General features: G+C 46.7%; 7 protein-coding genes and 1 long non-coding RNA gene across 12 annotated transcripts; 7 read left to right on the top strand and 1 right to left on the bottom strand.

Moving 5' to 3' along the window:
* The first annotated feature begins 3,454 nt into the window (after positions 1–3,454).
* On the top strand, positions 3,455–6,325 carry HOXD10 (homeobox D10). Its single transcript, XM_052793420.1, has 2 exons — positions 3,455–4,234; positions 5,651–6,325. Exons 1-2 carry the CDS (start codon positions 3,493–3,495, stop codon positions 5,926–5,928), a joined length of 1,020 nt encoding a protein of 339 aa, XP_052649380.1. The 5' UTR covers positions 3,455–3,492; the 3' UTR covers positions 5,929–6,325.
* Positions 6,326–8,370: 2,045 nt separating this feature from the next.
* Positions 8,371–12,091, top strand: HOXD9 (homeobox D9). Of its 3 annotated transcripts, none has more exons than XM_052793423.1 (3): positions 8,371–8,499; positions 9,982–10,611; positions 11,033–12,091. In XM_052793423.1, exons 1-3 carry the CDS (start codon positions 8,496–8,498, stop codon positions 11,272–11,274), a joined length of 876 nt encoding a protein of 291 aa, XP_052649383.1. In that variant the 5' UTR covers positions 8,371–8,495; the 3' UTR covers positions 11,275–12,091. The 3 variants fall into 3 exon arrangements, with proteins under 3 accessions (XP_052649383.1, XP_052649382.1, XP_052649381.1); XM_052793422.1 differs by lacking the exon at positions 8,371–8,499 and having other exon boundaries at positions 9,804–10,611; positions 11,033–11,281; positions 11,849–12,091; XM_052793421.1 differs by lacking the exon at positions 8,371–8,499 and having other exon boundaries at positions 9,804–10,611.
* Positions 12,092–15,939: 3,848 nt separating this feature from the next.
* Positions 15,940–18,121, top strand: HOXD8 (homeobox D8). The gene is made up of 2 exons (XM_052792444.1): positions 15,940–16,729; positions 17,321–18,121. Exons 1-2 carry the CDS (start codon positions 16,186–16,188, stop codon positions 17,614–17,616), a joined length of 840 nt encoding a protein of 279 aa, XP_052648404.1. The 5' UTR covers positions 15,940–16,185; the 3' UTR covers positions 17,617–18,121.
* Positions 18,122–21,377: 3,256 nt separating this feature from the next.
* On the top strand, positions 21,378–53,664 carry HOXD3 (homeobox D3). Of its 3 annotated transcripts, none has more exons than XM_052793298.1 (4): positions 21,378–21,825; positions 45,477–45,560; positions 49,151–49,696; positions 50,151–53,664. In XM_052793298.1, the coding sequence occupies exons 3-4, from the start codon at positions 49,201–49,203 to the stop codon at positions 50,903–50,905; spliced, it is 1,251 nt and encodes a 416-aa protein (XP_052649258.1). In that variant the 5' UTR covers positions 21,378–21,825; positions 45,477–45,560; positions 49,151–49,200; the 3' UTR covers positions 50,906–53,664. The 3 variants fall into 3 exon arrangements, with proteins under 3 accessions (XP_052649258.1, XP_052649257.1, XP_052649256.1); XM_052793297.1 differs by lacking the exon at positions 21,378–21,825 and adding an exon at positions 39,464–39,602; XM_052793296.1 differs by lacking the exon at positions 21,378–21,825 and adding an exon at positions 44,542–44,747.
* Positions 32,684–35,832, top strand: HOXD4 (homeobox D4). The gene is made up of 2 exons (XM_052793299.1): positions 32,684–34,278; positions 34,685–35,832. The coding sequence occupies exons 1-2, from the start codon at positions 33,870–33,872 to the stop codon at positions 34,987–34,989; spliced, it is 714 nt and encodes a 237-aa protein (XP_052649259.1). The 5' UTR covers positions 32,684–33,869; the 3' UTR covers positions 34,990–35,832.
* Positions 53,665–59,606: 5,942 nt separating the features above from the next.
* On the top strand, positions 59,607–60,706 carry HOXD1 (homeobox D1). The gene is made up of 3 exons (XM_052792368.1): positions 59,607–60,118; positions 60,167–60,237; positions 60,388–60,706. The coding sequence occupies exons 1-3, from the start codon at positions 59,799–59,801 to the stop codon at positions 60,657–60,659; spliced, it is 663 nt and encodes a 220-aa protein (XP_052648328.1). The 5' UTR covers positions 59,607–59,798; the 3' UTR covers positions 60,660–60,706.
* Positions 60,707–61,863: 1,157 nt separating this feature from the next.
* LOC128144517 (uncharacterized) lies at positions 61,864–75,277 on the bottom strand. Its single transcript, XR_008236107.1, has 3 exons — positions 74,993–75,277; positions 63,487–63,623; positions 61,864–62,482 (listed from the first exon to the last, which is right to left on the bottom strand). It is a non-coding gene; the product is annotated as an uncharacterized LOC128144517 (long non-coding RNA).
* Positions 75,278–75,354: 77 nt separating this feature from the next.
* On the top strand, positions 75,355–110,374 carry MTX2 (metaxin 2). Its single transcript, XM_052792019.1, is given in 11 exon segments — positions 75,355–75,414; positions 75,416–75,479; positions 89,397–89,444; positions 90,420–90,466; positions 101,765–101,837; positions 104,895–104,971; positions 105,748–105,840; positions 106,570–106,608; positions 107,019–107,144; positions 107,792–107,868; positions 109,874–110,374. Coding segments are annotated over 11 exon segments (915 nt in total). The 3' UTR covers positions 110,085–110,374.
* Positions 110,375–140,679: the final 30,305 nt, after the last annotated feature.

Below are 140,679 nucleotides of genomic sequence, written 5' to 3'. Positions count from 1 at the left end.
GCCAAAAAAAAGACAGGGAATCTGAGCCCTCAGCCCAGACGCCGACTCTTTCTATGAAAATATGGCACATAGAAATCTGGGCAACGTGACAGTTGCATTATTAAAAGAAGAAAGGACACAATATCGTAGCCAATTTTTTTTTCCTTAAATAAAAACTATTCTTTAATCTCCCTGCAATATAACAGCGTGGCATAAAATATACAATCCGCGTGTTTAAAGACACCCTAAATAAAACTCTGAAATCGAGTAAATGAAAGGAATTTTACTAAAAGCTTCCTGGGTCCCAGCCTGTTTTTAAAACAAGATATTTCTCGCAATACCTTTGTTACTGAAGGCATCTGCAAAATATCTAGCCTTTTTCGTACCTCTCTCCCATCCCCCTCCCATAATGAGACACAAACACAGCAAATTGCAACTATGAGAATCCTCAGTACAGCCGAGACAAAAAATAATCATATCACCAGTAATAAGGTTTAGGAAGATAAGGCAGTGAAAATTAAGCCCTGCTGCCACGTCTGGTAACCTCAAGTTTTTAGCCCTGACATTTGCTAGAGGAGAAAACTGTAATGTCCACCTATGCTTTATTACAAACAGTAATTTACATCTGCATGGACCCATTGGTTAGGTTTTTTTTTTTTTCCTCCCTCGTTCGGAAAAATATGGGGCTCTGAGAGCAAAACCTTTATATTAATGTAGCTTGTATATCTCATTTATTGCACAATATTGATTTATTTATTAATGTTAATTACTTGATTCCATTTTAATATGATTTAAAACAAGAGTGACATTAAATGCCCAGAGCCTAAGTCCCCAGTTCCCCAGTGGCTCTCGCATGTTTATTCAACTTCTATTTACATCAAACTTAAACTTTCCTACTGTTCATTTTCAATAAAAAATTGCTGCCCGTTTTTAAACACCCCCCCCCCCCCCCGTGATTTATCGTGAGCGAAGGGTCTTACGGAGCCGTTTGCCAGTCCTGAATACGATATTTAAGTCATTATCACCACAACCATCATCTGAGTTTCCGTGCAGGGACATGCAAGAAATTCGTCTTTTCAATTAAAAAAAATCAAAGAGCCCTCCTGGCTAACCGGGAGGCAGCTCCTCCAGCACCAGTGAGGCTGGCGTGGAAAGCAGCTCCGCATTTGCTTATTGTTTTAACTTTGCTGTTGGGCGCAACCCGCTGCAAACCTCCGGGCTGACTCTTCAGCGGGGATATTTCTGGGACCCCCTTTTTCCGTAAAGTGTAAATAAAGGTTATGAAAGAGCCATTTGATGGGCATAAAATTCCTGATTAGATTTAACAGTCGAGTCTCAAACCGCGTCAAGGAAAATAGTATTTTGTTCCTTTAAACTCCGTGGGTCGCCCGGGCCGTTGTCGAAGAAGAGGAAATTGCTAGAAAGCCGGGGGGGGAACGGCCGCGCTCGGAGGGAGCGTCGTGGGCTCCGGCCGCCGCTTCTCTGCCGGCGCGGGCGAATGTTAGCCATGGCTCTGATCATGATCTTAAGTAGCCATCTCGCCGGAGCGCCCGTCTCTCCGCTCCAGCCCCGGTGGCGGCGAAGCGTGCCCGGAGAGGGCAGGGGGCTGCGCCAGGCGCAGGGGCTGCGGCTGCGGCGGCTGCGGCTGCTGCTGCGGCGGCTGCTGCTGCGGCTGCTGCTGCGAAAAGGGCTCGAAAGCAGCGAATATGACGAAGGTAATATTTAAACTCGCCGGCAAGCCGGGAGCCGGAGAGTGCAGCTATAAAGGACACTGGCTCTTAACCTGACAATGATGTTGTATTTGAACAGCTGCGATAAGGTTTTAAAAGGTCTGTCTCATTGCCACAGCGAAATTTTAAATAGGGTTATTGTTTCCAGCAGTGCAAAGCGTACGGCGCAAAAGTGCAAAACGCCCAAATGCCAGGAAACGAGGGAAAATTCAACTCCACGCTGGTGGAAAACGCGTGGTTTCAGCTGCGCAAAAGACGCGCTTAAATTTCTTAAAATCCTTTCACGCGCTGCCTGCTCTTGGGGATCTGAAAGGGTGATTTGACGGTAGAAAGGCCCAAAATAAACAGGCGGACGAGCCCGAAACAAAAATTATCAACAAGTTCACTTTGTCTGGATGGGAGCCCTTGACAACACTGGTCCCAGATAAGAAATACTCCAGTTTGAGAACAGTATAAAAAAAAAAAAAAAAGAAAAGAAAGAAAAAAAGAAAGAAAGGAGAGGAAAAAGAGTAAGAAAGAGTTTGTACCATCACTATTTAAAATGTAATAGCTGCGGGTGGAAATATGGGCACGAAGTGGGGGGAAAAACAGTAAAACACGTTTAAAATGTTGAGACGGAAAAGACCTGATTTGCCATGTAGACAGTTACTGTCGCCTTCGGTCTTTTTTTTTTTTTTTGTAATATATATATATAAAATACAGATGCATTTATCATTCTTCTTCTTCTTCCAAAAAAAAAAAAAAAGAAAGGGAAGGAAAAAGTTGCTCGAAGAGTTGCAGTGAGGGTATGAGTTTCTGCATGTTTTTTAATGAGCAACACTACAGAAGGAGAAATTGTCTTTATGATGCTTTCAGTTTCCAGGGCAAGTGAAAAAACCCACTTTTTTTTTTCCCAGGCGGTCGGGAGAGAGCATTGTAAAATAATTTTAGGAATGTAGCCTCCCTATAAAACTCGAGTTATGACAAAAGTCTGGCTTTTAATATTTGACGATTTGTGTTAAAACAAAAATTGACCTTCTCGGTTAGCAGCGAGGAAAAAAATCAATAGTATAATTTTCAATAATTCATAACGCGAACGCCATTATGCTAAATCTTAACTATTAATCTTATCCTTTACAAAGTCTCGATTGATTTGTTAATAAAATATCTTCCCGTGCGCGGCAACAGAGGGTATAACTCTTGAAAAAGCTTCAGAAGCAAGAAAATTACCAAGTAGCCCAAGAATGTAGATGAGGCTTTTATTGATCGCCCCTGATTCTCCTTAATACGCATTAATAAATCCCGCAACCTTTTGTCCCCGCACTTGTCAGGAGCGGGGCTTTTACAGCAGCCATCACGGGGAGGCACGTTTTTCCGCCCGCCGTGCCACCCGGGGGGGGGGGGGGGGGGCGTGGGGTGGGGGGGGTGTTCCGCGCCCGCGGAGGCTCCGCGGCGCGGGGGCGGGGGGCAGGAGGAGGGGTGGGGGGCCGGCGCGCGGGGCGGCGGGGCCCGGGCCGGCTGCCGCAGCGCGGGCGGCGGGCGCGGCGCGGCGCGGCGCGGCGCGGCGGGGCGGTGCGGTGCCGGCGCGGCGGCCTAGGGGTCGCTGTTGACCGCGGCGGGGCGCGGCGGGGCGGCGCGGCGGGGCGCGTCAGCGGCGGGGCGGCGGGGCGCGGGGCGGCGGGCGCTGCCATTGGCCCGGCTGTCATGTGGTCGCGCGGAGGCATCCGCAATTACACGGGAATGTTTTCCTAGAGATGTCAGCCTACAAAGGACACAATCTCTCTTCCTCAAATTCCGCCCCAAAATGTCCTTTCCCAACAGCTCTCCTGCCGCTAATACTTTTTTAGTAGATTCTCTCATCAGTGCGTGCAGGAGTGACAGTTTCTACTCCAACAGCGCCAGCATGTATATGCCACCTAGCACAGACATTGGGACGTATGGGATGCAAACCTGTGGACTCCTTCCGTCTCTGGCTAAAAGAGAAGTTAATCACCAAAATATGGGTATGAATGTACATCCTTATATACCTCAAGTAGACACTTGGACAGACCCGAACAGATCTTGTCGAATAGAGCAACCTGTTACACAGCAGGTCCCCACTTGTTCCTTCACTACAAATATTAAGGAAGAAAGCAATTGCTGCATGTATTCCGATAAGAGATCCAAACTAATTTCTGCAGACGTCCCTTCCTACCAGAGGCTGGTGTCTGAATCATGCCCCATTGAGAACCCCGAGGTTCCCGTCCCAGGATATTTTAGACTGAGCCAGACCTACGCCACTGGGAAAACCCAAGAGTACAATAATAGCCCTGAAACGAGTTCAACTGTAATGTTACAGTTAAACCCTCGCGGCAGCTCCAAACCGCAGATATCTGCTCAACTTCAGCTGGAAAAGAAAATGAATGAAAACCCGACCAACCAAGACAGCACCGCTAAAGTCTCTCAAGTGGAAAGTCCCGAGCCCAAGTCCACGTTGCAAGACGAGCGGAGCTGCCTGCCCGAAGGCTCCGTGTCCAGCCCAGAAGTCCAGGAGAAGGAGAGTAAAGGTCTGTATTACCGAGTTTAAGCCGTGCCGTGGTGTAACTCCAACACGCCAGCACCATAAAGCACGCTCGCATATACTAACGAGCATCACAGCCATCACATTTAATGCTAAGGAGTATCGGGCTGCAGGTGCTGTGTCTCTGAAGATTTTGGCAGGCAAAAATGCCACGCAAAAGGGTCCAAAGATTTTCTGTAGAGATCTGCCTCTCTCGTGCATGCAGACCGCCTCTGTGGTGCGGGGGAATATAGCCGTGTGCTCCTTAATGCGCTGCAGCAGCCAAAAGCAGCCCCATACCTCTAAAAAAGCAGGTCTGGAGGTTGTAAAATACGACCAGCTCAACTTTTCTCTCGTAATATTTCGCTGATTTTTTTTTCTAGTTTTTTTTTTTTTTCCACTGAGCCTTACTGCGGTTTGATTGCATTTAAAGTTAATTACGATCCTATTAAAATAGGTGAGGAGTAGGTGCTACCAGGCTGGGTAAAGTTGGAAACAAATGCACAATGAAAGCAGCAGCCCGCTATCTGCCTGGTCCAAAGGTGGAATATTTCAATGTGGTGCTTTAGATAACCTTGGATTGGTCTCCAAAAGTGCAACAGTATTTTGAAATGCGTTTGAAAGCTAAAGGTGGTCGCAATCTGATTTTATTTTCCCTTTAAAAGTGCCCTAAAGCCTTCCTTTCGAACGGCGTGTGTCGAAGAATCCCAAAACGGGAAATTTTCTCCTATCAAAATGTACTTTGCAACCTCTAGGTCGATTTTTACCCTACGTGTGCATGGAGATTCTCTTTATCTGAATTATACTTAACAGCCCAGGTCTAGGTTGATGTGGGGCAGATTTCTTTCTGGTGGGGGAAAAAAAATCTAAAAGGAAAATGAAAAAAAAAAAAAAAAAGAAAATCCGAGGCAGAGTATGTTAATTTCTTGTATATCTTTGTGGCTGGGAAAACGTCTATGTCTGCTCCTAGGTGTGCTCGTGTAATTCAGCTGATGGCTGGGGGGATGCTGCTTCAAAATACAGCGCGAGGGTATTTTGCAATTGGGGTATTTTCGTAGCAAGTGTCGTGGGAGCCCGAGGCGGCCATGGCGAGGCTAGACCCGTTAAAATGCGGCCATGGGGCTGATGGCAGGTTAAATATTGTCGAAATGCTAAGCGCCAGCTGAAAACTTGAGACCCCGTTTGTGGAAGGGGCAGGAGTGCGGGGCGGCCGCAAGGCAGGGTGCCGTGTGGTGGGGACGGGCGAGCCCAGCCTGGCAGCAGGTCCCCTCTCGGTGCCCACACCTCACCCGAGCCGTGTTTAATGCCCACATCCACCATATCTGCCAGACGCTGCAGAGGAGGGGTCATGGCCAAGGGTACACTCTAACAGCCTGAGGTATTTTTGATTTTTTTTTTTCTTCTTCTTCTTTGATTTTGATAGAGGAAATCAAGTCTGATACTCCAACAAGCAATTGGCTAACTGCAAAGAGTGGCAGAAAGAAGAGGTGTCCTTATACTAAACACCAAACACTGGAATTAGAGAAAGAGTTCTTATTCAATATGTATCTCACTCGAGAGCGCCGTCTAGAGATCAGTAAGAGCGTAAACCTCACTGACAGGCAGGTCAAGATTTGGTTTCAAAACCGCAGAATGAAGCTCAAGAAGATGAGCAGGGAGAACCGAATCCGGGAACTGACCGCTAATCTGACCTTCTCTTAAACCCTAACCCCGGGGGGGGCACCAGTGAGGAATGGGCACAGCACCGCCACTTGCTAAAGGCAGGAGAGACTCTGGCAAAACCCGGCATTTTCCAGTTTTGTTTTGGTTTTTTTTTCTGATAGAATGTGACTTTTCGTCCTTCTTTTAGCGCTGCAAGTGAATATGTATTACTATGATGAGTATATATAAAACCTAGCACGTGTAATTTATTTTTGTTCTCATCGTAATGCAGGGTAACTATTATTGAATATTATCATTTGGTCTTAACTTATTGGAACTGTCGAACATCCAAGCAATGTGACTTTTTCATGTTTTTACTAACAAAATGGTATTTATGTGGGGCTGTTACACGGGCCATAACGTTTTGAGTACATTCAATACTTTAAGAAAAAGAAGGGGGGGGGAACTTTGGGGGCGGGGGGAAAGAGAAGCACATTATAATGTAACTATCCTCGCAAATGAACTTAGAGATTGTCCTTCGTAAAATGGAATATTTCCTTCTTCTCCATTGTAGACATTTCCTTGTGGTGCATATGTGGAATAGTAGTCGTTCAGCAGCAATATGTCCTTCTTGTGCATGTTCTGTTCGCATGTATAATGCAATAAACTCTGTAAACTACTGCGGTTCCTTTGGTTTTCTACAAATGTTTAAAGTACGGATGCAGGTTGGTCTCCTGACCTTTCTCTACCAGCAGCTCTTTGGACTGATGTACCTTCTTTGCCATTTTCTGGTCTTTGTGTGTGTCTGCCTGGTTTCCTTTCTTTCTTCCCCCCCCCTTTTCTTTCTTTCCCCCCCCCCTTCCTTTTTTTAGGGGTGGGGTGGAGACTGGGGCGGGAAATGATGTAAACCTAATTCATTTATAATTGTGACTGTAAACAAATGATTAATTGATAAAATGTTGTGTGATGTTCGCAGTCTGACAAACTGAATGCAAAAAAAAAAAAAAAAAGAGAGAGAGAAAGGAAAAAAAAAAGAAAAACGTAGTAAAATATTATGACCTAAACTGGACATCCTCATCCAATCAACTCATAAATGGTAAGTGATAAAAAAATCTTTCTACTACAAGCTGTCAGCAATATGTGTGTCATTTTATTTGACGTTCGTATGTTGATTTAAAAAATATCAGTCACTGCGTGCTTACACTCTGTAGACTTTGATTTCGTGTCTTTACTCGCTAAAAAAAACCCCCATCATACCAAATGCAAAGCTGGGTATAACTAAATGAGTTCTGTTCTTGGTCAGCTCAAGAGCTTTCAGAAGATGGTGGATGGGAAAATACTCCCTCAAACATCTGGCAAGGTTGGCTTTTTTGAGCAGAAACGCTCCCAAGCGTGCTTACAAAAGTACACTAGCCTCTTCAGACCTACTTTTGTCACCCTGCACCGTTTCTGTTTGCTCAGAGATCGTTTTATTTCGCGCAATTCCATTTTAGTAGCACACATCCAGATAATGAAGTTCACGACTCTTAACCCTTTCTGTACATAGCTGAAAAATGTTATTAGCAGGGCTCTGCGCTGGAAGCTGAGGAAGGGCGTGTGTATGTGAGAGCGGGTGGGTGCCTGTGTGAGCAGAAATACTAAGCAGAACTGCAAATGGCTTGCAAATGAACATGACTCCAAACTGAAGTGCAAATACTTGGGCATACTTTCACCTTCAAACAGTGCTGGAAAAATAGCGTGGCTACTGTTTGTGATGGGAAACCAGCTCGCTCACAATTAACGCCCATTCCTCCCCTAAGCAGTTTCTAAATCAAGAAACGAAACGCAAGATAGTGCCAATGTTGTCTGACTTGGTGACACTGATGCTGCTCATATTGCAGCTGCTGGCGTTGTATTTTGCTCTCTTGTCGCTGATATTTAATTGAAGCCAAGACTTTCTCATGCGCACGTTTACTCGTAGGGCAGAGATGTATTTTCTTCAAACCAAAGCATCATCATTTTGAAGCTGCGGGAGCCGCAAGCACGTAGGTATTTTGTGCCTGCTTTCGTTTCGAAAACAAACAACAAAGCGGTGCTCAAAAAAGCCCCCTCTTTAAATATTGCATACATTTGAACCGTCTTTTCTTTTCCTTTAAAGATACTCGCTACATCGCCAAAGAAGTTCCAGCAGTGGGAAGTAATTAGCTGGCTCCATACCAAGTGTTTAACGTTTATAAAAAAGGAGGCTCACTCTAATCTGCCTGCTTTATCAATTTATATCTGTGTGAAGCGAGAGGCAATTCTTCGCCATACCACAAACCCTGCTTCTCGAGAAAAATATGAGAAGTATGAAAACGCAAAGGAAAATGCTAAAGCGAGATGACTAAAAAAAAAAAAGTTAAAAAAAAGAAAAAACAGAAAGAGAAGGAAAAAAGGAAGAAAACCTACGAGAGTAATAAATCATTAAATAAACAGGAATTTCAGTCCCTTCCTCATAACGGCCCGCGAGTAGGAAGTGTTTTCTCAGTGCTGCTGTTCGTGCCCTCGGCGGGCTGTGCTGTGGGCTCTCCACTAACTCTGTGCGTTTCCTCCAGATCCCGACACAGCCACCGTCCCTCGCTCGGGAGAGCAGGCGTGGGCAGAAGACCATGGGTAATCTAGTTTTTCCGTACTAGCCGGGCACCCCTTCGCTCGGGGAAGGATAACCGGGCCGGGCGGCAGCGGAGGGGAAGGGAATGGAAGGGAGGGGAAGGGGGGGAGGAAAAGCAAGCAAAGAGGGCAAAAATCTCACGTAGACATTGAACGTGGCCAGCGCGGCCCGGCCCGGCTCCCCCCGGACTAGGGGCGGCGGGGGGCAGCTCCGCCGGCGAGCGGGGGGGCAGCGGCAGCCCCGCGCCCCTCCGCGGGCCGCAGCCTGCCTGCCTGCCTGCCTGCCTGCCTGCCTGCACGGCCCCCGCCCCCGGCCGCGGCGCTGCCCGCTGCGGGACCAGGCGGCCCTCCTCTGGGCAGCCTTTGCCCGCGTCCCCTCCCGGGCCGCGCTGGGCAGCGTGAGGGGGGCTGCGTGGGAGCTGTGTAGCCCCAGAGTTTCGCAGATACGGGGAGCATGTGTTCAGCCACACGTCAGTTGTGCTCGGAGACACAGGCTTTGCTGTTTCCATCCGTCCATTTTATTAGGGACACATTAATCTATAATCAAATACACCTCATAAAATTTTTATTGAAAGGCATAAAATCATTACAGAGGTCTTCCACCTGTTTTAAAACAACACAATGGGCATCTCTCTTAAAAAGTGTGTCTTTCCATGGAAACTTTCTGTCCGGGGGTGGGGGGGGAGCGGATAATAATGCCCGCACATGCTCTGAAATATGGAAGTACCGCAATGTGCTTTTACTGTAACATTTTCCTGTTTTATGAGAAGTCGTTACAGTCCCCAGCTTGCGATGGTTTGTTTTTACAGGCAAGAATCCCCCTTTCCCAGCGGGTTTCCTCAGCAGCTTGGAGTGTGATTAGCAAGCCAAGGCTGTTGGATTTATTTAAACACCCTGCCTCTCATTGATTAAGAAATGAATGGCAGAAATCACTCAAAGGAGGTGAAGAAATAGTCCGCGCCCGCCGCGGCCGTGGGCTGCCAGGGCGGCCACGCCCGCCGCGCCCGGGGCAGGCAGGGCAGGCAGGCAGGCAGGCAGGCGGGCAGGCAGGCAGGCAGGCGGGCGGGCGGGCGGGCAGGGCGGGCGGGGCAAGCAGGGCAGGCAGGCGGGCAGGGCAGGGCAGGGCAGGGCAGGCAGGGCAGGCGGGCAAGCGGGCAGGCAGGGCGGGCAGGGCAGGCGGCCCCGGCGCGGTCCGGGCAGGCAGCCGGCGCGGCGCGCTGGTGCGGGGCCGTTGTTGATGATGATTTTTTTTTTTAATCACAGCAGCCCCAGTTTAGCGGATTGATTTACTCGCAGTATTGGTAAATATGATCACGTGGGCTCCGCAACCAATGGTTTGAGGGTTGCAGTCTGCAAAATACTACGATTGTTCTCCGGGAGGGTATCATATACAGTTAACAGTGTAACCTTTTATATGACTAAGAGGGGAGCCTAAAATGTCGTCTAGTGGCACCATAAGTAACTATTATGTCGATTCTCTCATAGGCCATGAAAGCGAAGAAGTTTACGGGAGTAGATTCGTCCAGGGAGGTCACAGTGCGACCTCCAGGCCATCAGGTGTTGCAGAGAGTTCAGATTTTTCCTCCTGTAGCTTTGCACCAAAATCCACCGTGTTCTCCACCTCCTGGTCCACGGTTCACCCTCAGCCGTCTGCGGCAATGACCGGGATCTACCACCCCTACATGCACCAGCCCCACTTAGGGGCAGCCGACGCCAGCCGCTACGTGCGCTCCTGGATTGAGCCCTTCCCGGGCTTCCCGGGCGGCGGCGGCAGCGGCGGCGGCGGCGGCGGCGGCAGCGGCGGCGGCGGCGGCGGCGGCTCCGCGTCCAGCTCCGGCTCCTCCAACGGGCGCCACTACGGGATAAAGCCGGAGACGGGAGCAGCCGCCTCCTCGTCTTCCTCCTCCTCCTCCTCCTCCTCCTCCAAAAGGACTGAGTGCTCCTCGTCCCGGGAGTCCCAGGGGATCGGTGTGCCCGAGTACACGTGCAGCTCCTTCCTCCAGGAGCCCCGGGAGAAGGCGGCTGCCGGCAGCTCCAAGGACCCCGCCGCCTGCAGCCACAACCCCAGCCCGAGCAGCGATCTGAAGGAGGAGAAACAGCAGCAACTTGACCCAAGTAAGTAAAAAAAAAAAAAAAAAAAAAAAAAAAGGGGGGGGGGGGAGAGAGGCAGAGAGAGGGGCAGAGAGGGAGAGAAAGAAAGAAAGAAGGAGAGAAAGAAAGAAAGAAAGAAATTGCCCCTTTGATTTATTGCCGAAACCTGTAAGGCTCGAATGTGCAAAACTGATAGTTTTACTAACCTATAAAAACGTCTAGACGCCTACCCCAGCGCAAGCAGCAACAAGCACCCATAAAAGACTCCACATAACCACCTACCATCAAGACATCATTTGTACAGTAAACAGACTGGGGCATTAAGGCTTTTATGATAATTCCTCCAAAGTTGTGAAAACAGTCCATCCTTCGTTAAATTAATTTAACGACCTTTCTCTCCCCCCCCCCCCCCGCCCCCGTTCCCTATATACCTCCCTTCTTCCAGATAACCCTGCGGCAAACTGGATCCACGCTCGTTCAACGAGGAAAAAGCGTTGTCCATACACAAAGTATCAAACTCTGGAACTGGAAAAGGAATTTCTCTTTAACATGTACCTCACCCGAGACCGCCGTTACGAAGTAGCTAGGATTTTAAATCTCACAGAAAGACAGGTCAAAATCTGGTTTCAGAACAGAAGAATGAAAATGAAAAAGATGAACAAGGAGAAAGGCAATAAAGGAGACTAACGCTGGGGTAGAAACGCAGTTGGGGAATATTGCTTTAGTTTTGAGTTTGGGGCTTGGGGTTTTGCTTTGGGGTTTTGTTGTGGGGGGTTGGGTTTTTTTTTTTTTTTGGTTGGTTGGTTTGGTTTTACTCTTCCTCTGCCCTCTCAGCCCCCCATACGTTTCTCCTCCTCCTCCCGCGCCCCCCACCCCAGGAACTTTAAATCAATCTGGTCTTTTTTTTTTTTAGATAGAAGTGAAACGTGGTCTATGTCAGGTATTTTGGGAAATTTTGTCTTGCTCACCAACGTGTTTTGCAGAGTCGCTTCATTCCCCCCTCCTCCTTCCCAGACCGTTTGGTTGGTGATATTGTGAGTGCACGTTAGCTTTGGGAGCTCTATCTGATGTTAAATGTTTGACATGTTTCTTAAAAGTGAGGTAGTCTAGATAGTTATTTTGCCAAAATAAAGGTAAGGAAATTAATTATAATTACGATAATAAAATATATATTAAATTACAGTCGCTTAAATCAATGGGGGTGCTGTGTTGTCCACGATTTACTTAAGAGGAAACCTTACCCAAACCCTCTGCTTTCTAGGTCTGAATTTCGCTCCTTCGCAATAGATGCCACAGCGAGGCCATGAGCTTTCCCCCCCCCCCTTTAGTGCACTGTTAGGAGGTTGTCTCATCCTTGAAGCCGTTCGCAATAGGCCTAACGTCTCCCGGTCCCCCGGCTAGCTGGCGTCCCTGCCCCCGGTGACTGTTGTATTAATTAACCACCCCGTGTCTCGAACTACGGACCTGTTGTAATTGTTGTCAGTTATTACACAATAAAGTCTGCCGTGACCGAACGACAGCGCTGCGGTGAAAAGAGAAATCTGTGCGCCCCTCGCGATGCCCTCCGTGCCGCCGACCCCACCGCGCAGTCCCCGCGGAGCCTCCGCGGAGCCCCCGCAGAGCCCGCCGCGGGCCGAGCGCTGCCGGGCCGGGCCCGCGAGAAAGCCCGGCCGCGCCGCCGGGACAGCAGCACCTCCGGCAGCCACAAAGGCCGGAGGAAAATCACTTGCCCCCCACCTCCCAGCGCCTAATAGACATTTGCTCTTGGAGGTCAGTGGCGGAGAGGTGCGCCTGCTGCCCTACCCCTCCCGAACGCCTCCCGGGCGAGCGGTCTTTGAAACATCAGCGATCTCTTGGGATAACGTAGGAAATATTTCCGTACCGCTCCTCCAGAGCCAACGAAGCAAAATGATGCCTCTTCGCTTAAACTTTTTTTTTTTTTGGGGGGGGGGGGCACTTTCTAACCTCTGCACCCTTTAATCTGAAGGTTGGGAAGCTCGAGGGGGGGACACATGGCTGCTTCCAAACGTTCAGCTTTGTTGGCGGGAGCTCATTTAGCAAAGCGTCTCATGCCTTCTGCATTTATAAACACACATGACTTTATCAAGATAATTGAGATGAAGTTCATTGTAAAAAATGCTTTGTTTAAAGAGCAACCATTAAAATGAAGGACCCGTAAATATTTACGAGCAGTTCGGTTAATTCAAGATTAAGGGGAGAGCCGAGAGACCTGGTGCTTAATGTTTTCTTACCTCTGGAAAAAAAAAAAAAAAAAAGGGCAAAAGCATGCAGTGCCAGGAAAAGGTGTTGCATTGCTTCCCATCCATTGTCGAGAAGATACCTATAATTCTTTTAAAACAGGAAGAACCGTGGTATAATAAAACCATTGAGATGGCTAGACGTCTGGACCTAATGAGTTTACGATATGCTATGGCGCTTTTCTTTGAAACCACCTTATTTTGATGTTTGTGTTTGTTAGAGGGGGAAAAAAAAGCCAAAAAATGCAGACAAACTAGGTCTTAAAATCTTGGACTATAAATTTCAATATGTCAGAGTTGGGCCAAGGCAACAGACTCAAAAAAGACCCGAAGGTCACGAAACTGAGAGGTTTTACAAAGTCCACTGATTTGTTGAAATCTATTTTATTGGATATTCTACTGCGATGAATCCTACGATGTTAGCCTCCATATTTTCGAAAATAACCATGGAGGGGGGTGATCTATAACTAACAACACGTAAACAATATTCTTGCCACACACTCGATTATGTTGATTCCAGCAGAGCCTCTGGTAAGGAATTGTCACCAAGCTCACACCAGCGCTTTTTAATATTTTACCTTCAGCAGATTGACAGATTTTACCTTGCATATTTTCTTTTTTTTTTCCTTTGTTTACCTATTTCTAATATTGCGTGCGTTTATTTCAAAACGGCAGAAAGAAAACCAAACCTCTCGAACGACGAAACGCAGTTCTTCCATGGAAATTACTTTTAGTGTCAAACTGAACAATAATTTAATTCCTACCCGTTGGTTGTGTTAATATATGTTTGTACACATGCATATTCGCGTGCACACGCATTATACCGAATAATTCACAGGCATGTGTGATGAAGGGGGGGAGGTGAACAAAGATTCATCTTTACTTTCGTTTACATAAATCAATCCATAAATACATAGATGCACGGGCAAACAAAATAACATGTTCGAGACAAAAACGTATAACTCTGAAACTACCACACATGGAGAATTCGTGGTGTAATATGTGGGGAAACATGATCGAAAACGCGATAGCAGCGGTCTTCAAAGCTCAGGCGTCTTTCCTGGCTGCCATGTGTAAACGAGGCGCATTCTTTGTATGCAGTTAATTATAGCACTGGCAAAAAAATAAAAGAAGGTCACCGAAATGTGCTAGGAAAATGGCACTGTAAACTCCGAGAGACAAAAAAAAAAAAAGGAAAAAAAAAAAAAAGAAGAAAACCCAACCCCAAACCAGAAAGCAAAGGAAGAGCCGCTCGTCACCGAGCGCCCCACGGCAGGAGTGCAGAGCCGCCCCGGGGTCCCGCAGGGCCCGTTTTGGGTTTCTGGCGGAACCACCGGCCGGCGACGGGGCCGGGAGAGCGGCGGGCAGCGCGGGGCGGGAGGGCGCTGCCTGCTGCCTGCCGCCGCCGCCGCGCGCCGCCAGAGGGCGCCCGCGCTCCACTCTAGCGCCGCCGCCGCGCCCCGCTCTCCGCGCAGCGCTCCGCGCCCCCGGCCCGGCGGCAACCGCGGTTCCGCTGCTGCCACCGCGGCCCCACGCGGGTGGCGGTGCTGGCCCGTGGGACGGGACGCCCGGCAGGATGAGCATGAGGAGGGGCGGGGGGGGGGGCTCTGGCGCCGATGCGGGAAGCAGCCGCGGCGCCTCCGCGGGGTAAGGCGGTGTTTCTCTGCCACCGGCCCCCCCCGCCCCCGTCTGGCCTGGCCGCCTCCATTCCCGCTGCTCTCTTGCGGTGGGCTTTTGCTGCTGTCTGTCCTCGTAGCACCAAAAATCCGTGTGCCCCCCCCCGGGCCTCTCCTGCCCCCCCCCGCCTGTCCCCTGGCTGCACGGGGGTCCCTGAGTCTCCACCGCCTTCCCAAAGGCGTGTGCCCCGGGCCCGGGGGGGCCCTGCCCGGGCGGAGGTGTCGTTGCGGGCCCAGGGGCCGTCCGGGAGCTCATATGTGGGGCAGCCGGCCTCGTCACCTAGACAAAGCGAGTTAATTGGCATGGGGGGGTCGGGGGGGGTGGGAGCGGGGTGTGATGGGGAAGGAGCCTGCGATGCCTTTTATGTAACCACAAGTATTTTTTGTCAATTCACACCAGACGGTCACACGTGGCTCTGGCGGGGCCCATATTATATTTCACCTACAGTTTTCGTCTCTCTTCAAAATAGGGCGGACTCGAGCTCCTGGGGGTGTCTGTCCGAAAAGCCGGTTCCCATTGCAGGACAAAGCGGGGAAAAGAGGACTGGAGACGGCGCTTTTCGGAGCGCGGGGAGCGGGGGCCCGCGCAGGCGGCCGGGCCGCGCTCCCCCCGCGGGGGCGACCGGCCCGAGGAGCCGGGGCAGCGCCGAGCCTGCCGGGCAGCGCCTTCCTTCCTTCCTCCCTCCCGGGGAACAGGGCTCGCTTATTTCGGACCGCGTCCCCGAGCGGTGCTAACCGCTCACCCACACATTTTTCTTTTTTTTTTTTTTTCCTCCCTCTCTCTGCCTCGGTAATGACGTCCACCAAGGGTGAAATGATGGAAAGTATATTCATAGGCATGATTTCCATTAAGTATCAATTAACCTGGAGCCTCAGCCATGCGTGCACGGCGTCAAGGGTAAATGTGCATCTCATTTCCCAGCGCTCTGCCCGCCTGCAAGGATATGACCCGGAGGGCCCGCTGGCACCGGGGCCCGGCCGCCGCACGCTGCCGCCCTTCGCCCCCCGCCCCGAGCCGCCCCCGCCGCGGCCCCCGGCTCCCTGCGCCGGCCATCGGCTCCCTCGGCGGGTCTCTGCCCTGCCCGGCCGGCGGCGCAGGCCGCGATTCGATGCTGAGCTGCGGCCCCGAGCCGCGGGCAGCGCAGCCTGGGCGGGCCGGGCGGCGTCGCCCCGGGCAGCGCGCCCGCGGTTATCGCGCGGGATCTGCGCGGCCGCCGCGCCCCTGCGCGGCGGGGGTTTCGGCGGCTCCTGGCGAGAGCGCACCGGCGGGGGGAGCGGGGGCGCCGCGGCTGGGGTGGATCCGGGCAGGGCTGGGCCGGGTTTTTTTCTTGCCTGAGGAGCGGCACATGTAAACTGAAGCCAAAAGTCCCCCCTGAGCTCATGAGCGTGTGTGTGTGTGTGTGTGTGTGTGTGTGTGCGTGCGTGCGCGGGCTGCTGTGTGCCTAATAGGAAATAGTAAAAGCAGTGAGGCAGGTCATTTTGGGAGCGATTATATTCCAGTCCTGGTCACCACATACACGGAGAGCAGGAGCGGGGAGCGCACGGGCGAGCGGCGGCGCGACGGCGGCATGAGCGCGGCGTAGAGGCACCGGCGGCGGCGGCGGCGGCGGGAGCAGCGCCCCGTGCCCGCGCCCGCGCCCCCGCCCGCCGCTGCCCCCTCCCCGATGAGCTCCTACTTTGTCAACCCGCTGTACTCCAAGTACAAGGCGGCGGCGGCGGCGGCGGCGGCGGCGGGGGAGCCCATCAATCCCCCCTACTACGACTGTCACTTCGCGCCCGAGGTGAGCGGCCGCCACGCCGCCGCCGCTGCCGCCGCCGCTGCCGCCGCCCTGCTCTACGGGAACGGCGCGGCCGCCGCCGGCTTCCCGCACCCCGCGCCCGGCGGGACGGGGGGCGGCGGCGGCGCGGCCGCGGACTTTTACCACCCGGCCGGGGGGAGCCCCACGGCCGCCTACCAGCCGCCTCCTCCTCCCCCCGCCGCGCCTCCGCCTCCTGCCCCCTGCAGCGGGGTTACCTGTCACGGGGAGCCCGCTAAATTTTACGGATACGATAACTTACAGAGACAGCAGATTTTTACGACACAGCAAGAGGCCGAGCTGGTACAATATCCTGACTGTAAATCGTCCAGTGCTAATATTGGCGAGGAACCAGACCACTTAAATCAGAGCTCGTCTCCTGCTCAAATGTTTCCCTGGATGAGACCACAAGGTTGGACGCAGTCAAAAATTTGCTTCCATCTCACGTCTGAGTTTGAAACTTTCTTTTCCTCCTCCCGCTTCTTTCTCGCTGCCTCTCGCTCCCTGCCTCTGCCTCCCTCTCTCCTTGCCTCTCTCCCCGCGATTCCTATCACCGCGGGGGCTTGCGATAATAAAGCGATACAGTAAGCAAACAGAAACTTCTGCAGAAGGCGGCTGCCGCCCCAAGAGTAGCCTTAAAGTCGCCTCTCGGACACAGGGGCAGCTGACACGTCCGCCCCGGCTGCCGCCGCCGCCGCCTGAACGGGAAGGGCGCAGGGCCGGGGGGTGCCGGCCACCAGAGAGGCGAGTGGCCCCGTAAGCTCCGTCCCGTCAACCCCGGTGCGGGGGGAGAGCGGAGGCGGTTCGCGCATCTGCTATCGCTGTTCTTCCCGCACTCGTGTAAAGCTCGAGACTCCTCCGTGCCCTCGGCTTTCTCTCCCTGCGTTTCTGTGGGGCTTCTCCCGAGGGATCTGCAGAGGGACCCGAGCCCTCGCTCCCTGCCTGCGCCTTGTTTTGAACGACCACACCAACCTCCAAACCCCTGTGTTTTTGTTTTAAACAGCAGCGCCGGGTAGGAGGAGAGGAAGACAAACATACAGCCGATTCCAGACTCTAGAGCTGGAAAAGGAGTTCCTCTTTAACCCCTATCTGACCAGGAAGAGGAGGATCGAGGTGTCCCACGCACTAGGACTCACCGAGAGGCAGGTAAAGATCTGGTTTCAGAACAGGAGGATGAAATGGAAAAAAGAGAACAACAAGGACAAATTCCCCGCTTCCAGACAGGAGGGAAAGGAAGGGGAGGCCAAAAAGGAAGCACATGATCTGGAAGAAGACAGAGCTGAAGGCCAGACGAATTAAATTTTGCCCTAAAAGACTTTGTGAAAGGCTATCAAAAATAACCAGCGCCATGGCCCGACATCTCGGCCCGTGTCCCCCTGTACGTGGTCCTGCCGTGGGACGAGTGACCCCGTGTCCCTCCGCTTGACATTGCTCTGCTTCGTGTGCTTCACTTGTTTGTGGTTTGGTTTGGGTTTGGTTTGGTTTTGTTTTAACCGTATCCGGAACAATCTCTAGATTTAACAGTTCATCTACTCCCTTTGCAAATTTGATACAGAGTTTGTAGCAATACATTTCTAATGAGGTATATATATATATAAAAAAATATATTTTTTTTGCAATCTTAAAAGACGGTGATTGCGGGAAACGACATAAACTTCCTAATAATAAATACCAATAAGCAAGACATTTAACAATGCTTTATTAATCAAGACAAGTGCACTTGTACTATTTTAATTCTTGTTCCTATGTTGAGTAAATTAAATAAATTTAATAAATTTGAAGAAAAGATCTTAGAAATATATTTAACCTTCTGCTATTGATATTCGATTAAAATTTATTAAAATATAAAACGTATCGGCTTCCTGTTATCCTTTTTGTAATCCACTCCTCCAATAACCTTCAGAGCCTCTCCGCGTCTGGACTAACTCTCCCCTGCGCCTTTCCCCCGTCCTTCCCCCGGTGCTGGGTGTTTCTGTGGGGTCTGGGAAGGGCACATCGGATGCAAAACCTGGTTTTCGCTCCCTGCCGCCCGCGCTCCCCGCCAGAGCCGCCAGCCACGGGCTCTGCGGGGCCGTGGTCGAAGCAGCAGCCGGCGGGGACGGCGGCCCCACCGGCGGGCTGAGCCCACGCTGCGGCCCGGCCCCGGGAGACCCCTCGACGTGTGCGCCTGGGCCCTGCCTTCGCCTTTTCCTGTGCCCCCCCTCGCCCCCGGGGCTGCGGGGCAGGGGGGCGGCTGCTGGCAAACACGGCCCGTTACGCCGCGGAGCCCTACGCTGCCGGCCCGCCTGGGGGGAGACGGGCCCCCGCCGGCCCCCAGGGCCGCTCCCGACCGGTGCGGAGCTTCCAGCCCCGCCACGCAAGCCGCGGCCAAACCGGGCCTAGCCTCCCCCGCGGATGGCGGACGAGCAGAGAAATGCAAAGATTTTGTGGCCTTGCGTGGGGGATTCTCAGACGCTGTACTGGTTAGCGGTCCCAGTAAACGGAGAGAAGGGCATTTTTCCCCCTAAATATTATCGCACGGCTTGGGTGCCTTTCCCAGCTGGAGGCCGCGGTCGGCGAGGGCAGAGCCTGCCGCACGGTTCCCCGCAGTCGCGGGAAGAGAAGGTCGCTCCGATCAGTAAAACGGTTTAATTTATCTCCCCCTCTCCCCTCCCTCCCCTTTCTCCCGCTCCGCGGCGGTGTCCCGCAGACCGCGGTATCTGAGAGGACGGCCGAGAGCAGTCCTTTTTAGGAACAGCAGGCAGAGGGCTGAGGTATGAGGTATAAATCCCTACCAAGATTTCTGCGTCATTTTTTCCCTACCGCCTCACGCCCCCTTGAGTGACGGTTCCGCAAAGGGAGCCGCGGGGACGCGCCAGCCGCTGCGACAAACACGACGAATTTGTCTTTTCTGCCCGAGAAACGAACGTGCTCTCGACCGAGCAGGGACCGAGCCAGGGCCCCGCTCGGAAATTCACATCCAGGGGCCTGGGGAGGTGGGGGCCTCCGGCCGCCGCCGTCGTGGCCGCCCGGCGCTCCGGCCCTTCTCCCGCACCCACCGCTCCGCTCCCGGGCACGGAGCTGGCTCGGCGGGAACCGCCGTCCCCGCGGTCGGGATTTGTACGGCGGGTTTGGTTCATTTCGTTTCCCTTCCTCTTCCCCGCTCCCCGCCACCGAGCCAGGCACGCTCCCACTCCTGCAAAGCGCCAGCTCTAGAGGGAGGCAAAAGCAAGCGGAGCTATTGTTCTCGGTTTATTTTAATCGCGTGGTCGGTTAAAGGTTGTAAACGAGGGGAAGCTGCAGCAAAACGGTGAAGTAAACATCTTGCTGCGTGGATTTGCATAAATACGCCGGTACCCCTCGTGTCCAGGAAGGATGTGGGGCTGGCGACGGCGCGTTTAAGGAAACCCAGTCCCCTGACGCATAAAACCTCCTCGCTTTTCGAAATAATACCCGTTGCCAGTGGCACCGGCGCGTTGGGTCTCCGGGCAGGGAAAAAGCCTCGGCTTGGCGCAGCGGGGTCCCGGCGGGCCCCGCCGCAGGGAATTGCCGTGCTGGTGCCGCCCGCTGCAAACTCGGGCTGTCTGCGGGGGCAAACGCATACCGGAGACCTTCGCATCCGAGGGGAGCACTTCCTAGGCTGATATTTGTCTGGCAAAGAGCTGCTGCCGTAGTTGGTTTTAATTTCCAAACAAAGAGAATAAAATTAAAATATTCCTGAAGAAGTTTCCATTAGCGTCGCTCTCCCTGGGCCGACTGGGAACGCAGCCACGCAGGCAAAAACTGACTTCCTTGTGCGCGCATCGTTTGCGAAGGCCTAGCGGTGACTGGGATCGTCCCTCTCTTATTTATTATGAAAAAAACCCAAAATTGCTGTAGTTGCTAAGGTATTTCCCCCCGTAGCCTGGCAGCTGAATCGCTCCCTCGTTCGTACTTGGAGTCTGGCTAAGAAAAAGAAGAGTGAGGCAGAAATTGGCCCGGGCGGTCAGTAAGCCGCCGGGTAAATCGGAGCCATCGAGCTCCGGAGCAGGCAGCAGTATTTGGGCAGGGAAAAGCCGTAGCTGCGCGGGTCGCGGCGGCAGCGGCGGCGAGAGGCCGCCTGCGATGGCCGCAACGCGGCTGTACCGCGCCTTTGGTTTCCGCGGAATTTGCGCGGCCGTGGGTGCTGCAGAGCCACGGCCAAAGGTGCCGGTGCCTCGGCCGAGGCACACGCCGTGCGGGTGTGATATTCACGGGTGTGCAACTGCCTGAAGCAGCGTGTTAAAAAAGATCCTACACCTTTAGGAATGTTTATTTTTGATAGCTCTATTTTTCGAGGCAGGTACAATCGACACGGAGGCCACTGACGGAGGGAACACAAGTGGAGCAAGAAGTACCCACAATATTCCGTCTCCGAGCCGAGCATTCCCTGTGGACAGGGGGGGTGCGGATTTAGTCTTTTCGAGTACTTTCTAAGAATCGGATTTTCCCTGTTGGTGCCCCGGGTCCGAGCGCCCCCGGGAAGGTTTTATCGGGGGGTGGGGGGAGGCAGCCCGCCCGGGGAGGCTGCGAGCAGCCTGGGCGCAATGATAGCGCCCGGCGCAACCTGTGGGAACCGTGCACTTCTGGGTGGGGAACCGGCTCCGGCTATTTTTAGGTCGGAAACGGCTTCGGCTTCAGTAGTGGGCGCTAAAGAAAATGTGGCTTCTTCTAGGGCTCGTCGGAGGGGGGGGGGGGCGTGCGGGTAAAGCCCCCTTTCGTCGGGGCGCGGGTAAAGCCCCCTTTCGTTGGGGCAAGACGCGGACCCGCGGGCACAGCGCGGTGCCCCCCTCTTTGTGCGGCTCTGCGGCCGCTGCGCGGGGGCTCGCCCCGCTCTCCGCTCCCCTGCTCGGATCTCCCGCGCCCCGGCCGTGCCCGAGGGGCCCCTCCACCGCCCCCGGGGCGCGCAGGCCGCGGGCAGGCGGGACCGAGGACTCGGTGAAAGCATAGCGCGCAGGCGAAAGAAACATGGCGCTGGGAAGCAGTATGTGCAAAATCCGCAAGGAATTGCAGTAAATTCCTTTTTGTTTGAAGAAAATTTACAACTTGGTAATAGACCTTTTTATGACCTATTTGGGCTTGTCATTGGCTGCGGCTGGTCATGTGCAGGCAGCGAGCGCTTTCATGGCCTTTTCCTGATTTCCCTGGCGAATTTCCCCCTGCATTCTGCCTTCAGAGAGCCTCAGCCCCTCTTTTTCTAACCTTTGTCTAGGCTGAGGTGTATGGCAGTCGCCCTCATGTTTGTGTCCCGCGCCCCGAAACCCGCGGTCGGTCCCGCCGCCGCCGCGCTGACACTTCCCCGGCCCCGCGACGCCTCCTCTCCCGCGCCCGCGGGGGGATGCGCGGAGCCCCGCGCCCGCCGCCGCGCCGCCTCCAGCCCCCCGCTCCTCTCCCGCCGCTTGTTGCCCCCGCTGCCGCTGTCTCCTCCGGCACACGGATTGCTACGCGGGTGCAAAATGGATTACAGCGACCCTCCCGGGCTCCTCCGCAGGCGCGCAGTGACGCGAACCGGTAAGCACTCGGCTCCCCTCGGGCTGGCCGCCGGTACACCGCGCCCGCGCAGCGTCCCGCACCGCGGCACCGCGCCGGCTCCCCTGTCCTCCCGCCCCGCTTGGTCACCTGTCCCTCGCAGCCCCTTATTCTTTCTGTTACTGTTGCTATTGTCGTTATCGCTACTATTACTGTTGCTGTTATTGCTGTTGTAATCATCGGTGTCACTATAATTATCGATAATAGTTGTGGAACATGCCGCGGGGTGCGTGCGGCCGTTGCGCGGTCTGGCGCGGAAAAGGCGCAGCGGGCCGCGATGGCGCGGCGATCCGCGACCCTCCGCACCGAGGGGCGGAAGGCTGGGGCGCAGTGCGCGCAGGCAGCGCCTCTCCTGCCGCGGGTTTTCTTCCAATAAAAGGCCCTTTTGGGGGGGGGGTTACTTTTCCCCTTGCCAGCCTGAAGCGCGGTGTGGTGGTGCTGTGGTTTGTTTTCCCCATGGCGGAAGGGCGGTCGCGGAACTTTAAAGCTTAACAGGTGTTTTCGCAGGAGAACCGGGGCCAGCGCTCCCGCGGGGGCGGAGGGCGCGGGGCGGCCCCGCCGCGCCGGTCGGGCCGGGGGCTGTGCCCGGGGCCAGCCCCGGGAGCCCCCGCCCGGCCCGCCGGGGCCGTTTAGGACACCCTTCTCCCGCCGTACGGTGCATGAGCCAGGGCTGCGGCTCCGACCGGCTCGGCGGGAGGCAGCCGGGCCGGGCCGGGCCGGGCTGGGCAGGCGGGCAGCGCGGGAGCGCACCTTCGCAGCACCGCTCCTTACCCACGTGGAAATCGGGGGGGGGGGGGGCTAAACTGGGGATGAGTTCTCGGAAAAAAAAGCCCAAACCCAGGTTTATTTTGAAATATGCAGAGGAGATAGAAGAGTCATGCAAACTTTATCTGCGTTACCTACATATGTGTGTATCTCCGTAGCCGCGTTACCTATATACGTGTATGTACGTATCGACACCTCTGTAGAACATATATTCTTCTGAAGTATATTCTTTTGAACGTATATATCTTTTACACGTCTCGTCTTCATTTTCAAAATGTTACTGCGCAGTAGAAAACCCACTGCCTGCCGGTATTTAGTGTTTACATCATTGGTCAGTGATGGAAATGCACCGTGCCACTGCAGTGCAGGAATTTACCGAATCGCCATTTACCTCGAAAGCAGCCACTTATTTAACGGTAAAGCAAAAAGCCTGATTAAACCATACCCGTTGAGGGTGGAAAGGTGTGGGTCGCGCCCCAGGTACATGTTTTGAAGCCGCAGAAGAAATTCTTCTTTAATCCATCCCCGAGCACCTCCCCAGCCTCCTAAGCCCGAGCCCCGCTACAGTAAGCGATAGGATGCCTTTCCCTCACGCTTTGGCTGTTTGCACTAGCAGACCGCCCTGTGCTGCTGAAGGGCTTTGGGATTATTTGGGAGGAATCGTTTTCAACATAGCAACAGTCTTCAAGAGTAACTTGGAAAGTATGTCTTGCGTTAGGTTTCACTCTCAGAATCCCTCCTAGGTGACACAGTAATTATAGCTGTTTGGCTATAAATCTCTCCAAAAACTTCGAAAAATCTCGTCCTTGAGCTGTTTTGAAAAATTATTCGTAGCCTGGGGGAAAAGAAGAAAACAAAAGCAGGATGTTCTAACGAATTCTAATGTGCATGTGTGTGTCTGCGGGTCCATAGGCTGACACATACGGATACACATATGCATTTATGATCCCACTGGTTTATGTGGGAGTTCGGCTTTTCCCCCTCCTAAACGGCTTCCTTCCTTGCTTGCTTTTGCTCTTTTTCTTTTTCTTGTTTTCTTTTTTTTTCTTTTTCTTTCATTTCTTTCATTAACACTGAAGCACACATAGGTATGTGTATGCTCTTAAATAAACCCGCGTGTTTGTGAGTATTCATAACAAACCCTGTATGTATGTGTGTATAGATATATGGCACGTATGAGTGCTGTATTTTTACGTCTATTTATACACCTATATAACGCGGGCGCCTGTATGGGTGTAGATGTGTTGGTGTGCTGTAATTTTTGGAACACAGAATTCACATTCACATTTCTCACACCTGCTTCGTTTCCCGACATCTTCGACAGAATTTATGACTCATCTCATTTTTTTTGTTGAGAGGAAACAGCCGATCCCTAGCCCACACTTCACTGACGCACGGGCAGTAAAAGAACACCACCAGAAAATAACCCGCAGGAAACGGCAGCCTGCGGTCCCGGGCAGTGCCCAGGTATCGCTGGCGCCGGCTGCCGTTTGGGAAGTCAGGTTGGGCTCCCGCTTAGCTGCTGCAAGTTCCCTGGAGGAGCAGTGCAGCCTCTGCTCCCCGAGTCTGGCGGGGGTTTGGTGCAAGGAGGGGAGGCGATGTGGGCTGCGGACCCGGGAAACCCGATAAGACTGAGCGAAGAAATACGCGTTGGTTTTGCGCTCTTAAGAACAGCAAATCCCGCCGATTCGTTTATTTCCCAATAATGTTTCTCCTTCCCCAAACAAATATAATTCTCACGGGGTGTTTTATGAGCGCTTGGGGCAGAAAAAAATCCCAACAAAGACAGTATTTCACCCCTCGGTTGGCAGGCAGCTGTTAAAGGTATTTACGGCTCTACTGCAGTGCGGCACTCAATGCCGCTGGAGCGGGAGAGGAAAAAACAGGAAGCGAAAGGAAAAGATGAGGCACAATAAACATTGCAGCAGGTCGCGGGGGCCGGCGGGGCGCGGAGGAAGGGTCTCTGCCAGAGACAAGAGGCAATAAAAGTGCATTCAGCGGCAGCAGGCTCTGCCCAAACCCACCACTCGCCTCCCACCACCCGCGGGGGAGGGGGCGGCGAGAGGCGGGGGAGGCAGCCCGCATCGCCCACCCAGCGCCCCGCGCCGGGGGCGACCCGAGCCGGACCCGGCGGGGGGGGAGCCGAGGGGAGGCCCAGCCGCCCGCCCGGCCCCGCCGTCGAGGCCCGGCTCCGCCGCCTCTGCCCGCGGGTGGGCGCCCGCCCCGACGGCCCGGGCCGGGGTCACCTGCCCGCGGCTCCCGCCCTGGGGGGGGTCGCGCCGGGGCGCAGAGCGGAGCGGCCGCCGGGGGCGCGGCAGGCCCTGGCCGCGGCCACCAGCCATTTTGTCTCCACGGCCTCTTCCAGGAGAAGGCGCTGTAGGACAAGCCTGGCCGACGTCCCCGCCTGGGCGAGGGGCTTCCCACCCCCCCGCCGCCCGCCCCGAGCCCCCGACCCGGCCGCCCGCCTGCCCACGGGAGAGGCCCACCGGCAGGCGGGAGGCATGGGTGGGGCTCCGCCGCCCTTCTCGGGCGTCGCCGGAGCCCTCCCCAGCTGGGCCCCTGTTGTCCCACTACCTTCAGCGCCGCGGCCTCCCGCCCGCCCCGGGTCCGCGGGGCCCTTACTCGCACCCGTGGGCGCTCCTCCGCACTCCCTGCCTTCCCCACGGTGCCAGCGGGGCTCACTTCCAGTGCCCCGCCGCCCTCCCGGTCACCGGCCCGCCCTTTGATGTCGGGCAGCCACCGCTTCCTTCCCTGCCCCTTTGATGTGGGTGCCAGAACACCGCGGCTGTCCGCACCCGCCTCCCCGCCGGCTCCCTTACCCCGGGCAGAGCCCCCGGCCCCCGCACATCCCCCCTGTCCCCTGCAAGCCGGGGCCCGGCAGATTTCCCTGCCTCCGCCTCACCTGTCGCCTCCAGGCTTCATCTTCCCCAGCTGTGCCCGGACACGACCCTGGCGGCCCCCGGCCCCCCGGGCCGTGCCTGCCCCAGCTAGACGCTCCCACGGCCGCCGGCCTCCCCTCCCTGCCCCGTGCTCCTCGCCCTCTTCCCCTGCGGACCCTGGGTGCCGCCGCCGCTGCCCCTGTTTGATGTCGAGGCGCGGCTCGCCGCCGCCGCCCTGCCCGCTCCGGGTCTCTGCTGCCACCGGAGCTGCCTGCGGGCGCGGGGCGCTGCGGGCAGGGGCCTTTGCATGCCCACATCCTGCTCGGCGAGGGCATGGGCGGTGGGGTGACTGCTGAGAGGTCGGCGTTACCATAAAAGCAGGGAGGGCTAATGCCTTGGACGCTATCAAGGCGCTCGGTAGGTCTTCAAAGTCAGCGATGGAGCCTGTCATCTTCTGGCAGTGTGGTCCTCGGGGCAGGATGCTGGTCGTCAGGTCTGTCAAGTAGCACCGAGAGTGGCGGTGGTTTACACATGCGATTCAATTTCCCCAAGCCTTTTATCGCAACAATTACCAGAGGGAAACCAATTGTTACCGGCTTACTTCATTCCACATCTTATCCATCTCCAGATCGTCAGCCCCGAGTATGAGAACTTGCATAAAAGCCCAGAGAATGAACTGGCCGGAGCTTCAAAGTCAACTTTCACATCTGCATTTTAGAATAGGAAATGTGAAAATCCTAATTCCCTCTTCAAAATCTCAGGGCTAGAATTACTCGGTAGCAGAAACATTCATCTTGCCCCTAGATCACAGGGAGTTGTATCTCATTCATCAACTCCTCACTATCCCACAGCCTCACTGTTCCCAGCCCCAGCCTCCCGGACACGGTTGCCTGAAGCACACGCCCGGCCCGGCCCGCCGCTCCCGGCCCGTTTGCCAGGGGCTAATGCTCCGCCCGCCCGTCCGCCCGCCCGCCCGCGGTGCTGCCACGCCGCCTGCCTCGCCATGGCTCCTCTCCTCCTGCACCCGCGGGACAGTACCCTGTCCCCAAACCGTGGGCTTCTCTTGCTCACGAGGCGGGCCAAGAGAGCCGAAGCGATCGCAGATATGCGGGGAGGGACGTGACGCTCCCCGTGCTGGCACAGGGGCTGGAGCCCACCCGTGGCCCCCGCTGTCCGGGACCGCACCTCCACCGTACCCAGCACCCGCTGCCAGGCCGGGGGCAAACGCATTTGACTCTGCAACGTGGTTCCTGTCGTCCCGGCCTCTTTTCCCCACATTTGGTTGGACTTTCCCGTTGCACCCTTCCCCTCACGTCCTGAGCCGTAGCCTTTTCTCTCACCTTCCCAGGGGACGGGCACCCTGGCTTCTTGCAGCTGCCTGCCGCTGAAGCCGGAGGCCAGCGAGGACAGGGGGTCTGGGGAGGGCAGGGGGGGCTTCGAAGGCTGCCGCTGAGCCTGGTCCGGCGCCTGCTGTGCCCAGGCCCGTGTGCCTGAGCAGGGGTACAGCCCCGTGGAGCTCTTCCTCTGCCTGCCCGGGGCTGGCCAGGGAGAAAGAGCCTTTCCCCAGCTTAGGCCGCTAACAAAGCGCGAAGGGGATGCCGTATGATTGAAGCATTGACACAGAGCAAGGAAAATAGTGGAATGCAGAATAACCCTGCGTCGAAAGAAGGAGCAGGAAAGGTGATCAGGACGCCACTTGCTCTCTGGAGAAAACCGAATTGCTCAGCTGTGATCTGAGCCGCCTCAAGAGTATGGCGAGAACTAAGCTGCCCCTTCTTGGCAACTTCAAACTTGCATGGCCAGATTCGGTAGGAAACGGTCAAGTAAGAGCAGACCGGGAGGAACGTAACTCTGGCGTTAGACAGGCACCACCCAGCTGGTGCCAGCTGGTGCCAGCACCCAGCAAGGAGCTGAAGCTGGCTCGCTTTTCAGAGCTGAGCCCCTGCGCAGAGGCGCATTCGCCCCCGCGGGCCCTCTGTCCCCTCTGTCCGCGGCCCGGCCCCGACGGGGCGGACGCGGCTCCCCGCCCTCTGGGGAAGGGACAAGCCCCTCCCGGGAGGCACCAGGAGCTGCTGGCCGGCCCGACTTCCTCGTCTGAGCCATGATAGATTGGGAGCTGATGCCGTGGTTCCTTTATGCTGTGTGACTGCCAGGGACATTTGACTTCCTGTGCTGGGGCTCCTTGAAATTCTCTTTTGCTAACTCACACCCTGCTTCCTTCACACCAGGGCTGTTTTATTGTTTTATAACCCTCCGTAAACTTCCAGTCCTCAAAGATCTCATTGTGGCAGGCTTCACAGTTTCTCCCTTTCCAAAGCCCGGCGCCCTCGCTGTTTCCAGCAGTTTGGTCGCTTGCAAAGGTCCGCCGGGTGCCTGGTGAGCCCGCACCCCTGGCACAGCTCGCCTGAGCAACAGCTCAGGAGGTGACCGAGTCCAAACCATTTTCCAGGAGCGCCTGATCAAAATGCCATAAACATCCCGGGAAGGGAGAGAGGGACCCCCCTCTCCCCGCAGTACCTCTGGGGATTTTTTTCCTGACGACGGGCTTCCCTGTCACCTAAGAGATGCAAAGAAAGGTTTGAACGGGTACCCACGGCAAAACGCAGCCGGCTCCCTCCTCGAGAACAGTTTGGGAGCGCCAGCTCCCCTCTTAGCAGCTTTCCCTACAGCACGTTCCTCAAAAAGTCAGGCGTAACGCCGCGGAGCTGACCTTCCGCCCATCCCCGCTATTCCGACCCAGTCCCGTTTTACAGGACAGACTCAGCGAACCTTTATTTAGCGAATAAAAGTTTAAAGCTGAAGGTTATTTATGGTTCCGCAGAGATAGGTCCTGAGTGGCTATTTAGAAGCACGTGATTCCAATAAACTTTGTTTTATGGCTTGAGAGTTGACAAGCCAAAATATAATTCCCACCATAAATTAGTTTAAGAGCATACAAGTGCAGATGCTTTCGTTCCTGGAAGCAGTAATCGGGAAAGTGTTAGCAGGGAACCGTCTGCGGGAATGCGGCCGTGCAGGCACCTCTGCTCCCGGGTCCCCCCGGCCGGGGGGGGAGCGCGCAGTAAGTCCGCTACCAGCCTCCCCGCTGCCACCGCCGCGCTCGGGCTCTCTCTGTGCCCCCAGAAACTCTGTGGGAGTGGGGGTACCAGCGCTGCTCCGCCCGGGGGTGCGGAACAGCTTTGCTGGGGAAAATGGACAGGTACAGCTCAGGTGGCTAGGGCAGCGCCAGGATGAGCGGGCTGCTCCCTGCCTGAGGTTTCTGAATTTAAGGGGACATCTTATTTGAAGCTAACCTTTTTTATTAAAAAAAAGCAAGGAAAGGAACGGTAAAGGGATGTTTAGTGCCGAAACGCTGATATTCTTCCACCGTCCTCGCAAGCTCTGAATGCTATCCAGAGTGGGCAGAACTAAAAAAAAAAATATTTTTTTAACAAAAACAGTCTTGGGAAGCTCTATCTAGTGAACTATTGATACCGAGGCAATTGCTCTGTGTGTAATACAACAACTCTCCAAGATACCGTAGGAAGGCAACAGAGGAGGTGAAAAATCGCTTACAGAAAAGAACCCCCAATATTATTTACTTTTAAATATACGATGCGTTTCAGGAGCATTAGAGTGAGCGCGTGTTTTTGTTTTCCTTAATGTGACCTTTTAATGTATTTATTAGAAGATTTGAAGGAAAGTTCAAGTCAAATCTATCCTTCTATAATGCAAAGACGCACGTCTCGTGGTTAGGTTAATTAGGTGATCTTAAAGGGGACCCATCTTAGAGCAATCCGAGATTTATTCTTAGGAAATTGTAGTTCTTTCTGTGCTCAGCATGGGTACGATGCTGCATGGCATGTTGTGACATTTTATGGGTGATGGTTTAGCAAAGGTGATCTGAATATTTCATTTGTAAGTGACTGGATTGCCAGAGAACAAAAAAAAAGGCCTTTGTTATTCTTTTTTTCCGTCAGTGAGAGAGGGAGGTCTGACTTTTCATTCCTTTAGAAATTATCCGGTATAAAATCTAGACTATGAATATTAAAAGTGAAAGATCACACCCCAGGCACAGGGAAAGCATGTGTTCATAAAAAAACTGCCTGAATGCAATGTGGTCCTCATTCGGAAGGGGCTTCCACCCCACCACTCCGCTGCTCGCAGGATTTGCCACCAGCTCCTCTCTGCCTTCATCTATCAAATGCGGTCTGTAACTGTTCTCCAGAAATATCACCCGTATGTGGAATACAACAGTAACAAACGTTTTTATTGCAACAGGTTCGGCAGCATGGAAGGACATCCACGGTAAGTAACCTCTTATTTCTTGTAGAGTTTGCGATGCTTGAAAATCCTGTTTCTTCCCTTCAGACTGGAAGAATTAAAACTGATGTATCCCTGCTGAACATTGCTACCAAAAAAAAAAAAAAAAAGGAAAAAAAGACCATGTCAGCACGTGAAGGATTGTGGAGTCTTGTGGAGTCGGTTTGTGGTACCATGTCCTAATCCTGGCTAGCGTTAAAAGTAGGGGTGCAGCCTCCTGAGGGTTTATTCTAGGGCCGTACAGGTGTCCTCCTGCTCTTAAGCACTCTGAGGCAATTAGCAGCGTTTCGATTTTAACTTGGCGGGGCTGTACAGCGCCTCCCCGTCCAGATCCCGGACGGATCGCGTTGTGTCCCAGCGCCTCATAACCTTGGCTACTCCCCCTCTTTCCTCCAGAAGGGATGCAAAGCAGAGCTGTGACTGCGAGCTGGCGTTAACCTCGTTTGGCACAGCCCGGTGCACGGGTGAAAGAGGCGGCGGGCTCTGGAGGCTGTCAGGGCTGGCCAGCCGAGCCAGCCCCCGCCAGCCGGGTCGTGCGGGGCGGTAGCGCTGATCCTCTGAGCAAGGGACGTTCAAACGGGGATTTAAATGCTGTGGAGGCACGGAAGGGAGTGGGTATCTGAGCTTGCGAGGGCCACCTTTTACTGGAGGGGTTTTTGCAACCCCGATGGTCCCGCGTGAGCTGCGCTGGGGGGACCGAGGGGGAGGGCAGCAGTTCAGGGTGTAGCAGGAGATGCTGTTGAACCTTTCTAGCTGCAGTGAGGAGCTAAGTGCATTAGTCCTGGTGCTCCGGACTGAGACCGGCTTGTCTCTCAAAGAGGAAAAGAAAGCGTGCGAGGTTCGGAGATTCATTAGATATCCGTTGCCCTCCCCGTTTCTGCAAGCCCCGCTCTGGCCGGGAGCACGCACAGGAGCGGACCTGTGTTTGTTTGCGTTTCTCCCTGTTTCCTCTCCCTGCTTGCTGATAAATAATCGCTTTCACGGCTTGTGCCAGGCTTCTCTTTCTCGTTTTGCCTTACGTTGCCATATTGGTTTTCGAGCCCTTTAAATACGAACTGAAGAATCGCCTCCAGCGTTGCAGTTTTAATTGTGTTCCATAGGTAACTTTCCTCCCCCCGTAGCTCAGCCCTGCGCTATGTAGATGCCCTTGGCATTTTATTCCAGGGCCGGCCCTAAATGTATGGATTACTTGTTTTCTGCCAACGTACATTTAGCATACTGATTATGAACCAGAACACAAAAAGCCTGATAGATCAAAAGCATTTTGTATGGGCAGTTGAACAGGAGGTGAATATATAACGCTTTTGTTCATCAATAACTCTTTGGCTTTGACCTGTCTGAGCAAGTCGTGCAATAAGGTGAAACGCAGGTCACAGCGTCTAACAAATATGAAAATGTGTAGTATTAAGCAGAACCGGGAGCTGCTGCTTCCACAGCCCCGTCGCTTCTCCCCGGGCAGCCCTCGGAGGGCTTGTCCGCTCCCGGGGGCTGCCCCAAACGCAAGCTCCGTTTTGGGGGCTGGGGGGGTGGGGGGATGTTGTCCTGCCAGTTCAGCCGAGTGGTTAATACCCCCCTCCCCACCGGTGGGGAGGTATCCCCCCTCCCCTCAGAGAAAGGAGGAGAAAGCGGGGCGAGCCGCTTAAAATAGTTGGGTGGAGATTTAAATAATCCGGGGGGTGGGGGGAAGAGATTAGGGACACAAAGTCGTTTCGAGTTGCACTTGCTGTGAAGAAGACACCACGGCAGTGCTAAGAAAGCAGATGTTTAAAAATAGCATCCCCCAGATCAGGCAGCTGGGAGTTGGAGGCAGGCAAACAAACCGGTACACATTGCTCGGATAAACGCAACACCCCCAAATCTGCCCTCCGCAGTGGTTGGATGTATCACACCCGCACCATTATTTGTCCTTATGGTGCCTGTTTTAAATAGTGGAAGGAGAAGAGGTTGACCGCAGGACAGCAGTGAGGAGCTGGGTCAGACACAATTCATGAACTTTTGTACTCCTGTGTGCCGCTGTCGACAAAGTAAAAGTAATGAAACTTTGTGATATGTTTGTAAATGATTTCGGCTGACCTCTCGCCCTGCCCTTCACCATAAACGCTACGGCGGGGAGAACCTGGGAGGGTGCGAGGCTGCGGCTCGCAGGCAGCTCGCGGGGATAATAGCTAGACCAGCATAATGGGATGAAGGTAAATTTGGAAACTCTCTTCTTCCCGAGAGCAACTAACCCCAGCCTTTAATCTCCTCTTTTTCACCAATCGCTGTTTCTGTTGTCGGCTGTTTTACTTCTGTTTCGATTTTTTAAAAAATTCTTTTTTGTCTGGGGGGGGGGGGAGGATTTCTAATTATGGAGAATCTCTTCAGATTCGTGTTAGCCCAAATAGATAAAGGCTCTTTTCTAAATTATTTTAACCATTATTATTCTAAATAGCGCAATTTGACCGGTAACGTCCGTTTTCCGTAGCGAGGACGTAAACGGCAGAGCATTTAAAATGAGCAGCAGGTCTTTCAGAGAATTTGGTAGGCGAAATTCATCGCTATAAATTGGTGTAGAGTCGTATAGCTCTACTGCAGCAATAATAACAAGCGTGAATCTTTTCTGAAATCCCACCTTCCTGCAAATCCGTATTTCAGAACTGAGTCCCAGCAGAATAGTTTGCATTCCTCAGAAGACAGTAAGGACTAAGAGAATGGCAAAGACCTGCTATATTGTAGATGAAAACAGAATGTTATTACGTTGTCTATATATACCCTGTAGAACCGAATTTGTGTGATATTCATATAGTCACAGATTCGATTCTAGGGGAATATATGGTCGATGCAAAAACTTCACCTTTCTGCAAATGGTTAGAAGTTTAAATACTGGCGGAATCAAAAGGCATGTGCATGCTGAACACTCAGAAATTATAAAAGTTTTGCTGCCTCGCTCCTATTTGCTAGGTTTTAGGACGTCTTTTAAAATCTCAGTTGTCGTTCAGTCGTAACTCTCACTGGCAGACTGTGAATTTAAACAGTTAATCTCAGCAGAAGTTACAAATTTTCTGGGAAAAAAAATTATCTACCAATCAGTGAATGAATCTTTAAAAAGATACTCAGAAATTAGCTAGATATGTCAGACATTAGCAAAATTTTCCTGTCGAGGGTCCAGATCGCATCAAAATCTTTACAACAGCAGCAAAAGCAGCATTCGCCTCACTGGAATGTCTTTACTTGTGCTCCAGGAATGATATTGATGAATGAAGACCGAATTTATCTCATTAAACCCGTGATATTTTTAACCGAATTAAACGCCGTCTCCAGTTCAAGTGATTGAACTTTAGTGGTTAAAAGTGAACGGTTTCTTGCCATCCGTACGATTTTACATACATACGTGTATGGATCCATGGATGTGCGTGTGCGTTTGCGCCTGTGCACGCATACGTACGCTCACATATATATCGAGGCTCGAAAGTGAAAGAGAAGTTACTGATTGCCTAATTTTATTCAGCAGAACTAAATTCTGGTAACTTTTGGATGACCCCTGCGAGACAAAGACAGGACAGATCTATTGTACATGATATTGCCCTCTTCTTTGACGGCTTTTCTGTTCCCCGCTTCCTTCTCGGTTTCCTGCCTTTGCAGCCCACTTCAGCTCCTCGCTCGGTGTATTTCTTTGGCTATTTTATTTAAAGCGAGGTAACAAACCCCGGTGGCGGTTGCGGCTGGTGAACCGGACGGCGGGGCACCGTCGTCACCCCGCGGGGCTGGGGGAAGCCAGCTCAGGCAGACAAAAGGCTGGCCCTACCTGCGGGCCGGGGAGGCGGCCACCGCCCGGGGAGTCCCCCTACACCTCCGGTACCTGCTTTGGGGGGTGCGACCCGCCGGAGAGGGGGGTCACTCGGTTACAGGGATATTATCGAGTGAAATCGGTGGAAACGCTGAGCTGCGGAGAAATCCGGTGATCGGCTCCCGCCTCCCCATTGGCCGGGCCGGTCACATGCCCGCCTAACTTTATTCAGTTGACAGCAAGTAGGAGGGCTCTATGGCAGGGGAAAAAAAGACAACACGAGAAAAATTAGTATTTTCTACCTTCAGAAATTAATGGCCATGAGTTCGTATATGGTGAACTCTAAGTATGTGGACCCCAAATTTCCTCCTTGCGAGGAATATTTGCAGAACAGCTACCTAGGCGAGCAGGGGGCCGAGTACTACAGTGCCTCGCAGGGCTCTGATTTCCAGCACCAGGGACTCTACCCACGGTCAAACTACAGCGAGCAGCCCTTTAGCTGTAGCAATGCCCAAGGCTCTGCCGTGCAGCCGCGGGGTCACGGACAGGAGCAATCCGGCCCAGCGAGCCACTTCCCCGGCCAAGCAGAGCATTGTCCACCGCCTCCAATGTCCAACTCGCGAGCCTGCAGCCAGCAGCCGGCCCTCAAACCCCCAAACGGGTCAGCAGTTAAGCAGCCAGCAGTAGTTTATCCCTGGATGAAGAAAGTCCATGTTAACTCGGGTAAGGATCCTCTTCTTACTTTGCTCTTCTACCCTGCTCCCGGTCGCCCTCAGCGGCGCTCGCTCGAGTCCCTGCCAGGCTCGTGGACGAGCTTTTTAAGCCGAGGTAGCCAATTACACTCGTCATAAATTTTTATTGCTGAGGAAATAGGCCGTTGGCCGTGCGGGGCTTTGCCGTGCAGGAGAAAGCTCCATTTTAGGAGCCTGCTAGAGGCTCCCAGCCTACCTAGCTGCGTGTGCCTGTAACAGTGCCTGCCTTAAATGAGGGGGAGAGCAGCCCGTCCATTGTAAGCAACTGGGACGAATCCAGCCCGGCCACATGCTCGCAGCTCCTGAGGTTTCCTTTTGTAAAGTCGAACCGGCAAGTCGAGATTAGCTTTGTAAAGTTCTCCGTGTTTTTTTCCCAGTGAATCCCAATTACAACGGAGGGGAACCTAAACGCTCCCGCACAGCTTACACCAGACAGCAAGTCCTAGAACTGGAAAAAGAATTTCATTTTAACAGGTACCTGACCAGGCGCCGCCGTATCGAGATAGCCCACACTTTGTGTCTCTCTGAGCGCCAGATCAAGATCTGGTTTCAGAACAGAAGAATGAAGTGGAAAAAAGATCACAAACTGCCCAACACGAAGGGCAGGTCTTCTTCCTCTGGTTCAAACCCCCATTTACAGACTGGTTCCAAGGACCATCAGACTGATTTGACAACTTTGTAGAAGAGGTGAAATTTTCCATTTCATCCTTCGCTTCTGACCAGTACTGTACATAACTGACACTGCCCAAGCAGAACCTGCATGTAGCAGCTAAGGACTCGAGAAACTGTCATCTTTCTTTAAGGTACTGTTGTACAAAGGAGACAAAATGACGCTACTTTGGACTTTATTTTATTTGCCTCTGCTAGCACAACCTAAAAAAAAAAAGAAAAAAAAAGGAAAAAAGGGGGAAAGAAAGAAAGAAAAACCAAACCCAAAACATCATGCAGGCAGTGGGAATTGGGAAAATATTAAACGAGACCTTCTGTCCATAAAAAGTAATAAATCATTGAAAATGAAACTGTCCTGTGTTTCAGTTTTGAATTTGAAAGTGAGGGTTTGATGCTTTATTCTGGAATTTTTACTTTTAATTGTCTTTTTATCCCATGCAGTTTCGGGAAGATGCATTTGGGCAAGTTGAGGGCAGGAAATTTATAGCATAGTCTTTTCTTTGAACGTAAAGACTAGTAATTGTGAACTTTTTGTGCTGCTTTACCTTGTGTAATGAAAATACTTGCTCATTTCCATAACGTCTCAGAAGGTGTGCATAGGAATTAAGTGAAAACGGGTTATTTTATGTACTGATAGTGTTAGCGTATTTATTTATTTGTTATGTAGAAGAGTGAAGATAAAAAGAACAATAGTCAAACCAAAAACGGGGAAGGGGAGCTGAAATACAGTACTTCTCCTTCCCAGTCTCATGAACACATGTATAATGTTTACTCGTCTTGAACGTACACAACTTTCTTGTCCCTTTTTTTGAATTTCCTTCTTTGTGAACAGCAAAAGCGCCCCTGCTCCTTACCATGTGCCATCCAGGGCTAACAGGCTTGAAATCTGTTTCCAAAGTCTGCTCTGCTCAGCGCTGTGCTTTAAATCATCGATACCTCGTTTAAAAATGGACAAAACAAAAAAAAAAAAAAGGGGGGGGGAAGACCACAGAAAAACCAACCCCCACAACAAAAAACTAAAAAGAAAACCCCAGAGCGAAAAAAATGAATGCGAATTCTGATATAACCTAAGCCATTCAAAGCTGAAAGCTAAATGCATTCTTTCAACGAGATTTTAGATTTATTTTCTGCCCAAGAGAGAGATAGGCTATGTGGGTTGCTGCTCTGTTTTGGTTTGGGGTTATTTTGGTCGGTTGGGCTTTTTTTTCTTTTTCTTTTTTCTTCTTTTTTTTTGGTGAAGAACAGTGATTGTTTTTAAGCAAACCACGAGACATGACTGCAATGGTTGGAAATCTCAGCAAGTTGCTTTCGGGGAAAGGGGAAAAGCTCGAATGGGAGCAGAGCTAGTCTAATACCCACGGATTTGTCCCTGGCTGCTGGCTGCTTCGTGCCAAAGTTTTAGTGCGCTGTAACTACCAAACCCAGCCAAACCAGCTCCCTCAGCCACTTACACCTCCGCTCAGGAGATTTTAAGGCTCAGCCCTTATCTGCTGTACCCTCAGGGCAGCCTGGGAGAGGGACCATATCATGGAAATCGTAACGAGGTGATGCCTTTATTAAAGAGAAAAGGGGCAAAGAAGGAAACCCAGGGCAAACGCTGAAGGGAGGTGGAAAGAGCAGGGGGTGAGTTAACGTGCCCATCTCCAGGCTGGGTGCTTCCCACCGAGGACTCACTGCTTTCTGGGCTCGCTCTGGAAGACGCTGGCTAAAATGGGCTTGAATGAATTCGAAAATAAAAGGCGAGCTTTTCAACAGGAGTGTATTCGGCAGCATTAACTGTGGCCAGCGGTTAATTTCTGCCCTTTTCTCATCCCCAGAAGTCCGCAAAGTGTCTTTAAGACTTGGTCTTTTGTTTTAGAGCCTGGAGAAAACTCTTTGTTCTTCCTGAGGGTTAGCCCAGTTCTCAGACTTGCACATGGCAATACTTGAATATCTCCACGTCGTGATATTAAAGATGGATATTCCCGCATTATTCGCATCATTGTTTCTATGACAAAAAGCACCGAGTTCATACATAGTAAAGACGTCTTTTTTCTGACGCCTTCACGTTGAGAAGCTGAAAAGGTATTTTACTGAAGTTCGGCTAAATTGCAGGAACAGGTTCACCCAGAGGACAAATTTTCTATTCGATTAGTTGTATTTCAGCCGGGAAGAGTGACCTCTAAACCCTTAACCTTTTGGACCCAAACTACCCTTCCCTTTCTCTGGCATGGAGAGCAGCTAGCAGCAGCAGCGCTTGAGGAGGGAATTCCTGAGACAAGTTTTCAAGTTTTGTTACACCCGGTTCCTGCGGTAGCGGCCTTTCCTCTCCAGAGTTGTCCAAAGCCTTCCCTTTGCTCTTCATACCAATCTAGGGAAAGAAAAAAAAAAGGCGGGGGGGGGGAGAAGGAGGAAAAAAAAAAAAAGGAAAACCTCACTGGCTGGTCTTCTTGAAAATCCCCCTCCCGGACCCCCGCTGTTTACTTAAAGTCTGTGATAAGCTGGCTGGGAGCAGGGCAAACGTGTTATTCGAGAGAGAGCTACCAACTTTAGCATCTGTGGCACATTTCTGGAAAATAATGGCCTTGGATAAGCAAATCCTTGCTTTGTGCTTCTTATCGACCGAGATGGCTCCCGAAGTTAAAGGACCAAATTCTGCTCCCAGATTTCCTTCCCCCGCCCACTGAAGTCAAACAGGGATGTAGCTGCGAGCAGAATTTGTCTCATTGTCTTTTGAAATGTTAATATCTCCAGGACGAGTGTTGGGTTCAGCAGGCACAGCTCTTACAACCCTGTTTGCAAGTCCCCTTTGAGCAAGGTTGGGGCACTGTAAGTTTACATAGTTTTAATTGCGCTGTAAGCTCGAAAAATACATGAACTGAAGGCAAAGTACCAAAAGAAATAGTTTCCAGCTGCCAATGTTCTGAAGGGTCAGGGATGTCTGTAATAACAACCAGGAGCACCCACTTGTCGTTGTCTCCCGTGCAAAACGAACCTGCGGTTTATTTTTGTTGTTTTTTAGCCCTTCTCCGGAGTTATTTTGTGTAGGAAGGGAAGCTGGTTGTTTTTGTTTATCATGGGTGAAACGTTGTGCATGGGAGCCTTTGTTAAACGGTCGCATTGTCCAGCAATACACTCGTCTTGTTCAAGTGTGATGCTTTTTATAGACTTTGCCAATGTTTTGCTGCCATTGATTAAAGCGTTATTTATACTAATTGTGGCCTGTAGTTTTGATGTAAGCCCTCCATATGCATTTGAAATAATAAAAGGTGTAGAGAAATAGATTCTGGTTTGTACCTTGAACAAACAGTCCTTACAAGGTGGGTCTCTCTTCTGTGAAAATGCTGGTCCCTCCCATCATTACAGTGTTAAAAGATGAGTGACTGTGCATAGCATCCTTCCAAATGTCCCTTTGAACAGGTTTGCTGATTGCCTCAGCCATAATGGTGTGACTCTAGGCCAAGCTGGAGTCTATATTTACATTCGGGCTGCAGTTAAAAGTGCCTGTCATCCATTTGCTACTGCTTTGCATTTAACAAGCCCTCCTAGAATGCCTCCCGGATTTATGCATGTGTGGTAGGAGGCAAGGAGCCACACCTGAAGTCACCTCGATCCCCACACAGATGTGTGCCTGTTAGGTGAGTCCTGGAGGGGATCAATTCAAAACAGAAATGGGAATTTGAAATTGAAATGCGGTGCGTAGCTTTCTCTGGGCAGTACGCTTCACTTTTCCAGCCGATACAAACGAGACATCACAAGAAAAGACAAACTTGGGAGAGTTTAAACTTTCCCGTGCACCTAAGGCAAACATCATTTTTTTCTCCCCTGCGTAAGCACCTCAGACAATAACACATACCCCTGGCCGGGGGAAGTCGATTGCACTGGTTTTGTCAGAAGTATTTGTCACTGAGGACTTGTCCTCTCCTGGAGCGCGGTCAAGGCACGAGTCCAGAAAGCCAGTCTCTGGCTCAGGCCGGGGAAGGAGCACGGTGCGCAGACCAAGGCGTGTGCCCTTACTGCCTGGAGTGCGCGGAGGGGAGGGTGTGTGTGCGTTTCTAAGCACGCACTCGCTGAGTTTAAATGTCGAGGCACATTTTGTGATTATACTTTCTCTCTCTCCTGTTTAATGGCTCCTCCTGTTACTCCCGATACATCAATACAGTTCTGTATATTATATCACCACTAGTCGTTAAGGTAAGAATGAAGAGGAAAGGCAGAGTCAATAGCAAAGCCCACTCACTGTACAGTACAGTAAATAGGGACTTCTCGGTGCAGAGCCACACTGCTTCCAACGGCCATGTTGGTTAGCCCTTTCCCCTGATTTTTTTCCTCCTTTTTTCCCTTTTTTTTCCCTTCCCCCCCAAGCCTAGAGACCAAAATAATCTTGCTAGGAACAGTCATAACAGGCAGAATTTCAAAGTGCAAGGAAGATGATAAGAATAGATTTCTACAAGTCCTGACCACGTGATTTGCGAAATAATTAATTCAGCACGTCCCTTAAGAAACACGGAGTCGTCATTAATCTGCCAAGCAAAGGACTCTATCAGACTTGAAAACTGAAGAGATCCCAAGAATATAATATACAAAGGGTGCAGTCCCTCTCTCTGCACACCTAGCTCTTTGGTAGCTGCCGAAAAAGAGACGCCGGTACGTAAATATTTTTTACTTTTATTCCTTCTTATTTAAGCCTTAATGAACTCAGCTGTCAAACGCTTGACAAATAGGGCACGCTGCTTCCTGGTTTCCAGCTCGGCAGCGGCCGGGAACCGGACCGGGCGCAAGCGGTGACCTTTGCTTCCCAGGGAGCGGGGGGAAGAGGGCGAGCGCGGAGCAGCGCGGAGCCGCGCGGAGCGCCGCGGAGGAGGCAGCCCGACCGCCTCCCGGGGCGGCGGCGCTGGCCGCGGCCGCCTGCGCGGGGAGGCGCGGAGCGGCGCGGAAGGAACAATGCGGCTGTCAGGACAGCCGCTGCCCGCTCCCACCGGCGGGGAAAGGCCCCCAGCTCCTTCGCAAGCGGGGTCGTAAATTTTGCCGTGCGTCTTGACAGGGGGGCCGCAGCGGGGCGGGAGCCGGCGCCGAGCGCGCCTTCCCCCCGCCGCCCGCACAAAGGCCGTCCGGCCGGCCCCGGCCCCGGCCCCGGCCCCCGGCCCCGCTCCCCCGGCCACCCTGCCCGCTCCTGCCTGGCCCGCCGTCCGTCTCCGCCCGAGCTGCGGAGGAGCCCGGCGCAGCCGGCCTCCGAAGCGGGCACGCCACCTTTCAAGTCCCCGAGCGGTAGCCCGGACGAGGGGGAGAATGGGGTTTGTGTCTTTACACAAAGCCACTCTCCGCAAACTCCGTCTAATATGGGCGACGAGGCTGAGATTTCGCTGTGAAATCCCAGGGTCAGCTGGAAATACTTTCTGCAAACAGGATATTCTTTATTATCCCTTGCTGGAGTAATTTCTAAAAAACCCTAGATTGTAGCTTTTTATTACTTCCGTTTCGGTGGCAGGACAGAGACAAAGTTTCCTATGTTATGAATTATACATTCAAACAATAACACATTAATTCAATTATTCAAAGATGACAAATGTTTATGTGCTTTGGTAGTGACTAAGGAACAGATTTGCTACTTCACGAGAACTCCTACATTTTTATCAATGAAGTTTTATATTATCCTGTTGGTCCGGGAAAGAAACCAAACTCCACCAAGACACGCAGTAAAATGGACCCGAACATAAATCGCAGCCCTTTCATAAGAGCGTTTATTCCCGCATATAGCCCGGGCTATTTTATCAGTTTGACAATTGCCGGAGTTGTTGTTATAAATCATCATAAGTAATTCCTGAAAGGGTGCGAGGCTGCTGGGGGGCGGGCGGAGACTGTAAATCTTTCTGTTTTATTGCTCTATGAACATATGCTCCGATTGAAGAAGTCTTAGATCCTTTACTGGAGACAAATTCGCGCAAAGCTGGAGTCCCACCAGCCAAAGGATTAACATTTCCTTAATACTTTTTCAGTCCCCTCTACGATGTCTTAATTCTGGTGGCGGTGGCGAAGGTGCTCCTTTCTTTCAGCCGTCCTCCATTTTCACGTTAAATTTCGCTTTCCCCCCCCCCCAGATTTTAAAAAGACACCCGACGGCTGTGGGGCTTTTTCCAGGGGGTTCCGAACTGCCCTCCAAAAAAGCATTTTCTTCTGAATCCTTTTCGTGCTCTTTGCTCGACCGGTGCCCAGCTTTTCCCTCGCACTTTTGTGTAGGAAGCGAAAGACCTCTCCGTCATCCAAAATGTCTAAACAGCGGCCAGAATTATGTTCGGCTTTGTGTATATGTACACAAGTATGCAGAACACGCTGTGCGTGTAGGGGTTGCTGTATGTACACACAGACACGCGAGCGCGGGGGGCTCTGCAGAACTACCCAGACGCCGAAATATATGGCTGACGGAAAAGGATATAAAGAACCATTACCTCTTACTTGAGGCGAGATTTAAGTGCATCATTTCGAAGAAATATAGGATTATAAATCCGAAGCCGTACACAATAATTTACATTGAACTTATGTTTCCATCACTGGACTCCAATCTTTTTATAACTGGTTTGCAAAGTCAGGAAAAGCAATGTAATTTAGATAAATGTTACAATGCACTTACGGTTAGTATTGTAAGGTAATACGTTACTGTCACATCCCCATGCTTTGGATGGTAATGAAATCATAGCAGATGTTAGATTAGGTGTGGTGTATTTATAGCTACAGATATGTTAGAAAAATCAAACAGAGGAGCTAGTATAATTTTTTTTTTCCTGCCGAACTGGAATTGTTGGGGAGCTTTGTGGGGACCCATGACGGATATACATCGGGTTTGCTCTATGTCTCTTCATACACACGGAGAGGGGAGGCAGGCTCAGGGCAGTCGCACACACGCACAAATGTCATGAGCTTTTTTTCTCCCAACGCTTCTTTAGCCTCCAGACAGGGGTAGTCCCCGCTGCCCCGCAGCTTCCCGGTCCGGAGAAGGAGAAAACAAAAATCCGCGCACGCCAGCGAGCCCCGGCGCCTTTCCGCCAGAGCAGCGCTGCTGCGGAGCTGCCCCCCCGGCGCGGGCTCTCGGCTGCAGCCGGCCCCAAATACCTCCTCTTTCTCCGCCGGGAATTCCTGCGCCCTTGGGATCACCCCGCCCGCGGAATTCACCCTCCCCCGGCTCCGCCGGCCCCGCGGGGCGCGTAAGTGCGGGGGCCTCTGCCGGCCGCCGCGGCGCGGAGCTCCGCGGGAGGAGAGCGGGCTCGGCAGCGCGGCCGGGCGGGCCGGTGCGCGGAGCGCGGAGCGCGGGGGACGGCCCGCCCCGCGGGTCCCGGCGCGGCGGCCCCGCTGCGCGGGGGCGCGGGCGGCCGCGGGGAGCGCGCCAGCCTCGGCCCCGGCGAGCTGCCTCTGCGATCACGTGGGCGAATATGCCTGTATTTTAAGGCAGTGCCTATATTTCTGATTATAAAGGGGTTTCTCCCGCTCGCCCCCCAAATTCATCAATGGCCGCACGATTTAAAACCAAAACAAAACACGAGCCGGCCAATTGCTGCCTGTGGTTCCAGGAGGCTGATGGCTAAAGGGTTGTGTGTTGATTTTTTTCTTTTTTTTTTCCTTTTTTTTTTGAAAGCCCAACAAATTCCGATTTCCACTCGCTCTCTTTTATTGGTAGTTGAGCCTGAGCCTGAGCCTGTTTTCGTTCTATCGGGAATTCTGGTGTATGGAAATGTCTGTAAAACCGCAAGATCAGGTTTAGGGGAGTATTGTCTGCAGACAAAGGGTGAAGGATATATTCTAAGAACTGCAAGCACAGATCCTGAAAAGTGAGGAGCCCAGGTTTATGATAAATTGATACACAGGTAAGCAACTGCATGACAAAATGGGACCTTTAACCACAGGGGCTGCATTATCGCCTTTACTCAGAGACTGTCTGGAATTTGTTTGCAATCTCTGCCCATAACGGCTGCAAATGCATGGAGTGGTCTCCACCTCCTTGAGCGTTTTAAGGTCTATCTTCTTTCTATTGTGCTCTTTAAACAAAAAGTGGACTCCTTCCCAAATGCTAGGGGAAGACGTTTATCCCTACCCTTTTCCCAATTTGCGGTGGTTTCAGGAAGGAAATTACAAATAAGGAAAGAAACGAGGGAGAGAGAACTTTGTTAGATGCTCCCATTGCCAAAGTAAGATTGAACATTACATTAATGCGTTGCCGTGGATAGCCGGGCAGGGGGTAGCCGCGTTGATTTGTAAAGGGCGATTTAAAATAGGCTCATCGGTAATGTAGCCCCTACGTAGGGTCTCTTAAATATTCTTGCCAAGCGCCTTCTCGAACCTTTTCCCCCTCGCCGTGCATTCGTGTTCCTCAGTGGCTGTTGTTTTCCTCCCCCAGTTGTTTTAGTGTTGCTGTTACCGGTATGCTCATGCCTTCGAGTTACACAGGCTGTTTGCAGCACGGCTTGATGTTTTTCTACCGAGAAGTTTCTTGCCCTGAATTTGTGCGGTTTGATCAATAAGGCGCTGGGAAGGTGCCTGGGGGGGACCGGTGCCTCTCTGGGCAGACTGGGGGGGGCTGGAAGCGGCCACACAGCCTCCCCGCACACGTTTGCGGTGCAGCTCCCTCTTGGGCTGTTGCAACCAGCCCGGCTCTCCCAGGAGCGCCCGTTTCCACCGACTTGCGGCCTGCCTGGAGCCCGGGTGAACTCTCGGTTACGTTTGCTGGACCCCCCGCGTAAAGCCCGGCTTTGTGCTGGAGAGCCGGAGTGGGTGTAAGCCTGCGCCGGACCCTGCCCGCCCCGAGTCACCCGGGCGAGTCCCCCGCGGGGGCCGAGGTGCCCCGCGGGAAAGGGGACAGGAGGCCGAGGCTAAGGGGAGAAAGTTGGGCTGGTTGTTTTTTCTTTCTGTTGCGTGTTGCTCTGCTCGATCAGAAGTTAAAGGCAGTGAACATTTTTCTTAGCTGTATGCCTCCAAGCTGCTGGCCTGCCAAGTTAGTCAGCTGAATCCAATTACTGCAAGCAGCATTTCATTTGGCTCGATGGAAGCACTCACTTATAACTTCACCTAAAATTTCAATAATACATATATTGGGCCCACGCCTGAATAATTCTAAAGATTTCCCTGGGTTTAGCTCTGGCAACTTCTCCGAGGTCGGGTCTGCAGGAGCAGCACTGGGAGCAGAGCACAACCCCGGCACGGCCAGGCTCCCCTCTCCGCAGAACAGACTTTGGGGGCTAGTCCTGTGGCCGTGGCAATCTTGGTATTTGGCCAGGCTCTCGGCAAGTAAAGCATGTCTAGAGCAAGAAGGCCGTCGCTTGTGAGGCTGAGGAGCTGCTTCAGAAAGGGATGAGAAGTCGATAATTAATTAGGCACAAAATGAAAACTTACCGTGTTAATCAACAGCGGCTAACAATGACTCGGTTTGCAATATTATGATCTCTCCGCTCAGGGGCTAAGGTGCAACCCAACTTACGCTGCCTTCATACTCCCTGTAAAGTGCTATTTCTAATGAACTCTCTTTAAAAAAAAATAAAGCACTTAAAGTTGACGTACACCCACGTGAATATATTATATAAGACGTTACCGGGACAGGCCCGGGCCGAGAACCTGAGCGAGCATCATGTGTAATCATGAAGCTCCACTTCCCTAACTCCAGTTTGGCAGCATAAATTAAGGTGATTTGGAGGAGGAATGTTGCATCCTACTGGGTTTGGGTAGGGAGAGAGAAGACTTGGTGGAAAGTTGTAAGGTCTGTTGTGTTGTGAGCTATTGGAGGCGCTTCCGTTGGTTGTTCATTAAGTGGTGAGTTATTGCTGTACGAGCCAAAGGTCATTTCAAAGGCTTATGGTGGCTAGATATCGTCTTTATAATGACCTGGGCTTCTTTGTGGGGGATTTTCTGGCACTCTTAAGTTCTTAAAGTCCTGAGTCGACACGTTACACAGCTAGACGCAAAATGCTCATTTCGAGCCGCAAATATTTGCGGCGCGTTGTCAGCGCTGGGGTTTCTTCGCTCATCTTTCTCTCTGTCTTAACCGGGGGCTGGGGGGAGGAAAGGAGAGACCTGCGCTAGCTGCCTTTCCGCGGAGTGCTCCGTGGGCCGCGGGTGCGGGGGTTGTGTCCGACGGGGGTGACGGCAGCTCCCCTCGAATGGCGCTCCCGTCCCCCCCGCCCCGTGCGCTGCCTCTCCTCTCCCCTCCGCGCCCCGGCCCGGGCTGGGCCCTCGGAGAGGCAGGGGCGGCTCCGCAGCCGCGGCCGGTGCGCGGGGCCCGGCGGAGCGGCTGCCGCAGGCCGCCCTGCCCGGGTCCGACCCGCAGCCGGGGTATTTTGCTCGTTCGTTTGCTCCCCGCCTCTCTCAAAGCGCTATTAATAAATGAAGAGAAACATCTGCCCTTTGTCTGGTAAAAGATCTGACGCGGACGGGGAGACACGGTGAGGGGCTGCGGACGAGAGGTGCATTTATTAACAAAGTCCTGAGGAAGAAAGTCCAAAACAAAGCAGTTTCCGCTGAGAGTTCTCACTTCTGTTGCAGGTCCGTGCCCAGGGATTATCCAAAGGAACCTGAAGATCCTACCCACACAGTTAAAGTCAAAAATCAAGAAAAAACATAAGTGTGGTGAGTTCTCTGAATTTCCTTTCCCATCCCCCTCTCGCTTCCCCCGGCGCGACAGGCCCTCCTTCGCAGGGAGCGAAGCCCGGCCCGGCCGCCGGCCCGCTGAGCGGGGAGCGGGGAGCGCGGCTCGGCTCCGCCCGGCGCCCCCAAACGCTCGGGCCCTGCCGCCGCCCTCACCACCGAACCGGCAAGAGCCCGCGGAAAGTCCCGCTGACGGCTGCCCGTGGTCAGAGGGAGCCGAGCCGGGCTGGGGAGCAGCCAAGCCCTGGACCCAGCCGGGGCAGCGGGTGGCTCCCCGGGGCGGGGGTGGGCTCCGGTTTAAGAGGGACCCCACGTCGGCCCCCGCTCCGTGCAGGAGCCAGCCCCCCCCCCCCTCCCGCCGCTCCTCTGTCCGCGAGGCCCCTCCGCCATCCCCGGTGCTGTCAGCCCCCCCTCAAAGGCGAGACCCCCCCCCCCCCGGCTCAGGCGCAGCCCCGGCGGTGGGTGCCCGGCGGCCCGCCCGGGGCAGAGGGTCCCCATCGCCCGGCTCCCCCGCCGGCGGCCTGGCGCGGCGGCCGGCTTCGGCGGCGGCTCCAGCGCTTTCCTTATATACGGGGCTTCCCCGGGCCGGCGGCCGGGAAACGTGCCGAGCAGGGGATTCTTTTGCCGGGGTCCCTCCTACGCGCCGGCTGCTTTGCACTTCTGAAAGTGCCGGGGCTTGGGAAGAGTTTTCCTTTTCATTCCTGGCCGGAGCGTTTACTGCCACGGCGCTAGCAGTCATAAATTTTGTTACAAACCGCAATGACAGGTGCATTGATATGCGCCCTGAGAGCTCCGGCTGCTTTAATAACCGCTCCGCTGGCCGCTTTCACCGCCTCTTATTTATTCGGTATCATATTAGATATTGATCCTAAGCAGAATTAAGTGTAGTGGAAGTTTTAGTAGAGAACTGCTTAATATGAAAGTGGCGGGAGGAAAGCGACTGGCAGTGCCGGGCCGGTGCCGGCATGGGCCGGCCGCGCTCCACGCACACGCGCGGGCGGACGCGTGGGCTCCCGGCTGCTCCCCAGATAGGGCCGTGAGAGGGTCGGTAACCTCGAAAAGCACTGGAACGAGTGGCGGGACAAAAAGCCCCATTATCGTGTGCAGCGCCTAACAGTTCAGATGAGGTTAACCTTTCTGGAGAGAAGGAAGGGAAATCTGAAACACAGACATGGATACTTTGCGGTTTCCTACCCTCCGTGCCTCCGAGCCCACCTCCCACGGCTCGGTCTCGCCATTTGGATGTCACTTTTTTTTTTTTTTTTTTTTCCCCCGGAGGCTGTTTCTGGCCAAACCACCAAGTGTTGAGCCCCTGCTTTGGTGTTACCTATAAAAACATCACCCCGGGCCTTGCACTCGTAGAAAATCAAACCCTGGAAAGCTCTCTCTCTCCCTCTTTCTCTGCCTCTCTCTTTTTAAGATCTAAAGATGAGCCACCAAACAGTTGAGCATTGTCCATGTGATTTATGGCCCATAGCCTCCTTTTTAGGTTCAAGCAGAGTTCACAAGCAGTTGGTATTTCAGAAAAGAAATAAGGCTTTTAACAGCTTAACAGCAATATTCTTTCTTAAGATTCTGCGTATTCTTTTGGGAACTATATTTTACAAGGCACATAAAAGCCTACGCTCAAGGCGGTGTTGTGCTAACAAAAGTCCTCAGTCCAGACCGCTCCCGAAAATGTAGATGATAGAAGTGGAAAAATGAGCGACAGAGTTATTTTGCACAAAAATACTTTCAAGACTCGTCAAGATTATCACAGCGTATTAAAACTCATCTGAATCGCCACCGTCCATTTCCACTGGCATTTTTAAACTAAAATTTTCCAGGAGAGGAAAATAGCTCTTTTCCCATTTCCATCAGCTTCGCAGATCATCCCAAGCTTTTGTTCAGGGAAGAAAAGGACCCCGGCGGTTTGTGACAGGGGATAAACCGCCGAGAGCGGCCGGGGATGGCAGCTCGCTGAGGTTATTCTGAGTTATACAGACGTGCGTCCCGGTGAATTTTAGAGAACAAATCAGCGGTACTTGGCGGTACCACTTGCTGCAGGAGAAAGAGCAGTACTCCGGTAGTATTGCTTAAGTATAGGCTGGAGAATGGTAATAATCGGACACTGTTCAAAAATTTCTGGCTACTCTTCTCTGGTATGTTAATAGGCTTAAACCCTGAAGAAATACAATGAACTCTTAAGATACGTTGAGTTACAGACTTACATTGTCAGGTGAAGTATGTGCTAACTTACAAAATTGCTAAAAATGTCGGAGAAACCCCCTATCCGACAAGAAAAATAAGAACAGGGAATATTGACAAGCCGCAACAAAATTGCAGAACACTTTCTATCTTGCAACAAGCGCAGAGAAATTTCGGGAGCAAGAAGGGAAAAGGGAACAGCACCCTGCCCCACAGCGTCTGCCCTAAGGGCACTTCGGGCCGCCCGTGCGTTTTCGGTCTGAGCAGCCTGATCGGGCGGCCGGGGGGGCGGGGAGCAGAGCGCCGTGAGTTGGCAGGCTGGAAAAGGAAGAGAACCCACTAAAAATCATCTCCAGTGGCTCAGGTTCTTTCTACGGGGGACAAATAAAAGGGAGGAGAAACGTTGGGTGAGGGAATTTAATTCATCACGGAATTAAAATAGGGGAGCTGACCTGCGAGTTCCTTTATAGTGCAAAGTGAAGGGAGTGAATGGCGCCGGTTACACTTTAACTCCGGAGGAATCCCGGGGAAGAAGGAGGCCGGGTTTACAAAGGGGACGGGATTTTTCTGCCTCTGCCCGGCCGCAGCCCGGGCTCAATCCATCATGTCAGCCGTGCGCTGCCGTGCGCACGCGTGCCGGGCGGGAGGGCGGGGGGCGCCGGGGGGGCTCTGGGCCGAAGTGGGCCGGCGGGTCCCCGGGGACAGCGCCCGGCGCGGCCTCGCCTTGCTCACCGAGAGCCCCGGCCTGCAGCCGCGGGGGCCGGTCCAGCGACACTCGCGCGGGAACGGTCCAAAGACAGAACAAAGCGAGAACACGTCCCCCAAAATGCCTCAGAAGGTGGCCGCTGGGAAGTCCCGCCAATGTGTCCCCGTTCCCCCCAGCACCATCGCTCTCGGGCGGCTCCTTCCCCGCTGTCCCCTGGTCCTTAGCGGGCCCCGCTCTCTCCCTGGTGTGCCCCGGTTTGCCCTGGCTCCTGCCTGGTGACCCTGCTCCTTCCCTGGCGGCTCTTGCTCCCTCCTTGGCGACCCTGGTCCTTCCCTGGTGTCGCCTTGTCCTTCTCTGGTGGTCCCTGCTCCTTCCTTGATGTCCCCTGTTCCTTCTCTGGTGTCCCCTGCTCCTTCCTTGATGTCCCCTGCTCCTTCCTTGGTATCCTCTGCTCCTTCTCTGGTGTCCCCTGGTCCTTCTCTGGTGTCCCTGCTCCTTCCTTGACGTCTCCCGGTCTCTCCCCGCTGCCCCCCGCTCCCGCCCCGCCACCCCCGGGCCCACCGGCCCAGCCGAGGCTGGGGGTGCCGGGGTGCGGGGTGTGCCGGGCCCGGCCCGGCCGCTCCCAGCCGGCGCCCCCCACTGAAGGTCTCTTTTGTGTCCCCGCTGTCCCCCTCCCCAGGTGGCTGCGAGTGGCCCGGGCCGACGACGTGAGGCGCGGGGCGGCGGTCAATGTTATTTGAGCGGGGGCCGCGGGCCTCGGCGATCGCAGAGCGGAGGATGCAGAAAGCCGCCTACTACGACAACGCGGGGCTCTTCGGGGGCTACACCTACAGCAAGGCCGACGCCTACCCCTACGGCGCGGCCCACCAGCCCTACGGCCAGGCCGGCCTGGACGGCGAGTACCCCGGCTCCGCCTGTTCCGTCCAGGGCTCGGCGCCCGGCCGCGCCCCGGCCCACAAGGGCAGCGAGCTGAGCGGCAGCTGCATGCGGACGGCCGGGGGCGGCCCCGGGGGCAGCCAGCCCCCGGGCATCGGCGAGCAGCAGCCCCCGGCGCTGCCGCCCTCCTCCCCGCCCAACCCGCCTCCCAGCGCGCCCCCGCCGAAAAAAGCCAAGGGGGGCCCCAACTCCTCCGGCTCGGCCACTGCCACCCTCAGCAAGCAGATATTCCCCTGGATGAAGGAGTCCCGGCAGAACTCCAAGCAGAAAAGCACCTGCGCCCCCTCAGGTAGCCCGACACGCCCGCCCCGGCCCGTAGCCCGCCCGGGGAGCCGGGCTGAGCGCCTCGGGCTGAACCCCTCGGGCTGAGCCCCCCGGCCCTGCGCCTCGTCCCCTTCTCCTCCAGCTGCCGTCGCCGCCGCCCCTCGCTCGGGGGTCCCGGCCCTGCCGGGCGCCGCAGGTGGGGCAGGCCGGGGGCTGCCGCCCCGCTCCCCCTGCCAGCCCAGCAGCGGGAGGCCAGGCTGGGCGGGCGGGCGGCCGCTGGGGGGCCCCGGGGGGAGGCAGCCGCGGGGTGGGGTAGGGGGTGCGGGCAGGGAGGGGGGGGAGGCCGCCCCCGGGCCCCTCTGCGCCCCCTCCCCGGGCGGCGGCAGGGCGAGAGAGGGCGGCGGGGCTCCGGGGAAGCCCGGGGGGGGGGGGGGCTTTCGGGGGGGACCAACGGCTCTTTGTGGCTCTTCTCCCCGCAGGAGAGAGCTGCGAGGACAAGAGCCCCCCCGGGCCGGCCTCCAAGCGGGTGCGCACAGCCTACACCAGCGCGCAGCTGGTGGAGCTGGAGAAGGAGTTTCACTTCAACCGCTACCTGTGCCGGCCGCGCCGGGTGGAGATGGCCAACCTGCTCAACCTGACCGAGCGGCAGATCAAGATCTGGTTCCAGAACCGCCGGATGAAGTACAAAAAGGACCAGAAAGCCAAAGGCATCATGCACTCCCCCGTCGGACAGTCCCCGGACCGCAGCCCCCCCCTGAGCGGCCCGAACCACGTCGGCTACTCCAGCCAGCTCCCCAGCGTCAACAGCCTCAGCTACGACGCGCCCTCGCCCACCTCCTTCGCCAAATCCCAGCAGAGCATGTACGGGCTGGCCGCCTACACGGCGCCGCTGAGCAGCTGCCTGCCGCAGCAGAAGCGCTACGCGGGCGCGGAGTACGACCCCCACCCCATGCAGAGCGGCGGCGGCGGCGGCTTCGCCAACCCCAGCCTGCAGGGCAGCCCCGTGTACGTGGGGGGGAACTTCGTGGACTCGATGCCGGCCTCGGGCCCCATGTTCAACCTGGGGCACCTGCAGCACCCCTCCTCCGCCAGCGTGGACTACAGCTGCGCCGCCCAGATCCCCGGCGGCCACCACCACGGACCTTGCGACCCCCACCCCACCTACACGGACCTCTCCTCCCACCACACCTCTCAGGGACGGATGCCGGAGGCGCCCAAGCTCACGCATCTGTAGCGGGGCGGCGGCCGGCGGGGCCCGCTCCCCTCTCCATTACCTCACTTTTCGGACGGGACAGTGTTACTTTAAAGCTCTCGAGTGCCAACAGTATTAGCGGCTGCGTCTCCCCTAGCAGCTCCCTTCTCCCTCCCGCAGCCCCGAGTAGGTCCGTGAGCAGGAGCCTTTCTCTTAGGGCTGTTGTAAGCGTGACAGTGCAATATACTGCAAGCCGAGGGACTGCTAAGCCGGTAATGATGTACTTGAAGGTAAGTCTTAGAGGTGCCGTAGTGTTTAGCGGCGCGTCACGCTGAGGTGTTTTAGACCAGTCGCCAGCGGTGGGAGCTCGCCCGCGCGCAGGCTTGTTTCAGAGAAGTTAATTTATGAATTCCGCCGTAACGTAAGGGTCGCATCGGACTAAACGATATGTATTTATTATTTTAAGCGAGACATTTTTGTATCACTGATTATTTATCCTCGTCTTAATGTATTTATGTGGGTATTTGTAGAGTTTCTTCACCAATACTTCGGGAGAGCGATTCAGGTCCGTGGTGACTTACATTTCACCTATTTAGTATATTCGGTCTGAGCTAGTTGAGAGAGTAGTCTTGAACAGTTGTAACAGTGGCTGGTGTTTGTAGTTTATGTAAGGATTAATTAAGACGGCAAGTCGTGAGTCATTAATAGAGTAAAGCAAACTGGCATCGCACAAAGAGCCGTTACACTTTAAAAAAAATAATATCGAAAGTATTTTTAAAGTATTTATTTCTAACCGGCTGGCCCCACTCGAGCGCCTCGGTGGCTTGGCCGGCAGCTGGCTCGGCCCGGTGAAGCCACCTTTGGTTGGAAGCACAGCCGCTTTGAGGAGGCGATCTACAAAGTGGGGCGCTTGGCCATCTTGTTTTGGAACAAATCCTGCATACGAAAACCTCGGTGAGGTTAACGTTTATTTATTGACTGGGTATCTATCGCACATATTATTATTTCGGTGGGCTATTTTATTTTCTTTCTTCTTTTTTTTTTTTAATTAGGCTCTGGCTATCTGAAATAGAAAAGAAATTAGAAGCTTAGAACGCAAAAAAATTAGAAACCCTCTGATAGTGCTAATTTCATTAGGGTCTCCATAGCAATCTGCGCAGCAGCTGCCGCCTCCTTTGTTATTTACACTGTTGTCCTTATACTAACCATAAATCAATTTTTTAGACATCTTTGGAAGCCCGAGATTTTCCTCTTGTTTTTCATAAACATAAACTTTGAAAGAAAATTGACAATCAGATACACACAGCCGAAGGGGAGCCGCCGAGGCGGGGTGCGGGCAGCGGCCGGGCGGTGCCGCCGCACTCCCCCGCTGCCCGGCGAGGACGGTCCCGTCCCCGGGGCACTGCCGCCTCTCTCTGCCACGAACGGGACAGCTAACACGGGGAAGAATTAAAAAAAAAAAAAAAAAAAAAAGGAGGGAAAAAAAAGAAAGGAGGAAAAAAGAAAAAAAAAAAGGAACGATGCTCTCAACCCTCGTGTTTCCTCCTCTCTAGTTACCCGGCTGTGTTGAATCCCTCGCTGGATTTACAGAGATACTTCTTTTGTAAACTTTGTCATTAAAGTCTCTTCCTGATGGTACATCTCGCTCCGAGAAGACTATTCTTATCTCTTTCTAAAAGTGTCGAGTTAAAGATTAATCCGAACTTCTGTATTCCCCACCAAACCGTCTGATGCGCCACTTCACAGTTTGACAAACACTGCAGCTCCTACTCCATCCTCTAATGACAGGACCTGGCATTCCTATTGTGAGAAATATTTTAACTCCTCCAATTCTGGTCAACACAGACAAGTTTTCTTTCTTTCTTTTCTTCTTCGTTTCTTTCTCCTCCCTGCTTTCTTCCTCGCCTTCTGGTATTTATGTTTGGCTGGACAGTAACGATTCGAAATATTACTTAGGGTTTTATTTTCCCCTCTGTGCGATTTTAACAATGTCGTGCTACGTTGAGAAGTGTATCTTTTCTTAAATTTCACTTTCACCCGAGCAAATTTGGATATATGTGTTGTAGATCTGTAAACAAAGCAAAACAGAATAAACTACTTTGTTCGGAGACATATTTTAACCATTTTAAGCCCTAAAATTGTTTTCTATGGAAGTTTTCACACAAATTGTTTCTTAGAAGCTGCAGCCAGGAGTAAACAAAACATACAAACAACGCAAAAAGTAAGGCTAAACACCACTCGTGAATTATACTTCTGTAATATTCCATATATATATATCTGTTTGTATCTCCAGAACTTTCTGTGATCAATGTACCCACGACTGAAATCATCCATGTAGGTTTTTTTGTGTGTTCTTGAAATCATGACATATTTCGCATCACCTGCTTCTACCTGCGAAATGGCAAGGCACCACCATTTCCGCAGGGCCGTCCCTGGTGTAACCCAATGTGCTTTTCCCAAGCATTTCCCAGCTTCGTGCTCTGTAGGTTGTTCTTCAAACAGTGTCTCCTCTGACTTACACTATTAGTCCTTCATTAAATCTGTTAAGAAAGCAAAGGCCGTTTATAGATAGCCCTTCCCCAGATCTGAGGCAGAAGGGGATTTCAGAGGAACCTTGACCACAAACACGGTGTTACTGAGGCACACTGCTCTGAATTATTTTCATATTGCAGAAAGATGGGGTTTGCAGTTTCCAGTGGGGGAGGCGGAGGAGCATGTGCGAGGGGAAATCTTCTTGTAAATAAATTCACTTTCTTCTCCGTGACTCTGGCAGAGGTGTCTCGTTTGTAATGCAATAGAAGTCTGTGATGATAACCTAATTATAGAAGTAATGTTACTTCAGCGAGATCGCTGGCATTTTTACAATGTTTGTACAAGCATCAGCAATCTAGAGGAGAGACACACTTTGGCACAAGCCAGACTTTTTCTTGGCCCATCATTTAAAACCCATAAATTATAAACAACTCCCTTTCACACTCAATAGGAACTCACCTCCTTTGCAACAGCATCTGATGTGCTGAACTCCGGTCACCTATTTAGAACACAAATCGTCAGCCAAGGCCAGGCCTGGGGCTGATCCCAGCCTTGCCTTTCTTTGCAAATAGGAGCCATAGCACCCCTTCCCCCCCTTCCCTGCTCCCTCCATCCATTCCAGACCCATAACAGGGTCACTGAGCCAGGGCCTCTCAATGCTGACAGCGCTGCAGCAGTGTTTGGGATAGGGAGCTGCCGACAGCACCGGCTGAGAGGTGTCAGGGGTGCACTGAGCTTCAGCGAGGCCGTGCAGGTTCTCTTGTTCAGATCAGTGGGTTTTGGGTCTCCACGTGTTGGTTTGGCCCTTAAAGTAACATACCATTTCATGGGGCCCCAGCAGTTTCCCTGCTGCAAAAAGGAGATGAGGCTTTGTGCTAGCTCCGTGCAGTCAGTGCAGGACTGAGCTGCCCCTTTGCACCCTGTTTCTTTTGAGGGGGGCCCCATCCATGACCCACTGTCTAGGGCCTGGTGAGCAGCACCGGGGCAGGGGGACCTAGGCAGGCACAGCCAGGGGCTCCCAGGGAGGCCACTATCTTGCAGGTGCCACTTGTGTGGGGCTGGGAAAACAAAGCCAAATGCCTCCTGCGCCATTAGCAAGTGCTGCCTGCACAGAGCACTGCAGACTCCCAGCCCTGGTCCCTGGGCAGGCCGGGGAGGGTCTCTGGGGCACCCCACCTGGCTGCCACCATAGGACCACGCCTGGGTCACCCGGGGCTGCAGGCAACCTTGTGCACCAGTGAAGAGGAGGCAGCTGGCTTCACACCCAGGAGGCAAGGACAGGCAGGGGGGAGGGTGGCTAAGAGGGAGCCCACCAGCACCAACCAGAAGATCCTTGACTTTCTTGGGGACCAGCTGGGTCACTGGAACCCCATGGCAAGAAGTCTGAAGGCAGGATCCACCACTGGGGTCTCTGCATGCCTCCATCCCCATGGGGAGCCCTATGAAACAGCCTGCAGGGATGTCCAGGCACCGAAGGGACTACTTGGCTAGGGAAAAAAGAGTGTAAAGGGAATGGGGCTGCTGAGCTACCACTGGGAGGGTGCCTCGCTGAGAGCTGTCGGCTGGGGAGGGAGGGAAGGAGCTGCAGGTCGCAACGCCGTACTTCTATGTGCCAGTCTGCCGTGTGTGCCCAGTGGCCGCACACAATGGCAGCCCAGTGAAGCTGCAGTGTGCTGCATGGCGGAGAGGCCCAGGCGTCCAGCACCACCGCCGCAGACCTGCCTGGGAACAAAAGCTGGAGCCAGACGGGCAGCACAAAGGGGCTGGTGCTGCCGGGGCAATTAGGGCCGTGGTGGTTGGCTGGGCACCACGTGATGTTGTATATTGTTGAACCGGCTACCTCTGCTTTTAAAAGGCGTGAGATGGGCTGGACCAGAGCTCTGTTGGCCGCAGCCACTTTCCAGGGACTGAGCGGCAGGTTAATCCCTGAATGGACAACGGCTCTCCATTCCCATGTGAGCAGCGGCAGTGGGTACGCCGTGGTCTTCGCTGGGAGTGGGGCTGGTGGGGGAGGGAGGGGACTGGCTCTATTTGTGGTCATCAATCACATGATGAGCACTTTTCACTCGACAGCGGTTCCTCCTACTTCTGCTTGGGCCTGAGCCAGCTGGGACTCTACCAGAAACCCCAGCCAGCAGAGGCAGAGCCCAGTCCCGGAGCCCGAGAGCCATGGAGTAATGTGGCAGGATGGGACCAAACCCCTTCGGTCACAAAAGCTGAGATGCAAAAGGGGACACAGCAAGGTGTCTGTGCCTGCACATCCTCAGGCCTCTGCAGATACTGCTTGGGAGAAAAGGTGGGCCTTTGTCTCTACCTTCAGAGCCCAGGGTCCCTGAGCTCCCTGAACTGCTCTGGGATGAACTCCAGAAGTCAGCTGCAATGACCATAAGCACAAAGCTGAACAAAATTAGCATGGGATCTGTACTAGGCAGGATGGAGGTCTTCCAGGTAAAAAAATACTCCTGAATGTACAATTTGGACACTTGGGTTCATTTTTTCTTTATTTGCTGATGTGCAGTTTTTCTTGCAACAGCAGAAGTTTTGGGAGACGGTAGATGACTCCATGCTGAGTGAGGTGTGCAGTCTCAATCTTTCCTCCAAGGAACCCGGGCCACCTTTTAGGACCTTCGGGAGCAAAAAGGGCTAGGCAAGGCAGAAATCTTGGCTGCAAACCCTTTGACATCCCTGTTTTGCACACAGCAGTATGGCTTACCTTGATACCTCTGGGTTATCAGTACGTATAATTTTTCCTTCTTACCAAATTCACAGCCACGGGTCAGGAAACAGGGCATTACATGGCACAGGGACCTGTGTGGAATCACTGTTCTGGGGAAATCCTTACAGAAGGAGGGAGAGACTTTCCTCTTCTCTGTGTTCATGTAGAGGATCTTTGTGGTTAATCCCATGTGCTGGGAGAGCAGAGGTCCCTGTCCCAGGCCTGGTGAAACTGCCCCAGGGGTCAGCCAGGAAAGGGGAGCTTGTGGCAGGGAAATATCGACAGCAGAGGGGAACAACACCTTCTTCAAGAAGAGCACAAAGTACCCTGCCTGCCTGGAAGGGCTGTGCTTGTGCTGGAGCTGAGCCCAGCTCCCCTGGAGTGGCAGAACAATTCCCCTTCTTTGCCCTGGCGTCTGTACATCCCTGGTTTTATTCACACTTTACAAAATAAATTTTCCAGGGCTTCTCCTCCTTCTTCTCTGATAGCCTTCCTCCCAGGGGCCTCTGATGGTTTGCCTGTGTTAACAGGGCCACTGCTTAAATCCCCAGTGTTTGCTTACCTCTCTTCGGGATGCCCACCCACACCCTGGCTGTCTCCACACCATGGATGTACATCCCCATGTACCACTGAGAACCAGCTCTCCCTGGCTGGCAGTGTTGTGGCAGCAGAGAGGCAAGGACAAGGTCATGCTTGAACCAGACCTTCCACATCATTTTCCTGGGGGGGATCTGTTGAATCTCCTGTGTGTTAGTTCTTGTGACAAGCACAGAGGGTGGAGGCTTGCTCCAGAGAGGAAAGGCAACATGTCCCAACCTCAAAGCAGTCCCTGTGGCTCAGGGCTGCCATTGCCTTCAACACGCATGCTGCTCAAGCAGCCTCCCCAGGGCACTGCTGGTAAGTGTCTGCACCCAACAGGGCTTGGGGCTTTTTGGCTGGGCTTGTTCCTACATCATGTCTTAATTTCACAGTGGCTGTCTCAGGCTTTGCAGTGGCCCACATGTTTCCAGAAGCGTGGTGGCACAGGGCTTGGTTTAGTCCATTGTTCTCACGGATGTTTCTGCCCCAGCATCTCCCCTGGCTTGTGCCATCACTGCACTTCTTGCACAGACGTGCCTAAACCTCCCAGCCATTCTCAAATTGCCTTTGACAGCATCATGTTCCTCCCACTCTTCTTTTTAACATGCTTTTCTTCTTCCTCCTTTGACTTCCAGGGACTCTTTCCCAATAGACCTCTTGCAAAAAAACAGCTGCAGTCGCTCAACTTCCTATCACTGGGACTTAGCAATTTAAGTCTGACCACTGTGAAATTCAGGAGCGTAGAAAATTGTACCCCCCTCAAAAGCCAGAGCAGCAACAAGAGACGCTTTGCCTGCATTTAGCCACTGATTTCTGCTTTCCTCATCCTTGAACAGTCCTGCAAAAACAAACAGGTAACAAACGAGAAACTCGGTAACAGAATCCAGCTGGGTGTATGGAGAGATCATATGTTGGTGTGAGCACGGACAGCTCTTCTGGCATGTAAAACACAGCTTTAGGTGTAATTAAACCAGTTGCGTTCTGCAAACAGAAGACTCAAGTAAAGCAGCAGCCCTCCTCTGGAGCCAGTGCTGTTCGCTTCACTGTGGGCAGGAGTTTTTACAGCAGGGGAGACTGAAGAGCACAGATGCTCTCCTGCGTGGACAGCCTTTCTCTACTAAAGAGAAAGCCTGGTGTTCCTGGGCTTCTCTTTTGTCAGAAGAAGACGTTTTCCAAACCACTCTGATTGCCATGGGTGTGCTGAGCAAGTTAGTATCATCCAGAATTTAACCCCTCCCTCAAAATGTAGGTTTCCTGACAAGGTATATTTGATTTAAACTGTTATTTTAATCTATACCTGCATCCTCTGCAGATGGAAATGTAGGTGATACCCCATTATTAGTGCAGTAAGGTAGCACAGCCCCGAACACTGAACAAGTCTGCGTCTGGAGAACACCTAACTTCAGGACCCTGGGCTTACAGTGACTGCTCTGTCTGTAGACTCTGAGTCCCAAGCACATTAAAGTAGTAATCTGTATAGCCAGCCTTTGCTCTGTAACAGTTGCTTTACAGTAGATGGGCTGGATGAGCTGGGGAAAAAGTGGGGCTGATAGAAGGCCACGTTGCTGGTCAGAGGCCATATGTAGGGAAGTGCTCCCATGTCCTTGCAGGCTTGTGTCTGCTTGACCCAGGGATGTGTCCTCTCAGGGCCTCTGCAGGAAAGAAAATCAGGCCTGCTCTGAACCATCAGCTGGGCATAACAGTGTGGCAGCTGGAGCTGCCCAGCACAAGTCTCCATGGGAAAAAGTTGAGGCTGAGTCAGTGAAATGGTCTGGTTGTGTCTCCCCACAGTGTCCCTTCCCTGCCACCAGCCCAGCCCTCTGAAATCTGCAAAAGACCCAGTGGAATTTTTCCTTCTCTGGGGATCCTGGTTGCCCTTGCATGGCTTGCACCATGTCTGGTCCTTGCAAAATTTGTGGCCTCTTCCTGACCACAGTGAGCAGCAGTTTGGCCAAGAGCTTGTAGAGCTCTTCGGGCTGTTGAGTGGAAGGCACTGTATGATGGATGAAGGCCTTTCAATTGCGTGCTTTTATTTAGAAATAAAATAATTTTTGATAAGGTACCACCCTTGCATTTCCCAGCTGAGTCCACATCCACCTCCTAAGACTTAGAAGGCTACACGTCTAATTCAAAGCAGCATGATATAGCCCTTCTTTGTGTTCCTTGTCTGTCCAGTACCAAGGCACCAAAGTCCAAGTGTGCTCTGCCCAGCGCGTGCTTTTGCTGTTCTGAACTGCGTTGACACATGGTTATCAGCTGACGAGTTGGATGAAACCCATCATTATCCAAATCAAGCATATGTGTAGCTCGGAACGGTGAAGTGTCACTTTTGGAGACATTTAGGGAAAGATGATCACTTTTGGAGTCCAGGCTTCACATCCTCCACACTTGTTCCTGTTCACTGCCATACCGGGGGAATGAAAACCAAGAGAGAGAGTTGGAGGGTTTGGCTGGGCAGTGCAACTTGCTGAGCTCTCTGCCAGCTGCAAACGCTCAGTAAACAATGCCGAATCGCCAAGGGAAAAATGAAAGCCCATTAACGGGGTGAGCCCGGGGATTCACTTTTGAGAGGCTGCAGAGCACTTATCTGATGGAGAGAGACCATTAAGCGCCGCGAGGTGCAGCAGCCCCCCTCCCCGGGACAGGCGGAGAGCCTGGGGGTGCCTGCCCAGCCCGCCGCGCCCCCGGCTGCTCCCCCGGGCTGCGTGGGCTCCCGTGGGAGCCTCCGGGGGCCTGGCCGGCAGCAGGGCAAGGGCAGGGGGCAGAGCTGCCCTGGGACGGGAGGTCGGGTAGCAGGAAAGCGCCGGCTCACCCACCCTCCAAACTCCCGGCAAGCGGCCCCGAGGTGCGCGGCGGCTCCGGCGAGTCCAGAGCGAGCGGCCTGCCCCGGGGGGGTCGCGGGAGGGCTCGGGGGGACTGCCCACCCGCAGCCCCGCGCAGGCCCCGGGCGGCCGGGCGTGGGAAGGGGAGTCGGCGGCGCCCGGGACCCCCGGTGCGGGCTCCCCCCGCCGGGCTCCCATTGGCCGCGGGGCGGGACGTGCCGCCCCGCTCCCGGCCCTATATTAGGGCAATATTGCCCCGGCGGGGCGCGGCGCTGCCCCGCGGGCCATGGATCTGGGGTACTTTCCCCTCGCTTTCCCGTCGGGGCTGTGCCGCGGGGCCCCCCAGACCCCCTACCCCCGGCGGGGGGACGGCGCCTTCCTGGCGCTGGGCACCGGCGCCAGCGCCGCGCCCCCCCCGCCGCCTGCCTGCGCGGGGGCGGCGGGGTACGCGGCCGCTCCCCCCGCGGCGCCGGGCCCCGGCTACCGGCCGTCCCGCGGAGCCGGGCCGCCGGGCTACGCCACGTCCATTTTCCCCGGGAGCGGCCGCCCGCCGCCGCCGCCGGAGCCCGGCCGCCCCTGCCCCGGCGCGGGCGGCGGGGGGCTGCGGCGCCTCTCGCCCTGCCCCGGGGCCGCCCCCGGGCCCGGCTCTCCGGCCCCGGCGGCGGCCCCGGCGGCGCCCCGCACCTTCGAGTGGATGCGAGCGAAGCGGAGCCCGCTCGGGAGAAGTGAGTGGGGCGGCAGGGCGCGGGCGGGGGCTGCTCCCATCCCAGCTCCCCTCTGCCCCCGTCCGGCCCCGGCCCCGCTCCCTTCCCCGGCCCCGGCCCCGCTCCCTTCCCCCGCCCCCGCTGAAGCGCGGTGTTCTTTCGGCGTTGCAGGCGGCGCGGCGCCGTGCGGGGGGCAGCCTCCCGCCTGCCCCGCACGCACCAGCTTCAGCACCCGGCAGCTCACGGAGCTGGAGAAGGAGTTTCATTTCAGCCGGTACCTGTCGCGGGCCCGCCGCCTCGAGGTGGCCCGCTCGCTGCGCCTCCGCGACGCCCAGGTGAAGGTCTGGTTCCAGAACCGCCGCATGAAGCAGAAGAAGCGGGAGCGGGAGGCGCTGGCCGCCCCCGCCGCCGCGCCCACGGGTGCCCCGGGCGGCCCCGCATGAGGCCCCGCCGCCCCCCACGGAGGGGTCTGCCGGGGACGTCGGGGCTCGGCTGGAAGCTGCGGCCGGCGGGGCACCCCAGGTGTCCTTGCACGCGGGACCGCGGCGATGTAGCTCCTCTGATTTTTCTATTGCAACTTACTTCCAGTTTTATTTATGAGGATTCAGGGAAAGGTGCCAGCCCGAAACGCTGCCGGCTGCTCAATGCCGGGCCGGGCCGAGGCAGCCAGCTGGCGCAGCTGGGAGCTAACGGGGACTGCCGCTCCCCCCGGGCAGAGCAGAGAGCGGCTCCGCCAGCTCCCCGGGATCCGCGGGGCGGTGGGTGTATGGCGGGGCTGCCTCAAGCTCCCAACCCCTTCTTCGTTTTGCATTTAAAAAGAGAGATCCGCAGGCTCAGGCAACGTTCATGCAGAAGAGGGGCAGAAACCCCGAGAAGGCAGAGCAGGGGAGAACAGGAAAAACTTCTTCTCACGGGAAGGGGCAGGGATGGTCACCGCTACCCGTATGAGTCCAAGATCCTCTTTTGAAAAAAAGTGCCCTTGTCTTCTGCCCTACCCTTCGCAAAATTGCTGAAAAAAAAGAGGCTGTTTATGCTTGTATTTATTCCTCATTCGTTCCCATTCCTTTTCCCGATGCGGCTGATTTAGTCCAAAATCTGTTTAGTAACTGTGAGGGAAGGTTTTAAAAGAAATAAAATATTAGGAGGACCACCTCTTCCCATTCCAACTGCAGAGGTGCTGAGATTTTTCTTGCAGAGGCTCTGGGCTGCCCGAGACCGGCCAGCAGCCGCTCCGCTGGCTCCCAGCACCTCTCGCACGTGCCTGGGCAAGGACAAGATAATATAAAGCCTCTTACAGCATCTAGGACCAGACTTTCAGATCATCCAGCTCTCCCAGGCTTGACTGTATCTCATGGTTAAAGAAATGCACCATATTAAATCACTTTGCAACAATCTTACCACATGCAAAACCTCAAGAGCTGTTAAAGTGCAGAAAGATGCTCGGGTTTGACCACAGACCTCTGCCAGCAAAAGACCAAGAGGATTCCTTGTTCAAAAAGAGTGACGACTGATTACCCCGTACAAGTGCAAAATTCACCAGTGATCCTCACTTCTCCCGATTTCATCTTTCCCAGAGATAAAATAACAGTATCAAAGTGGACAAAGGAGCCGAGTTTAGACTCTTTCCCACCTGTGACTGGGAAAGCATGACAGCAATGTGGAGAGGACTGACATCCAGATTTACGAGAAGGTGGTTTTATTTATTTGTGGCACAAAACAATTTTGGATGACTGTCTCTTTGCTGGGTGTTGGACTTTGGGGTGAAGAACAAATTGTAGCACCAGGGGAGATGGATCTCAGGGGACCTGTGAGCACTGGGTCCCTGTCTGGAAGCCAGACCCAGACACTAACAGCTGTTGGTCTTTGTTGGATGCTTGCTGGGCAAAAGAAACACAGAGAGAAGATGAAGATGGATGGCTCAAGTCAGAAAGTCCGCAATGTAGGGGGTACTTATCCTCTGTAATACCTTCCATTCCCCAAGGTGCCCCTCTGCTTACAGGCTTTCTTATGAAGATTTCTCTTCTACCAAGAGACTGGGAAGCCACCGCCGATGGCAGCTTCAGCAGAGGTTGGTGGGAGCCCTGGGAAACGGCGTGCTCCCAGAAGCTGGGCAGGCATGTTGGCATGATGCTGCAGCAGCAGGCCCATGGCTGAGCGGGAGCAGGAGGCCTCCTTGGCAAGGAGACGGGTTCCCTGCAGTGAGCATCTGAGGGAGGGGACGTCCCAAGGCAGAAGTGCTTGGTCACACATCCTATCCCGACTGTACCTGGAAAGTACAATAAAGCTAGAGGCTCGCAGTTGTGCATGCACACAGGGACATTTTTGTTCTGTATATGGTGTATATGGTTCACATCCCACTGGCTTATTCACTTCAAGGGTTATCACTGAAAAATTCTCAGGACCGAAGTACTCGTGTGAAACTAGTTGCAACCAAAATATGTGGTTTGCAGTTCCTTATTAAAGTAGTCACACCAAACAAGCAGTTTATACTGCAGGCTGATCATTCATTAAAAAATAGAAAATAATATTTCTGCCACCTGTTTTTGAAAAGATGCTTTTTAAAGCAGAATAAAGCAAAATCTGGTAAAATTTATGAAAATTCAAGTAAATCAAATTTGTTTTGCAAGCTGAATATTAAAGGCAAGTCAATTACTAACCAACCCTTTTCAGCTGTTTTTAAGGTACATTTTTACCAAGTCTCCTGTTAGTACTCCTTGGTTTTTTTAAACAACAAATAAGCATAGACATGTAGCCAGAAGAACCCATCTTTCTAAGAGCATATGGTCCACACACGAACTTTAGAACACAGCTGTGTTTTTAGCTGCCTCCAGATTTGTCACATGTCTATGGGGTTGCCGGTTTGTCAGCCTTTTATTTGCCTAATTATTTTGACATTTGTGCTAGGCACTTCAGGCCAGAGGAACATTTTCCACACTGCTGGCATGCTCCTGCGCTACCAACGTGGAAAGAAAGATTCTCATTGATTTCAGTGGTGCTGGATCAGGCCGTTAGAGCACACTAAGTCTTTTATAATGAATGTTTTCATGCCGTATATTTTCCTGAATAAATAAATACATGTGCCGGCCTTGTAGCAGTGCACAGTTCTGTATCCATCAAAATGACACAGCCTGAATATATAGAGATTTACTTGCAAATTAAGATGAAACCTTACAACTCTTTTATGGCAGTCTGAATCAATTTGCTGGTAAGAACACAACTATATTCTGTCTTAAGAACTGGTACTTAGTATTAAGTGTAATTTCTACTCACATGACAGGGCCAGTTTAATAGGATCTTTCTTCTTCACGAACAGTTTTAGCTGTATGAAGATTAGATATTGCTCCTTTGCATGGTTCTGTCAGCAAGATACCCAGAGGAAGGAGCTAATGCAAGTCATGTGCCAATTCCTGAATAATTAAATAAAAATGTCTGTGATATACATGGGTGCACACATGAGACAAATAAATGATAGATAAGGTCTAAGATTCACTCATTTAACATTAATCCCAAGAGTTATGTCTCACACATGTTCAATTTGATGCCTAGCAGTCGGCAACAGGTTTTAGGGTAGGCAGATAGAGGTAAGAGCACAAGCTGCAGTTCTTACGCAATCAGAACAAAATATTCCAGACTTGCCTAAGTAGATACGCACCACCATATCATTTATCACAAATTATGAAAATACTATTTCCTGGCCTTATTTTCCCTCAAACATCATTAGAAACCACAGAAAGACCATTCTATTTCAGTCACATATTAATTTTTGCCTACTGACTATTGCTCAAAGGGCCGCAGGCTACAAAGGGATATGAACAAAATAATTTTTTTTATGTGTTCCCATTTTGCCTGAAACAGAACAAAAATATTGATTTGGAAGGCTTCCAAGGAGAAAAAAGTTGTAAAATTACTGTTCCTAAGCGGTATATGTGAATGCAGAGATTTTAAATCCTTTGGACAGGTAAGTGATAACAGAAAATCACACCTCTTTGAAAACCAAGCTTAGGCAAGAACCCAGGCTTGCTTGGGCATCTGGCTTCCCATGCAGAACTGAATGAGTATGTTATCACTTGCAAATATAGCACAGGGAACTCTTTGCTGAGGGTCAAACCAACAACTCTGGTTTATGGTATGAGCTGCATATACAGGTTTATTTTGAGCATGAAAGAACACAGCAGTAAGCCAGAAAACAAAAATATGCAACCCAATCACCACATTTTAATCTCCTTTTAAAAGTGTGCCATTTCCTCTATTTATTGGTAAAACCTGGAACGGTGGCTTACGCATAAAATGGTACCGATTATTAGTAGAGGAGAACAGGCTATTACCTCTTTTAAGAAAAATCTTTGCAGGCAAAATTACAAAATGGAAAGACCTCCTTGTAGTTCCAAGCACTTGTCTCTAACAGCTAATAAATCATACTTATGATTTGTCCTGCACTGCTCTGTTAGCCTAAATTCCAAGGAAATCCCGAGAACACTTGCAAATCCCTGACGACCAAGGGGAAAGAGCTATGGAAAGAAACCCCAAATAAGACATGGTTGTTACCAGTTTATCATTAAGAGGTGACTGAAGTTTAGGGGAAACGCATTCTTTTCTATTGGTGATATATGGCTACATATAGCTATATGTATATGTGACTCACTCAATCTCAACCACCATTTTTTATGACTTCCTAATGTCAGTGAACTAGAGGAGTCTTTGGCCAGGGAAAGGCACCCTGTTGAAAGAAAGAAAGAAAGGCGAGCCAAATGACAAATCATTCTGCTCCCTATCGTAACAATGTCTGTTATTCACCCTCCTCCCCAACCATATCTCTAAAATGCCCCCCAAATAATTCTGGGCAATATATAGGAAAAGATACTTCCCAGAGCCAGTGTCTTGCTGTATTTTTTTATCCAGAAATCATTTGCTGTTCTTGAGCGCTAGCCAAGTGAACAAAGTAAACCTCAGCTGTGCAACATGTGAAACTTCCTTGGCTTAAAGTTACGCTTGCATAGAGTGCTAAAATCTCAGATAGAGATACAGTCCTGAGAACTATTTGTAAGCAGGACAAGGCTTCCTTTATACCTAAAAAATGTAGACCACTGGCCCACAAAAGAGCTTTTCATAAACAATTTTGTTTTTCTTGTGTTTTTGTTTCCTCAAAAGGCAATAGCCCCTGGTGATCAGCAGATTGAAAACCAGCAGTTTAAGTAAACAAACAAATACACGAACAAATACAGTCAGTTACTTCTCTACCAGCCTATCAGACTTCCCACCGCCTGGAAAATAGATCTTTTTACTACACTTCATCAGAAAGCATAGTGTTACAAATAATAAACCACAAGAAATTTCAGTTTATTCTGGAAACTGAGACATTTTTAACCAGAATGGCATATCATGCCTTATGAAAATGTTTAACAGGTCTAACTCAAGCAGTCTGGCCCATGGCCCTGGCCTCAGGGTGAGACCGCTACACCTACCAGCATGGGGGACATACCTAACCTGGGTGCTTGTGCCCCTACACGGGGAACAAAGACCGTTGCAAGGCATCGATCCACGCTGTTGCGGGTATGCATAAAATTACACCCATGTGTGAATTCAATGGATCAGGAGAGCTGCTTCTGCTGGGCAAAAGGAACCATTCCTTCTGCCCATCCTTTCCTTCTGCCCATACAGCCTATGAAGAATACCCACGTCCCAGTAATAGGACTTGGGTGACATTAGTACAGCAGGAGAACCTGAGAGCTAAGGCTTCCCACCCATTACTCTTCATCTTAACAGTTGTGCTACACTAAATCTACATTCCTAATGCCCCCTTTTATGTTCCTTTAACAAGTAAGCTAGATTAAACACAATAAAGTTTAGAGTGGTATTTGAAAATAGATAAAAATCTCACTAAATTTTTTAATGACTACTCAGATCAGATTTTGCCCAGTTACTGTTCAGATAATGGAAACAGTTTCTAATCCTGGCAATCTCTAGTATCAGATCCATATGTTAAGCATAGATATTGGAATAATTATTTTTAAAACCCACACATTTATGGATTTATAAATTATACCATTTACATGGGGTAATATCTTCTTCAACGTCCGAGTGTATCAAATCCAATGATAATTATCAAACAGTTTTAAAAGCCTATCTATAAAAACCATCTATCTTTCCCTTTAGAAATTCAGCTGAGCAAATGTGTGGTAGGTACCTGACACCAATGGGTTATCAAACTCGTCTTTTCATGCTGGAGAGACTAGATCCCAAAACACAGTGCATGCAACAGGGTGATGTCTTATAATAGGTCCAAGATTTTGTAAAATTTTGTAATTGTAACCAGCACTGTGAGCACTGTGACTTTCATTTTAATGTGACCAGGCAGACAGTTCAAAAAAATGGGACAGGACTGTTGAACACTCTTAATGTCACGTCTCACTTAAGAAATGGACCACCTGGTGCTTCTGGTTGCTTTTCAAATCTAGTACCAAATCAAATAGATTTGGTAATCTGATTTGGGACTTCACAGGTGTGAATTGTTACAGCAAGAGCCACAAGAGAAAAGGACTATCACAACTCTGGGGCTAATAACAAATGTGAAAGAGAAAGGGGGAAAAAAGCATTATATCCTGTCTGCATGTTGTCAGTGTCATCTGTGATGCTGTTTGTCTGTCACCTGTGATCTCAGGCTCACAACAGAGCTCGCCCACCCCAGAGGCAGACAGCTGTGCTTTCAAGGACTGGAAGAGCATGGCTCTGGCCTGTTCTTCTGAAGATTTCTTCCTAAATTTAAAATCCATTGTATTTAATAAAAAGGTGATGGCAGATCTGGATGCTGTTGGCAGCAGTCACATCCAGACAGGGACACCCAGATCTGTGGCCTGCAATTTGTTTCCTAAAGCCTTCATCAGCTGCAGGCTAGCCTGAGCCTCACTGGTGGCCACATGATGTACAAGCAGTGCCACCCACCAGTTGCTCACATTTGCTGGGTTTGTCAGTCTCGGGGCTTGTTCTGCATTGGTCCTGTCTGCATTCAACTATGTTGATGGTTCAGACTGGCCATCTGACTCATCAGTGCAAGTCTTCTGCACTAGAGTTGAGATATATTGGCAAGCCCAGGCATTCATTTCACTAAACACATTTAATTCTGAACATCTGACTAAAAAGGCTTCAGATCCTAACAACATTACTCTCGTAACTTTTGCCAGCCTTCAGGGAAATGAGAGGAGGTAATGGACTGGGTATGTCACACTTACACATGGCTGCTAGCTGAACTAGGCTGGAATTTAGCTAGCCTGTGCTCTCTGCCCGCTCATGGAAACTGAATCTGGCTCATGTGGCTCAAAATATTTCTCAATCAGGCATTCCTTTGCCATGTTCCAGTGTTCAAAAAGCTTCAAAGTGCATATTATTTGCAAAAGGTTCTGAAATCATTGCTGCACTACTTTTTATTTCTGGCTGCTTGGTCTCAAAAAAGACCAAAGGAAAGGAGACACCTGGTGCTTTTCTCACATCCTTCTACTAGTGCAAGGAAAAGGATCAATCTGATCTGCCACATCTCCTCACAAATCTCAGGAGGTGCCCAGCCTCACCAACTCATACCCACTACTAAAAAGACCATATGTTTTTAATCTATATACATTGAAGTTATTTCAGTCAGCATAATTCTTTCCCTTACCACAGTTGTACCCTGGGGAGAAACTATGTCAAGTACGAACTTCTACAGCTGTAATGAAGATATGGCAAAGCTTTTCTTGTTCCTTTTATGGAACAAGACAATGATTTTAGATGGAGTAGATTCAACTTCTGATGTTTCTGCTATGTCATATCTAGTGAATCAATTCTCAGCCTCCCTTAGAAATAGAGCAGGGCACTCCTGTATGGTCAGGCTATGTGTTTAAACTGGAAGTGTTGACAAAAAAACCTAGAGAAAAGCTTCTTATTTATGAGACACGTGGGGCAAATGATTCAGTAAATAAAAAGACACTTCCTTGTAAGCTTTTTATAAAAGGAGGTTTCCCATCTGGAGGCAAAAAGTTTATAAAAGGTCATTCAGCTCTGCAGCATTTAGCTGTAAAAACAGAAAAGTCAGTATAAACAACGGATTGCTTCTCTGAGGACCAAGTAATCAGGTAGAAGCAGTCATGAGTCTTTTGCTGAAGTGAGACGGACAGCACAAAAAGCCAAGAGCTAAGCCCCATCCCAGCTCAGCAGAGACAGCATTCACGTGAGATCAACAAGATTCATGTCCCTGCTCCAGTGTGTTGGTCTCCTCCCTAAAGCACAGCCCAAGGATATGGAGGTTGAATGGAATGGTTTCGACCGCATGAATTCTCTACCAAACTTTCTTCTTAGGTGTTAAAATTTTCTATTGGGCTTTCATGTTGCAAAAGAGTCCTACACATACGACTGGTGAGGGTTTTTTGTAGGTGGGTCTTGCTCTCCTTCTATTTCTAAGATCTTTTAAAGGGGGTTTGGTTTTATCCCAGTCTGGAATAGCAACAGATTTTTAATCTCAAAAATCTTTTGGGACAAGGAAACCATTTCCTGCCCAGCTCTACAATTAATCACAGCACATCCCTCTTACAGTGTGCTGCAGATAAATAATTCATTACAGCTGCCTCTTCCCTCCATGCAGGGTAGGCAGTTGTGATCATTTCTACAGGAAGAAGGAGAAAGTTAATTCTTTCTATGCCGGCCTCCAGAGAAGGATTTAGACCCTCTCACAAGGAGCTTTGATGAATTAATAACCTCCTCAGTATTTACCACACTTGTCTAGAAACTGAGTTCAATTGCAGCTCCTTAATTTTCCAGATAACATCTTTAGAGTTTGAGAAGACTTGCCTAACCAGTGCCTACAGTCAAACTGTGAACAATTATTCTTACTTTCATTAATAAGATGGATCAGGATTTTGCTGCAGCATGAGCTATACAAATATCAGGATGAACATTTACAGCCATCGCTACTGCAAGTTAGAGTCATGATTGCTGCTTTGACATTCGTTCCATTTTGACAATGCAGCCCTGATCCATGCTTTAAAAAAAGATTTGCTGGTGTTTGGTCAATTAAGGATTAAAAAAAGATAGACAAGTATGGAAGCTGTCTGTTAACACTGTTGGACCCAAGGGAGCCAAAGGTAGAGTCACTTCGGCAGGGAGGGTAAAGGAAGGCAGTGCGGACCTGTGCGGTAGCATGGACAGGGAAACTAGGGCAAAGTCCTGTTGAAGCCGTTGTCTCCTTTCCGGGAGCTCCTGCTTGCAGCCCCTCTGATCTGTGATTTTGTTTAAAAGCCAAATCCTGGTCCTATATAGCATAAGCTATGTGAAACCTATTGCTCTAAATCCACCACTTGCGTGGAGAAACATGCTCCATGTGCAGCTGAGACACTGCCAGGGTCCTGGGGGCACTCATGGGTCTGTCCAGCTCCACCTGGGACCCCCACCACATCCTGCCCATCAGCCCAGTGGATCTATTTAAAGCTCAGCCCAGGGCAATTGCTCTTTTTGCTTAGCCATGGTTCCTGCTTAGTTGAACCCTGACCCATGATTTGTTGTCCCTGTCCCCATGGAGGTGTCTGATGCCCTGGGTTGAGAGCAGTGGGATGGGCTGTGGCTGTAGAGGCCCTGACAGCCTGTGGAGCACCCCCCCCCCCCGAAAGTTTGGCTAAAGCTGGGAAGATCAAGGTCTGACTTCAAGATCTTAGCTATTTCATAGCTTGGGGAAAGCTTCCTCAGCAGCTGCTGTGAATGACAGGGCTATGCAAGAGCCTGGGGGCTGAGAACGCCTCCAGTGAGTAAAACAGTGAAGTTGGGATTTCTGCACAACCGGTTTGATGCCTGTTCAGTGCAGCTGCAAGGATGACAGATGTGCTAAAATAGACTTGGCACCCCTGAAAATCTGACCCTGCTGAATAAAAGGTAAGAAAGGAAGGGAGAAAGGGAGGAGAAAAGAATTCATCTAATGACTTTCATAAACAGTTTGAGATCCCCTGTTTTCTTTCAGAAATGGTATTCCTGTGCCTCTTAAACTCTATGAAAACTCTTTCTATCCTCATGTGGGTTGTTGGAAATGCATCAGCATTAATTGATTTGTCAATTAAGTATGCAGTATCTTCCATAAGCGCAAAGTGGTTAGTGTTAATGCTCTGACTATTCCATTTTTATAGAAGCATGTTCCTAGAAATCATACCTTACCTTGTTTACACAACTATTAGACCAAAATTTGTACGTGCCTGATTATGAAAATAAGAGAATACTGTCAGCAACATGCAATTAATTTTATCACAGCATGAAAATCTATCGTAAGATACACCTGAACTGCCATAAAAACAACTTCATTTCTTACTCCATCATGGATGCTACCACAAGACACACGTGTCAGCTTCCCAAGGAAGTGCACAGGAGCTGCAGAGGTGAAAGTTTGGCCTCAATTTTGAGTTCAAGTTCTCATATAAAATGGTACCTCATTAGTGAACTCACAGGACTGTGTGTGTAACTGAAAACTTGGAACTTGGCTCATACTTGGGCAATTTTGGTGCCATTCCTCACACTGACGAACAGTGGATTGCACGAAATGGCTGATAGGCAAACACTTGCATTAAAGATATACCAAATGCCCTGTGAGATCCATTTGATCATGCTAATCCAGATCCATCTGTTTCTGTTGCTCTGTGTACTTTGCCAGACTGTTTAGTGTACAGAGAACCTCTGGCATGAAGTCATGCTAAAAACACCCTCCTGCTGCTGCCTGGCACTGGATGTGTTGGCAGGGAAGGACTTAACTCGTCTTCCTTCATTGCAGATATTCCCAGCAGCCATAATAGCTTTTTCAAGACACTGACAGGCATCATAATGCAGGGCAGCCCCCAGGATGCCCTAAGTTACACCAGAGCAGCAGCCTGGCCACGGGCTAGGCAAGGAGAAGGTGTTTCAGTGCTGGTTTGTTTGCTGTCTCTCGCTATCGCTTGGCCTATTCTCAAACACCAACCGTACTGCGCAAGCAGTTGTCAGAGGTTTCACTCGTCAGTGAAATTTCTGCACAGTTCTCTTTCAGAGAGAACCATTCCTAATTGAATCTACGACTGTCGGCACTCTTTCTGTGTCTTGGAAAGGCCTGACTTGTTAGAGACCTGCTCCATGGGAAATGGAGAGCAGCGGTTTGGGCAGAAGTCCCCAGTGGTGTGCTGAGAAAGCGCTCTGATGAGGTCTGTCGAGCAGCACGTGGCCCCAGTTGGTTGTCTCGGGATGTAAAACAGTCATACTGCAACATGGAACAACTCTGCAGTGTCCTCTACCACCTCCACAGTGCTCCAAAGAGGAATGTTTGCTATCAGTGTTTGGCACACAATACCACTGTATCCACCTTAAACTGGACTTAGCCTACACTGTGCTTCATGAACTTGAGAACTGCACAAGACATATCAGAACTCAAATTTGGAGAAACTCATTCAAATGCCTCCACTTTCTGGTGATTTGTTTAATCTTATGTCCTGTCATACACTTGGCCAGCTAGACCCTAATTTGAATGGCCTGCAATAGTGGATGTGTTAAAAAGCAAACAGCTTAAAAAAATGCAGGAGACCAAAAGTCTTTTGTTGCCAGCTCCCAATTCCTCATGTAAAAATATTCCTAACAATTCTATCTGCAGAGGACTTATACTGCAGGTATAGGTATGCACTATTGATAGCCATACATTTTATTAAATATTAACATGGAACAAAAGAACAATACAAATTAAACATACATGTTAAAAAAGCTGTCTAAATAATAATAAGAGAACTGAAGAGAACTAATAAGAACAGTCTTTTTTTTTTTTTCCCCAGGCAGAAGATTAACCCTATTCAAATTCCATTCTGTTTGAAATGGAGTGTACATATATATGGCCTAGTCCTGTTTGGCCAGTGGACAGCTTAACCCTAGCAATTAATGCCTTACCTGGTAAATGCGGCCCATGTGGAGTGATGGGCTATGAAAAAAATTGTACTCCATCTTTTGGACACGTCTGTGTAAGGTGAGACCCTTATTAAGGGGTAATGGTTCTGCTAGATCTACTCCGGCTGACTTTCTGAAAGGCAAGCCCAAGGGACAGACTAATTCTGCCTTTTGGTTTCCCTTTTAATCCTATCTGAAAGTGCATCCTTCTCTCCGCACTGAAATCAGAGGGACTAGCACCTTGGGATCTGCTGTTATGCCTTTAAAATCTGTGAAAGCTGGGGAGCTTTCCATGGCATAGAGCAAGAATTACCAGAAAGAAGTTTGTTAATGGTGTGGCCAGCTGAAGAAATGATTTGCATGCAGGCCCTGCAGGAAGCCAGGCTCACAAGAGCGATGCCTTTCCTCAAAACTCCAGGGGAAGAGGGAGGCGTATCGAATAAAGGTGAAGGTGGTGATGGAGTCAGTTTCATTGCTACTATCTATCATCACTGGAGATTTCCCTGGAGGATTTCCTACAAGATACTCTGCTAAAACAGTCTTTTCAGTGGGAGCAGGGAGGAGGACTGGGAATGCAGAAACAAAAAGCACCGCCCTGATCTCCTGTCCCAGAGAAGGAAGCCTGAGAATCTGCGTCCTGCCACATGTCGGAGGCATGGCATCGGCTGAGCTCCACTCAGTTTTCCTCCTCTTTTGGCTAATTGTTTGGATTTGTTGATAAACTTATGTTGGTATGTGTTTGTTGATACTTGACGGATTACTTCCCGATTTCTGTTCCCTGATTTAGTTTGCATCACCCACCTCCATTTCTGGAGATGAGCTCTTTGTATCAAACTGAGGTCTACTGAGAAACCTTCCTCTGTAATTGGGTGCTAACGTGGTTTTGGCCTAGCTCATACCTAGTTCATGCTCAGCCTTATCAGGGCAACTTTTGCACCGTGTCTGTTTTGTGTTTTTAGCCTTCTAAGTACTGTTGGTGACGAAAGGACTCAAATCAGACACACCAGCTCAATTTAGACTGTTGTAATCTCCTAATACAAAGCCACTCAACTTCTCAAGACTGCTTGGAGTTCCTGTAACTTCAGTACTATTCAACTTAGAACTGTAACTAGAAATGTAGCTTTCACCGCATTTTGAAATAGTCAGTCCTCTTCCACATTGCTGTTTTCAATCCTCAGTCCATTGTTCCAATGTATTTACTGGCTCTTCTGCTTTTGCTACTGCTCTAATAGCATGCTTCCACTACCATGTGAAGAATATATTTAGTAATGATGCTTAGTGATTCAATAGTGAGTGTCACCAGAGGACTTTCACATACTTTGCAAACATTAATACATTTCTATATTTGTTCCCTATCTTCTAGTGCTTACAGGATTTAAGATCTTGCCTTACAAGACCAAAATATCATTGTTATCTGTCCATCACAGTAGAGTAAGTCTATTTGATAAAACGAGATATCCTTAATTCTTCCTGAAGTGTGGCTAAAGAAATGAGGATCAAGAGGCACTGTAGAATAATGGAACAAGTCTTTCACATATCCACTATCTTCTCTGCAGTCTACGTACTGGATGCATAATTTAATTTTATGGCATTTATCCAAACTTTGGATAGTCTTTATATGATAGAATTGTGGTCGTTTAAAGGCAAGGTCTACATCTCAAAATGCAGAGCTTGTCTTCTGGAATCTTAACTTGGGATGAAGAAAAGGCAGCTGTACCTTTTACTGAGTCCCTTTAGTTATAACCCATTGTCCCCAAGACATTTCAGGAAGCATTTTTGGTACCGGGATGTTGAAGAGAAGATATTCAGTACAGTCAGTAAAGAAAGCACCTAAGATTCTCAGAAGAGCCTCCTGTCAGACTCAGATCATTTTATGCCCACCTCGCCTCCCCTCCTCCATCATTTGTGCTTTAAAGGTAAAAAAATTAATGGTCCAGCTGGTACCCTGTTCTGAACCAATCCAGAAGAGCAATATGTTCCAAAGCTGTATAGCCAGAACTAACACTTTTGTTCATGTTTATATCAGGGAAGAATTCTAACTCGCAGTTAGTGTGGTACTTTCAGGCAGTTGGAGGTTGGCCTTTTTTCCGCTTTCAGGCTCTAAACCATATTTAGCTGTTTCTGTTATCTTCAGAGAACTAATGGGATTAAACCTTCATATGTGTCAGAGCTCCACATAGATGAGTGGCAGAGGAACTGAAGATGGCTTGAGTCACCCTTCCTGGGAGACCCTAGAGCTGGTTACAGCATTCCCAATAGGTCTTTCTACACTGAATTAAAAAACCCCACAAAACAACCCACAAAAGACCCCGCTGGGATTCTTTCATAAAAAAGAAGTGTAAAATAGTCTGTCCTTGCGTCTTTCAGCTCCTTAAGATATTGCCTCTATGTGTCACGTGGAGCACGTCAAGCTGACTTTCCATCAATAGTAGAGATTCCCTGTGACTGGAGACTTTGTCTGAGCCACAGCATTTTTAAATGGGTTTTTTTTTTGATGTTGCTCTATTGGTCCAGTGCAGCCTTGCCCCCGACTCTTCCCTGTGGGACCATAGCCTAAGCTGCCCACGCATAGTATACCACCAAGAAAGAGCTGCAAAGGGTCTGCAATTACCCTTCTGTATACGCCTACTTCATTTTTCTACTCGAATAAAGCCGAAGTGTCTGCAGTATTTCAGAAGCCAGCCGTGTTTGTGCTGCTGAAGGGTCTGGCACCCTCTGTGAGCTCGGCAGGTAACAAATGCCACCGCTCCCCCAGCGCAGGCTTCGCCTCTGCTCCCTGTGCGCTGGGCCCCGACTGCCCCCACCGCCACCCCAACAGCCCACCGCCACGCGCAGCGCCACGGTAAACACTCTCATCGGCCGGGTTTCTTCCTACCGTCTGACAGACCGGAGTTATGTTTTCCCTCCCCTTGTATTTCCAAGGGAAGAGAGTTGTTGCACCGCGGCTGAGTACGCAGTTACGCCTCAGCAACGCCTCCACGGGATGTGCGTTCAGAGGGGTTTTTCCTCAGGCTGGATTAGCTGAGGGGCGCGGGAGTAACTCCCAAACACTGGCGCATTCGTACAGGTCTTTCAGGGTTTCCCTCCTCTGCCCATTAAGCGCCGCGACCGAGGGAAGCCCCTGTTTTGCACACCTACGAGCCGCGGGACACCGGCTCTCCGTCCCCCTGACCGGGGGGGGGGGAGGGGGCGGGCGCTGGGCCCCGCCCCGGGCGGCGGGGGCGGGGCGGGCCCCGGATGCAGTTGCTGCCCCGGCGGCGCGGCGCCCAGTTCCTGTGCGTGCCCTCGACCTGCTGCCGCCCGCCCGCCCGCCCTCCGCGACATGTCGCTGGTGGCGGAGGCCTTCGTGACTCAGCTGGCCGGTGAGGGGCGGGGGCGGGCGCGGGCGCGGGCGGGTGACGGCCCAGAGAGCCGCGAGCGGGCGGGCGAGCGGGCCGGGCCCCGCTTCGTGTCAGGCGCTACGCTCCGGGTCGCGGCCTGAGGGCGGCGGCGGAGCAAGTGCCGCCCCGCGGGGGTGCGGAGCCGACCCCTGGCGGCCTCGGTCCCCGGGGGGCTGGGGCGACGTGGGAGCGAGCCGGCCACGCGTGCCTCGGGGAGGGGCGGCTGTGGAAGGCTGGCGGCGGGAGTCGGGGGTGCTGGGCAGGGCTCGGCCCTGGGCGCGTTGCCCCTCCGGAGGAGGGCGGGTCACCGCGCACAGCTCCCCGCAGAGAGCGGGGGTGCAGGCTCACCAGGTCCCCGCCTTTACGGGGTCCCTAACGCCGAGCTGTGCTAGGGTGCATCTTTACTTTGATTTAATAACTTCTCTGTCTTTAAAGCTGTTTCCTTTTCTTCAGTGGTCCAAAAACCCCCATCGTATGTACAGTTTCAGCAGCTGGACTTGAGTCCCGCTCTGTGGGAGAGCTCAGTGCAGTGCCATCCTCTCCCCGCTCTCCACAGATGCGTGCCGTGTGTCCTATGTTGCTCTTGTGAAGCTGAGAAATGTAACGGTACCTTTGCTACTTGACAGTGCTCTTGTGATCTGCTGCAGCTGGGCTGCGTAAACCGGATGTGAGCCTTGTCATAAAACAGAAATGTGTATCACTGTGGAGTTACTTAGCAAAAAATGATATTGATCTGCTCTGAAGGGAGAAAAACCCCCCAACCGTGCACCTCAGATAATTCCTGGCTAGGAAGTTCAAAATACATTTAGTGTGTTGCACAAGCGAAAGTCAGTGCATTGGCCAGTTTATCCTTACTTATTATTCTCTGTTCCTGATTTCTTGCTGCTACACAAGCTCACAAGCAATAAATACTGCAGACAAACAGCATTTTAATTGCTATTGACCTGTTGAGGAGAAAGCCAGTGTTTTGTCCCAGGAGCTGGGTCTTCTGCCACTCGGTAGAGGCCCCAGTGTAAGAGTCCAGGTTGGATTCTCTACTATGAATGTACAGTTTCCAGAGCAGGCTTGCCCCTGACTGGTAGTTAAAGTGAAGGTGGTGGATCTTGAATCTGGGTGTGTAGAGGTACCCATAGACAAGCTTGAGAGTTGCGCTGGGCTCTTGGGTTGGCATTTGTTGATTCACAGACGTTAGCACAAGCCATGCTTATGTTCTAAGGGCCAGAGTGCTGGATCCTCAGGATGTCGAGAATACGGTCACGATCAGCATTGCTTTGTGCCATTTACTAACGTTTGTGATCTCTTTAGTATATTTTATTTATATTGTGAAACACAAGGATAATGACATATGTGAGCAGGTGTTGATTCTGTTGCGTTCCTCTGCTGTGTGACCTTTATGAATATTCTAGAGTGACAGCTTCCTGATGTTTATTTTTTTCTGGAATTACAACTACAAACTGAAAACTATACTGTATGTAGACATCTCATTGCTTTCTTATTGAAAGCGCTGTTTTTTTTCACAACAACTTCCTGCTAAACAAGCAAATTGTTGTGGAATACAGCAACGACAGATCCAAATTAAGTATAGTGTAAGGAAAATGTGTGTTTGAAAAACTGGAAACAAGAAGACAAAGTTCTGCAACAGCTGGCTCTTTCCCTCCTTGCTGAAGCGTTCTTCATCTGTTCCTGTAGAGATTCTTGCCTCCCCTTTGGGGTCATGCTGCTTGTCCTAGTCTCGGACTTGCACGTTAACAATTGTACTATTAAGGTGGTGCTTTGAGGGCATCAGAGCTGCTCAAGTACTTCTGGACCCTTCTACAATTTAATAAGCTTAAAACAGTAGCACCTGATCTTCTACCTGCCAGTCACAGGTTAAGTGATGCTCATTTTCTTTTTATACGTAAGTAACATGTAGGCATCTAATAGAAAAATACTGGCAGTATTCCTCTGTTTTTGCAGAGCAGAAATGGTTGGTGCTTATTTTATTAATCGTGTACTTCTGCTGGAGATGCAGCTACTTATTGTGACTCAAGGTACAGTACAAATCCTTGTTGCAGACCTGTCCGCTGGATCATTCTTTAAAACAAAATTATGACATTGCCTTTGCTTTCCCAAAAGAGAATCAGTGCCAAAAGCAGTTATCTGCCTTGAAAACAAAAAAACACCTTTTCCAGTGGGTTGTAGCCTTCCTAGCTCATCTGTATTATGTACCAGTCCCAGACTGAAACTAAATAATGGCAAAATCATTCAATTTGTTCATATTGAAGATTTTGGGGGGGGGGGGGGGGGGAGTTATCCAGGATCTTGGCCAATAGCCACCACACTTTTAGATTTCTGGAGATACTGCATATACACAGAGAATATTTTATTCTGGTACCAAGAAGATATAAATGTCCTGCAAATGTAAGAATATTTGTGAGGAAGAAAAATGGTGTATCTGCAAGGAAGAAATACCACTTAACAATGACACTTGTTTTAATAGCATCTTATCCTCGTGGTTGCGGTTGTGAATACTGCCTTTCTGTTATGTACGGATGGAAATGTAAGAATGATTGAGACTTTTTTCCATGTCCATAAAAATGAAATTTGATTGGCTTGTCATCAAAGGTCCTGTTCATGAAGATGATCGCATTGTCATGGCAGTTGCAGTGAACTACTGCTGCTCTAACATGTAATAGCTGTAAAGCATGGGTTGTTGCATGCTGGTGTTTAAAGAGAATCATCCCAGCATAGTTAGGTTTCTAGAAATGTTTGAAAAGCTGAGGGGAGGGTTTTAGTAGAGAAGAAGATCATAACTTTCTTTTACACACTGACTTACTTGTGTATGTATTAGAATTTTTTTTTTTTTTTTTTTTAAGGACTACCTGTCTTCACCTTTCCTGCACCTTGTGCATTCTGACACTTCTGATGTGGCTATTCACTGTCTCGGCACAAACTGAAACACAGAAAATACCATCTGAACATAAGAAAAACTTTTTTTACTGTGGGGATGGTTTGACATTGAAGCAGGTTGCTCAGAGCAGTTACAGAGCCTCCATCCTTGGAGATGCTCAGTACTGAACTGGAGATGGCCCTGGGCAACCTGCTGACCCTGGACCTCCAGAAGTGCCTTCCAACCTCAGCCATTTGGTGACCATCAGTTGCTCAGCCTGCTTGCACTGCTGCGGTAATTCAGCACCCTCTCTGTGCAACATGCATTCACCTGAACATGCTGAGCATAGCCTGCTGCTGTAATGCATTAATGATTAAATACAAAATGATGACTACATCACTTATGTAGAGTAAAACACTTGCTTTAGTGCTATTCAACTGTTCGCTTACTCAGAAGTATAAAAAGGTTGATGCTGTGTCTCAGGGAATAATAAACAAATATTTCCATAGCTTCATGAATTGCAAGCATGTTATGTCACGTTTTAAATCATCTATTTCTGAACTGTAGAAAATATTAATTGGATAATGTGGTAGAGAATTTGTTTAGAGTAGCTCAGCATCAATCACATATTAACGGGATAGGAAATGAGTGTTTATACTGTAAGAAGAATTAGAGGGCCAGCTTTCAAGTGGTCCGGAACATTAATCTTTCTAACTGTAGTAGTTTTGAGAAGCTGACTGCTCAAATCATGTATAGAAGATTGTTGAAAAGATGTTTAATTGATCACTAAATTACTCAATATGCTTTACTTTTTTTTTTTCCCCCCAAAACATTAGTTTTAGATTAGTGATCAAAAGAGAGAAAATAATACCCTTTTTTGTCCTTTGATCTCTGGAAAATTACTTCTGTTTATTGCCGTTGAGTTACGTCCAAGGGTCTTAGGCTAGTTTTAATACTAAGGGAAATGAATGCAGTTTGAAAAACAGATGCCCTCCTGCCTTTGGATATTTTATATTCTTAGTGAGTCTACCTCCAATGCAACATGCCAGAGCAAAAATAAATCTCTGATGTGCATGTTTTATGTATTGAGACAAGCTGCAATTTGGCTGAGAACAAATACACAGGGAATGAAACCTGACGACCTAAATTGTTCCTGCACATACAGACATAAGATTTAAACTGAGCATACATTTTGTGCATCAAAATGTGCACAGTAAATGTTAACGTTTCCTGCACATGTAAGGTGACAAAAATAGTTATTCTTGCTTAATAATAGGTTATCTGCAGCACAGATTGTTTAAGCTTGCTGCAGAGGTGCTTGTAGTCAAAAAGAGGTGATTTGAAAATACCAAGTTTGTCAGGCTGTATGATTTTATCTTACAGTGTTTTTACATGTGCTTTTTTTTTTGGTAATCAAACTAAAAGGAATCCCTTTAACTCTTGTTCAGTTTCAATAAACAAGTCTCCTACAGTGCTCTTGCCAATTTGTGCTCAGACACATATGTTTTATGGCTTGATTTGAACCAATCTTTTGAGTGGATTGCCTATCTAATCTTTTTTTAGGTCAGGGGAGAAATGACTTTCAGAATTATTATAGTACAGTACATATTTCATTTTGAGATATTGTTATTTCTTGTGTTTAAGAAGCAATATAATTACAGTTTATAATAGATATAGTTGTTTCTGGCTCCATTAAGACTAAGCTTAGTCTTTCTCTAATCAGCATTTTATTGTTACATGTTTTCTGCTACAGTAATATCTTCTTTTCTCATGCCAGGAATGAGATTGCTCTAGAAATAACAGTAACAAAATTAGTAAACAAAAAGTAAGATGTGTTTTGATATTGTCCAGTTTGATTTGCAAGTGAGCTTTCATCAGTAGTAGAATGATTCGGATACCAGTGCTGTTTAGGAGCCTAACTGTTCAGCTCACAAGAGGTAATAGAAGAATGACTTTGGAGAAGAACCAGATTTTTCTTCTCTTTCTCACTCCTTTTTTTTTTTTCTCTGGTTCTTGGATGCTCTGTTCTCTGACTGTCCCCAGGCACTAAGCTGGTCTCTTCCTGTAGGTTTGGGCCCTATGAACCGCTTCCTTTCCGAAACAAGAATGAATGAGTGAGCTTGGTTGCTCTCCTTCTTTGCTCTAGTTGAACAGGTGTTGCATATTGCTGTGCTGCTAGGCTTTTTCAGCTGTCTCTTTTGAAAGTAAGTGAGAAACTCCAGGTGCATGCAAGCCATGGGGAGGACAGAGAGAAAGTCCACACCAGGTTCTGAAATTTTTGTTGTTATTATTTTTAAAATCTGGTCTTTAGTTATTAAGATGACATAGATGTCACATGAACATGGATGTTTTAGTACAAACTGGAAGAAGTTACATGTAGTAGTAAAACCTATGAAATCCGTTGGAAGGATTGGAAGCATCAAAGGAAAAAATTATGATGGTGCTGCAAAGAATGCAGGAAAAACTGATACCAGTCTCCTTTTGGGGGGGAAAAGCCCAAACAAAAAATTGGAATGTGCATACTGAATTGGAAAGTAAAAATGCTGAGATGGGAATTTTTAACAGTTCTGCCTTCTAGCTGTTGTATAATGAAATTGAAGCCAATGTAATGCTTGCATCCCTAGCAATAACTTTCAAAGTCCAACTGCATCTGTTTTTTTTTTTTTTTTTTTTGCATTTGAATGCAATATTGGAGAAACTCTGGATGTATTTGAGTGTGTTCTCTGAAAGCCTTGGAAAAGAAATGAGGAAGGCTGTGAGGATATGATTAAGAGAACAGGATAAACATTTTCAGATTTTGAAGCAGGGAGTCTGCAGTGTTTCCCAAAGGTGAGGAAGAGTCTGAGAGGTGCTATTGCAAATATTATTGTCTGTTTTGGGCTGACTTAAAGACTGTGAGCCCTAAAGCAACATCTTCCCCCTGGCTAGTGGCAGTGCTTGGCTGGCTGACTGCACCAGTGCTAACTGCATTTCTACCCTGCAGAGCTCTCTCTCCTGCCTAGAGATCTCAGCTCTTCTTGCCCCTTTGCAAGATTCTGGCACAGAGAGTCTCTGTTGTCATCACTTTGTATCTCCTGCTACTGCTGTGCTTACGGCTGTGGGCAAGATAGGAAGGAGAGAATGAAGGTGAGGCTTAATGAAAGGCCAGAGGGGCCAGGGTTGGGTGAGCAGGAATTATGTGTGTGGGGAACAGCTTTTGGAGCAGGTATGGGATATTGAGGTCTTGTCTGGCAGGACAGATGTGTAGGATCTCTATTGTGGATCAGAGTCGGGGTGCTGTGGATGAGAAAGCAGGGAGCTCCTTGGGGCACTTTGCAGAAGTGGTGTTCAGGCTGCCAGCCAAACATCCTTAGGGGAGGAGACGTTCAGACTACCACAGAGAAGAGGGGATCTCAATCTAGAAGAGCTTTCAAAGGACTATTTTAAAGTATACAAATGTAGATAAAGTGGCTAAGAAGTGTCCCAGTCCAGCAGGGTACTTAAGGCATTCAGTGGGTATTCACTGTGCTACTCTTCACAGCTCCTGTGCTTGAAGTTTCACTTCTTGAGTCAGGGCCAAAGAGGGGCAAGGGACTTAAGTAGCACAAAGGGAAGGGATTGATTTAGCTTTATAAAAAGCTGTAATTAAGAATTATAGAGCTGCTTTGAGATGGAGCATTTATGCTGACTATCAGGAATAAGTAAAATAGCACCATCTTGTCAGGACTTTATAAATAAATCTTTTGAGATCATTTAGCTGGCACACACTCTGATTTTTCTGAAGAAATCCAGATGTTGATTTAGGAACAACTTTTATTTATGGATTTGAGTTTGTTGAGATTTTTTGGCCTCCTCTGCAGATGGGAGGCGTGATTCTGCAAGCGCGGAGATGCTGAGCGATCTCCCTCCTGTGGCCTCCCCCAGCAGTGAGAGTGCTGAGCGCCCTGGAGGATTGAACTGCAGATGTGTACACTCTGCAAAGTCAACTCAAAGACAGTAACAGAATTGGACTAATGCTTAAATACATGCAATTAATAGCTTTCTTGGAGGGTGAAGAAGCAGATTGTGTTATGCTAAATGGCTGCTGCAGTAATGTCACATGCTGGCTCTCTTAGTGGTGCAACCACAGGAAACTCAAGTTTGAGAATTGCTGCTGAGATTGAGTCTTTACAATGACAGTCTGCTTGATCAATAATTACTGAACAGTCATGATTTATCTGAATTGTAATATCTCAACGAAGGAGGCCTGGGATGGTTTTAAGCAAATGATGTAATTATTTGATACATGATTTAATGCATACTGTTTAACTTGTGTGAAAGTCGGTTTTCATTTGGCAAGGCGCTATGAAACACTTTTTGGTCCTTTGTCAGCAGAGCCAGGAAGTTGCTGATGCGTTCATTTTTTTCTTGGCCCATGTTAGTTTACAGGATCAGGCCAATTACATGAAATTGATCTGTACTCAGTGTGGATGGGTTGAACTGGTGGGTCTTAAGGAAGCTGATTCACAACTTTCCCGTACTTCCTTTATTGATCACTGTTAATGTATGAGATGTATATTTTTAACTGCTTTGATTCCAAAGTGACTGCAGCTTCACTGTATTAATCAAAATATACCCCTCCACTTATTTTCCTGTAATAAGGATATAGAAACACATCAATTCCTGGCATTTTCTTTTTAAACAATGTATTGCTACTTGAAAATATGACCAATTTGTATTATGAAAAGAGAATGAAGTGATCATCTGCTGCTTTTTGATGCATCTTAACATCAAGCAGCTAATAATCCTCTTTCCTTTTGGAGTCTGTGGGGTAGCTTTCCGTGTGGTTTTCTTTGGGTTACTACATCTAGGTCATAGTGAGCAGCAGTCTTGGGAAACCAAAAAGGGTAACCGTCTTCCTGCTGATTGTTATGATGTTTGCTGCATAATGTTTGGAGACTTGTAAGTAATGTTGTTGGATGTGGATGTTGCCCAGATGTAAGACTAAATTTCTTTTTAGTGTTTACTCTTGTGAGAAAACAGTTTTGAAGTATCTCATTATAATTTAATCAAATTTGTACCTAGGGAGAGGCTGAAGGAAACTATGTGGAAATAATGTGTAAGTTAATCTCTCCAGCTGTAATATTGCAATACAGTGATTCAAATTAATGCCAACTTTCTTTTTTTTGTTTTTAATAGAGGATATCTTGCCTCTTGGCTGTTTTAACAGGCCTTTAATGCCATGTGAACCAAACTGGTAAATACAGATGTTTTAGCTTTCCTCCTTTTTATGCAAGTTTAATATCAAAGTGTTTAAGAAGAATATAACAGAAAGGAAACTGATCCATGCAAACCATGCAAATGTGGTGACTTTAGAGAAGGAGTAGTCTTAATTTCTATACGATCCATAAACTTCTTAACATTTTAGGAAATTGCTCTGAGAAGATCAAATGTTCCCAGCCCAGGTCCTAGCCTCCCCTACATAACAGCACACAGTGAACTGCATGGAGGAGATTGTTAGTTGACGGAGTATTTCATTTACAGAAGCAGAAAGAAGATATCAAAGCATAAATTGCTGGCATACTGAGAATTCAGTAAATTTTAGTTTGTAGGAGATTTGGGGCAGAAATTGTCTTGATTTACTTCTCACTGTACAGTTTCAGTACTTGAGAAATAATCAACAGGATAGTAACATCCGGTGTTAATTCTTTAGCCTTGATTCTTACTAGCCATAGGCTAGTTTTATCACAGAAGATTATTTCTATCTGTGTTGCCTTCCAAAAGTGTTATTGCCCCACCAAAATTCTATGGTATTGCTAAGAGCTGGCAACAACCTAATTTCCAGTTAAGTGTTTTCCTACAAAAACTTTTAACCTGTTGATAACTTCATTTCCTGTGCAGGAGGGAGCATCTTGATGCCTGGATCCAGAGGTCTCTGGCATTTGTCTGTAGCTGGTATTCAAGAATGCTGCAGCTTGACAGCAAGTGTGCTAAATGAGTGGCAGACTAGCAGGGCAAACCACACCACATACCCTACTGCTTGAAACTGGCTATTCATACTAGACTGCTGAAATGGCTAAATTGTTATTTAGCATATTCCACAATTTAACTTGCAAAGTATTTTGTGTCTTCTCATTTTTACAGAGTCTTATTTTTTTAAGTAACAGGACTAAAGGCATAACTGTAAACCATATATTTCATTACATCTCTTTCATCATTGTGAAGCTGCTTGGGGAAGGTGGATGAAAATGTCTGTTTCCCCCATTCATCCAGGCAGCACTGACACAGGATGAATAGTTTCCCAGTAATTCAGAGTGTAGGAGTTGAAATCGAGTTTTGTACACTCATAAAGAGACTTTGAACAGCCTGGACAAGGAATTGGTGGGGCTGAGGCACTGTAGAGCATCTTGGAAATGTGGTGCTTCCTCTTGCACAGACTTCACTGGCGGAATGTTTATTGCAGCCTCTCATTCTTTGAATTAAAATTCACTGCTGTGCAAATATAGTATGTCCTGTTTTGAGAGCATTAGTTGGAGCTGAGATGTGTGTAGGCCTCAGGTGAGCTGCTGATCCCCTGCTGATAGTGGGATCCAGTGCTCTTAAGTATCTGTTCTTACAGTATATGTGCATTCTCTCTTGCTGTCCCAAAAGTATTTGGGTGGATAAAGTCTTATTATTGAAGTGCAGTCTGAAACATCTGGAAATGTTGAAATCAAAATGCTTTTTGAATATCTGTCTCTGGCCTTAATGTTGCTCAAGTAAACATGTCACCACCAAATCTGAAAAACGTACCTAATGTAATAAATTTTTTCAGTGGCAAGGAATTTGACATGACTGTCATGACTCATTCTGTGTTTTGGAAGTTTTTTTGTAAGAGCAGAAATGATGTATTTTCTAAGTCATTCTCTGACATGACAGGTGAGGAGTCTAGGAATCTGTTTTAATAGATAGTTACAAACCTGAGTAATTAAAACTCTATTGGGAACATGCAACACACCAGTTCACAGAATTTTCTTCTAAAAGTCTAATTTGACACTTAAGAGCCTTGTTAACACTTTGAAATCTTCATTGTCTATGCTAAACTGTTAATAAGTAAAACACTTTGACTAACAAACACGTTGAGTTTAGTGAAATTTTCATGCATTTTTAGTCATCCACAAAACCAAAGAAGATTTTATGTAAGTGGTTTACTTGTTGTTTGACTTTTCCGGTTGTGATGCTGCATCTGCTGAATTCTCAGCTTCTAGAATAACAAGGCTTATGCAGTGATGCTTTCTGTGTCCATCTGCCTTTAATTCTCACTTCCCAGTAACTTTTGAACTCAAGCTCATTTCAGACAAATTTAACAGGGAGGACTGATCCTGCAGATGGTTGTTTCCTATAACTGGCATTAAAACAAGCAGTGTGGTAGAGGAGAAGTAGGGAAAGACAACAGCATGAGGTTTGCTTGTCCTGAACAAACAGAAGACAATCCACATGAAAGACTAAATATTTGAATTCATTAAGCATGGGAAAAGTTTCAGTAGGGTGGGAAAACAACTTTTACTAAAGACTGCAAGCCTGAGAGACAGACCCATTGAAAACCACACAATAGTAATTTCTCTGATTATGGAGGCACAAGGAAGAACCAAGTAGTTCCTTATTCTGAAGATATGTAGAGAAGCTATTCCTTTAAGGCATACTTCCAGGCAGTTATTTCATCCTGTGAGTAGCTAATGATAAAAATGTCTGTTGCGTAGGATCTAACACATAAATGTGATTCTGTGTTGAAAGCTTCTGAAACTGAATTGACATCACATTTGTTAATTTTCTCTTTATATACCTAGTGCCGCAGTAGCCGTGGTTAGCAGGGAAACGAACGTCTACAGACCAGAAGATTATAGTTGCTGAAGGATAAACTGGATTTGACTTCATTAGTGCACAAATGATAAGTTTGTGAGGAGTTATTATAGCATTAATCAACTTGATGGATTGGAAATATGACAGAACTGAAGCAGCGTGTAATATTAGTGCCTATTATTCTGCAAATTGTGTCTTCACCTACATTCATAAGGCAAGAGTCATTGCCGTACATTAAAGATGTTACACACTTTCTCCTCTTGTGGAGGCATGTGACATCCCTTCAGCAATTCCTCCTCCTCTCTTCCCCCAACGGGTTTCTGGTCTCCCTTATCTGCATGTTTTCACCTTGCAACTAATCAAAGGCAGCTGGGGAGCTGATACTTGAATTTAGCTTGCGCCTTACGAACCTGGACCTCTCATGTAGCAGTGTGTACTTGAACTTCTTGCTCCATCAGAAAAAAATATTTCATACTCTAAACATCTTGGAAGAAAGACAGTGAGTAGAAATTGGAAGATACGGGACAGATAGTGAGTAGGTATTTAATTCTTTGATTTCCAGAGGATTGCTCAGGCTTTGTGCATATACCTCCAGTATCGTTGAACACAATCTGCTGCGTGCAATTCTGAGTGCATTCTGCAGAATATTTTTTCTAGGATATGAGTAGTAATACATGAATCTTAACATGAAGTTGATTGTTTTAAAATCGAGTCTGTACAGTGACAGCAAAATCAATTATCTTTATCTGGTCTGCATACAAAGAACTGAAGGCCTCAGTTCCAGGCTTGTGAGCATGTGTCCACCTGATCCAAAGATGGTCAGAATCATGAGCTACCTCTGGAGACTGTCATGTGCCAAGTGCAGGGGGTATTATTCATTCATTTTCTCAGAACTGCAGAAATTTGGAGTTTAAGGTGTACTAATAATGAAGGCTGAGATTTTTCATACGGCTGTTTGTCCTTGTTTCATGTACTTGTCAAAAGACATGGATTAGTACACAACTAAACTGTGAATTGAGTGAATGCAAAGATTTTAAACGACCCTTGTCCTTTCCTTCCCTCAAGCTGGGCATATGCTCCTGGGTACTAAGACTGTGGGATAAAGACTTCATATCACGACTAACGAAATTAGGGTCAGCAGATACGGTTCATGAAAATCTGTATGTGATCAGCAGAATGTAGAAGGAAAATTTAAGCTGATAAGGGTAAACAAGTTACAAAAAATATTCTACTTGTGTTTTATTTTATAGCATGGATATTGCATGCCTTAGCAGCAGTGTAGTTTTGGATTCTATGTGCCAAGAAGCTGTTTTTTATCCATCTATCTATGTATCTATATCTACAGCTGCTTATAGCTTAGTGCCAAGATCAGACTGGAATTAGTGTTTGAATTTCTTGAAAAATACCTAGCTCTTTTGCTGGAAAATGAAAAGTTCACTTGATTTTTGTGGGCCTGAAATATTTCAGCCACGTGCTTGTGTGAAAATGGGCCACTTCCAGTTTGGGCTGGAATCCACAAATTAGATATAAATCTTAACATTCCAGTCTGAAGAAGGTCAGGCAAAAATTTTCAGTAGAAGTGGGCCCATGCAATTGGAAGTTCTCTGTACCATTTTTTGGCATGTAAAAAGGATGTTTTCACTGTTTGGCTGGAGTGTTTATGAGATCAATGTACCTTCATGACTTAGTTACTTCTGTAAGTATCTCAGAGTCCAGCACTGATAAGTTTGTTAAAGTATAGTAATAACATTCTTAATTTCCTCGCTCTTGCAAGACTTCAGTGGACCTGCATAAATGTATGTTAGATAAATTATTTTAAACAGTTAAGGCCGTGGTACTGCAGACGCTATCTTAGTCTCTTTTTATTTAAAGAAATAAATGTACTTCCACCTCCAGAATTTTTACTTTAGGGCAAAACTTTAATGGAGGGGTGTAACACTGATAACTGCTACAATAAAACATAAAACATTTTTTCATGACACTTAAATGTGATTAGTTGCTTTCTCATGCCCATACTAGTATAGCTTTGATAGGCTCTGTGCCTTAAAGTTAAGAGGTAGTGACCTTTGCAAAACTGTGTACAGTGTTACAAACTTTACAGTTCTATGTGACTTCCATAAAAGTTAATACTTCGTGAGTGCCCAAAATGAGTTAGAAATTTGTGCATTTTATTTTTGTTTGAGTTCCGAGGTCAAAGACAGTTGAAGCCAGTGGCATATTTCTGTTTGAACCACACATAGTTATTTATAGACATCATTGCTTAAAAAAAAATAATTTATGTGATCAGAGCATTAATTTTGTTTACAAATAGCTAGTTTTGGTGGAACACAAGGTTTGAATTGGTATTTAAAAATAGATTTTTAATCGGACATTAACAAGGAATGTAATGGATACAAAATAATGTGATGACCTGTTATCTTAATGCTACCATTAACAGTAAATCAGTACTGATTACTGTTTTTGCCTTCCCATAAACTCAAGTAGTGTATGATTGATTAAGTGCAACCGTTCTCAACTGGAAGATGTGATTGTCTTTTATTTCCTTGACTTTTTTTTTTTTTAACAACTGTTCGACTGTTTTGAACAACTGATGATGCAGTTTTTTAAATGCATATTGACATTCCCATTTTAGGGTTGATCAGTACATCATTTAAAGCAATAGGTAGTCCCAGTCATCCTGGTGGATAGGTTTCTGACATGCCCGAGCACCTGGCTGTGTGGGTATTATATAGGACCAGTAAGGACACAAGTTTAAAAGGCAGAAAGTTTTTCCGTTTCCCTAAAGCATTCTTCACACTTGGTTTGGAGGTTTGCGCCTCTCTCCTCTGTGTCTTGTTCTGTTCTTTCCAGAATTCTTTGTTTAGTACCTTAATAAATAGTTGCTCTTGAGAGTGTCCAGAATTGTGATGGAAATGGGCACAAGGATGTCTTTATGGTGGAAGGAAAATAGCTGCTTTAGCTGCTTGAGAATTACAAGGCCATTCTGTAATGTAGCTTGAATTTTAGCTTTTCTTGCAACATTAAATTTTGGGACTTAGTTTTCTGCTCTGTGTTGTCCCTCTGTGAGCAGGAGAGAAGTACAGGAGAAGAGAGTGACAGGGGGACGTTTTTAGGGCAGGTTAAATCTTGCATCAGCATCTTTGCAGTTTGAGTTCCTGCTCTAGGTAACGTTTGTGTTAGCACCTGCAAGCGCATTGTTCTTTGGCTTGCTTAATTAATTCTTCTTTCCACAGCCGCAGAGCCTTGGCCTGAAAATGCTGCGTTGTATCAGCAACTGAAGGGTGGGTACACTGGTTTTTGCAATTAATAATTACTTTATTTTTAGAAAACACACTAAATATGCACTAAGATAATTAACTGCAAGGAAGCACAGAAACTGTTAAAAAGAGTCCTTTGTGTTGTTTGTCTGGTCAGAGGTTTTAGCTACGCTTGCATCTGCCAATATAAACCAGCTATTCATGGCCTATGAGGTCCTTGGTTTATTATTGACTCATTATATTGGCTGCTGTAGGCAGTGTAAAATGATGTGGTTGCAGGCACAGTTGGCAGATTTACTGCACCAATAGCTGAGGCAGCAGATTTTTGAAGTCTTGTGGTAAAGTGGGCTCTCAGTAAAAAGGAACTGTTAAAATGTATAGGCTAGGATGGTTCAGGCTCCCTTTAGCAGCTCTTCATATATCATCAGATCACATTATGGTCCCCATTTGGGGCTCAGCAGCCTGCTACAGTTGTCAGAAGACTGCAAAGTAATGAAGACTAATAGGTAGCAGCCCTAGTCTTCTAAGCATGGAATTTTTATTGCAGTGAACTTGTCATCTTTCTTTTGTGTGACAGACCTAGACACAGTGTGCAATATTAACTGCAAGCCGCTTTTATAGGTTTCTGAATGCTTTTACTTTTTAGCCAGAGGAGTTATGAAGATGCGGTTTTATTTAACTTTGATTAGAAGAAGAGTAATTGGCATAAAACTCAAGCGTTTGGTTTTCAGTTGTGAGCATTTTTTTATTGTACATTGGTGGTAATGTATGATAAATGCAATTGCATTTGCAGGAGAAATATTCCTGGTATTCTTTTTTTTCTCTTTCTTTTTTTAATATTCATATCACAGGTTTTCTAGTCCAGCTGCATAATAATTATATATGTGCTCCTTGTTTTATGAATAAGAAATGCAACCCAGAATGGCTTACAGTTACAGGTCAGTAGCTAAATGGGCAGTTTTTTGTAATTACATTTTTTGTGTTTTTTTCTTTCAACAGAGGAACAAATTTTGCTTTCTGATAATGCATCTTCCCTTGCTGTTCAGGTAAAATGTCATCTTCTCTAAATTAAAGATGTTAATTCCATTTTATTTTTTGAATGATTGTGTAGCTAAAGTAACTCTATTTAGCTAAATGAATAATTTAAGAATTATTTCTGTCAAAAGCAATTACTTATTTCCTGCATCTGATGTGCTTTACACTGTCATTGAAGTGTCAGAGCCTAAAGGACATGAAGATTTTGAGAGTCCTATAGACTGCTGCTGCTTGTAATCGTATTTATGTTGGTTTATGTTTGTACAGTATCTGCTTGTCTGCCTACTCTGGGAATTGTGCATGGTTCCCATCTTTTGTCACTTGGTATGCTAGTTTGTCTTGTAACATCTTGCATGATGCTTGCTGGTTATTTGATTCTCAAAGCTAATACTGCCCCAAACTCAAGGCATATTTGCTGTGTGCTGTAGCCATCAAATCTCTATATGTCTCTGATAGGTTTTCTCAACTTCATCATGTATACAGAGTTGAGATGCAATGTGGTTTTTAGAAATAGTCCATATAATTGACAAACTTGCATCTCTGATTGACTTAAAAGCACCTCTGTGGCTGTGAAGTCTACGTAAGCTCCATTAACCTGTTAGGTTCAGTAACCCCAAATCTCGAGGGAATGTTTTCCCCATTAGTAGAGAGGGCCTGGCTGTCAGAAGTGGTGACAAGCAGGATGTCTATAAGGTTCCTGTTCTTCAAAGCAACTTTGCTGCTGCTTTGCATAGTAGGGAGTTGCACTGTTCCCCTACTTCTTGCTTTTTGTGTGTGGTCTAGCTCAGAGCAGCTACAGCAAGACTGCTGTCTTTGAGGGCTGTCCAAAAAGGTCACATCTCATTTAGCCAAAGTGGGACACTTGGAGACTGTAACTGATACTACTGGTGAAAAGGTTAGGATCATTTGATCATGATAACTGCTTCTAGGATCTCTTAACTTTTTTCCTTCCAGTCTGGCAATCTAGGAAATACCTCTAAGACTAAATTCTATCACAGCAAGAAGATACCTTTATCCTTTGCTGGACAGAGGAGTCATCTTTGATACACCAAATAAATGGGGCAGTGTTTATTTGTTTGGGCAGTGTGTTTTGTATCATGCCTCACAGTAATGCAAATAAGTGTTTTTGTTGCTCAGTTGATCTCGGTGTTCCTTTTTACTCCAGCAACTGTATTTTTTGTGGTTCTTATGAATTTTCTTACCATCTAACAATACGTATAGGTGTGGCTTGTAGTTAAAACACACACAAAAAATCCCAACAACATAACCCTAAAATTTCCTTTTCTAATGCATCATTTTGCTTTACTCTTTCCAGTCCATTGTTATCCTACACATGTCACTTAGATGATAAATTAACTATAATATATTAAAAATGCTTGTTTTTCTTCAATATTCTCTAGCTGGACAGCTGATAGTAGCCATGACTATAAATATGGCTGTGGTAGATATCTGATCTTAAACTTTATAGAACAATTTTGTGTTGGGGAATCATATCTATTTTGAAGAATCTGTGTAATGTGGTTGTGACTGTGAAAGAATAGCTACCCTTGGTGTCTTTGGTCCATTTTGAAATGATACTAGGATCTGTAGTTATGTATTACTAGCTTAGTGATCAGAAAACTTTAACTATACTGGTGTGTTTTGCATAAGGAAATTGCTGAGTTCCTCTGTTTTAGAATTTACTTTTTATTCTGATGAGAGCCTGATTATCTTTTAACTGGATATCTTTTTGCTGGTGGGTTTTTTTTTAGGAGGGGGGAGGGTGGGTGGTTTCTTTTCCTGAGGAAGAAATGGGAATGGGGGATAAGAGGAGAAATAGGAGCTGGTACCTGGGACTTTTTTCCCACTATTGCTGTTCCTTTTCCCCCTGTTCCTGATTTGGGGCACTTGAATATCACCAGAGCTGATACATAGCTTGTTCATGGCTTGTTGAATTTCCACATGGTGAAAACACATCAGAATTTTGAGTCCCTCTGATCAAAAGAGCATGTGGAGTCAGCCACCGTCAAATCTTTAAGGAACATTGTTCACAACAAGACTCTAAATGTACTGCAACTGATCTGAAAGATCTTTCTCAAAATTTCCTTGCAGCACATCTTCATAATACTGCTCTGGGATAGCTCTCAGAGGACATATATGTAGATAGCTACATATAAAATAAAGAATAAAATCCAATACCATAGTAAGTAATTAGAATAAAAGTTGACTGTTTTAAAATTGATGACCCTGTATTACAGATGGCATTTCATGTACCTCTTGTCAACAGAGCAGATCAAGCAGCCAGCAGAGCAAGTTGCTCTCAGGTTAGGTGTAACAGACTGTTGCAGGCATTTAGTTTGAAAAACCAGAAGTGAATACACAACTATATTTCAATAACAAAACAACTTTACAACTTCAAGGAGGGAAAAATGGAGTTTTAAATGGATTCAAACTGAATTACTGTAGGAGACTATATTCCAGTCTGAAGCAGAATGCCTGTCCAGGCCCTGTCTCCCTATTGATGCCCAGTACAGGTAAAGCCTTTTTGTGTAGTGCCTGTGTGGAAGTAGTGTGGCTGAGTAGAAGGTAGGGGGTTAATACAGCTGCGCTGTGCCAGGCCTCTTGCCTCAAATGGCAGCAGCATGAGTGTGTCTCTGCACTGTTCCAACTTGTCCGGATGAGGAATGTGGATGTTGAGACTACCTCTGTTATTACAGGTTCTTCTGAAACCTTTATGCAGGTGGTCTCAGAGTCTTGCTTAAAAGGCTGTCTAAAATGTTGAGGATTGTGGAAATTTTCATAGCTATCCTGAGGTTATAGAGCCTGGAGCTCGTTATGTTAAGATATGTATTAATTGCTTGTGCAATTGATGTCCTTGTAAATGGTCTTAATATATTCCAGCAAAGTGCATTTAGAATTGTCTGTTCTTAGTCGTGAATGACAGAAGAATGTTTGGGCAATTTAAAATTGTGTTACACAGACCAACTGCTTATTTACTTCAACAAGTAATCAAATAAATGTGTAAATCACGCATGATTAATTGCCCTCGACAGATTTGTTGGGGTTTTGTGTGTGTGTGTGTGTATGAATTGTGGTTTGGTTCTTCTTTAGATAAAACATTAGCAGAAATTTGAACTTGTTGCTGAGGCTTGAACAAAGGCTTAGTACTGAAATGAAAATCTGACAATCTCTTTTTTTAAAGAGAATAAAAGCTGGAATTCTTCATGATGAGAAATGCAGTATCAACATAATCAATCTAGCAGCACTGTGTTGTAGCTGAAAACATGCTTAAATCCCAAGCCATACAGGTACTGTTTGTGAGTGAAACATCTTTCATATAGTTCTAAGATGAAATTACCCCTGAATGAATAGCATCTTCATTTATCTTCAAAACCTCTGTGCTACCAGTGAATCTACTCTTTCCGCATTCTACAACAAGAATTACATTATACCATTAGAGCAGTGTTGTGCTGCAGTGTAAAATAGATTGTTTTGGAGAATGAACGTGGCTTTGCTATAAATTACGTTCACAGGTACAAAGGAATTTGTAATTTTGTTTAAAATAGTCACAAATATAATTAAGCTCTTAATTTATGTTAAACTACAAATGTGGCCATTACCATAACTGGATTAGGAATTTAATCTGTCACTCAAATAATGATACTGAACAGTTTTCATTTATAACCTTAGACACACTATTTCAGTTACAGGGTCTGCAGCTGTTTGATATGAAAACTGAATTATTCTGTAGATTTGTTCATGGTTTTTAATTTTAAAATGTGTTCCTGCAATAAAGTAGAGAGTACCTCTTTAGTTGTCATCACATATTGTCCTTTGTATGCTCATGAAATAATGTAAAAATGAAAACAGAAAATGCCTTTCACTCTTACTTCACAACAGTATTGTGAGAGTGCTTTTAGAAGCACTGCTGAATAAGAGATGGCTTGGAATGGCTCGTTCTTTATTAAAAACTAATCATGAATATATCTTCTTCAAATGAAGCCTGGAGTGTGCCATCTGAAAATAGTGTTCCTCATGTGGGGACGTAAGTTGTGAACTATTTGAGTCTTGGCATAAGTAATTTCATTCTTGCCTCTGATCTCAGAAACTGCAATCTGGATATGATTTACATTAAGTTGTAACTCATTTTTAATGAGTATATGTGTTTGCTCATATGTATTATTCTGAGAAGGGAATGGAGGGGAATAGGAGAGCATTGTGGTGGAGCTCTGACAGGGTGATTCGCTGCCCGGTGTGTGTTTCCAGCTGACAGTGTCCAAACAGCCCTTCCTTAGCTGGGGAGGGTAAAGAAGAAGGGAGAGCCAGAGTAAAAGCGGCACCTAAAACAATTAACTGTAGGAATAACTACAGAACTCCTCCCTCCCTTCTCTTATTCCTTCCCATTGTATTTCATGCACAGTCATTTTCCATCCTTGTCATCATAGGAAGACACAATGGCATCCCTTTCTTGCATTGTTTCGAGGGTGGCAGCAGCAGCAGAGATGAGAATGTCAGTCATGTGAGAAGAGGAGGAAGGGGAGGGTGGAGTGAGTTGCCCTGTCGCTGGCTGTGGTTTCTGAGCTCTGGGCTTTTGAACTGTGCTAAAGCAGCACAAAGGTGATTGCTCTGATTTTTTTTTTAGATAATTGAAATCCAATGTACTACCTATATTTTGAATTTGAAATTGGTCAGGCTATAAGAAAACAGAACAAACCTTAGGTTGATAGTGTCCTTTAAGCAATGCTGTTGTAAATGTACTCCGTAATTCTGGCAGGAGGTGTCACCTGCCATAATTGAAATGAATGATGGGCATAAGATTGTTGATTAATTTTGTAATAAGTGTCACCTCAAAGCTTCCTATCAGCCCTTTTCACACAGCTGCTGATACTTCGTTCTCTCGCAGCAAAAATATGAACTGGCTTGTTCCATGCTGATTTTGAAAACAGTGGCTCATGCTACTCTCTGGGAGGAGCAGGCAGTGCAATGCAAACCATAGTCCTGTGTGGATCAACGTGCGGTAGGGCATGAAAAGCATGGAGAGGCTTCTCCATGCTTTTTGTTCAAATCATTGTCCTCACTCCCATGCTCTTTCTTCCCTAGTCTATAACAGTAAATATTGGGAGGGCAGGGAAGGACAGACATAATTAATCTGGTGGCACCTTTTTTCCTCCCTCTCCGCTGTCGCTCCTCATGGATTTGCAGCAGCTCTCCACCTTCCTGTCCACAGCAAAGTCTCCCATTAAAAATAAGGTGCACAGGGGCAGTAGCAACTTTGTAGACTTGGTGCTTTCAGTCTGGAAGAAGAGAGGTAGCATGCTAAAAATATATTGTTCACATTTCTCACTTCCCTTCCCAGGTGCCAGCAGAGTAGGTGATGCTACAGGTAGAGAGGCTGGAAGACTGTGAGAGGGGAGACACTTAGCCTGAAGGGAAGAGAGACAAAGAGCATGCGTGGGAGAGAAGCTGACAGACACTATTAAGCCAAATCTTTATTTTTTTTAATGCCTTTATCTGTTTCTCACATTAACTTCATCCAAAGGAAGGACACACTTTGTTCCAGAAATAACTTAGAGAAAAGTGTTTGTAGCAGACATTATATTGAACGTAAGTTACTAAACTGGACAGTTTTCTGGGCGTCTGCTTCAGTCATTGACCAATGCCGATACTGCACAAGAAATCGGGCCCCTGTTTTTAAAATTACAGAAATGCAAATAATCAGTGGAACATATGGATAAAGGAGGGACTCCTGCTGACGCCAGGGGAATAAACTCAGTTCTTCCCAATCTGAGATTTCATTACCCTTGTTTTATGCTGCATTAACTAGTATGAGCCGTGAAATTACTCATTCCTTTTAAAAGCCTGAGCATTTTGGTTTGATGTCCTTCAGTTGTAGTGAATTCTGTATATTTATGCTTGAATGAAGTTTCCTTTATTTGTGTAAAGTCTATTGAGCAGTCATCTCTTGATGTTCTGTAACATGAGCAAGGGGAAATAAGAATGTTAATCCCCCCCTCTTTATGAATTGATCCAAATAGTTAACTCTTTGGATAGGTGTTAAGCATTAAAAAAAGTTTATCCTTTCCAGCAGGAATTCACTTCTCATTTCCATGCTTAGAGTTTGTTTGGAAGAGTTGTTTTCAAAGTACTAATAAACATATTCAGTGAACATCTTTACGATTACTTTGGACCGGAAAACTTCAGATGAACTAATGTGTACCAGTTTTACTACAGACATGAGAGCTAATTTTTTTTTTCCTATTCTGAAGAACTGCAACTGCTGTAGTATTATTGCGTGAGAATCCTAGGTGCTGGAGGATATCCAGGTTGTGGCCTACAATAGCCACCCTGTTCATTCTGTGCTAGTACATTTTTTTTGTCTAGAGGATAAAAGAGCGGGAAATTTAATGCTGTTCTTTGGAATTACAAGCATCTTTGCAAGGTATGGCAGGCTGTGCTCAGTTAAGTGTCTTGTTTCTAGTTTAGCTGTTACTGTCTTGCTTACCATTTTTAAGAAATTTTCACAAGGGCTTGATTAACTAGCTTATGTGTCACTTGGAATTCAGTTGGCCCCTTTCAGTCCCTTTTTAAGTTGATCAGCCAAATTTATGATGTTAACAATAATCTCTGATGTACTAGATTAAGCCTGGGCCCTTGATCTTTCAGATTGCTTAGCTTTTGATGCTGTGTCTTTGAAGGGGTGTTGGTATCTTCATAAATCTCAGCAGAATTGTACTGGGGTGGTTTCAGCCTTCAATCTCTGGTCCTTTACTCCAAAAGCACTCAGAGGAACTGAGCTCACTCCCATTTGCTGATGGTTTCTCTCACAAGAAAAGCAAGGGTTTACTTGCCTGCTCAAATTATATATGTGAGGTACCCAAAGGGAAATGAGATGCTCTGAGCTGGCATAATCAGTGTTCCACTGCATCTTTTATTAGAGTTGGAAGCCATGGTGGTCTGATACCATCTGCAGACCAAATGTGCTGGTTCTTGACATTCTACATCAGTGGTCAAAAAGGGAGCAAATCCTCCCTTGATCACTGGACTAAAGCGTTAAATGAGCTAAAGACTCACAAAAATTGCTGCTTTGTCCTATATTGCCTCTGTAGGATTTCTTTGATCTGTGCCAGTTTCAACTATTTTGGTAATAGTTCATACCACTTACTGTCTAACATCAGTTATTGTCTAAAATCTAATTTATCTAGTTGAATGAAGAAAAAAAAATTGAGGTTTTCTGGTGGTGGATATTTATAAAAATGCATTGGTCACGATCCTTGTCCATCTCTTTTTCTAAAAGAAACCATAATTTCCATAAATATGAAATGCATTCACTGTGCTCGAAAAGCAAAACATGCCTGTGTTGTTAATACTAATAATTTCCAAAGCCTGTCAGTTACATCAATGAAAGAATGTAAGTACTGTCATAGCAATGCAAATTGTAAGGCTTATTTCTTGGGCTGAGCTGTCATAGTTTGGTATAGCACTGTCTCCTTTTATCAGCTGACATGTATTTTTTAGTCAGCTTGAAGGCTATCCAGTGGACCATTAGTTTAAGCTGAACCAAGAAGTGGGTACTGGTCTACTAAGGTAATGATTAGTTCAGCAGTATAGATCCAATAAGGATTAAACTGCTCTCATATTGTGGAGCTTTCCGTCATTTTCCTGCAGAACAATATTTAAGGAGCACTTAAAATTGAACAGGTCATGCTTTGGATACAAATTACAGCTCAACATATTGGTCTTTTAATTCCCTGGGCTTCTATCTTTTTAAAGATGTAATAGCAGTTTTTAATTTTTTAAAATATTTTTTTATTTTTAGGTTTATTGTATGGCATTAAATGATTTTGTCTTCAACTCTCACTGTTCTGTTTTCTCTTGTTTTTGTGTTTCATTACTATTTCACTACTCATCTTAAAGCCGATCCTAAACATAGGCAAAGACTGAAGTGGAATAGGTGTTGGCATGTGGATGCTGAAGGGGGTTGCTGGAGCAGGCCTTGTAAGGCTGCTGGCAAGGCAGCTCCAGTGGTCAGTGTTTCTGAACCTCGCAGGAAAACTGCTGGGGTGAACGCAGAACTGGATGGATTTGCCCAATTTTAATCTTGAATCATTCTTCAGTTTCTTGAGCTCAGTCCTGGTCTCCCATCTACGAAGTGTTCATCAGAACTGAAGATGACTATCCCAAGGAAGTTTTCTCAGGTTTTTGGTTTGGTGTGTACTTTAGGGTCTTTTAAAAAAATTTTTTTTTAAAATTTTTTTAACCTCACTGAGGGTAGACTGACTTGTATCTAAGCTTACTAGAATCTGCACTTTATTATGCAGAGTAGCAAATATTTTTATTTACTTAATATTTGTTCCCACGTTAGAGCTCAATTCTAGTTCAAACTCCTTTCTTCTCTTTACGAAGTGCAAAAAAGGCACATGGACCCAGCATGTTTGCATTTCCGAGATGCCAAAATGGCAACGTATTCTAAATCCCCTTTGCACTAGGCCAGAGACTGAGGTAGAATTTTCCTGCCAAATGTAGTAAAGGTCAATATTTCTTGGTCTGTGGATGTTTACTGAGGACAAGGAGAGAGAGTAAGGGCAGATTCAGATCTTTGATGGAAGCTTGGCTGAACCCTTTACACTGAAAAGATTTTATTTATGGTTCAGCCTCTATGCTGAGGACTGTTTTTCACAGTCACAAACTGTGTTTTTGGTAGAAACCTTGTACAATGTAGGAGCCAACGTATGATATGATGTACAGTAGGCAAGAATTTGCTGAAGCAAGTCATGTAACCCAAGTGTTCTGTGCCAGCGTGTCTCATTTTTGACACACTAATATGAAAAAAACAGTTCTCTGATTCACCTCCTTTTGCTTAAATGTGTCTCTGCACTTGCAAGCTTTTCAGTTATTCATGTGTTGCCCTAACTCCAGTGTGGTTCAGACTTTTTTTCTTCTGAACTTGCAGTGAGAATAGTACATGGCAGTTACAAAATTCATCTCTAGCTTAATGCAGAATTGCAGAGTTAATTTAGTGCCTTACTGCGAAAGAAGATCATTTGGTAAGCCTAGGCCAAATGAAACTTCACATATTTTGGGGATGAAATTCAACAGCTAAGGATTAAGTAGTATGGTAGAAGTTCACTCCACTCCTTCCACCCAAAGATGAAATTCTTTGGAGCTGTTGCTTGATGCCATCAGCTTCACTGCAGCACAGTGCTGTTGAGATGATGTTAGCTACTGGTAGAGCTTTCAGAAGAACGAAGTCTGTGTACCAGTTGAGTTTGAGTGTATGTTTTTGGTGGGTTAGATAGTGTCCAGCAATGGCATAGGAACGTGTATTTAATCTAAATGAAAATCTCTGCATTCTTGTCTTTTAACTATTTCCAAAGAAGTTGCATATGAAGCCTCAGTTTGGGCAGAAGACATGGTGCATGTAACAGTAGCTGGAACAGCATGGATATTGCTAGGTCCTGCAGAGCTAGCAGGCAAAGGAAGAGGTCTAGGACCAAGACAGACCAATGCCTTAAATTCCTGTTTAAAAATTAGTCTTTTGGGTATTCTTACTGTTTGCATGGAGTTTGGGATGCTAAGACAGCAAGAGCCTCAATTTTTGGTGGACTCTGGTGGGTACACGGGCTTACAAAGTGGGGTGATGTCAAATGTGGCCAGTGCCTTGTATTTTCTTTGGGTGACAGTTGTACCCTTAAGCAGTAATAGAGGCTCTAGTTGGGATGAAGCACTCTAGAGACCAGTTTATTGCTAAATAGTGCAGGACCTGTAGTATTTGGCTTATGTTGACCATGACTAGTACCCTCGCTTTATAGATCTCCCCCCCCCCCCCCGCATGTGTATGTATAGTAATTGGCTGCCAAGCAGGGCTTTAAGTTAGAGTTAGGCTGAGGAAATCAAAAGATGTAGAAACCCAGGTTTCTGGTGGATTTTGCAGAGCCTCCACAGTTCTGAGGCAGGCTCTTCTCAGCTGTAATCAATGTCTTGTGTAACAGCTTGTGACCATAGTTCCTTGCTTTAAATTGGGATTTGGATTTGAGTTAGGTCATCTAAACCTGCAAGAGCCAAATGTTGTAATAGACTGTGCAGTTCTTGCATTTGGTTGGAAAAGGACCAAAGCTTTTTTTCCCTGGATTGGGTTAGGGTTTGGGAATAGAGGGCTTGGAAGAGCGCAGGAGAGAAGAGAGGGGCTATTTGGGTTATTTTTGTTTGCCTGATGGATACTAGAGAAGCCACAAAGCTAGGAACGGGGCTAATGCCAGTGTTAGTTTGTGCCTTACAGTCTCATTTAGTGCAGAGGTGAGCAATCTCAAGGTTAAGGTTTAGGTTACCTTGATGTCTATGATGGGGGTCTGAGCGTCTAAAGCTGTGAGAGTGCAGTTTACTGCCAGATCCTGTGATCCGAAGAGCTTGGAGGAGGCTTATGTAGAAAGTGCCGTGTTACAGCAGCATTTTTCTTCATGGTGGTAGCCTTCTTGGTGTAGGCTTTTTTCACCTCAAGCCACTTTGGATAAATAGGTATGATTTTGGAATCTGGAATTGTGACCTGTCTAATTGCAAAGACAAAATGAGTGATAGGACTTAGCTGAGTTGTGAGAGACTCTAGAGAGTAAGAGATTCCTTATTTGCCACGTTCTGTTTAAATTGCTAGTATTTTTCTTGATATTTTGGTATGTCAACAGAAGTACACTAAGGATTTTGTGGTGATGGCAGGTACTGACAAAAATTGGTATCCTACTGAGAATGCTTTGAATCTAAGGTTACAGATAGAAAGAAACAGTAAATGGATCACTTAGGATCTCCATGATTCACATAAATTAAAGATAATAAATACTTCCTACCAAAGCAGGCTTGTGCTCTGATAGTCTCATAGAGCAAAACTTCTGGTAGCTATTGTAAATATAATGTGGGAAGGTGCTATATGTGTTTGCCATGTTAAACAACATGAGGTTGGTTAGACAGCTTTAGCCAGAAGAAGTAAGTACTATGACTTTCAAGAGGGGCAATATGTCACTTGATTTTGTACAGCCACAGCACTAATTACATCTGTCAGATATTGCTTCTTTGCTTGTCTTGAAAAAACAGTAAAAATAGGTGACACTTCATTAGAAGAATTCTAGTCAATGACTGGATGATAAACAGTTGTCTAAGGAAGTTAAAATCCCCTTGTTTTTCTTTTACCTACCCTTCTTTCTTCCTAAAAGCAGTATGCAAGGAGCTATACTTCATAAGCATGTGCTAGTAACTAGCAAAAACATAGTCAAATGTATTGAGAAGAATGCATTTGTTTGTCACTGGTGTATTAATGCTTTTAAAACGCGACTCTTTGTTTCCAGGCCTTTTTGCAAATGTGCAATCTGCCAATCCGGGTGGTTTGCAGGGCAAATGCCGAGTACATGTCCCCATCTGGTAAGTGTGGCCTTCATTTAAATTACTATGTTATACCTCCATTTTGATACCATGGCAACTATGCCTTGCTTGCTGATAACAGTCAGTCAGTGCTACCGTGTGTGGGTTGCCTTCCCCCCTCCTCTCCAGTGCAATTTCTCCTCTGCAAACAATTAAAAGAGTCAAATGCAAAGTAATGTTGGCACAATGTGTAACTGTGCCTGTGAATGCAGTACCTATATAAAGTGTTCAGACAGTTCAAATGCCTGAGAGTGGTTGTGTTCTGAAGCAGAAAGACATATGTTTCCAAAAGTGGCTTTATCCTGCATCCAGGGAATATTCCAGTGAATGCTGTTATATTTTCCCATTGCTCGGGTGAGACAACACCGGAGAAAGATTATCTTTTGTTACCCAGTCTGGAAGATGGTTGCCAGGATGTTGTTACAGGAGAAGACCGAAGGGTGCATTGTCACTGTTAAGGGTGTGACAGGCGATTTTATATCTTCCTCTGATCCATGAGACTGTCTGGAAAAAAATCCAAACCCACCAACAATAAATGAAGTGTTAGAAGGGTACAGACCCTGCCTTTTGCTGGAGATGACTGGTTGCCTAAAAACATCCAGAGGCTGGCTTCAGAAGGTTGCCTAAAAATTAGAGTTGCTGAATGCAGGGCGCAAAAGTCTGGCAATCCTTGCACTCTGTCCCAGATTTTTGTTGTATGAGGAGGTACTTATTTACCGATTACCTGGCTCTGGCTGATGACTGTTGCATGGAAGAGCCTGTCAGTATATGTCTGCCAGCTGTATGGGTGCTGTTGCTGCTACTGATATTTTGGTCAAAGCAGTGGAATTATGCTATTTTTAAAAAAAAACAACAGTTGCTTGGCAGCAGTGAAAAAACCAGCAAAATATGGAGGTATATAAATTGTTCGTTAGTAAATAAAAGTAGCTTTGAAATGCTGAATCCAAGCACAGAGGAGCATCTTGCATGTGCGGGTGTAGGAGTGGTGGTAGTTGCATGCTCTCACTTCTGTCACTCGCACCCCATGTCCGCACTTGCTGGCATCTGATATTGTAATTTGGGTCTGAACGCTTCCTCCTTCTGCTGAAAACAAGGAGCACGAGGGAAAATTATACTGCTTCAATTTTAAATGTAAGTAGAAATACATGTATTCTTTTTGCCCTTACTCCTGGAGTCCTTATTACTTTTATTCACTTGCCCTATTTTCTTTCTTTTTATTGGTTCTTTAATGACAATTCAGACAAGGTTTTCATTTGTACTGTTCTCTCCCTCCCCACCACCCTCTGTCACGCAGCAGCAGCAGACAAAGATCTGCATCTCATCATTTTGGGGAGAAGGTTATTTATCTCACAGTCGTAATGACAAAACCCATTTTGAGGGAGTCAAAAGTATGATATCAAAGGATTGTCTTGGTGTGTGAAGTACAGTCTGACTGAAACCACTGAATTTGCAGCACAGAGAGGTCTGCATTTCCTTCCACAACATGCAGCGTGTGGATGCAGATGAAGCCTTTGTTGGTGTGATGCACTTCATTTATTACCCTTAGGCTAATCGAGCCAGTGAGAATAGAATCTCATGATAAAAACCATGACTGAATCTGCTGTTAGCATGAACAGTGTTTGAGCTAGGCCAAACAGTAGGTTTTTTGTGTTTCAGTGAAAAGAGTGAATGTATTGCTAATAACATATTCGGAGTCAGGCAGGTACTGATCTTGCTCTTTGGGCTGTCTCTTGAGAGCAGAGTTTGCCCACAGCAAGAGGCGGGAAGGTAAAAGGGTGCCGTGCCCCACTGCACTGGGCAGGCTCATTTACAGCCTTTGGGCTTGAGGACGTTTTCAGTAATACAAAGCATCCAGCATTTATCTCCATTTTATGCGTTGTTTCAATCATGTAAATAATCCTAAAAGTTTTAGTCTTAAATATAAGGTTGATGTTTGTCAGTTGCACTTGGATGAAGATTTGTAGGACAAGCAACCTGGTTAGGGTGGTTTGGAGCAGGAGCCCTCAGCTTCACACGTTGACAGCTGGGAAAAGGGGCTACAGCAACTTCTGTCATGCATCATGGCTTGCCGTGTGTACCAGGGCTTCCTCTTGTGTCTCTGCCCGCCTTAAAGCTTTGGCTCAGTTCTGCATGTAAGAAAAGTTACCAAGCAGAGCAGCTGGTGTGTACAGACTCGGGAGCCCTTCGCACCCCCACAAATTACACCAGTGACACAGCCATTTCCCAGTCTTTTGAGGACTGGCTGTTTTTAGCCCTGCCCCATGCTGGACCCTCAGGGCTCAGCTTCATAGACTGAATGTTGAGCCTTACTAGTATTAAGCTTTAACCCCACCTTGCTTCTGTGATGATGAAGAAGCCCCTTCCCCCTCCCAGCCCCCCAGATCATGAAGCTGTGGGTCTCATACCGAGAACCTCTTCGTGGCCCTGGGACCATGGGGGCTCGAAAATGCCAGCTCACAACTAGAGAGTGAAGACTGGGGCAGCCAACAGGAGCTGGGTGGCCCAGTTGTTGGAAATCTGAAGGACTGGAGGAGGGAGAGTCAAGACCCTGCCTTGCTGAGTGTGCGTTTGCACTTCCCCTGCTTGCTTTCCTGGGCACAGTGCCACATCTCCCATCATCCTTTCAGCAGCCCTTTCCCCACCAGTGGGTTAGAAAGGAGGGTGGGAATGCATTGTGTCGTAAAACTTGCCAAGGGCTCTGTCTGCTTTCCTGGGATTTCCCAGCTGTACTTCAGAGAAACATTGAATTAAGTCTTCCCAGCAAAGCAAAATCCATTATTAAAATACAAGTTGATAGATCTCACTCTGTAACTTTGAAATACACAATTACAAGTATTGCATGTAGAAGAGGTTCAAGAGGAGGAAGATCAGGAGGAAGATGTCTGTTACTACAAACCTTCACTGGGTGAGTTACGTATGTTAGAGCTTTACCTGTGCTCATTTGAAAAAAACCACTGATGTTCAGGTGTACCTGCAATATTTAATTGCTTTGAAAATTGTAGATGATGTTTTACAGGTATAAAAAGCTCTTACTAAAATACATTTCTCATTTTACAGGCAAAGTACCCTTTATTCACGTGGGAAATCAAGTAGTATCTGAACTTGGGCCCATAGTCCAGTTTGTAAAAGCCAAGGTAATAGTACATTGTTTTCATCAATTAGTGAATAGTATGTTAATCCTGCTTAGCATTGTGCTGATTTTGTGTACTCTTCTGGAATGTTACTTAATCTGTTAAAACAGTGTAGGAAGCTAGTGCCATTTTAAAAGAAAGATATCCTAGAATAGGAGTTTGCTGAGATGGAAATGTTTTTCTTTGTCATTTACTCAAATTCTGGAAGTAAATTCTATGCAGGATAGCTGCATACCAGTGCCAGTGTCTGAGACTGTTTTTCTATGTGCGCTGTCTCTGGGTCTCAGAACTCTTAAAACCCAGAACTGACTGGTTTAAATCCTGAAGTGTCAGATACTGTTTAAATTTGCCTTTGCTTCTCCGTGCCCCCAACCCTCCTCTATATTTAAAAAAAAATACTGTCTTCTCACTGAGCAGTTGATAAAGCTGTATCACAGATGTAAATTTGTGTTTATTTCTTGCCACAGAGATACACTAACCAGGAGGCTGTGTGCTCAAACTGTGTTCATCTATAACTGATAATAGTCTACATTTGTTGTGGATTAGCTATGTTATGTTAGGATGATCTCTTTTTAATTCTAAAGGACACTTTATGTAGAAATTGCATATGTAATTTGTTACTGAACTACGTAAGAGATCAGGATCTGAGCCAAAGCTCATTGACTCAAAGTCTCATTGACTTCAGAGGTCCTTGGGTCAGGCATTGCTGAATATTCCAATATCCTTTCTTACATGTGTGTCTTTTTTTTTTTTTTTTTTTTTTCCCCCCCCTCCATTAGGGCCATTCTCTCAGTGATGGGTTGGATGAAGTCCAAAAAGCCGAGATGAAAGCTTATATGGAATTAGTCAATAATATGCTCTTGACAGCAGAGGTACAGCAAACCATAGTAACTCCACACACTTACATAAGTGACTATAGGCAAGAAAGCTTTAGAATTTTTCCCCATATTGGAAATACCACTTGTTCTTAGATTAGGTCATCAACTTTTGAGGTGAAAGGAGGCAGGAGTAAATTCTTTGTACGCTATGGATTGCTTGCTGAAATGTTCCTGTAGATGCGAGCCACGCGTATGATTCCCCTCACCTAACTGAAGTATGTCACGTAGCTGTAGAAGTAACCGACTGGAAAATGCCAGTGGTTCCGGGGATCCTACCCTAACCCACAGCTGGCCAGGCACCCTGCTATCACCTTCTACAGTGTGTGTGCTCACGTGCCTAGTGGGAGGCTGGGATCCCCTGCGGTTCATGTCCGTGGCCAGTTAACGTGATGCAATCCCGGTGTGGGAGCAGCGCTGGAAATGCTGGTGAGCTGCAGGTGGCTGAGGAGCTGAGGGCTGGTAACTTGTGTGCTGAGTTGTGTGCAGCGTGGGCAACGGGAGTGGGCCTTTGGTCTCAGCTTGGTCCTGGTGCTGGCGAAGTAAGGACTAGCAACTGGGCTTTGCCTTCCAGTTTTAATTTCTTTTCTACATTCAGAGGTCTAACAGGAGGAATGAAATGGAAACTTAATCTAATATAGAAAAGAAAATTCTACTAGTGAGAAATGATTGTCTCTGTATTCTCCTTTATTAGGAAGTTTTAGTAAGTGTTCTTTCTGTTCCTAGCTCTATCTCCAATGGTGTGATGATGTTACAGTAGAGGAGGTGAGTGGTTCTGCAGCATTTATCTTAATTAAAATTTAATGAGAAAACACTTTTGCTCACAGTTGCAAATCCCTACTCATAAATGAAACATTGAGGTTTATACCATTAATGATACAGTCTTTTCACTTTAATTTGGCTTGCATATACATTTTAGGGAAGTTGTGTCATTACTGGAGGTAGCCGACTGCAGGATAGATATGGGTTTTGTATATGTTTCTGAAGTAATAGTTTTAAATGGTTATGCTGCAAACTATAAATTCTGCACAAATAATTACAGCATATCACACAACTCCCTTTCTCTTTTACAGCTCCCTTTCTGGTAGAAATATTTGAATATTAGCTATTTTGTGCATAGAGATACCTGTATTTTCTTATATGATAACACAGTACCTTTCTGTTTCTAAACAAAGATTACTCACCCAAGGTATGGCTCCCCTTACCCATGGCCTCTTAACCGCATTTTGTCCTATCAGAAGCAATGGGAGGTAAGGCGAAAGATGAAAGCCATTGGATGGGCTGGAAAGACGCTTGAACAGGTCAGTATGAAAAGTGAAGCTTATTTCTTTACCCTGTTTTATTTTTTCTTTCTTTTTTTTCTTAAAAAGCCTTGGAGAGTAACACTTTTTTGAAACAGATGTAGTAAAAAATATATTCCGTACTTAAAACATTATCTGGAGTCAGGTATTTGCCTTCAGCAGCAATAAATCTTAAATTATGTGCAACCTGATGGGGTGGGAGGAAGGATGTTTTACCATGAGTAGTGTACATCTCTGGTGATGTTAGTTTAGGCCGTAGTCCTGAAAATAGGTTGTAAGTTACGGCCCCCACTTCCTGTGTGGTGTTAATAGGCAAGCTTTGCAAGGCTTCCCTTGTCAGAGGTCTAAAAAAAAAAAAAAAAATAAAAAAGGCAGTTTTGAGGTACAAGTTAGTACCTTTCATTAAGCTAAGTTATAAACGTTATGGGAAGCACTTAATCAGAATTGCCTTACATCAAATGTTAGATTAAGTAACACTTAGCTACCTGCCTACTGTGTAGGTTTGACTGACTTCAGCAGCTTTTAATGTTCCAACATCGTATGTTCCTTGTTCCCACTGTCAGTGCAAATAGAGTAAGGAGGCTATTTTTTGCAATGTTGGTATTTCCTGACAATATGAATCTTTTATCTCTTGTGTGCTTTGATAGGTGCTTGAAGATGTAGATCAGTGTTGTCAGGCTCTCTCCCAGAGATTAGGAACACAACCATATTTCTTCAATAAGCAGTAAGTTACTCTTTACTGAAATAGTACATCCAGGAATGTGAGATATAGATACGTATCCACATATATTTATATATGGAAAACTCCTGTTTTATTTTAGTGCTACATGATTGGTTGTAGAAATACAAATGTGTGACTGGAATATAAACATAAAATTTCAGAAATAAGTAATTAAAGGGTTTAAGAGGAAAGTTTCTGTAAATTTCCGTTGGTTGTTTTTTCTATTTGTGATTTAGTTTTACTCCTGCTTGTCTTCTCTACAGAGTCTACCACAACTTACATAGGCACCTTACATGTACACCTTTATACAGTTAGTTTCTTATTAAAAATGATACATTTAAAGCTTTACTTGTATTTCTTGGGTAACATTCTCTACTAGGTAGAGGGGAGTGAATGTATGTTTTGCTGTCCTGACCAGGACAGCTTGTCTTGCCCTTCTTAACACCAGGGGCAGTTCTGAATGAACAGAATTAGCATGAGGGTGCCTGTGAGTTGTAAGAACTGGGAGAGAAGCTAGCCTTGTATCAACAAAGGATCAGTTGCAAAGTGAAAACTAAGATTCACATTCCTAGGGGAGAAAAAAGGAACAATCTGGCCTTCATGGGATGTCCTCTGCTTTCACCAGTTTCTTCCAATTGCAAAATGCTTTTTTCTTTTTTTTTTTCCTCTACAATAATTCAATATTTTTGAAATGTTATGGATTTAAATAACATCACATTAGCTCCCTTGTGTCTCCTGTGTATAGATCAGACTAGAAATGCTCAGGTCTGGACTTCAGTTAGCTATACTTGGACAGGGAGACATCTTCAAAAGGCAGCATGTGGTCTTGCTTACTTTTCTGCATGTGTCTTTGCCAAGTTGAGACTAGGCAGGTAGTGTAAATTGAGTGGATACAGAAATATGCTTTATAGAAGACAAGTTTGAATTGCATCTTCTCAAATTGTTCTTAAACATAGTATCTCCTAAATTTTCTTTCTATATTTGTAAAGAATTGTAGCTTGGGGATTTTGTTTTTGTTGTTTGTTAACCAGGCTTTCTTGGTACAGTTTCAACCTTTAAAGTTTTTAGCTCTGAAATATTACTGTGAAAGTATGTGTTCTTAGTCCAGTATTTTTCAGTCTGTGAATTCTGGGAGCCTGTAGGAGGTAAATAAGAAAAGCAGCCTGTTGCTGACAGATTTAAGTTTGTTATACAAGGGTCCACATCTCCACTGGAGAGTTCTTAGTGATCCATAAATAAAGGCAAAAAAAAATCTGTTAGAAAACCCTCATGCTTGAACATGAGTAAAGAAGGACTCTTAAGTTATTAATGTATTTGAAAAAAAAAAAATTATTTGCACATGGGCTACTTACATACAAAGGTCCAAGATGACAATTCAGAAGGCTTGTACCTAAAATAAGGTAGGACTGAAAACATTCAATAGACCACTGTTTCCCAAAATACCCATTTTCTTCTGTGTAGTCCCCTTTAGTCCCCTTTCAAAAAAGAGATGTTTCCAGCTGCTGTCATCCTGGAGCTCCTTTTCTTATTGGTTGAATAGTTTCTGACTATTGAAAAGCACAAAAAAGGGAATAGGGGTTTTATGCTTTTTTCCTCCCCTCCTCTCTTTTTTTTTTTTCTTTGTGAGATGATAGCTGGGGTTTTTTTGTATACATCTGTAGAGGAAAAAGAAAACCCCCTAAAAGACCTGATAAGCATTTGCCCTTGTTACAGAACTAAAAGGTGGAGCACGGTTTGATATTGGATCAGTAACTCCGCCTGATCTAAGAAGTGTTATTTCCACATTTCCAAGCTACCAAAGGCAAAGAAAGATGCTGTACTGAGAACTAGCAGTATGCTTATATACTCTTTAAACAGTTCTCATGCATTTGGTAAGTTCAGTGTTGCCTGATGTCTTCCCAATTCTTAGACTGCATGGCTATCTAAAAGTTATTCACAACAGCAGGGTTTTTCTTGATCAGGATTTGCCTTCCAAAATACCTGTTCTTTTTTCTGTTTGTTTTTACAGACCAACTGAATTAGATGCTCTGGTATTTGGACATCTGTTCACAATCCTTACTACTCAACTAACCACTGATGAACTCTCTGAAAAAGTGAAAAACTACAGTAATCTCACAGCCTTTTGTCGGCGAATAGAGCAGCAGTACTTTGAAGGTCATGATAAAGACAGCTCTACAACTGTTGCAGCCCGATCTGCTAAGAGGTCCTTACTGAGATAAGCATGTTGTTTGGTGGTTGGGGTGGATTGCATTTCAGTTTTGGGTTTTGTTGTTCAATGACTTGATTTTGAGGATGGAGACGTGTGTTAGCTTTTTGAAGCTGCCAAATCATTCTGGAGCAAGAAAAAACTCTAAATGCAGTTTTTGTGTTGTAGAATATACTGTGCACATTTAACCTGAAATGACTCTATGGGCACTTCCATTTTAATAACCCGTACACCACTTACTCTAAAGTGACCTTGGAAAAATATTGTATCTGTATTAAAAAAAATAAAATACTTTAAAAAGTTTCTCTCTGATCTTTTTAAATGCCTTTCTTACTAAGTTTTATGTCTATGTAATTAATGTCTACATAGTTAACAAGTGGGATCCTGTTGGCAGGATACCTGGAAGACAGTTGTATGGTAAACTAGTTAGAATTATTAAGCTGAGAATGAAAAGACTCATTAGAGTTCTTAGGTTTGCCTGCCCCAACCAAAATTCATTCAGAAATTGGGTGACAAAAATGTCTTGGAGCTCTGCAGCACACAAGTGATGTGATTTTATTCAGTCAGTTCTTATCTTGTGTCAAAGTAGCTCTTGGCTGTCACTACTACTTGTGTGTGTCCTGCCTTTGCTTTTATTTCTTGTTCACCTTTGGTTTTTGGATTTACATTTTTTTTTTTCTTCCTATGATTTCCCAGTTTTAATACTCATTCCTACTGCAGGGGACCACTCTTGTCAGCTCGACTGGAAAATGGAGCTGAATTCTTACTGCCTGCTTTTTGATACAGGAGTCTACTGTAGTCAAATCCACATAAGTATCAATGTGTAAGGGCGTCTTGGCCTTTTATCAAATCACTCTTGCCAGGAGAGGAAAATTGCTCTTGTCCTGCATTTCAGTCTTAAAATTTCACACATGTATGTTGGATACCTTTTCAAACTAAACCCCATCAATTCTTGACTGCGTAGTGACAATTTCTGCTACCAAAGCGGTCAGTAGCTGAGAACCCAGATACTTCTTTTGAACCTGCTTTTCTGCATTAATGCAACTTCTGGAAAAACTGGAGAAGAACTTGTTGTGGTTTTTTTCTTAGTTTGGAGAGAATACTACGATACACACTACTTTGAGAGAAAAAACACTGTCCAGTAGTCTCTAAAGCTAGCAGTGCCACAGTGATGGGGAAATCCTGTGTGAAAAGAGCAATTAAACTTGCCTTTTACCTCCTGCTATTTACAGAGCACCATTCATGAGTAAAGATTTTAACCTAGCTTCTGTGGTTTTGGCAGTTCTGCTACCAGTAGACTGAACTATGGGAGTAATTTACTTAACAGATTTCCAAACCCACCTATGCACAGGCATTAACTTATGTGCAGTCTGAAAATGTGCAAGCGGGCATGTATTCCTCTTCTTTCAAGGCTACAGTGGCTGTTAGCCACCTTGTAACCAAATTTTAGCAATTGCTTTGAAACAGCATTAAATTAAACCATGTTTTTATATTTTGGCAAGGTTTCCTTGAGGTAGAGTAAGCACTGATAATACACCACTTTGGATGCCGAATAGCTAGTTATTGCAAGTTTTGCGTGGTTAACATATAGCATAAGTTCAGAGGATAAAAAACCCCAAACCCCTGAGGTAGCCATATGCATTAAGCCACTTTGAACGTCTGATTGAGAAAATATACTCAAATGCTGTGGAAGTGGTTTGGCAAAAGATACTGATCTGTTACAAAGTTTGTGTAAATCCACCTGAGCTACTCAGACTGCACTTAAGGTTACAGAGAGAGGCAAATTACACAGAGTTTTCAATATTGGAAGTGAGAGGACAAGCAGAGACTGAGCTCTGGAAGCTAAACTAAAGAGTTTCTGAAAGTTTAACTTTGATAACTTTGATAACTTAATTAGTAAAACAAAATTTAAAATGGGAAAAACCATTCCTTACTTCCTTGACTGGAGAGCATACTTTCTATATGGCATGTTTGCCACAGGGCAGGTTTGTAGTTAAGGCTGCACCTCATTCTAGGCAATATCTGAACTTAAAACTACAAGGAAAATCTTGGCTTTGCTACCAGTGTTGAGAATAGCTATTAAAGTCCTAGACAAAGGACATACTTTGTACTTCATAAATACAAGAAACCATTATGCTTTTTTAAAATGACATTGCTAGCATGGCTAGAGCTACAGAGCGGACTGAGCTGAGCACCAAGGACCGAAGCTCGTAAGCCATGCTATAACTCTGGGAAGCTGCAATCCTGTAAAGGACACTGATACTGATTGCTCCTGAAATGCTGTGGACAGTTCAAGAAAAAGAATGAAAAGCTGAAACAAGACCAGCAATGGAGCCAGTTAAGGGTGGAAAAAACCAACCACAACCAGTCCAAACCCAATAACCTTTCAAGCAAGGGAGTTGAGCAAGTCAACCAACCTGCCTTATCCAGGCCAAGTAAAGAGGGCTTTCTATCGGTCTGAGTGGCCCTCTAGGAGACAGGGCTGTACAGGAGAATTTTACTCTTGCGTTGTGTGTTTTTCTGGAAGATCTCGCATGACTGAAGCGCAACTGGTACACCAGAGGCAGGAATCAGGCCAGGAAGGCCTATGGTCTGTTTCACGTAGCGGGACAGTGTGGATGATGATTTTCTTTCCTAGCTTTTCAAGCTCAAAAATCCCAAGCTCCCAGAGGCTATTTTGGGTGAAGAAAGCAGACAGCTGGAACTTCTGAAGTTTCCCAAAATTAAGACAAAAATTAGATTTCTAACAGAAAGAATGTCAGGAGCAGCTGCACCACGGCTGAACGTATATCCTCTGAATATGCCCCACCAGGAACTGTAGGAGTCACTCAACCAAAACAGTACACAAAGTCATAAAAGCACACGTAACTACAAGTGAATAGACATTACTGAGTCTGAACAATGTATAAATCACTTGCCCATGGTGGTTTGCTTCTCACAGCCTTTTTGTTCCACAAATTAATAGGTTCATACGGAGATGCTCAAGTTGAAGTAAATGCTAGTTGGAAAGTAGCAGATGCTTTCCTTGCCTGATGGAGCTAAAATGATTGGGAAAGTCCTGGTGAAAACAAGACTGCTCCTCCGTTCCCAAGACGCTTCTTTGGGCATGTGGAAGGGACTAATCTTGCTCAGCATAGGCCCTGCTTAGCACAGTTACCTGGTTGTGTCCCTGATGGATTTTGGTGTCTCCTCCTATCAAAAACGCATGGTGCCAATTCTAGACATTGTGGAGATCTTGTTTGCCTGACCAGCACAGTGTTGTATGCATAGCTGAACTGTGGATCCCATGTACCCTGTGGCACTGTGTGTACAGCATGGAAAATGGAGCAAGCATCCTGCTCCACCACAGGCTGTGGCAAACCAGCTTGTGACTTGAAAGTGGCCAGGATTTCAGCCACAGGCTAATTTATAGTATTGGAGCATTGTTTCCACCTGACAGCCCTTCCTGAGCCCCTGGTTTTCCTGTCCCTCTCTGAAGAAAGCTCTCCTTGACTGGGGAATCTCTGATGCTACATTTTATGATGTTGTGATGAGATTTCAAGACAGACATGTGAAGGAGCTTCGGTGGTAGCAGCTTTTGCTAGGATCTATCACTCTTTGCATATCAGTTAGTAAAAATTATAGTATTGAGTGGTGTTAATGAGATATTAATCTGCTATTTTCTCTGCCTTTTATTTCCCCTCCTTCTCCCCAAGGAAAGAAAAATAACCTGGCAATCTTCTGCTTCTTAAATGTACTTAAAGCTCAGTGTTGTGGAAAAAAAGAGCCCAGCACAGACCTGCACATGGAGAATGCTGCTGAGCTGCACTTAATGATGCCTCTTAGGATCAGCTGTGCTGCTAGAAAATGCTTCATTTCCTGTGGCTTGCTTTCTTTGCAAGCAGAGTGCAGCTCCAATGGCTCTCACAACAATTAGCACCCACTTGTTCTGCAGGTTTGAAGTTTTTTGCATTAGTCAGGTTGAGAAATTCATGGTATTAATCATGACTGAAGTTGTTATTTATCACCTGCTGGGTGAGAAATAATAATTTTGGCACTACTGGGGCAGCAGGCCAGAAGTACCAAATTAAGTAAAACATCTAAACACTAGCAAGGATCATTTCTCTGATTAATGAATTGTTACAAAGAAAAAGTGCTACTTGTTATCTGATCTTAGGATAAAAGTAGGAGTTGGAAGTAGAAAGCATTAGCGAAGTCAGGCTATACCCTGATGTAGTTTGAAACTTTCCAGGCGGATCTCTCTCCTGTCATTCACTAACTGCTGACATGCACTCATCTGCATCAGAGGTTTGCAATACTTGGCTCACGCCCCCAGCGCCAGCTTTCTAAAAAAGTAGCATTTGGCAGGGAGCTAAAGGCCCATTGTGTAATCACCTCCAAAGAAACATTGAAATTACTTTAACCTTCTAGGGCTTGTCTAGGCTGGAAGGTTTTGCCATAGGAACAGTTACCAACCTGGCAAAACACCATTATGTGAAGGCAATAATAGGGCTGCAGGAAACAAAATCAGTGACATCAATAGAATTAAGTTTGCACCCAGGTAACTGTATCCATACTGGGACCATTAGTCACCTACAGGATTAAGAGCCCAGAAATTCCAGCCGCCTGATCAGAAGTATTTCACATGTAAATACAAAAAGGGCTGGCCTATACCGAAGTGGTTAACGTTGAAATGAGGTCTGCGTGTGCTGTTACAACCCTAAGCCACCAAAGTTACTGGGACATACCACATCCCTCTCCACTATGGAGAGCTGAGAGCATAGCAATGCCCACAGAGACGCTATTTTCTGGCTTCCTACATGAGATGTAAAACCTGACTGTTAGCCTTGAGTATGGTGGAAGAAATCAGCCCGGGAAAGAAGTGCCAGCACTGAAAGCAAGCAGAAAATTTGGGTGCAATTTTGTTTGCTTGCTGAGGCTTACAAATACAAACAGTGAGAGTTTGAGAGACCCTTTTTGGCTCCAACTAATTCATTTGCTTGAAAGAAGGCACAGGCTTTTTCCATAGAGAGCATCAACCATTCTCATCTATTGCTGCAGACTTCAAGTTTGGTACTAGTTGAGGTGAAGAACTTCCCACTGTTGACACAGATGAACTGCCCCTGCTGACATCTGTGGCAGCCAAAGTAACTCCTGTCCACCAAGCCGCTGTGCCCAGAGGCTGACTTGGAATAGTGAGCTGACATGAGAGGTCAACATGAACTCATGCCTCTCCTGTTTGGCTTAATGCTGACAGTAACCCAGTTTGTCAATAAAGACATTTTTGTAAGCAAGCTTTATGTCACATAAATGCTCTCTCATCTAGGGTTTTTTTTTTAACCTAAAAGTTTATTCTGCATTTAAGAAGAAAATTAGAGATCTTGAAGATGTAGGGCATGATGGTCACCTTCCCTACAAGCACTGCTCAGATCATCAGTCTTCCAGGGTTTGTGACCTCAGTTCAGTGACAATGATTTGAAACAAGAATGAAAAGGGTGATGGTTCATAGAAAATAAAAGCAGCAGCAAAGGGCTTGTTGCAAACAGCAGCCTATCTTCCTAGGCTAAGCAGGCAGCCATCAGAGGGTATCTGAATGAACCTTGTTGCAGGGGCTGTGCGGAGGAACCAGTGCAGCTTAGCCAGGACAAATTCTGTAGAGCTGGGGAAGAGGACCGGCCATCACCCAGCTGGTCTGGTCAAACTATGGCATGACCCAGCCGCCAGAGCATCTTCCTCCCCAGGTTTGTCTTCTCTCAGCATGAATTTACACTTTCTACCACTTCTTCCTGCCAAAGATTTGCCAGCAGCAAGTCCACCTCCCTAGTCATACATCTCAGGTTGTCTCTGTCATCCTCTCATGTCTCGTGACATCTCTTCTTTCTCTACTTTTAGCTACAAAGTAAAATTCTGGCCTGGTTTTCTTGACTTTGAAGCTATCTGTTGCTGGTCACACCATTCCCTCACTGCAGTTTTGTCACTGATGCACAGGATTATTGCCTGAGATTATCTTGTGAAAATTATCCTTCATCTCTCAGATGTTATCACTTGGACTGTTAGATTAAGAGCTGCCCACTTTCCTTTCTTGTCAAGACAATAAAAACTTCCCTTTAGGTCCACTGCTGTTTCTAGCTTGAATCCGGTAAATTCCTCTCTAACATTCCTTTGCAGTTCTTGTCAGCTCCTTCCCTCAGAAGTGCGTAGCATCTTGATCTACGATGCCTCCTAGCCAAGAATTATATAGCTGAGATTACTGACTATCTCCAAGATCTCTTTCATTTGCAGCTTTAAGTCTGTGTTGTGGCACGTTTAAGGAACCAATTGATGAAGATCAGTAGTTTGGGGGCATTATGGGAAGGGTACATTTTTATCTACTTAAATAAACTTCTCTCCAGTGTATTTTGTTGTAGGTTATAACATTTTGTAAAATGCAGGTAGGTTTCTGCATGTGTGTGTGAAGATCACAGACCTGACTCTGACTTGTGTGTTACATGCAAGCGCTAGTGCAAAGGTGTTGCTGTTATGCCAAAACACACTTGTAGCAAAGCCTAAAAACACTGCTGTGGAAACCGCTGCCCGTCATCTGATGGAAATGCTTTTGACACACACGGGACAGCTCCTGCAGGCCTGTTTCTATGGAGGCACTTTCATTTGGTTCAGTGCATCTTCCTGAGGCGCGTCCTGCTGCCCCTTCTCCCTGACATCCTTTCGTGATCCCCCTGCCTTTGCTGCCGCTTCAGTGTCTTCCTGCAGTAGGAAAAGGAAGGGGCTCACCCTTAGGAGAGGTTTTCACGCCTGTGGACTGCATTCCTCCCTCTGCTTTGAAAGAGATTTCTTGTGCCAGTAAAATCACTTTAGCGTGAATAGAGAAACCAGAATGCTTTCTAGGATTTGTTTAGGCAGAGAGAAACATCCTGCAAGCCTACCACCTTCTGCTCCATGTTCTATAGTGAGTCCAAATGCTACTGCCACAGGAAACACATTGTGTTTCCATAAACTATGATGCCTAAGATGTGCTTTTCTAACTGACTAATCACAAGCAATTCCAATAACAAGGTAATTAATTATTTTTTTTAAGTTTCACAAAATTCAATGTTGGAAAAATGGAAAGTAAGATTTAAACTCATTTTGATAATGCAGTTGCCTCAAAATTCGTTGGCATTTTTGTATTATAGTACTAAAAAATTATCAATGTAGTAATGAAGTGTGATTTACTGAAAGCAGGCTGAGAAAAGCTTGGAAGGACAAGGAGCAGATTCCTCACTTCTGAGGGGGTTAAAAGTGCAAAACACTTAAATGAGGCTTCCAAAAGAGGAAAAACTGGTAGCAATAAGAGAATAGAGTTCCCTTTCAATCCTTAAATCAGCTCAGTGAGTTTCTCAGCATATTGTCCTCCTCACGGCAGTGAATTGGAGCCGTCTCTTGCATCGAAGCCAACAGAAGTTGTTTGATGCATCCCATTTGAAACATCACTGATCTGCAATCAAAGGAGTGATTTCTAGCCAAAGGTTATGAAATACTTGGCAAACTTATCCAAGTGGATGAGTCAGACAGAAAAACCTGCCTGACAGAAGAGTAAGTCAAACCACAGCAGTTGCAAGTAATTTGTCCCAAATGTGAGCAGGGCAAAATCTAGAGCAGGAGGCTGGAGGCTGGTTTCCCAGCTCCACGCTCCAACCACCGCATTGCACTCTTTGCTGCTTTTTTAACCACAATTGAAAATCACCCTTCAAAGGCATTTCTTGGTAGTAATAAATGAACCATCAAAACCTAAACAAAGAACCCAGCAGTTGAGATGATGCAACTTAACAAATAGAAATGACTAAGATTGCCTTGTCCTCTGCTTATTTCCAAAAGAATAAAGCCCAGGCCACTTATAAAGCCTTCCTCCTTCCCCTCTCCTTTACAGGCCCTTGGGAGTCACCCAGGAGACGGCACCACTTTCCTCTGCTTCCCCATCTTTAAAATATATTCATTCCAGTTTTCAAATTGCTATTTTGTAGTGCTAAATCTCTACCCACACTAATTTCTCCAGGTCAGAATCTGACCCTGATTTGAACAAAATCTGGAGTCAAATATTCACACCAGAATGCTTTTGCCTTGCTGCATGTCAGATGCCATCTCCCTGCAAATGTTTCACACACCTTGGAGTGCAGCTTGTGGAACTGATGAGGTGAAGAGCACTGCAGAGCAGCTCTGTGCTGGTAATCACAGGACTGAAGAAACACATACATCATCTGCCACATAGGTTGGCATTTCAAGTAAAAAACCTTCACAATGTGTAAGATGTTGGACAAATGATGGCCATATGCATGTTTGTCTCTGCGCAGATGTCTTTGCATTCTCAGCTAGGAAAAAGCTGAGGTAGGCTTTTTTTGCTGACAGTTTAATATTAGTGACACAGTTTATGTCCTCTGCAAAAACAATAATGGAGGATAAGGTGACATAATTTATTTGCAAATCGTTTGACATATGCAGGGCATTGTCCTTGCAATAATCACCATCAGTCTGTCAGTTTAAGATATGAACCATGCCACTGCCATTTTATATCATTGTGTTAAGCTTTCACATGTTGTAATTTTACAGATTTGTTCTTTGGAGAACACTGCAACACAAATCAAATTGTATTATGTTTAGTCATATGCTGTGCTGAGCACCTCCCTGCAATTAGGGGCGGGAGGAGATGAGGAGCAAACAAGCAGTCCTAGATAAGAGGCAGCTCCTCAAAAGTTAGGATATTTCCTAGATACCATTACTCAACTTTCGTGGTCATTATTCAAGGCAAGAGGAATTATTTAAATTCATGCTAACATCAGTTGCTGGCTGCATGAATAAAGTGAGCACTGGAAAGTACCATACTGACAGATCAGTTTAAAACACCCTTGTCTGTTTTGTTTCTCCATAACAGTCAGGCACAACATTTGATTCTTATGAATAATGTGGGTTTTTTTCTAAAGTAAATATACTGATTTCTTTTCAACTCACAAAAGATCCTTTCAAGACCCGGTAGGTGCCTGTAGTATTAACTCTGCTTTCCATAGACGTGCAGAATGGTTCTGGAATAGCAATGAACTCAGCATTGTCTCTTTTATTCCAGGCAAATTAATTCCTGTGCTATAGTTTAATAAAGACCTAAAGTTGACCGCTTATTTTTAGTCTCTTTTTTTTTTTTAATTTGAACCGCAGGTAAGTGTGGGAGTCATTCACAGGTGTAGTCAGTGCCAGATACCTTATATTAACTGTTTGAGAAATGTATTAGTATGTAAGTGTTTTAATTGGTAAAGGAGTCAGTAGGAAATACTGTAATATACATTCTGGAGTATCAGATTTGAGTGACTTTTTACTATATTTTGAATAGAGAAACATGATTTGTTTTCCCCTGGGAAAGTTCCCCACATTCAGTTGTCAGCAGAACAGAATCTTTCTGCTTCCAGTGAGCCCTTAAACTAGAAAGATTTATTGCACTTACACCCTTGAAAGAACATATCTTTTTCTTTGAAGGCAGCCATTATCACCATCCCATTTTATATCTTTTCTGATAAGTGCAGGCAGTAAAGCAGATAAACTCCTTGCATACCAATTAAAGACACATGCACACTAAGACGCTGTATACTGTCAGAGATGCTCAGAGTAATATTCTTCCTAGCACAGTAGATATATCTAAGGAGTTTGACTTTTATTATTCTCAGCTTTACACCTCTGACATTTCTAAAAACATGGAGGAAATTAATGAATTCTCACCCAAGACTCCATTGTCTAATCTTGCCCCAGTGCTCATGAATTATGGAAAATGACAGATCAGCTGATGACGTACAACAGGCTATTTTAATACTACCCTTTTTAACAAAGCCCAGGCCATGAAAGGCTCACCACTGAATTTCATGCAGTCACCTGACAAAATATTGGTGTCATGTTAATTGATACCTTAAATGACTGCCCCGCTTCCTTGCATCCAAGGTGTTGTGATCATTTTTATGCACAAAAGGTATGAAAGCCAGACCCCTGAACCTCAGGAAGCCTCTTTTTTTATTCTCAGATAGGACACTGAAGTGCAGTCCTAACTCTTGGCAACCTGCCTTGGATTTTTCCATTTTGAGATCTCCACAGGCTAAACGAGGGTTCAGTAACATGTTAAGGTTCTTAAGCACAACCTCCTCCACCTACCTATGCAATTGCTGCCTCTTCTAGTGCCTTTTCCCAGGCAGAGAAAAGGCATTTGCTCATCCTGAATGGTGAGACCAAGAAGATTTGTATGAGAAGGCCCTCCCAGCTGAGATCATTGCAACGATCAGGCTGTAACAACTGAGAGCCGGATTATCAGCTGCAAGCCGGAGGGTTGTTGTCTGACCCGTGATGTTTGACTGGGCAGTAAGAAGCCACACTGTCCAGGAAGCCTTTGGCTAGGACATCTTCCACCCCCCTCTGTCCCAGTTAGCATGCAAATTCACTGGGGTAGGAGCCACTCCGTTGTGTTTCTTTCCAAAGAAATCAAAGCCCCTGAGCATTACCACAGGCAGGTGATGTCAGCAACGCCAGCTTGCTCAGAGGAGCTGTTCAGGCAGCTCTGCCGGGTGGGACAGCCGTCCAGCGAGGGGCTGCCCTGCTCTCCTCCCACAGCTGGGACCACTGCAAGCTCTGGGCTGCTCCCCAACCACCACATGCCCAAGGAGCCCCACGCACTCAGCTCCTTTTTCCTTCTGCACTCCAATTTAAAAGAGCATATTTACTCATGACATTATTGTCGGGTGGAAAATGAGCTGTCTGCAGTATTATCTGTGAACTTATTTTTACCTCTCCAAGAATCTCTCCCAGGGTTTTCCCTGAAGTACAGCGTCTGAGCACGTCAATGACTTTCTTGTGCATGGTGGCTGATACTAGTTTTCTGTCAGGGTTCCCTTTAGATAAGAAACTATGGAAAGCAATACATCTCATTCAAAACATCTGAAAGAGCTGAAGATACAGAAAGCACTAATCAGTAATTAATACAAATAAAAGAAACAATCTTTCATGTAGGTGGTAATAATAACACTCTGGAGTTTGTTCTAATCCATCTTTTTGTCAAATGAAGCACCAGGGAATTTGTCTGCAACAATCAGAGCATTTTCAGAGTCTCTGCTTTGATTTGCAATATGGGGTTTAGTCCTGTGTTAACACAGGAGTCAGAATAAATAATCAAAGGGAATGGTTTTACAACTGATAAGCTAGGCTTTAATATGCAGAGGAATTCTGCTATACTTTTATACCCAGTTACAAGTCAATTTTCCAAATTAAGCAGCCCCCTTTTAACTTTATATAGAAATTGCAAAGCATGACAACATCCCGTTGCACAAATCCTGATAGCTCCCTTTCTTCCGTATTAAACCACTGAGAGTAGCTGGAATAAGGGGCTTCTACCCTTCCTCTCCAGAGAAACAGCATCTTCCAGAACATCAGACAATCCCCAAATCCTTTAAATAGCCCTGTATTCGTTATATTTAGTGACAATTACACAAGTGACTTCCTGACTGCAAATATGATTCATTACTCTGCAGCAGGAGTAATACCTCTAATAGACTATGCATTGAGTTGACCCAAAATAGCTGCTGAAGAATAGTTGTTCCTGAACTACTCCATGGATAGATTTTTTAAATGATTATAACCATATGTAAGAAGAACAGGTTATCCTGCCATGTAATTATTTAGCACTACCCCTAAATCTTTATGTAAACTAAATTTCAAATGTGAACAACAATAAGCAATGTTTACTGAGGAGTTTTTAGGAACAATTTGTCTGGAACTTGCCGGGAGGTTATAAGCTCTATTTCAAATTAAATGACTTGCATCCAATGTTTAGTCACCCTTCAGCTCCACTATTATCATCACTCTTCAAGTTTAAAAACCCCCCAAAAACGAAGAAGAGAAAAAGAGAAATATAAAAGTAATTTTTTCTTCTGAGCAAAGGGAGTAGAAATTGAGTATTTCCAACCCTGCTAGACCTGAGGACGCAGCTTCAGCTCCCTCCCCACTCTGCAATAACGGAGACAACTTAACCCCGCTGAGGACAGCACTACCCCAGGGCCTGCAAGCCCATCTTTAACAGGACGATGCTGCCCTGCTATTGATTTTGATGCCCACACAGTGCTGAGCATCAGGGTTCCACTGCACACACAAGGTAAGAAGCCTGGAAATGATCTCAAAAGATTGTCATGTGTCCACTCCCCTACTGCAGAGCCCTACACCACGAACACAGTCCTATTTTGCTTGTGCGCTATCACTGCCCTCCTAGGAAGGGATTGCTCACAGGCCTGCACCGAACATCTTCAGGTCATCCTCAGCGTTCAAAGCAGACCTCAGCACTGCCGTGTGCCACACTGGCTCTGTCTCGCTGACACAGGGCTCCTCAGCACATTCTTTTCTTAAATTCGCCACTGCAGAGCGAGGCAGGCGGCAGGGCTGCAGCTGCCCAGCTTGTGCGGGTGCCCCCTGCCAAGGGGACTTTTTGACACAGCCAGATCCATGCCCTCGCTCCCAGGGCAGGCAGAAAGTAAAGACTAGGGGAAAACTGGAGTCTCACCCCCTCCCTCTCATTGATGCCAACTGCAGTTTATCCGTGAACTTCAGAGAGGCCAAAATTTCATCTGTATTGTTCAGGATTTCTGCAGGCAAGGCAGCCAGGTACACTCAAGGGGAAATCCAGCCCTGTCAGCTTTCAAAAGAAGCCACAGAAATACTCCATTGCCTTTACGTAGATGATACTAAACACATGTGCAGTAATCTTCTTTCAGCTCCTTTTTTATTCCTTTTCATAGCAGTCGCTCGGCGCAACCTTCCAGACAACAGCTGCTGCCAAAGAGGAAGGCTGGGAGGCCTGAGCTGTGCTCAGTTTGAAATTATCCAGGTGGGTGCTCTCAGCTCAGCTTTAAAATTTTTATTATTTTTTCAGCTTCCCGTCCAAGCGTTGTGCCTGCTCCCTTGATTAGAGCAATGGCAATTTAAACTAAACCTCACAACGTGCAGTGGCTGACACTACTGCTGAAAAACCTCACTGATGAGGTCTCAGAGTAATCCCAGTGTCCCAGCTTACTGTGCATGTCTCTGTTCTAGCCTGTAAAACAGAATTCTACAACGCTGGTATGTAATCTAAAAAACATCATAAGTAATAATTAAACATTAAATCAGATTAATTCCAGGCTTGTTTGCCCTTGATAATAATACTATTAATTCTCTAGAGGCGAAAGTAAGACAATCATGTGAAAACAAAGCACAAATAAAGTCCATAAAATGCAGAGGAAATATTCCAATATTAATTTTGTAATATGGAGTATTCATTTTGTAATACGGTGGTGACATAAAATATGCAGCAGCAACAAACAGAGGAAAGTTGATGGACTGCCAAAGCTGTTTCTCCTTAAAATGCACATTGCTCTGGAGCAGTTAAGCTTGGCGCTGAGACGAGACTGCCTACACAGGCATTTTCAAAGGGCTCTTTCAAGGCCGATGTGCCACTTTCAGCTCTGACATGGGATCAAAATTAAAGCTGGGGAATCACATGAAAACCCAGCCAGGCTGTGTGGGACAGCCTCAGAGAGGAGGGCTACAAGAGCTATACATGTGGTCTCACGAGGTTTTCCCATGCTCGCTGTCTTCATATCAAAAGTGCTCTGTTTATAGGCAGCAATCTGTTGGTGCCAGGCAGCGATGGCCGTGTGATATATGGCTGTTGGCAAAATGAGCCCCTCCGTGGGTTATCACTGGCTCTAATTAAAGGAAGAGACAGGCTACCGAGTCGGGGTCCCTTTCATTGGAGCTGAGAGGACAGCAATCTCCACAAGAGCCACAAAGGAGGACAGATTCATTTGACTGATTGCATGATGTCTGAATTAATGGTCAGGAAAAGAGCTATTATTGTGCCCTTGCTGGTAGGCTGCTTCAGAAAGCTTTTGCTGCACTATCTGCTTGAGTGTGGAAGCAAAAGCAATGCACTCCTCAACACACAACCAGCAAGGCAGGAGTGTGGCTGATGCTGCGAGCCTTTCCTGGATCAATTTTACAAGGCTGAGTGTCTGATACATAATGAATGTTCAATAAGCTCAAACACAAATACTTTGCAAGGAGCAGGCTGTTAGTCAAACCAACGCTGCTCTAACTTTTAGAACAGTTTTTTTGTTTTATTGACAATGCAGGAGGCAGAGACAAAGCAAAGCAGGGCATAGTATAAACCACAGCACCAAGCCACTTTGGCTCCTGGTATTCTTTGAGTCTCCTGGTTTCTGGGGCTGGGAAAAACTCACTAATTAAATCCTTGTAACTAAGCTGGAGCTGCTGCGAGGAAAGGGGTGGGGAGTAATTGCTATCACGGCGCAATGGCCTAGCACGTGTTTGACAGGTGGGGAAACCTGGTTCAAGCCCTTCATGTTGGGGGACACATTTTTTGGGGTGGCTTAATTCTTAAGAAAACACTGTCATGCTATTCTTGGTGCATGTAAGAAATCTGGCTTGTCTCAGGATTTCAGTAACCTTACAAAACTGGAGCAAGTTCCAGAGCTAAAATGAAATCCACAAGCTGTAGCAGGCTTGCAGGCTGGAACAAACTTGCAAGCAACAACCTGCTTCCAACATCACATTTGAATGTAACGCTTACGTTTCTAAGCTCTTCAGGATCACAACAGACTTCTAGCTAAATGGAATTAACTTTGGACTAGAATCTGCTCTATGTGGCTCACAAATCTCTTGCCAGGTGATGCTGGATCAAGCTGTAGAGGTACTTCAGTGTGACCCTCTAATACATGTGACACTCATGAGTCTCACCCCACTCCAACTGCAGTGTCTAGGTTTGCTTCTGTGGCAAACTCTTCTTCTTTTGGGAGACCTCCACTAGTAAGTGAAAGTCTCAGAAAAGACAAAACTAAGACAACAAAAATGACAAGCCAGCCTGGTCCTGGTTTCCGATTTGCTGCTTCTCTTTGGGAGCCAGTAGACAATTTGGATGTCAATAAATGACAAACCTCCATTAAGCCACCTGGATGTGACCTCCTTGGGCCTTCAGCTCTAGCTGAGCACACTGCTGAATACCAGCACTAGTGTGTTGCCCCTGGAGGTGCTGCGGCACCGGAGCAGGTTATCCAGGGAGGTTGTCAAATCTTCATCTTTGGAGGTCTTGAGACTTGATGATACAAAGCCATGGCTGGCCTGATCTGGAGATGGCAATAGTCCTGAATATGAGCAGGAGGCTGGACTAGAGACCCCAGTGGTCACCTCCTGCCAGCAGCTCTGTTGGTCCTTCTTTGCTTCAACTATCTGGAAATTTAGAAGGCAAACTTCTTGGTCATGCATCTCTTAAGAAATTCTCCCTCGGGTATACAGGCACTTCCACATTTTCCCAGGAAGAAACACAGCTACTTAGCCAACAAAAGAAACTCCTCATTGAGATCTTGTTTTCAGGAGTTCAGACAACAGCCTTTGTAAGTGGATATGTGAGAGCTGATACAGCCAAGTACTCTGAGGAACTTAATCATATCATATTTCTGTGTGATCAAGATAACCTATATTAAACTGTTAGCAGTCATTTAAATATTTAAAACAGTAGATCATACAAAGAAAAAGGAAAGATAAAGTTTAATCATGTGGCTCAGTTCTACTGAATATATCTGTGAAGTGGTATTTCTGGTTATTTGTGAGTGGAAAAGCATTTACTTACTAAATTGCTTCTCACTTACAGTCATCATAGGCTTAGGACTCAGTGATTTCTATGGCCAAAACCATTAGATAATCTGTCTGACCGTGTAACATGCAGAGAATCTCAACTGCCAAACTTTTTCTCAAGCCCATGGGATACATCTTGCTGTTATGGATCATTGCAATTGCAGAAATGGTACCTCTGTATATAACTTTAAAGTAGCTTCTTTGTTTATATTTGAGGGAATGCAAGTAAACTTGATTGAGGTACTCCCTGGATATCTATTCATATTTGGCAAAACATTCGAAGTACTCTTTTTAAAATTCCCTTTAACTTCCATGAAGTTACTCACACACTTAAAATTAAGCACACACTATAGTCCTCTTCTAGTTGAAGATGATACATATACACAACTTTGAGTACTATTTATACAGGATTAAGCCATAAACAGTATGATATCATGTCCTTCAGTTTTGAGAATACAAATTAAAAATCCTCAAATTATTGTAACAAATAAATTTCTTTATTAAAAGATATACTTTTCTAAATAATTTATAGCTTGTATAAAATGCAGCTACACCACAGGGTCTGGGCCCCACGGCCACTGTGCAGGAGACGCTCGCTTGCATCCTGGAGATGATGCTTTTGCCAAGACACAGGCTCTGTGAGTGACTAGTGGAGTGGCATCTGCAGAGATTGCATTACTAAATACTGCTGAATCTCTAAGCTCATACAAACTGAATTTCTCTACTGGTTTACTGTGGAGGGGTTTTTTTCACCTTGCTTTTATTGGAGGCTTTGCTGAGTGTGGTAGATTTTTTCACAAGAATAGGAACAGACAGAGTAGCAGAACAAGTATCCTGACAACTTGCCTGTGAGAATGCACAGAAAAGTTTTTCAACATTTTAACAGGAACAAACCAACCTATTTTTCACTCAACTTGTTATCAGAAATGGCTAAGCATTTTTATTTGATTAAGAAAATAATTTAGAGCCACAGCAAATCTCAGCTGTTCTGATTAAGATTTTAGATAACAATAAACAATTCAAACCACAGTCTTATAATTACGAATGTGAGGTCATTTTAACCATGCCAACACCTATATGAGAAAAGCGGAAATAAGATGATATATCTTTCTGTGTATTAGAAACAGTATCAAAATGCTCTAATTTCACTACACTCGTTTCTGAAATTTCCCTTCTTACGAACTTCCTGAAAGATCCCAGAATTATTTAACAAATTAGGAAATATTTAATAAGAAACTTCCTCTGTTTTTATAGTGTGCCTTTACTGAGACTTACAGAGCACTCCTCAGATACTTATTCATAAGCCAAAGTTAGCCAAATCAGCTTAAGGATAGTATGTGTGTACATGCATGTTTGTACACAGACTCAGTCAATATATGAGGAGTTTACACTGCTGTAATAAGCTGGAATAGCAAGAAGAAAACACAATGAACAATACTTCGGAAGAAAGAGGTAAATAGGGAAGAATTACATCAATGTAATGTGCTACAAAAGGTATTGTGCCATTATTCACTTAGTGCTGATTCATTCTCATTCAATGGTAAAATCAGCTTTGATATCACTATTCAACACCAGTGTAGCATTACAGCTAAATGCTACTTTACCAGTAATCTGTTATTATAAAATGAACTTTTATATTGGAATATTCAAATATTTATATTGGAATAAGTGCATATTGATTTGGCTCCTCCATGAACACAAACGCCCTCCTAGCAAGCGGGGGCACCATGTTACAGGGAAGAAATATTTAAAACTATTAATTTACAGCATTTATTTTAGTGGCTTCTGGAAAAAAAATTGCGTATTTAAACTGTCAGCATTAGGACATGGAATTTATTTTCTCTGTGCCAATTTAAAAGTCTTTTTTTCCCTTTTTTTATATGTCATGGCTCCAGGGCTCTTCACAGTGGGGCTCTGCAGAGTCAGAAAGAAATCATCATTTGCAGTTAGCATATTCAGAGGTCTTATTCCTATTAACTCTGGCTTAAGAACAAAGTCCAACTCCAAAGCTGCATTTTGATCATCTTCCTCTTTCAGCTGGTGCTCCAAGACCACCTGAGGCTCCCTGTAGTCACAGTATACTCCTTGATTTAGACTGCTAATTTTCATAATGATACAGAGCCTGTGCTGACCCTCCTTTCATTCCCAGACACCCTTAATACACGCTCCCCTGGCTACAAAAAATTTTGTGCATACTTTAAAGCAATCTGGGGCTGATTTATTCAGTGCACCTGCATGAGGCTTGAGGGAACATACTGCACCACCCATCGCCTCCCAGGCGCATGCATTCCCTCTCAGGCTTCGTGGTCATGACCCTGCCTCCTTCTCCCTCAGCCCTGCATTGCATATCTGAAATGTTTAGCAGAGAAACATGTCCAAAGAGTGTTGTTTAAGCAGTGGGGAGATGGGGCCAGGATGTGTGTGTTGGGTCTGGTGAAATCTGCTGCCATTTGCGTTGGCTGTCCCCTTGGTGTGCTTTCCTGGCCTGGGCACTATGCAGAGAGGGAGTGAAAGTGCCTTATGACTTTCACAGGCCATCAGAAGATAGATACTGTGATATGTCTTCAGGGAGGAGGTATGAAAGTGGCAGCTTTGGGGAGAAGCAGGAATATGGCAGTCATTATGGTTCCCTGAAATGAAAGCTGCTCTTTCCACGATACCTTCAAAAAAGTAGAAGTGCCCTGGAAATATTACAGGTCCAGCATGTGGCTCTTAGTGCAATCTTTCTTTCCTTCATTAGGACATTTGTCTGTTTGGATGAGTTAGAGAGGAAGTCCCCTTGAGTTACAGAGCAAGCCAGATAAATTGAGAGACCGATGGTCTCCCTGTACAGATAGCACTACAGCTAATGTACACATGCACAAGGTCAGTGCTCCAACAAAGGAAGCTAGCAGATTTGTCAAGTTTTCCTCGGTCACCCTGTTTGAGGATTAATCATATCAATGTTTGCTCCACGAGACTGTGTGCACTTCAGGCACTGCTCTCTCCTCCAACTCTTTAAACAAGGAAACACTTTCCTAGGATTCAGGGGTCAAGTTTGGTCCCCTTTTGACACTTCAAATCCTTTCAATTTGCCTGCCGCTGCTAAGCTAAATGGTGGCGTGAGGTAATTTGTTTGGGATCAGGGCTAAAGCGTTAATGAGAACACCACATTTCTCTGAGGCTCAGCAGAACCGAGAGCAGCATTCTCAGCTGAGAGAAAGAAAAAAGAAATCCTCAGCACATACTGGAGCCAAGAAGCATATGGAGCCATTTTAGTCCACAGTTGCATAGCTTCTTCTCAGGTTTCAATGAAGTAAATCTGAAGGGCAGTTTGAATCTTAATATATGTGCAGGAAGTCCATGCGTTCAGGATTACTATAAAAGTAGGCTAATTGGAGCCCTTCTCCAGTGAGGTGCTGAGAGCCTTCAGCTCCACTTGGAGTTAAGAGGACCAGTATGTTTAGCACCTTGAAGGATTAGGCTTCTAAATGTTCCTACCACTGATAGCACATTTGCTAGGAGGATTGATTTGACAAGGGTAGTGATGTATGGCCATTAAATTGTTTGCAGATTTGACCTATCTGTCCATAATAAGAAATAATACCTGAAGTGCCATAACTCTGTCAAACATTTCAAAGGAATACTTGTTTAAAGATCGAATGCATTATGTAATCTCATAATGTCAGATTAGGACATAAAACTATGGAACATGACACAGAGCAGCATTACAAGGCATGCTGTGTCAGAAATTTTATAAACAATTTCTTCTGGACCTCTCACATGTTATCAGTTTGAGTAGTGACTATGATGCATTTCAAATTTCTTCTGGCAGCTGGAGCCAAAATGACGTGGCAAAAAAGTGACTGGAAATATCATCCAGGGGGTCTTGAAAAAGAATTTTTCCATAGCAAAAGAGTACAGACCTGCAGATTTTGTCCCAGTGTGAGGGAACCTATGGGGAGAATGGGAAAGAGAAAGGAGAGCAGAATGATCAAGATCAAGGAAAGTAAGAGAGCCTAGTCCTGTGTGTCATTAAACTGAACCACAGTTCTCAGTTAACAGCCCCAAAATAATTAATAACAAAGTAAGTGTAAAAATCTGTTACCTAGAGCCAGCACACAGGCTTAGCGTTACCCAATGCTTATGCCTATGATTTCATAAGCATCGTTTTTCTCCATATGGATTTATTTTTATTACATGTTATTTGTCTGAGTACGAGGCTACCTAGGCAAGATAAATATCTTTTACCTTGGAAGGATCTATCTGATTTCTTTTAAGTATAAAGCACTTTTGAATTTTGGGAAATAGAAAAGCAAAATAAATTCCCACAAACTAAATCTAAAATCAAGACAGGCATAAAAAAACAGAGCTGAGAAGAGAAAAGGAAATAAACCAGCAATGAAATAAACAGTGATCATTTTTTATGAGACTCATAATAAAGAAAAATTATTTTAACTTTCCTTAAGTGACAACTAGTGGAAAAATAGGAAGCAGCTAAAAAAATAGCATTGAGCATGCTAGGCTGGTGAACATCCACTGGAGTTGCCTTTTCTGTGATTTTCCTTTTATGCTTAATCTTCATCATTTTTATGACCTTATTCAATTCAAAGTATGTATAAATGTATATATGTCTATAAAAGTGTATATAAATGTCATATGCAGCATTTTTGTGAATTTAAATTTAATCAAGCAGAAGCATATGTTGGGCCCCTTCAGCAACATCTGCCTCGGCCAGCGCAGAATAACAGAACCCAGGAATCAGTGCTGTGATTGCAAAGGTCATGATATTCACTCCCACGTCCCATCTCCACCAACCTGCACCACTGGCAACAGAAGTGGTTAAAATGAAGCTACACCAGGGTGGGGACCAGCTCCCACTGAGCTCCTGTTTTCCCCCTGCAAAGCAGTGTGTGGCAAAGGGACTGCAGCTCTGCAAAAGATCTCAGGAGTTGAGAGTTCAGGCCTGTCAAAGCAGCACTAATGCTCTTTGGGATGGCGACCCCTTCTTGGAGGAGCCTGGAGTGCAGCAGGGAAGTGGCACCCCAGATACTGCCTCTCTGACCTTGCCATGTGTCGTGGTTTAACCCCAGCTAGCAACTAAGCATCACGCAGCCGCTCACTCACTTCCCCCCACTCAGTGGGATGGGGGAGAGAATCGGGAAAAAAAAAGTAAAACCTGTGGGTTGAGATAAAGACAGTTTAATAGGACAGAAAGGTAGAAAATAATAATAATAAAAGAATTGGGATATACAAAACAAGTGATGCACAATGCAATTGCTCACCACTTGCCAACAGATGCCCAGTCAGATTCTGAGCAGCCAACTGCACCCCCCCTGGCCAACTCCCCCCAGTTTATATACTGGGCATGACGTCACATGGTATGGAATATCCCTTTGGCCAGTTTGGCTCAGCTGCCCTGGCTGTGTCCCCTCCCAACTTCTCGTGCCCCTCCAGCCTTCTCGCTGGCTGGGCATTAGATGCTGAAAAATCCTTGACTTAGTCTAAACACTACTTAGCAACAACTGAAAACATCAGTGAGTTATCAGCATTCTTCTCATACTGAACCCAAGACATAACACTATACCGGCTACTAGAAAGAAAATTAACTCTATCCCAGCCAAAACCAGGACACTGTGATGCTGTGCCTTGGGAAAAGGGTGACAGAAGAAGGATGCCAAGATACAGCTCTGGCAGGGACCAGCTGAGCAGACTCCGGGTTTTTGTCTTGCTTGCCTTGGCACAGCGAGTGCCAAGCTGGTCCTGCACCCCAGGAGCCAGAGTTTTAGGGAGAAACATGCCAGTGCTGCTCCGCTTGGCACAGCGGATTTCGAATGAGTTTGTCTCCCTCTGTGAGCCATGTGGACACACGCAGCATGGGTATGCATCACACATGACGAGTGGAGGAGCCAGGAGCTCTCTGTGCTTCTCTACTCTCAGCAAGAGTTTTGCCCCTTGGCTGCCCTTGCCCCAGCAGGCTGTCAAGCCCGTACCCTTGCTCTTTGCACAGGTAGCATCTTGCAGGCTGAACTTTGCTTCTGCCCCAGGACAAACTGCAGGCAGCTTCTCCTGAAATGGCAAGCAGGCTACAAGCCTGGGATCTGCACTTCTCTCAAGGGACAGGTGATCCCCTCCACCTTTCCCTGTCTGCATCTCTCCGTGCAGGAATCGTGCAGAGCAGGGCTGTTGGGAAGCTGGGACCGAATGATGTTGAGCAGCATTAGCCTTGGTAGCAACCCCTGCAGGATGTACCACCCAGCAGAAACGCCGGTGCTCGGTGATGACTCCCCATGGATGGCTGCTCTCTGAAACCTGTCAGTTAGCCAGCACCTCCACATTAGCGGATGCTAACTGGGTCAGTATTACATTGCGTTAGATGTAATAACGCTTTGTTCCCTCCTTTTTCTTGCTAATAAGTAGCTGCTTCCTTACTTCCCTTCTGGTCAGCCCTGTCTGTCAAACGACATGTCTGTCAAAATATACATTATTCAAAAATGGACCTGTTGCAAGCTCTGTGAGGCGGGGGGATGGGTTCACGTATCATATCACTCTTCCCTTCCATACATCTCAATTTCCTGCTTTCTGCATGATTAATGCACATTTACTTCCCTCTACATAAAGTAGACAGCAAAGAATGAATTATGCTGCTTCATTACATTAACTGGTAACATGTCTTTCCATACCTATATATGCTAATCACTGCTTTCTTGTGCCTTATGTTTGTAAATGAACTAGATAGAAAGAGTAAATACAGAATAATGGCATGTTATGCTCCTCTAACGTAACAGAAATCAAAAAGGGGGACAAGAAGGTGTTTCTCCTACTACAGAGTTAGTTTAGTAGGTTTTCATAATTTTAAAGTCATCACGGTCCTCGTAACACCTACATTTGATCTTTGATGTTGAGCTTTAGTATATTTTACTAAATTCAAGAAATAGAAGATAGACCTTTTCTGCAGTTGATAGAAAATGGATACATGTGCCTGAAAATAACTAACATATACATTAGAAACTTAGGCTACATGATATTGTTCACATATGGAGTGGTTAATCTCTGCCTAAATTTAATACTAAATAAAACAAGCCAATATTGGCACTCTCAGACAAACTCCAGTATTGCATCTGGAAATAACAATATTATGCAGACCTGAATATATTAGTAGCTTGAAAACAGAGAGCAATAGCAGATGCTATAAAATACACAGAATCAATCCTGCTTGGACATTTATTGCATTAATACTATTTTCAATTTATTTAGCAGCAAAGTGCTTTTATTACTGACTACTGACTACCTATGAGTGAGAATGTGTGTGGGTGGGGGTGCTGTACACACAAACATGTGCATGTTAGCCGCTCTGCCTGGCATAAACAATCCCTAAGAGGACAGCAATAAAATGTTTTAACAACAGACAGCAGCATCATACAATATGCCATGAAGACACAACACAAGAGAATACTTATGCCACAGATCCAGTCATAGTTTAGATACAGGGGATAAAACATTATTAACCAAACAGAATTTGATTAGAAAATTAGGACTATCAGCTTATCCTTGAGAAATGCCATGGGGTCTTTAACCAGAAGTAAGAAACCAGCTGTTGGTTGTTGTTTGCCTTTTTTTCCCCCTTTACCTCACAGAGCCTCCAGCAGCTTATGCAGAAAGAAAATCAATTAAATAAAAATGGACAATGATGAAGAAGTCAAGAGAGCAATTTTAAAATCAATACATTGCTTCAAAAGAAGCTCACAAGGTTGTTGCAGAATATGGAACAGAAGCCTGACATAACAAGCAGACACAACGTTAAGAAGCAAAAGAAGATCCTACAATTCTTTCATATTTATCAGAAAGGATGGCATGGAAAGATTTGTAGTAACCCAAGGTCGTGCTAGCATAAGCACATCAAACCAATCCTCTATTGCCTATCCTGACTCCTAGAGGATAGCTAGTGAAGTTTCAGACACTAGGCCATGTCTTTCAGTGAACAATGTTTGGGTTTGAAGAACACAAAACTTCAGAGTCAGCCAAGAATGAGCTTTCATAGTAGCAAACATCAGCACAAATATCACCAACTTCTGCTCTAAGTACAAGACATAATTCTTCAATTTTCAAATAAACACATGCCATAGACTTCTAAAAAAAGCAACAATTAAACAATAAAACTCTGCCAAAGCAAAATGTTCCATTATGCATGCAATTTTCTCCCCAAGGAGAGGACTGAAGAAAGAACAAACCACATGTGAAATCTCAGTCATGTTGTTTGACGCACTTTTGGGTGGTTCTCAAATAGTGTGGTAAGGACAGTACGAGAGTTTATATGGACTAGTGGAGAAATCAAGGAAAAAAAATACCAACAAACAAATGAACTTCATCTTAATGCTTGCTTACAAGCTGATGTGGGCAACTTTATGAAACCATCAGAGATAAAAGTCACCTAAACTGTCATAAAGTATGGTGATCTCAAACTATTTCACAGAAAACATGATTGGCAGAAAAGGGTCTTAAAACAGTGAATAGTGAATTGCTAGTTCACTGTGTTTTAATGCTGCTTTTATAATTGCAAACTGTAAAACTCAGCCCAGAAACTTTCTTGACCTCTTAAGGCAGAATTAAATATGACTCAAGTAGTCAGGCAGAGTACTGAGTCAAAAAATTCTTAGCCATATTCACTTTTCACTTCAAAACCATTTCTGTTTTATTGCAAGTTCATGATTCTGAAAACATAGTTCAAAAAGATGACTTTAAAGAAACTCCTCTTTTTTGTGTGCGAAACATCTGTGTAGTGATATACCATGACGAGCATGAGGCATGCAAATACAACTCAGAGCAACTGGCACTTCTGTCAGCACTGAAAACACTGATGTCATTTAGTATTTGTGGTAAGCCCCAAATATTCCTCTTGCAGCAGAACATTTGTTGTCTTCTTCCTATGGAATTTCTGAGCTGGAATCAGGTCCAGCTATATCATATTCTATTTTTGACCTTACACAAGGTTTTCTTTTTTGAATTCTTCAGTATCAAATACACACAAGTTCAAATCTGAACTTGAATGTTTGGAAGTCCTACCTCTCCCTGAAAACAGACTTGTTGGCTTTTCTTTCAGCTGTTATTATTTGCAGGTTTCTCATCCATGCTCACGTTGATGAAACAAAACAATGTTGTCATGTCTTCCCTTCAACCAATACAGTATTTTCACTGATTTTAGTCACAAAGCATTTGTCATGAGATTTTTTTATTAAATTCTTATGTCTGTAAGGTGTGCTTATAGATCATTAACACTGAATCTTTAATACTGTCACAATGCTTTTAGAAGTTGACATCACCAGCATCATGTATTTTTCCATAGGTATTGGCCAAATTCTGTAGTCATGGCAGAGAGAGCATCAGTGATGCTGTACCTCCAGCTCTGCTGTGGTTAATATCCTAGGATCCTCAGGGATTATCATAGTAAAAGCAGCAGCAGTGGATGAAGGACAAATCCACCGTCTGTTTTCTGTCACTGCTACCCTGAGGTCAAGGTACTGTTCAGGCCTGTGCCGGTTGCCTCTGGACCAGGAAAAGCTGGTATAAGAACAAAAACTGGAAAAATGGGGAAAAAAAATTGAGTGGTCTATGTGAGATGCCTGTCTTGTGTTCAGAGGAGGCATATGCTACTGGCTAGGTATCAGTGAGTGCGTTAAACTGGCATCATCACTACTAGGAAAACTTAAAGACACACCTGATTTCCTGCACAGCAGCCGCACACTGAACATTAACTTACTGCTGCTGCTGCTCGTAAGAGCATACAGGGCTCATGGTCACAGCCGGTGCTGCTGCCCTGCACACCTCCCCTCCTTGCATTCTGCCCAGAGATCCACATTGCTTCCTTTGGGCACATAGTAAAGGATAATCAAGCAGCTAATTTGTCATACGCTGCCTGTTTTGAAATATAGACTAGTAGCATGGGGACCATGCCATATGAAGCCGCAAGAGAGTACCTGCAAAGACTGTGTCTCTGCTTTGAAGAGCTAACCATCCGGGAAAAAATGGTCTCACAGTCCTGGAGATCAAGCAAAATACAAAACTTACAGAACACACCAGGTTGCGATTTATCTCTACACATCAGCTCTGCTTTCTAACCCAAAGTCATTGTAACCTACCAAAGGCCCTGTTCTAGCAATGAGCTCTGCCACAACGAGCCCGTAGACATATGCGAGGCAAGGCTGAGGCCATAAGTTTGTCCATAAGTTTGATAGGTATCACACATTTGGGAGTATAATTATTATATCAGATACAACTTCATAAGGTACTGGAAGTCTTTGCTGGCTGCTTGTCAGTTGAAGTCCTGTCAGGACTTAAGTTCACCACACTAAATCCCCCCAAATATTTTCTATAAAATATACTGCTGTTTGGAGTTAATTTTGTATAAATTCCTCTTTTTTTTAAGCTGCTGTCTGATTTACCAGGAATGAACATCAGAGCTGATGATCGTGATCTGCTCGTGCCAGCAATGGTGTCTGGGATCAGCAAACTGACACTAGCAGAAACACACAGAATTTAAAAAAGCAAAAAATCCCCAGAGACAAAATGAGTGTTACATTTCAACATTTACATTTCAACATATATGTTTTAGCTATTTGAAACTAATATTCCCTGGCCCTTTGCAGATTCATCTGTGACTTGTATATAGGAAACCTGGAAAATCAACAAAAGGAACCAGAACAAATTAATAATCCCCTCCTTCAGCAAATTAAACTTCACTCTGCTAAATTAGTTGACCTTCAAAGTTTGCCCCAGGGGAATTATGTAAGATTGGAGGGTTTATCTGAAGAAACAAAGATGAAAACGGGGATGAAGAATGTGAGGTGGCTAGTGGAGTGGATGGGCCCAGAAAGGTTTGTTTAGTTACCTTAAAAAAAGTTCATCGAAAGGGGAACTACCACCACCTCTGCATAAAGGCAGATTTTGTCATGACTTATTATTTACACAAAGGGACTTATTTACCTCAGTAAGAATGTGTGTAGAGAGGAGAAGGAAATATTCTTCACAACTCAGCACAAAGTGTGCTGCACCAGCTTGGACAGGGAAGCAAAAGAAAAGGCAGTACAGAAAGATGCTGTTTTTTTCAAGAGAGTCTAAGTTGAGGTAGAGTGAGAGTGTTACTCAGCTAACACAAGCGGTCTTCAGAGTGGACGTTATTTCAAATCACCCCAGACACATGAACTGAGATGACATGGATGTCTAAGAACTGTAGCTCAGCTCCAGAGCATCTTCCTCTGGTATTTCAAACACACCGGGCTTCTGTTGCAATGAACTCTTACAGCTGAACATCTAATAAGAAAAGAACTAGAACAAGTAGAAAAGACAAATGATCGTGTGGCTGCTTTAAAAAAAATTCTTGTTAAACATGGACTGTTAAGTCTCATGCTGGAGTTTGTCTGCTCCTGCAGACTTACAGTCTTATCCCCTTACCAGAAGGGATTCAGTGCCATGCCATACAGACTCTTCTGGGACAAACATGTATTTTTGCTTATTTTGTAGGTTTTATTAACGGTGGTTATTGCTACACAGTTTTCTAAAATCTGTGATATGGGCTACCCGTATGATGGTTAATGATAATAATTGTATGAGTAGACAGAGGTACATTAAAAAGACTCCCACTATTTCTCAAACTATGAAAGTATATAGTTAGTCCCAACTACTAGGAAGACTCTGACACATCTTCTTGATACAGCTGTAACTTTGGTAACTGTTACAGGCAGATTCTCACTAGTATGGTTCTTGCAAAAGGTGATCTGACTAATATCTGAAAACACTTACATGCCCGTTGCATTGATGGAGAGCAGGAAGTGTAACCTTTGACCAGAGAAGTAATAACAGCGTAAGCTTTTCTAAAAACAAAACCTAGAGGAATTAGTGTCCAGTATCAGTCACAAAGTGCATTTAGGGCTCTCTATAAATCTTGCTGAAGCATTTAATGAAATGGTCATCTTCCTGTGTAATTTGAAACGGATGTAAGAGTTTTGCACTGACAATGAGGATGTTTAAACTCCCAGAGGACTAGGGCTAGAACCAAAAGAGCGTATGACATTGAGGGGTGGGGGCTATCATGGGCTCTGACCTGGTATCTCGAACCCATATGCAGGACTTTCATGTCTGGAAGAGCAAATGAGAACCAGCCACCTCCAGATGGGATCTCCAGCATCAGTATGCTGAGTAGGGGCCACCTACCTCCAATCACTGGGAAACACTGAGGAGAGCAGGCTTATGTGGTCTTTTTAAAAAAAATACATAGGTGTTTCCATTTTGTGTGTCCTTTTGTTTTTAACACTCCCCACATACATCACAGTTCATGGGTCAGAAGATTTTTCTGGCATGTGGAAAGTTTAGATTCAGTTCCCTCTACCCCTTCCTCACCTGATTGACTCAAAATTTATCATCTGCTCCATTTCCAACAGAGTCTCTCTAAGGACCATCAGAGAAGGACTCCATTGTAACAAAGCTGAGGTATCCTCACTGGCTACTACAGCGAATGGGAGTGGCTGGTCTTTTTTTTCTGTTGTATGTGCTGGTACCAGCCATCACATATCTCACAAAAACTTGAGTTCGCCGGCTCAAGTCCATAAATATTAGTAAATAAGGGATGGACCAACAAACACATTGTAAGTTGGCTTCCATTAACTAATTAAAGGTGGCTTATTCTAATAATGTGTTTGATGTCAGCTAGGTTGTTTCTTTCTTCATTTGAGGAAGATTAATAGGCCTATTTTCTACCTAACTTTTATCATGATAGTCAATTTTCATTGTGATTTTCTATTTAATGTGCTTTTATCATGATTTTTTAATCATCATATCTGAGCTCCCCTAATGTGAAGCTTTTTTATGACCTTGCCAAAAATTTCTTTCTGATGTCAGAACCCCTGTGTGAGCAGGTGTTACATGCTTTGGCAGTGATAGGATTATTCTTTCATAGTCTACAGAAGCTCTTAAGCTGCCTTCATCCCCATAGCATCTAAACTCCATTGAGTAGCACATTAACTGACAAGACTAACATCCATCATCTTTGCTTCATTCTCCTCTCTTGAGGAAGTGTGTATGTAGCGGAGCGTATGGTTTGGGTGGGGTTTCCACTGTGTTTTATTTTTAAATGTCCATGCTGCTAGGTGTGTATCTCAGAAAAATTCTCCCCTCACATGGAGCAGATGCTGCAGAGAAGTTTCTAAAGGTCTTTCACTCTTGCCATTAATTACGCTTGTGTCTCCAGTCAGTCTCTATCTTGTCCAGAAATGAGATTTATCATGACAAATGATCTAGTCCAAGTGTTAAAAAAAGGGATCCTTTATTAGAGCATTTTATACTGATGAAGTCTTTTGCATCTATAGCAGAAAGAGCTTTCCAAACTAAGGATTTTTTTGTATGGTCTCCCCAGTATGCAGTAACACTGGTAGCTAGAACCATTACTCCTTACATACATAGCTAGCAATAAAAAGACATTCAGTTGAAGTTTTACCAGTGAGTAGAAGTTTGCTATTAAAGACCATCCTTAACTTTATGGTTTGCTTGTTTTACTCATTCAGCTTGATATTCTAGGAACATCTCCAAGCTAAGGGAATCCTAATACTGATGATAATGGAGTATTCTAGTGCAAGGGTACTTAACCTTGGAGAGTTGGACAGTCATTCTGTTATTAAGAGGTGTCATGAAATCAAAATATAATTGCAGATTAATGTCTTGGCAGTGTTATTGTGTTAACATCAAAACACTGTAGAGGTGCCACTCCCTCACCACACTTTAAAGATGGATTAGGAAAGCAGTATTACTATCCATCCAGGACATGATTATCCTGTGATTGCATCCTTTCACCTCACTCACGGCCTTACTTCTGTGGCGCTCCTTCTCAGTCTTGGCTTGCTGCCACTTCTCTTCAGGGAGAAGAGCTGCCAAGTCCTCTGGCACCATCGGTTACCCTTGTAGCAAGACACAGCATCAGAGTAAGCAGGAAACAGACCCACTTCAGCATGCCATTAAATATGTAGATGATAAAATGCTCCTGGACAGCAGGAGTTCTCACCTAATCTAATATGGTCAGTGTTAGTCACCGTCCAGTGAAATACCAACTCATATGACTTCATTACCAGTTGTGGTGAATTTATAAAGCTTCAGTTCTCAAACTCCGGTGATATCTTGAAGAAGACAGATAATTTTTTACATTATTTTTCAGCCCCATGAAAACAGGATTCAAGTATATAAGGCATCAAAAACATATAAAGAGAACCCAAAATACATTACTTTTTAAAGAAAATGTCATTGTCTGGGGAGGGCTAGAGTTGTGATTTTTGAACTCTCAGGTTTGATACTGCTGATGTTGCCAAGTATGAAATAGCCCTTACTGACAGATCTATAAGGAAAACTTGAACTCTGTGAAATTGCCGTACCTCCCAATTTTCCCTGCTTTGTTTTGAGCAGGTCAGTTTTCCTCTTCCTATTTCACAAGAAATCCCCATTAATTATTCCCCTTACTCTTGCCACAAAGCCACTTATACCATTTCCTGTTGGATTTCACCCTCCATCTCCTGCGCAATTAGCAAAGGAGTTTTTATTCATGCTCCGGTTTCTTCCCACTACTGCTGTTCTGCTCTTTCCCCATCTCTCACAGCTCCTTCCCTTTCTTCTGCTGTCTGATTTTTCTCCATCCCCTCACTCTCGACATTAGCCCTCCTCCTACACCTTCTGTGCTCTCCCATCACACTCCTCCATTTTGTCTCCCTGTCAGCCCAGCAGCAGAAATCAAACTGACTAGCGTCCCTGTCCCTTGTTGGTATTTCAGAGCTCTGGAGCTCCGGAGCCAGATCAATTTTGCGGTGCTGCTAGCAGAGGCAGGGGAGAGGTAGGACACAGCCGCCAAAGGGGAGGGAGCGGGGAGGCAGCACAAAGGGCGCAGCGAGGAGGCAGGCAGAGCGAGGCTGCACGGCAAGCGGGAACGCGGCTCCAACACG

Source organism: Harpia harpyja, chromosome 7 (genome assembly GCF_026419915.1).
Source record: "Harpia harpyja isolate bHarHar1 chromosome 7, bHarHar1 primary haplotype, whole genome shotgun sequence".
Taxonomy (NCBI): domain Eukaryota; kingdom Metazoa; phylum Chordata; class Aves; order Accipitriformes; family Accipitridae; genus Harpia; species Harpia harpyja.
The sequence above is the reverse complement of the archived record's forward strand: the minus strand, read 5'-3'. Positions and strand labels throughout refer to the sequence as shown.

Coding starts and splice junctions, on each gene's coding strand:
- HOXD10 (XM_052793420.1), top strand. CDS start 3,493: ATGTCCTTTCCCAACAGCTCTCCTGCCGCTAATACTTTTTTAGTAGAT. Junction 4,235..5,650: donor CCAGGAGAAGGAGAGTAAAG/GTCTGTATTACC, acceptor TGATTTTGATAG/AGGAAATCAAGTCTGATACT.
- HOXD9 (XM_052793422.1), top strand. CDS start 9,933: ATGTCGTCTAGTGGCACCATAAGTAACTATTATGTCGATTCTCTCATA. Junction 10,612..11,032: donor ACAGCAGCAACTTGACCCAA/GTAAGTAAAAAA, acceptor CCCTTCTTCCAG/ATAACCCTGCGGCAAACTGG.
- HOXD8 (XM_052792444.1), top strand. CDS start 16,186: ATGAGCTCCTACTTTGTCAACCCGCTGTACTCCAAGTACAAGGCGGCG. Junction 16,730..17,320: donor TCCCTGGATGAGACCACAAG/GTTGGACGCAGT, acceptor TGTTTTAAACAG/CAGCGCCGGGTAGGAGGAGA.
- HOXD4 (XM_052793299.1), top strand. CDS start 33,870: ATGGCCATGAGTTCGTATATGGTGAACTCTAAGTATGTGGACCCCAAA. Junction 34,279..34,684: donor GAAAGTCCATGTTAACTCGG/GTAAGGATCCTC, acceptor TTTTTTTCCCAG/TGAATCCCAATTACAACGGA.
- HOXD3 (XM_052793298.1), top strand. CDS start 49,201: ATGTTATTTGAGCGGGGGCCGCGGGCCTCGGCGATCGCAGAGCGGAGG. Junction 49,697..50,150: donor AAGCACCTGCGCCCCCTCAG/GTAGCCCGACAC, acceptor TTCTCCCCGCAG/GAGAGAGCTGCGAGGACAAG.
- HOXD1 (XM_052792368.1), top strand. CDS start 59,799: ATGGATCTGGGGTACTTTCCCCTCGCTTTCCCGTCGGGGCTGTGCCGC. Junction 60,119..60,166: donor GCGGGCGGCGGGGGGCTGCG/GCGCCTCTCGCC, acceptor CGGCTCTCCGGC/CCCGGCGGCGGCCCCGGCGG. Junction 60,238..60,387: donor GCGGAGCCCGCTCGGGAGAA/GTGAGTGGGGCG, acceptor TCGGCGTTGCAG/GCGGCGCGGCGCCGTGCGGG.